A 139,242-nucleotide genomic window follows, 5' to 3' on the forward strand; every position below is an offset into this window, starting at 1 on the left:
TTTCATTCAGGTCCTAACAGAAGATTTTCTTTGCTACGAAGAGTTACTCGCTCTGGGCACTCTTGTGAACAGAACACGGGGAACAGATATCAACAACTTTCAAGATAAATGTCATGAAGTTGGACTGAATTTGATAATTTAGTGAGCGTATATACAGATGGTGCACCTTCCATGACAGGAAAACATGAAGGGTTTATTGCACAGATGAAAAAAAGTATTAACAGACCCAGATGCTCTCATTTCTTTTCACTATTGTGCATTTGAAAAATCTCTGTGCTAAAACTACTATTTTAAATGACACTTTGCAACAAGTTATAAGTATTGTTAACTATGTTAGGACAAATGCAATTTGGCATGGTCAGTTTTGTAACATGCTGAAGTTGAAAGATGAGGTATTCAGTGTGGATTTGCCATATCATTCCAAAGTGTGTTGGTTGGCTATAGCAGGGATAGGTGTTAGCCAAAATTTTATCTCTGTAAGAACAGAGATGGGCTCCACCTCCATTATGACCCACAGCAGATGCTCATGGCCCCTGCCCTGGGTGGGTGGTTTAAGGAGGAAGAATGCCTTGTAGCTGAATTAGTTGAAACCAACCAACCAACCAACCAACATCTCTTCCCCTGAGTAGACTGATAGGGTTAGAGTTGCCAGATAGAGCAAATAAAATTGTAGGATGCTCAGTTATAAGGCATGTCCCTTATGGTAAAAATTACTCATTGTTTATGTGAAATTCAAATTTAACTGGGTATCTGGTATCCTATCTGGCAACTCCAGGTAAGGCAGCGTGGGAAACGGAAGGGATTCTAACGTTTACAGCCTCCAACGGTGCTGCACCTGGAGGGCGCACCGGAAGAAGGCTTCTGGGCCTTTTGGCTCCGTGAGTGAAGCATGGAAACCCTTCCCGGGTGGGCGCTGTGCTCCAAGTAGCCGGGCCCTGACTCGTGCGGGAACAAAGGAGGCCACGGGCCCCTGCCGGAACACCGCTCTGGACTTCAGTTAGGGTCAGCAGAGTTCGAAACGACTTGCAACGCTTGGTGCTTGCCTCCTAGAGGGGTCTCAAGGCCGGCGACGCAGGCCACAGGCCAGAGACCGTCCGCCCGACTCCAAAATGGCGCCCGCGGCGGCTGCCAGGTGCCAAGATGGCGGCGCGGGCCCGCGCCCGCGCGCCCGGGCTCTCCACCCCCAGCCCTCCTCCGGTCGGAAGCGCGACTCTCCTCGCCGTGCGCCCGTTGCCCGTCCGCCTGGGGGTGGTCCCGGCCGCCGGCCGCCGCCCGCCCCGCGCCATGCGGCTTCTCGGTTGGTGGCAGTTACTGCTGTGGGCGCTGGGGCTTCCCGCCCGCGGCGTGGAGGGTGAGTGCGGGCTGGGCCGGGGCCGGGGGCGGCAGGCGGGCTGTGAGAGGACCGGGCCGGGGGGGTCCGACCGGGCCACGCTCTTGACCGGCGCGAAGGCCGGCGACGCGCGCCTCTTCCCGGCGCGCCCCCGGCGCCTGTCCCCGGCCTGTTCCCTCGGGTGCGCCCCGGCGCCGGGCGGCGGAGGGGCTCGGCGGGCGGCGGCCGCGCCCAGGCCCCCTTCGGCCGGCATGTGTCAGCAGCAGGGACCCTCTCGGGATGAGCACGTCGTTGTTAACAGGAATCATAACAAATAGCCGGCGTTTACGGTGGCCCCACTGGGAGCCAGGAGCTGTGCCCAGTGCTCTACATCGTCGTCTCCTTTGACGCCCGCCAAGCCCGTCAGGTCGGTTCCCACTGGTGTCTCCGTTTCTCAAATGAAGATGCCGAGGCTCAGAGGGGCCCCGCGGCCTTTCTCAGTTTGCGCTTCCGGTCGGCGGCCGAGCCGGAGTCCGCCCTGCTGGACCACTGTCTCCAGGAGGCCACCCTTGCTCGGATGCCTGCGTGAAGGACGTACGGGAGAACACAGGAGACTACCGGGGTGCCCCCCAGCGTGCCAGGGCATGCTCTCGGGGACCCCTGCACGTGGGGAAGCTGTTGCCCTGGAGGCACGGCCGGGTGGGGCGCGGCCTTATTCTCACGGCTCCTCCACCCCATTTCGCGGTCCTGCCACGGTCCACCGTCTTTGGCCTTGCTTGTCGTTGGGACCTTGGCGGGAATAGGCAGGTCTTTCCTTTCCCCGGGGTGTCTTGGAAGCAGGCAGGGCGATAGACTTGCCCAGCAAGGAGAGGAAAGTAGCACAACAAAAGCGCTCACTGCCAGGCACTGTGCTTAGTGCTTTGGGAGCATCGTTTTATTTAATCTGTAAATGCTTCTTCAGATGTTACTGTTCCCCCTCTCCCCCAGGGTCTTACTCTGTCACCCAGGCGGGAGTGCAGTGGCAGAGCAGGATCATAGCGCACTAGGGCCTGGAACTCCTGGGCTCAAGCCATCCTCTGCCTTAGCCTCCTGAGTAGCTGGGACTACAGGTGCCTGGCACCACACCTGGCTAAGTTTTATTGTAGAGATGAGGTCTTGCTATGTTGCCAAGCTGGTATCGAACTCCTGGCCTCCAGCAATCCCCCAACTTGGCCTCCCAAAGCTGTTCCTGTTTTATAGATGAGTAAACTGAGACTCAGAGCTGGTAAGACCTTTGCCAAGGTCATACAGCCAGAAGCCGAGGAGCCATGATTCAAACATTCTGCTTGACTTCCCAGCCAAACCTCTGTATTGTCACTGCACCTCACTGCCAGCCTCACAGGGATGATGGCATGTGCTGGATGTCATTCTCCAGGTTCTCCACCCTGTTCTGTGCCCTGTGTGGAATAAATACCGGCTGTCCTGTCTTCTGGCTTCCTTTTGGTTGGAATGAGGGGAGAGTAAGGTCAGGATATAATACAGGCTGGCTGTGTCCCCCTAGTGAAAGGCGATGACTTCTAGAAAGCTGCCTCTGTGTTGCCCTTGTGTTTCAAGGTTCTGTGGCTGCTTCTGCCTCTGGACCCTCAAGGTCTGTGAGTGGTAACTGGCTCCCCTCTGCCATCCCTGGCCGTGGACTGCCTCATCATTGCTCTTAGTTTCTCTACGCCCAGCCCCCACATTGGCGGTCCCTGGTCCCTTTATTAAACTCTCCTGAAATTGCCCAAGTGAAATGTGCTGTTTCTTGGCAGGACCCTGGCTGATTCAGAGGGCTTAATTGTCAGCGTGAGCCCACCTTGCAGTCAGGGTCACATGCATGCAGATCCTGGAGACAACGTCAGCCATGGGGTGGATCACTGGTCATCATGGGATGTGGACAGAGGAAGTTCACTGGCCAAAGGTCATAGAAAGACCACAAATTCGATCCCGCCCCCACCAAATTGGCAAAGCTCCTCGCCCAGGCACCCAGCCCTTTCTCTGTGTTGTAGTCACAGAAGTGTTTGACCTTCTGCCAAAGACTCACCTTGCTGCCCAAGCCCTATAAACTCTGCCCTGTCTAGCCTTACCTTGTCACTTCTCCCGCCTTACCTGTTTTACCATCACCTTTAGTATGTTCACATTGCTCCTGTGTCCTACAACCAAATAGAAACCTCCATTAGCCCCTTGTCTGCTTGTGACAAAACTAACCTATCTTCCTTGTCTGCTTTACAGCTAGATTTTTGGAAAGAATCACATATATTTATACGTGTAGTTACCATTTATTCCTTTATGTAGATCCATATTTTGATCTGGTGTCATAATTTTTTCTGAGTGAAGGAGTTCCTGAAGGTTTTTGTTGTGTGGGTCTGCTGGTAATGAATTCTTTCAGTTTTTGTATGTATGAAGTATTTATTTCACTTTTGTTCTTAAAAGATATTTTTACTGGGTATAGAATTCTAGATTTACAGGTTTTTTTATTTAGGTGCTTTAAAGATGCTGCTCTTGCTTGCATTGTTTCCAACGAGAAATCCGCTGTCATCCTTATCTTTTTTCCTCTGTACATAACAAGTCTTTTTTTCTTCGGCTGCTTTGACGATTTTTCTCTTTGTGACTGGTTTTGAGCAGTTTGATTATGATTTGCCTTGGTGTAGTTTGTTCAGCTTGGGGTTTGTTGAGGTTCTTGGAGCTATGGATTTACAGTTTTCATCAAGTTTGGAAAGTTTTTGGTTATGATTTCTTCAAATATTTTTCTGTCCCCCTCACTGTCTTCTCTCATTCCAATACTGCGGTTACCTGTACATTAGACCACTTGAAATTTCACAGCTCACCGATGCTCTTTTTTTGGATTCTTTTTTTCTCTTTCTTTCTTTTTTTTTTTTTTAGAGATGGGGTCTCACTATATTGTTCGCCAGGCTGGTCTCGAACTTGGCCTCAAGCCATCCTCCTGCCTCAGCCTCTCAAAGTGCTGGGATGCAGGCGTGAGCCAGTACACCTAGCACTGTGTATTTCATTTTGGACAGGTTGTATTGCTATGACTTCAAGTTCACTACTCTTTTCTTCTGCAATGTCTAATCTACCATTAATCCCATCTAGTGCAGTGTTCTTAGTGTAGTTTTTGAAGTTTTCATCTTTAGGGATTTGAACTTTTTTTAACATCTTATATCTCTACATCTACTTAACTTTTTGAACATATGTACTATGGTTATGACTACTGTTTTAGTGTCCTTGTCTGCTGACTCTGACATCTGTGCAAGCGCTGGGTCAGTGCTGAGTGATGGATCGTATTTTCCTGCTTCTTTGCATGTCTGGGCATTTTTGACTGGATGCTGGGCATGAGTTTCACCTTGTTGAGTGCCGGATATTTTAGTATTCCTATACATATCCTTAAACTTTGTTTTTGGGTACAGTTAAGTCACTTGAAAGTGGTTTGATCCTTTCAGATTTTGTGTTTGAGGTTTGTTAGGTGCACGCAGAGCTGTATTTATTCCGGGGTTAATTGTGCCCACTACCGAGGCAGATCCTTTTGCGTGCTCTGCTCTGTGCCCTGTGAGTTATGAAGTTTCCCAGTCTAGTAGCAACAGGTACTTTTCCCTGCTCCGGGCAAGTGTTGGGGATTGTTCCCTCTAATCCTTTCTGGCAGTTCTTTCCCTGGCTTTGGGTGGGTTCCTCACATGCGTGTGCTGATCAGTGCGCTGCTGCGTACTTGCCGGGTGGGGGGAGTCCTCTCCCCCTGCAGCTCCCTCATCGCCAGTGTTCCGTCCCACGGTCTCTGGCTGTCGTGGTCCCATCTCCTCAGCTCAGAGTCTGCTGCGCTGCACCTGGGTTTCCCTCCCTGAGGCTGTGAACTCCTCCGGGCGAGGAGCCGGAGCAGCTGTAGGGCTCTCTTCATTGGTTTCCTGTTTCACAGGGACCGCTGTCCTTCATTGCCTAATACCTAGTTTCCTGAAGCTGCTGTTTCGTGTATTTTGTCTGATCTTTGTTGCTGTTGTTTCAGTTGGGGAGGTAAATCTGGTCCCTGTTACTTCACCTTGGCCGGAAGCAGAATGCCCGGAGAATGTTTTCGAATTGCCGAAGGAATCTGCAAAGCTCTGTGGGGACGTTCTTTGAGACTTTGTACAAATGTGCATACCTTAGGGAGCTCCCAAAGCTCTTCCCAACTCTGAAGCCAGTTGGTCATTCACGCCCCAGGGACAGGCTGCTGGCACGCAGGGCTCATCACTCGGTTGGCTCCTTCTACACGAGCGTCCCTGAGGGCAGCTGGCCTCCTTCGTTTGCCCCGGTCAGCACCCGGCACAGAGTCTGGCGGCTGGTGTTGAGCTGGTAAGAGTTGGAGGGCAGGAGTCATTGCCACAGAGGTGGAAGGAGATTTAGCAATAAGTGGGCATATGAGACTGCCCAGGACTCTTCCCTTCTGTGAGCATTTTGCCCAAGACCCACCTTCTGTCTCCACAGTGGGAGGAAGGTCCTCCTCTTCTTCCTCCTGCTGCTCCTACACTGCTGAGCCCAGCTGCTGACACTCCCGCGGGCCGCAGCCCAAGGGCGGCAGGAGGACAGAGTCCAGCTGTCAGAGGCAGCGTGCTCAGGCCTGCAGCTCAGCATGCCCCGGGGTGGCGTGGCCGGGAGGGGAGGGCCCGCTGTGGAGCAGCAGCTGGAAGACTTTGCTCCTAGGCCTGGCTCTGCTGCTTACTAGCTGTGTGCCCCTGGGCACCTCGGTGAGCCTCTCTGTGCCTCAGAGCGGTCATCTGTTAAGTGGGCTTGATCACCCTTGTCTTGCCCATCTCAACGGAGCTCTTACAGTGTGTGCAAAGATCTGCCTTAGGAGAATCTTGCATAAAACCATTATTATTTTCTTGGGCATTCTTACCAAACAAATGACAATGTTAAAGTGATTATATTCTATTTTCTTTATTGGATGTCCACGCTGGAATGTTTCTGGTTATAATCCACGTGAAGCTGTGTGAATATTTGTCCATTTATTTATCTGGTATTCATTCGTCTAGTACCCCCTGTAACCCTCCTTCTAACCTGGAGACTGGTGGGCGGCTCTCTGATAGCTTTATGGGAAGGAGAACTGTTTTCTCCAGAGAGGATATTCCGTATTTTAGGAGAACTGGAATTCTTTGGGGGTTCGTTTATGTTGAAGTCGAATGTGACTGAACGTGCCGGCGTGTTTCAGTTGCAGAGGAAGGCGATCGCTTATGGTCAGAGGAGCAGCCTGGTCCCCGTCTCCAGGTGGGGGCCGTGTACCTGAGTGAGGAGGGGTCCCCGCACGACCCGATGGGCCCGGACGGGGCAGCAGCGGAGGCCGGCGCGGTGCTGGGGCTGGACAGCCGTGGGGACCGCATGGTGATGCTGTCCGTGATTCCTGGGGAGGCTGAGGACAGACTGGGCTCAGAGCCCAGCGGCGACACTTGCGGCGCTGGAGCAGAGGAGGACTCGCGGTGCCACCTCCGAGAGAACCTCTTCTCCCTGACCAGCGCCGGAGCGAGCTTCCCCGACAGGGAGGACGAGTACTACCCCGAGCCCGAGGTGGCAGAATCCGACCCGGCCCCGACGGAGGACGCCAACAACACGGAGAGCCTCAAATCCCCAAAGGTGAACTGTGAGGAGAGAAATGTGACGGGATTAGAAAATTTTACTCTGAAAATTCTAAATATGTCTCAGGTAAGAAAAAATTATTTAGTACTTTTCCTTACTTTTAGCACATTAATTTTATGATTTGAAACCCCATCAACTTCGAAGGCAGGCGTGGTGGCACACAGCTGCAGTCCCAGCGACTCAGGGTTTTGGGGCTGCGGTGACCTGTGACGACACCACGGCACTGTAGCCAGGGCAACAGAAGTTGCCGTCTCATGTGGACAATTGTAATAGCAATTACAATAGTAACATCAAAGATCACTGATCCCAGATACCATAACAGATAGAATAATAATGGACAAGTTGGAACTCTTGTGAGAATTACCCAGACGTGACACAGAGACATGAAGTGAGCACAGGCTGTTGGGAAAATGGTACCAGTGGACTCGACTTACCTTAAATTGGTAAAAAAGGCAACATCTACAAGGCACAGTAGACCAAGTGCAATACAACGAGCTATGCCTGTATTTAAATTGATCGATTATAAGAAATATTAACATATTTCCGGAAAGTGTATAACTTGTCATTTGATAATACTTTTCTGCCAATTCATGGATGAAAATATAGAAGCTTCTTAAAGATGTAACGCAGCCTCCTTCCCCTCCCCGCCCCACCCACCATTGCCGCATCGTTTCCCGTTTCTTGGGTGTCCTTTCAGAAAATGTGCACGTACATTCACTGCTAACTTTAACACTTGTTTCTTCCACCACAGGACCTCATGGACTTTCTGAACCCAAACGGCAGCGACTGTACCCTAGTCCTGTTTTACACCCCGTGGTGCCGATTCTCTGCCAGCTTGGCCCCGCATTTTAATTCTCTGCCCCGGGCGTTTCCAACTCTTCATTTTTTGGCTCTGGATGCGTCTCAGCACAGCAGGTATCTTTGCTCGGTGGGGTTTGTGCTCAGCCTTTTGGCTGATGGTTGCAGTTATTTGGAGGTTGTAATTAGTGAAGTTAGAAGCAGAGGAGGACGACCATGAACTTTGCAACCAGATTGAAGGACGGGAACGTCGAGAGTGAGGAGTGAGGACTGTCAAACTCCTGAGGGAGCTGGTGGTGTCACTTTCTGGAGGCCTGTTCTCCGTGTGGCAGGTGGTGGTACCTGATGGCAGGGGAGGGCCCAGGCTGAATCAGCACAATCGGTATCACAGTAGGATAGTCCTTGGTGACTGTAACCTGCATTTTAGGTCCCCACCCCTGACAACATCACCGCCACACCTCTGCCCTGTGTCTACTCAGGATTTCTTTGTTTCCTTCTTTTATTTTCTTTCTCTTTCCTTCCTCTCCTTTCACTCCTTTCCTTCTTTCTTTCCTCATACTTACATTTATTCTCCCGTGCATGTTCCATGGTAGACACTCAATAAAATAATAGATTAATTTAGCTCTTTACAAAGACATTTACCCATATTTTTGTTTTACATTTCTTTTATATTATTCATCGGGCTTTTGCCTTTCTTAGATGTTCAGTAAACTCTCCACACTAATTGCATACCAGAAGTTGATCTTTTTTGAGGGATGGGGATGGGTATTCTGAAGAGTTGGAAGTTTTTTCTGTCAAGTGACATTATGTGCTTTGTCCATGAATTAGAATTTTCTGGTATGACGTGTTGTGACAGTTAGGAACTGAAATGGTGGAATAATTGTTCTGGGTACATCCATACTGTCATAGAAAGCCACTCAGATGGCAGAACAGGAGTGTCCCCACCCACTCCCCGTGAGGAAAGAGGGCAGAAACAGCTAAAAAGCCTAAAGTTTGAGTATCAAAAACGTCCCTGCTTAGGTCACATGAAACTGACCTTTTCTCATTTGTATATTTCCATCCATTCTGATATGGTCGTTGTGTGAGAAAGCCCACTGTTATTACATTCAGGTTTACTGACTGACTTCTTTCTGTTTGTAGCCTCTCCACCAGGTTTGGCACCGTAGCTGTTCCTAACATTTTGTTATTTCAAGGAGCTAAACCGATGGCTAGATTTAACCATACAGATCGAACACTGGAAACACTGAAAATCTTCATTTTTAATCAGACAGGTATGTAGAAATAATATGCTGAGAGTATATGTCTTCTGTGGGTTCTCATCTGCTATAAACCTTATCCTAAGTGAAGGACTTTGAGATATAAAACTTCTTTTGTTATGAACTGTTATGATCCTGTTAAATAAATCCCAATGTCAAGCTTAACATTAATAGGTAATTTTAATGTTGTAGATACCTTTTTTAAAAAATAGTTTACTTGAAATATAATTCACATATTATATATTTCACTTGTAGATATTTTTATTAATATATGTATTTTTCACTTAAGTCCGATATTTACACAAAAATATGCATAACTCATTAGAGTGATGAATTTTCACAAAGGGGACCCCTGGGCAGCCAGGACTCAGATGAAGAAACAGAACACACCAGCTCCCCTCGGCTCTACCGCGCCTGCCTTCCCCACGGGTAGCCACGACCTTGACTCCTGATGGTTACCTGTTTTGAACTTTATATTAATGGAGACATATAGTATTAATAGGTATTCTTTTGTTATGGCATTTTCCATCTAATATTATCCTTGTGAGATGCATCTGCATTGTTGTGTATGGTGGTTTTGTTCAGTTTTGTTGCTAATGTTCCATTTATTAATCCATTTGCAGGTGCTATTTTAATTTCTTAATATTTGCCAAAACATATGGCCTTATTTTTTACTCTGTAAAAGTTTGAGCTTTGTAAATTGAAGACATTTTCTCCATTGGAAAAGTTCATTCCTCAAAAACTTATGTATGTATGTATGTATGTATGTATGTATTTAGACAGAGTCTTGCTCTGTCACCCAGGCTGGAGTGCAGTGGCCTGAACATAGCTCATAGCAACCTCAAACTTCTGGGCTCAAGCGATCCTCCTGCCTCAGCCTCCTGAGTAGCTGGGCCTACAGGCATGCACCACCACGCCTGGCTATTTTTTTTTTTTACGCTTTTTACTAGAGATGGGGGTCTCGCTCTTGCTCAGGCTGGTCTCAAACTCCTGAGCTCAAACAATCCACCCACCTCGGCCTCCCAGAGTACTAGGATTATAGGCGTGAGCCACACAGGGGCCCTATTCCAAGTCTTATACTGGATCCCAGATTGTCATTTAGATTGATGTGGGGAGGGGAAGCCATTTTGTTGAGTGCTTTCAGAAAACCTAGAACACAAGTGCAATCTACGTCAAGGCATCTTTGGTAACCACTGAGCCAAGTGGTGGCCAGTTGTTCTTAACAATTCTTTGAGTAAATTATTTAAAAAGCATTTTGAATTTAGTATTAATTAACCTCTGAAAACATTCTGTAGACTCTGGAGAGAAGCTTTACTAGTTACTTATTGAACATTAGTCTCAAAAGAGACCAAAAGACATCTCTTACAATGCATTGACTAAGAAACCTCTGATGAGTTCACAGAATTCTAGTGCTTTGGCTTTGAGCAGCTGAATGGATTCCTGATCCTTTGATGTGGTGTGGGGAAAGGCAAGTTACAAATTACACTGACAGGCAAGTGCAATCCATCCCAGATAGCCCAGCAGTGGTGTTTATTTTAGTGCATACCATGTATAATATTTCAGAAAAATCTATGGCGGGTGCTTTTTCTATCTGATTTGAAACAATTGATTTCTCTTTCAGGTATAGAAGCCAAGAAAAATGTGATGGTAACTCAAGCTGACCAAATAGGCCCTCTTCCCAGCACGTTGATAAAAAGTGTGGACTGGCTGCTTGTCTTTTCCTTATTCTTTTTAATTAGTTTCATTATGTATGCTACCATTCGAACTGAGAGTATTCGGTGGCTAATTCCAGGACAAGAGCAGGAACATGTGGAATAATGATGGACTGAAAGGAAAAGTTGGAAAGAAGAATTTCTATCCTTCATTTCAGAAATTAGTGCTACAGTTTCATTTTCTCTAGTGAAGTATTGATTTGCAACTTCACTTAAAAAAATCATGCATTTGTTGACCTACTATTGAATGTGTCAAAAAATTCTAAACTGGTATTTTAACTAGAATTACAATAAGCAAATGCAAAAAAAATATTCCCTAGAATGCCCTGTTCTTATTTTTACTACTTGAACATCATCCAATATGTGAAGAGTAAACCAGTTTGAAATGTGAAGACATTCTGGTGGAGTAGTGAGTTAATGACAATGTGCTTACTGAGGCACCAAAAATAGGACTTTTGGGTTATAGTTCTAGAAAACTCTTGATTCCTTATATATGTTTAAGAAGGTTGATTTTTTTGTTTGCAATTTCTCTTCTGGAGTCCATAGCAGAAAGTGTTGTTATAGAAAGAGTAACTAGAATTGATTAGTGTGACCCTCCAAGTAGCAACTGATGGAAAATAAAAGAGTCAAATACCTTGACATTTGTGGTCTCTACTTTCACTGAAAGAATTTGAAGTAGTTTAAGTTGGTTGCATATAGTCTCATTTCCTTGGAGGTAAATCCCCAGAGTGGGAATTATTCCATCAAAGATACAAGCATTTTCTTGCCTCTTGATGTATAATGGGGCCCTACGCTCATCTGGGGGGCGAGGGAAAGCTCCCAGACTGACCAACAGATCCATGGCTTTGCTTCTGACACTTCACTGAGATCAGCTACGTGGCGTTCCCCTGGAGGGAAATGTGGAGCAGTTTTTCCTTGGAAAGGAGGTTCAAGTATAGAGAGGATCAGCCAGGAAACACTAGTTTTAAGGGAAAGGGAGGTGGAAGAGGGGAGGAAGTGGTCCAAGACCAGCTAAACCATCCCAGGTCAAGCATGGCATCCACTACAGAGGATGTAGCCAGTGCATCTTTGCTGAGGGACTTAAATCCTATTTGGGGAGCTACGTGTGAGGGCAGAGCATTCACAGCTGCTGTTGGTGGATGTCACTTCCCTGGGCCCCAGCATCCTTCTTTCGTTGCTTTCACGACTAGACCTGAGATGCCACAGTCTCATCCAGTGGTGTTAAGGAAGGAAAATGATGAAAGTAAACGTACTGAAAGCGAATGGTCACTAACGCGACCAGTTCATTTTTCAGTTCTCACTTGGATGAGCAAATGAGTACTTTTTTGTGATCACAAACACCCACTGTAAATATTGGAAATACAACCTTTAATTCCACACCTAGTATCTGTCTGCCTTCTGCACCAGACAAAAGAAACCAGAGTGTCTGAGATAAACACCTTGAGACCGGTGACATTTGATCAGGGGCTCCATAGTGACTCTTCCCTGAGTTTTGCTTTTGAAACAGTTACATCTTGTCAAGTGGGCAAACAGGAAGAAGGAAGGTCAGGCCAAAAGTCCATAAATGTTAGCTCATTTTGAGGCAAAAGCTTTATTTTTTCTAAGTCCAATTGGATGAACTGCTAACAACTGCTAGGTTGAACTTAAATGAATTCTCACTCTTTGAAAACCTTTTGCTATATCCTCTGCAAAACTGCTTATATTAATTTGCTTGAACTATTTAGTAAAAAAAAAGATACAAATGAATACATTAATAAAAAACACTGTATGCTTTAAAGAGTTAATTTATGGTATGTCAGTTACATCACAAAAAAGCAAAAAAAAAAAAAAAATTCAATGCACATACGTATAAAACAAAGAATACCTTCCCCCAAATGACACCAGAAAACATTTATCTAAATATGTTCACACCTATCTCCAGAGTTCCTGTGTGCTGAGCCTGTGTGGATGCTCACGAAACAGCCACTTTTTAGAAAGTACAAGCCAGGTTTTCCAGATTCCAATCTCCGCAAATACGGAGGAGCCAGCTGGCTTGGACTGGGCAGCTGAGCAAAGACTGACCGGGGCGCCCATTCGAACCCCGGCTGCCCGACTTAACGGGCCCCCGAGGCTGACCGCTGTGGCTCACCGTCCCCCGCGAGTGCTGGATTAACGACCGTGGGGGCGGTCCCCAGAACCCGCGGCTTCGGCCCCGAGCCCCTGCCCGCGACACCCTCCGGCCCGCGCGGCCGTGCGCCCACCGCGCAGCAGGGACCCCGGCGGGTCTGACGGCGCGCGGGTCTGAGGCGGGGCGACGCCCGAGGCGAGGGCAGGCTCCGGGCCCGAAGAGCAGGACGGGAGGGCCGGCCCAGGGCCCCGGCAGCCGGCCTGCCGCGCGGGCACGGACCGAGGAGGCGGCACCCGGGCGCGGACGGCGCGGGGAGAAGCCAGAGGCAGATCCGAGGGCGGCGCCGCTGCGGGGCCCGCGGGGCTGCCGTGTCGCGCCCGCCGGGCGACCAACAGAGCTGGCGGCCGCCCAGCTCCTGGGGCCTTCGGGGCCTGGGCCCGCGGGGCGGGGCGGGGCCGGCTGTGCGGGACGGCGGGGCCGAGCGGGGGCGGCGGGGCAGGCGGCGCGCAGGCAGTGCGGCGGGCAGCCCTCGGCGGGCGGCGATGGCGGCGGCGCTCTGGGCGCGGGGGGCGACGCGGGGCCTGTTGGCGGCGCTGCGGGGCTGGAGCCCGAGGCTCGCGGCCATGGTGAGTGCCGAGCGGGTGCGGGAGGAGCGCGAGGCGGGAGGGACCAGGGCAGCCCGAAGGGGGCCGGGCCTGCGGTCGGCGTGAGTCACCCGGCACCTGCCAGACGCGCGGGTCGGAGACCGGGGTACCCACGGCCCGGGCCCCCTTTCCCTTGGCTTAAACACTCCGCCGTGGCCCACGCACTTGCTGTTCGGAAACAGACGAGCACGAGTGCCGTTGAACAGCGAAAAGCAGATACGAAAAGTGGCTGGAAAACTACCCGGGGCTTCACGACCGGAGGCGCCGTTGGGTCCCGGAGATCGCCGCCGCGGGAGAGCGGGCTGCCTCGGCTCGCGGCGCCCTGCCAGCGGCGTCGCCCCCTGGTGAATTCAGATTTTTTGGAGGAATTATTAATAAATTATCTTTTTTGGTGACACGGGTTTTCCTTTCCTCTTCCAAGGGGCGTTCGGTCAGTTTTCCTGCTCCAGAAATTAATATTTTGGAGTAAATGGAGGGAAAGTTTTAACGTGCAGCACCACCCAGTGGAAAAGTGTTGCATTAAACTCACCGTTTCTTTTTAAGTTGCTCGTTGGAGCCCTCGGGGCTGCTTGAAATCCTTTGACGGAAGAAATTTAAAGTAGCTCGAAGACGGAGGAGAAGCACTTTGCTTCTCAGGAAGGTAGGAACACAGGTGAAGTGCTCGCAGTCACCCGGGCGTGTCGCAAGGCGCACCCCTGTCCTTGGTGCTGGTGATCAGGTGCAATTGTGTTGTTCTGGGAAGAAATGAATTGACGTGATTTGAGCGGCTGCTACGTGCCCTTCTCAATGCTGGGTGCCTTCGCGTTCGAGATCGCTGTAATCCTTTCAGAAAATCTTGGCAGGTGGATGTTGTAATATCCCCACTACAGACAGGGGGGAGGACACCGGAGTTCAGAGACGCCAAGTTCAGCACCCCACAGCTGAAAGGAACAAAGCTAGGCCTTGAGTCAGTTTACTCTCTCCAAATCCTAGGTTTTTTACCACTCCCCTGTCCCTTATGAAAAGAATTTAAGCCCACCACAAAGTGTTCTTTTGAGGGTGTGTCCTCCCTGGGGCCATTGGTGTTGGGTAGATGAAATGGCTCCATTTCCCAGCCTTGGACATGATCCCTGTTGATGGGTAGACAGCTGCCCTGAGCCGGGGCGCACACCCCTGGTCCCAGTGGGCATGCAGGTGGCTGAGACTCAGAAAAACAGCTCAGAGTGTGCCACAGGCTCCACGTGCCTGCCTGCCGCGGTACCCATGTCACGTTTAGTGTCTTTGCAGCTACTCAGTGTGGACACACATAATTCTGTTTCTTTTCCAAAATGCTCTGAGTTGAAAAATTAGGTGTTTAATAAAAATTTTAGATTATTTTTTAAATAGACCTCTGTGTACAATTGTCAGAACTGTCACCGTAAAACTAATGCATAGATCTTTTTGTTTTTAAGAGTAAATGGTTTTTAATAATGTTTTAAATATTTTTGTTTAATGAAAAGATATTTTCATTTTTCCCTTTGGTTAGTTGGGGGGGAGGGTAGCTGATCTAGCAAGGAAGAAAAATTAGAAAATGGGTTCATTAGTGGTGTTCTTTGCATCTTCATGGAATAAGTTGTCTCAAGGTAAAGCACCTTTGCCCTCTTAATTATATTAATGTCAGTAATAAAAGGCATCAGAATTTCTGCAGTGAGAGTGAGTTACGGCTTAATGGTGGAGAATCAGGAGAATGGGCTCAGCCCCTGTTGCCTTTTGTTGAGGAGCCCTCGTTGTAGTTCCGTCTTTCTGTGTGCGTGTCCCTCTCTCACTGAGTGTTCAGTAGCCTTGCAAGTGGGTAGGGAAGGCAGGAGGTGTTGCCTGAAATGAGAGCCCAGCTTTCCTGACGTCTAGTAGAGTATTCATCTCTTCTCTTTGGCCCTGATGTTGAGAGTTCTTTCAGTTGAAAAACAAATAGCACCGGAAGTATGGGCTTTTTAACCAACAGAACCTGGGTTTGTGACTGTCATCACCGGGGCGAGTGGGAGCAAGGTGGACAGTGCACACAAGTGCTGTGGACTGGGCAGTTCTCTGGCCAAACCGTGGAGGGAGTTTGTCTTACTGATGCTCTGAGAAAAGTGTCTCATGAAGTCACTCCACTAAGGTAAGGGCTTTTGACCCGTAGTCTGGAAGATCTGCGGGCTCCTAGGGGTTACTATACAAAATGCTATGTAAATGTGCGCTGGTTTTTTCCCTTTGGGGATTGGTTTTCATCAGACGTGCAAGGGGTTGGTGATCCCCAACAGTTAAAACCCGTGTGAGTAAGCGGCGGAGGCTGCCGAGCTGAGGTGGGGACGTCCAAGAGCAACACACCGGGAGCGTGGAGCCCTGAGTTCCCATGCGGGACCTGCCAGTGGACTAGGAGGGTTTCCTTGGCTGAGTGTTTTTACCTCAGTTTCCTGAGTGGCCAGGATGGCCAGTGGTAATGGTCAGTCTCAGCTGTGTCTGGAATGAACTAGAGAAGCTAAATTGTGAAGTTTGTAGTAGCAGTAAGGAGACCAGAGATAACGTCTACCATGGAGGCAGCTTATTTTACGCAGAGCTGGCCTTGCTTTGGTCTATTTTTTGAGAACAAAGGAATGAAATATGGTTAGAATTTGTTGCCCCTGAGGCCTGGCATGGTGGCTCACGCCTGTAATCTTAAGCACTCCGGGAGGCTGAAGCCGGAGGATCCCTTGAGGTCAGGAGTTCGAGACCAGCCTGCGCACAAGCAAGACCTTCTCTCTATTAAAAATAGAAAAATTAGCCAGGCGTGGTGGTGTGCACCTGTAGTCCCAGCTACTCGGGAGGCTGAGGCAGGAGGATCCCTTGAGCCCAGGAGTTTGAGGTTGCTGTGAGCTAGGCTGACACCACAGCACTCTAGCCCAGGTGACAGAGTGAGACTCTCTCTCAAAAAAAAAAAAAAAAAAAAAAAGAATCTGTTGCCCTTGAGACTTTTTTCTATGTCTCTACTTAAGGTTAAGAGCTATAAGTTTGAGTTTAAGTAAACCTCTGCGTTTTAAGATATGAAATGTGTTCTCTTCCCAGTCAGCAGACGCTCACCGGCTGGGAGCAGAGGAGCGGGAACAGGTGATGCTCGACCTTAAAGCAGCAGGATGGTCGGAATCCAGTGAGAGAGATGCCATCTACAAAGAGTTCTCCTTCAAAAATTTTAATCAGGTAATTATTATAAATGCTTGCTAGGGCCATGGTCTATTGTTGTCACTTTCTGATGCTGCTGGCTGTCTGGCCCCGTGTGGACTGAGGATCCAAGGCCTCCCTTAGGAGTTCAGAGGTAGAGTTGCATTCTTGTTGACAGTTGCTACCACCCAGCTGGGCGACTCTTAGCTCTGAGGGAAGAGGGTGGTTTGTGTCATTTGAAAAATCAAATTCTGAAACCACTATTGCTTGGATTTGGTGTTGGTTAGGGTATTTGGTTTCTTTTGAAATTTTAAAAACATTGAAAGAGGGTGCGAACGTAGGGGACATGAGTTAAACCAGTTGGGAAGGGTGTACCTCCTTGGCTGGTTACCCCTGCTTTTCCCGGGCAGTTGGTAAGTTTTCTTGCCTCTGTACTTGTATTTCTGTCTCTAAATCATCTCCCTGACTGGCTTGCCCTCCCCCGGCTCACGAGCCAGCTCTGGAAGCTTTTCTTAAAACCTGCCCTCCCCCTCGGAGACTCAGTTTTAACAAGGTAACTGTTCCAGTAGGGCCCCACCCTGTTTAGAGAGTCATCTCCCATGACTTTCCCTGCAGTTACTGCTCCGTGGCATTTATATAAGGTAAACGCTCTTGACTACTCATGTTTGTTCAGTTAGTTTGGTAATCCCTTGGACAGATTTATTGTTTTTATTTATATTAGGTGTCAGCATCTAGAAGTCAGAGACCATGTTTGCTTAAATAACTCTCTATTGTACCTAATACAGTTCTGGGTACAAGCAGGCATTTGATAGATGCAGACATTGATTACAGTGTTTGCTAGTTTCTAGAAGGGTGTGTGAGGACCAGATTTCCACCAAAGAACCTCCGGCATGTTTTCCTAGTAAATGCCGTTGGCTCCGCTGAGCTGCACGCCCTATTCTGTTCTCCGTCCATCTGGCTGCCAGCCCTCTGCCGCGAGTCCCCGGCTCCTGAGGAAACCTGGCCCAAGCAGGCTCCCTGTCCCTGCTGCCCCACGTGCTCGACAGCTCTTGTCAGGGGCTTAGCACGCGGTGGCTGGTGGCAGGGAATCCCCTTGGTACAGTAAGCTTGTGTATGAGCTCTAGGTAGCATTTTCCAAGCTTATTAAAATTCTTACATGTGTACGGCTTGACTTCTTTAAGCCTGGCCTAATTTATTGGGCTTGAACATGTGGCTTAAAGTACTTGAGTGATGTTGCCTCAGGCCCTGCCCATGAGTCAGTCCCCCAGCACCACTCTGACCTTGCGCTCGGAGTGACTTTCAGAAATGTGAGGGCAGGGAAGCTTGCAGGGCATAATGGATTAATTGTAACGTTGTTCACTGGGACATTTAATTAACTGGACTTTTTCCTCCTTTTATCCAGCGTTTAGGAGAAAGAGGCAGATGAGAAGAAATCAGCCAATGTCAGGGAACGTATTCAGACAGCCAGAATCGAGATTGTATCTCGGGGTCAGTTTCTCAGCCAGGCTCCTATGACTTCTTCATGTACAGTGGCCTGTAACGGCAGCTGATGTCATGACAGCTGTCAGTGCCTTCCAGCCACAGACAACTAGGAACACACCTGTAGCTGACAGGTTGGGCTCATTGCTCACTGCAGTGAGGGGGATGCACACCAGGTACCAAGGGCATCTCAGGAGGACGGTAGCAGAAGGACTTAGCACAGCATTTGGGCCTGTGGTGGGGATATTGGAAAGCTTTTTTTTTTTTTTTTAAAGACGGGGTCTCTCTGTCACCCAGCCTGGAGTACAGTGATGTGATCAGAGCTCACTGCAGCTTCCAACTCCCAGGCTCACATCATCCTCCTGCCTCAGCCTTCAGAGTAGCTGGGACTACAGGCACATGCCACCACACCCGGCTAATGTTTTTACTTTTTGTAGAGTTGAGCTCTTGCTGTGTTGTGTAGGCTGGTCTCGAACTCTGGGCTCAAGTGATCCTCCTGCCTCAGCCTCCCGAGTAGCTAGGACTATAGGTGTGCCCCACTGCACCTGGCTAATTTTTCTATTTTTTGTAGAGACGGGATCTTGCTCTTGCTCAGACTGGCAATATCAGAAAGTTTTTAAGGAATCGGGACTTTGCTCTGGATTGGATGCTGTCAGGAAATGGGTAATTCTATGATTCAGTATTTTAATAAATCTTACCTGTTGGGAGAGCAGATTAAAGCAGGGCCAGGGTGGTGGCCCATGCCTATAATACCAGCCCTTTGGGAGGCTGAGGCAGAAGGATTGCTTGAGCCTAGGAGTTCGAGACAAGCCTGTGTAACACAGCAAGAGCTCATGTCTACAAAAAATTAAAAAATTAGCCAGGCTTGGTGGTGTGCTCCTCTAGTCCCAGCTACTGGGGAGAGTGAGGCAGGAGGATTGCTTGAGCCTAGGAATGCACCACTGCACTCTAGCCTGGGTTAAAAAACAAGACCTTGTCTCAAATAAATAAATAAATACCTGTGTATATTAACAAATGAATAAGATAAAATACAATAAAATAAAAGAAGATAAAGCAGGGCCAAAGCCTAAATTGAAAGGAAGCAGTAGTCACTCATCAGCTGGGAGAGGGGGCTATTTGGTGTTTCATGGCTTGGACAGTGTTCATGTTTTGTCTGTGTTCAGGTGTCGTTGCAGGGTGGTCTTGTTTTTGCCTTAATCCATGCTGGTCACAGAGCAGCCTTGTCTGATGTTGATGTTCAGGAGAGCACCCAGGCCTGGGTGTCAGTACCAGGCCAGCTCCCAAATACCAGGAGCTGCTTTTCTCTTGCTCACAACTTACGTGCGAGGTAGTGACCTTCTGGCACTGACAGATACTCATTCATCTTTCATCTAGGAAAGAAAAGCCATGTTTTTTTTTTATTGTAACAGGAATATTGCAACATAAGAATAGGATGGTGTAAAAAAAAAATTTCCTATTGCAACTACTTTCATTTTTTTGTTTTTTTTGTTTTTTTTTTTTTTCGGTCTTTCTCCATAGGTATAGTTTATTTACAATGTAGTGATTGTACATGCAGTTAAATTAAAAAAAAATATTTTTACCATAAAAGTAATATCCCTTAATTCAACAAATATTTATTAAGTGTATTCTCTGTGCCAGCTCGTGTAGCTCTCATTGTAGTGGGGAAAATAGACAATAAACAAATGAATAGGTAATATAATTTCAGCTAGGGGCGAGGCTGGTGAAGAGTGAAGTATCAGAACAGAGAGTGACGGGGCGGGGGGTGGTGAGACACTGTGTAAGGGGGAGTGGTCTGGAAAGGCCTCTCTGGGGAGGGGACATCTGAGGCCTGAGTAACCAAGGAACTAGTGTGTGAAGATCCAAGGGAAGAGCTTCCCAGATGGCAGAACAGCAAGCGCACAGCTCCTGAAGCCGAGTGATCTTGGTGTGACCAAGACAGAGCCAGAAGGCCGGTGTTCTGGAATGGACAGAGAGGAGAGAGGGGAGGGGCCAGAGCACTGGGGCCTTGTTTGCATGGTGAGGAGTTTGGGTTTTATTCTCTGGAGGATTTCAAGCAGGGAAGTATCATTATTTGTCTTGTGTTCTATAAACGTCTCCCTGGCCATTCTGCTGAGAGCAGGCGGTAGGAGGGCAGGAGTGGAGGCATGCAGACCACACACAGCACTCGTGCGGTTGTCTGGGCCTCATATATTATATTTTGAAGGTAGAATAATCAGGACTTGCTATAAGATTGGGTGTGGGAAAAGGGGAGGTTAAGGATGGCCCTGAGGTTTTGGTTCAAGCTATAGGGCGAAGGGTGGTGCCACTGGTGCCATTTGCTAAGGAACACGGGGTGTGGGGCAGGGGCGGGTAGGGAAGTCAGGATCCTGTTCTGGACATGTCAGGTTTGAGATGCATATTAGTCATCAAGTGGAGCAGTCAGGTTAGCAGGTGGGTATAAGGGGTGAGAGCCAGGCTGGAGATGGCAGTTCGTGAGTTTTTAGAGGGGGAAATTGTGCGAGCAAAGTCCTAGCTAGGCAAGAGAGGACAGGATCAGATGGGTAGTAGGGCACAGGGATGGCGTATCCATTGTGGCAGGAAAGAAGGAAGAGTATATGAGAATAGAGGCAAGCAGGTTGGTACATTTGTCCTGGGAAAAAGAGGTAATTCTCTTTTGATTGCTTCTATTATTTTAGTGAGGTCATCAACTGAGAGTAAGCGGGGGTGGGAGGGAGGAGTACTGGAGATCTGGGGAGATAGGAAAAGGCGTGGAATAGTCACTGTGGAGACTTCAGTGAACTAACTTGGGACATGTGGCTGGTTGCCGGCCGGTTCTCAGTGTCACTACAGATTTATGGTCAAACATTTTTTTTTTTATTCTCTTTAGAGACAGTCTTGCTAGAGTCTTGCTGGGCTCGAGTGCAATGGCATGATTGTAGCTCACTGCAGCCTCCAGTTCCCGGGCTCAGGTGATCCTCCCACCTCAGCCTCCCGAGTAGCTAGGACTACAGGTGTGCGCTATCACACCTGGCTAATTTTTTTATATTTTGTAGAGATGGGAGTCTTGCTATGTTGCCAGGATGGTCTTTAACTCCTGGCCTCAAGTGATCTTCCCGCCTCAGCCTCCCAAAGTGCTGGGATTACAGGTGTGAGCCACCGTGCCTGGCCTCTGGTCAGACATTTAGAGTAAAGATTTTGTATGTTCTGTCCAGCCATGCGCAGCTGCTTTGGCACGAGCTTGGAGTAGGTACAGACTTGGACTTAACAAGGGCTGAACTTTTGCCAAATGAGTGCAGTGGAGGAACAGAGGGGCAGGGGACATAAGGGCGTGTGCAAGGAGGGATTAAAACACTGGTCCTTGGAGTCTAGGCTGGTGGGGGACGTGCAGCTGTGACGGGAGCTGGATAGTAAGAGCTGGGAGTGTCTTTGATGTGATCTTTTTGGAGGGCAATTGAGCAACGCTTGTCAATTTTACAGTCCGCATACCCATTGTCCTAGGAATTTATCTTCCAGATGTAATCCCGCCTGTATGCAGATTGGATACGTAGGGATGCCCACTGGAGCCTTTACCGTGAGCAGGCGTTTCCATGTCGCCCTTGCTGCAGCCCCACCCTCAGCAGGGCTTCAGGGAGGCCCGCTGTGCTCCCTATGCTTGTGCCAGCGGAGGCACCTCTCCTGGCCTCAGCTCTGCAACCTGGAAGAAGCCACAGTCAGAAATGATGACACCTCGCCCCTAAGAGTGTGACCCACACTGGCTGGTAGCATATTGTTTTTTAATCTTTGCTGAACATTGCAATAAAAAATATATTCTGTTTGTTTTTCTCAATAGGTTATGAACATTTTTCAGTTCTTTATGTAGTCTTTTCGTTTTACTTATGATAAAATCTTCAGGACAGTGATTGCACTTTGGTTGGGTGTTGCAGTTTTGAAGTGGTTTGCTACGCTTGATCTTAGCCAAAGGGCCAAGAAGTGATTAAATGGTTCACTTATGTAGTGTGTATACAACGGTATCACAAGTTCGCTTTGTCTTCATTTCTTTTACTGCTGTGGAAACCATACTGTGGAACCATAGATTTTAGGAACATTTTCAGTGACCCTGGATGAAAACTCTATTTCTCAAAGCTTTGGGCTATTCCAGGTTTTACTATAACAGTAAATAGCCAGCAAAATACATCTGAGCTTCTTTTCTCTCAGAGGTTTTATTCCAAGATATGGTTAGTTCCAAATTCGTTTGATAGCTCAGATGGATACAAATACTTAGAGCTTATACATGCAGAAATTCCCAAGGGATGCTGTGCGTGTAGGTGGGTGAAGCAGCCGTGGTGCCAGTGGCTGTGGCCGGCGGTCTCTGCCTGGGGGGCAGGGCACGGGCTCCGCAGCCTGCCGTGGGTTGGTGGGCAGTATGATGGTGGCAGATGGTGACACTCCCTGAACAGACAGAGCACAGCAATACCAGGACTCGAGGCAGGGACTTTCCACACTGGGGATGCTTAGACTCAGACAGGGTGGGGTTGGCATTTGTAAAGGAGTTTTGCTTTTTCTCTGTTCATGTAGACAGAAGGAGACAGAGGTCTATAAATGACATATAAACTTAGGTGATTGGCAACTGCAGGGTATCCACATTGAAAGAACAAACTGTCAGTTAGAAATGCAGTTGTGAGTGTCCCATAAAGATAGATTTTGTTATACATTGTCATGTGTGGAGACAAACAGGAAACTTACAAAGTCAGAGGCAGTTTTAAGCTTTAGAAGTCTGTGCAGGTTTGGCTTCGGGACCCAGGAAGCAGCTCCCCAGATGCCAGCGGGTGGAGCCCTTCAGGGCGGGAGCCCAGACTGGCCAGGCGGCAACACAACCCCCCAGGAAGGCTGTCCCCTCTTCTCTCCTTCCTGGGCACCTGGGGCCGCCATTGTTCGAGTGTCGGGAATAGGTAGGCAGCGGTGCTGGGCACCTGGCTTGGTTTGGTCCCTTTTGGACGAATGATGAATTTTGGGTGGAAGATACAGAGTTTGCGACTGGCAATGGAGGGCACGTTTGGTTCAGGAGACAGGGACCAGGCTTTGTGGGAAGGAGCTGTGGCTGTCTGCACTCCTGGAGGAGGTCCTGCACATCGTGCTTCCTAGGTGGGTCTGCCCCGCAGGGCGTTCGGTTGTATAGACTGAAACATATGAACGGGCTGATAGTCAGCTCCTTTTGACCTATAAAAATGGCACTTTTATGTGGCTCAGTCTAATAGTTTGCTGAAGTGTAGTATCCTTGGCAGGGCAGGGCCCAAGCTTCGTGTGTTCTATATGTTGTTCATCCCGTTCACTTACCTGTTATTGTGATGCTGCCGTCGGAAGCTCCCTGGAGCTGGAGTGGGGAGGGAGGCGGAGCCTCTGCGTGGCCTGGGCTGTGGCGGTGGGGGGCTGCATCTGGCAGCAGCATCACCATGTGCGACTTGGGGGTTTGTAGAATATTTCTCCTGTGCTCAGAGAAACTCCTGCTGTAGAGAAGTTGAAAGTTACTGTTGCTGACTACTTTATAAAAATGTTTTATTGAGGAATTTGACAATAGGCTTATGGTGGACATTTTGAAACACTTAGTGAAGTCAAAGGCTTGATGATCCCAGAAGAAAGACAACTGTTGATGAAAGTCTTAACAATCCTCCGCAGGGTATCGGTGGAGGTCTCAGCAGCTCTCAGTGTGAATGAATTAGTTCAGGTTTTATAGTTCTTTTTTGTGCACATCAAAGTTATGAGTTAGTAATGCATCTGAGCACGCTTGAGAGAGGATATTCTACCTGTTGAGGGTAGGAGGAACTCCCAGAGAGGATGTTCCCATGGCTTGGGCATCATGTGGGTTAGAAGGTGTCATCTTGCTTTCAAAACAGAGGCTAACGTTTGTGTGTCTGGGACCAGGTAAAGTGAAAAGTTACATGGTTATCACACACGGTAGCTTGTATTTAACATGTGCCCACTGGTGACTTGACCACAGAGACTAGAAATCTGAGAAAGTGTCGATAGTTTTTCTTGGAAGGATGAGTAAAGACATGTTTTAGTAAACCTTACCTAAAATTTAAGAAGCTAATAAAAATATCTGTGTGGTGTTCATGTGGATGTTAATTTTGGAGTTCTTCCTGCAGTTCGGGGAGCCCTGGGCAGGACCATGTTGGTGTTGTCAGGCGGTGGCTGGAACATCAGTGCTGGTGTCCACCGGGGTGGGGAATTAAGAGCCTAAAACGTTATCATCTGGAGTCTTGCTTCTGTTGTTTGTGTTGTGCAGTAGGTTTAGACCTGCCGTGTGTTTGCAAAAGCAGTGTGCCTTAGATAGATGAGGAGAAATATAAACCAGGTGTCAACAGTGCAGCTAGGATACCGCACTGCAGTGTGAAAACACAGTGGTCGTTACACCGTCCTTTAATAAAAATGGACTTTTAACTACATCAGTTTTTCTTAGTTGTGTAGTAAATCTTCTGTTTACAGAACTTAGCCTGAGTATTTTGTGAAAGTCAAACAGCCGAGCAGTATAATTTCCTCAACAGTCTTTGTCTTGCCCTCTTACAGATGGCGTAAAATCAGGTGTGTAAAAAATAAAAAAGCAGTTTGAGCTGACGTGAAAGGTATTTCAGATTTATGCTTTGCAGATGATATTGGTATGATTAATGCATTCATTGCTTTTTTTTATTGCTTTTCACAGATAATGTACATGATGCATGGAAAATGTTGTGGGTTTAAATCTTTGCCAGGTTTAGACTGTGAATATCAACAGATGTTATCATATAAGTACCATAATTATTATAAAATAAAAAATTTGTCATGAAATGCATTGACATAAATTTCATTTATGTAAATTGCTTTCATTAGTATAAAACCTTAGTGTAGCTGTTAGGGTTTGGGAAGCACTTTATATGAGATTAGCTTGGTATAAAGTGGTCACAAATGGGTTGCTTTAAATTTAACTGACAAGAAAATAACGCTCGAGTTAGGAAATTACTGAGGCATTTGTTTCCAGCCTGCATTGCTGGTACCGCTTAAATAGGCTGACTGTGAATTAATAACAATGGACTGCTGGCTCAATAATTGCAGAAAGTAATTGAAAGGGGACTTTAAATAATAACTTAAAAGTATTTTAGTCTTGCTCTTTTCTGTTCTGTTTCTGCTTTTCTTTGCTATGCCTGCCCACTGCTTCAGTACGGTCATTATCAGTAGTGTTCAGGTTGGCACAGGGCTTTTGTCAACAGAGGTGCATCAGGGCCGTGTCGTACAAACTTGCATTCAGGGGTGTCGGAATACAGATCTTGGGTGCCTGATGGAGCAGCCAGTCAGCTCTTAGGCAGTGCTGTACTCACGTTCCTGTGGCTGGGTGGTGGCCGGGTGCTGTCTGCCTTTCGGAGGGCTTGGGTCCAACATGTGGACAGGTGGGTGAGGTTCTTCTTCCCTGGCTCTGAGCTCTACGTGTTCTGCTCTTTTTTCTACATCGTTTTAGACAAAACAAAGCAGTGACATCCTTTCCCCTGCGTTGCGGATAATTTACCACCACATCGTCCTTCTGATTGAGGCTGGAACGGGCCACTGTAACTCAGTCCCTGAATCTCACGGGACACTGAACCAGACCAAGACCGTGGGATTGCTTGTGGTCACACTGGGTCATGTCACAGTTAGTAGGGGCCAGACTTACATCCCTGGTTCCTACAGCAACTTTTTAGATCCTGCGGTGATACAGAAAGCTGGTTGTTTTGTGTTTGTTTTTTTAGGAGATACCTTGTTTTCCAAGGACTACTTGTTGGATTAGTTTTCTCCCTTAAACGGGTTTTCCCGTACTTCCCTGAGAAAGGGAATGTTCACCGGTTGAAACACACAAAGCTGTACTTGTTTGGGAGTAACCCAGGTATCACTGTTGAGCAATCGGAGGTCATTTAATTGTATCGTTAAAGTCAATCCTATCAAAACAGCAAACGCTGCTAATGACTCTGTTTGCTCGTGTGCTCTCATCCAGCAGGGCAGGACTGAGCCTTTCACCGTGTCGTACATCAACCTGACTTCACACGCCCTGTCCTCGCCCTTGCCGCCCTGGCTGTGGACATGTCCCAGGTGCCTGGGGCTGCCACATGGTCTGGCTTTGTCAGGATCCGTGCGCCCAGCAAGGCATCAGGGCTGGCAACCCCTGAGGGGCTGGCATGGCTCTGGGCCCAAGACACAGAGGAGGAAGAGGCAGCAGAAGTACATAATTCCACTTCTGCCCGGAAAGCTCCCAGTTTTGTTGGGGAGCTGGCACGTGCAAATTGCACAAGGTGGTTGATTTTTTCAAATTGCCACGTTAGCCAGGCCTTAAAGAGTGAGTGCTGTGCTGGTGAGCGAAGGGGGCGCGTTGCAGGACGGCTGCCTGCAGGAGAGGAATTTTGAGGTGGGCCTTGACGGTGTGAAGGAAGGTGGTGTAGGCCAAGGACAGGGAGAGGGGGCACATTTTGTTTGCATCGTGTGGGGAGATGAAGGCCCTAAGGTGGGTTCGGGGAGCTGGGCTTGCCGGGCAGGGAGGGTTCTTGTGCTGCACTCCTCATCCTAGGCTATCTGAAAGCAAACTCCTGTCTTCCCGCCTTTCTTTTGACTTGCTTGTTTCTCTCAGCAGCAGGACCACTGTCCTCTCGAGCACCCAGGCCTGAAACTAAAGAATTATCTTGGCGATCGGTCGCCAAGAACAAGTCAGTTGTGCTTTAGTATCTTTCACCCCACACTGCCGCTGGCCTGGGTGCACTGCCTTCCCCCTGGAGCTCTAGCAGGGGCTCGCTGGCCACCTGTCCCTTTTAGGCTCTCCCTGCTCCCACTGCCCTGCGTGCCACTTTGCCGTGATCAGGTTGGTCCATGCTCAGAAAATCCCAGTGCTTTCCTATTACACTTTACAGGACACACCTCATCTTCTCAGAGGGTTCAAAGCTGCCACAGCCCAGCCTTAACCCTACCTCGCTTTACTCCTCTGCGGGAAGCCTCTTTACTCAGAGATTAGAACTATAAGGACCTTGAGAGGTCACCCAGTCATTCCCCTCTCTGAAGAAGTGGGGAACCCAAGGCTCAGGCAGGGGAGTACCTTGACCAAGGCCACAGAAGATTAGTGGCCACGCTGAACCTGGAGCTAAGGCCCCTCGCATCTCAGTTCAGTTCTTTTCTGCCTTTATTCGAGCTGTTCTTCTCCTTCCCATGCCCAGTCCCACCCTATCCTGTCCCCATCTGTCCACGTTCCGCCCACCGCCAGAAAGTTTTTCTTGATTTTTATGTACTTCGCAATAACTAACACTTACTGAGCACTTACTGCAGGCCAGGCACTGGGGTGAAGCCAGCAGTGAGCAAAGCAGATGCTGTCCCTGTCTTCATGGGGACACAGTGGGGGAGGGAGAGCATAAGCAAAGAAGAAAATGAATGTATCGTTACCAGGTATGGTAAGTGCCAGGAAGGAACATCCTAACAGCTGATGCTTAGTGAACACTTACGCTGTGGGCCAGGCACTATGGTGAGGACGTCGCCTGTCTTCGTTCAGTTAATCCTGACCAAGCCCTGTGAAGTGAGTATTTCCTGCATTTTACAGATGAGGAAACTGAGGCTTAGACTAAGTGACTTGCTCAGGGTCCCATAGCTGGTAGGTATGGTGTCAGAAGTTGACTCCAGGCCATCCCATCAGCCTCTGCAACAGAAAAGGGGGCCATGGGGGAGAATAATGGGAAGACCTAATTCTATTTGGGGAGCGTGATTGGGGAAGGCCTCAGTAAGGAAGCGGTAAGCTGATACAGTTTTTGAAAAAAGACCACTCAGAGGATATAGAGGATGGAGTGGAGGAGGCAAATGTCAAATTGGGAGAATAGCGAGGAGGCTGTTACATTCACCCAGGTGAGGCATCATCGCTGGAGGGGACGCAGAAAGAGGGACAGAGGAGAAGCGAAGTGCAGAGGTTGGAGCTGTGTTGAGTTTACAGGAGCAGAAACCAGTGGTAGCCACATAACTCTTACAGAAAGTGCAGGTAGAGACTACCCAAGTTTCTCTGACTAGCGAGGCATGGGCATAGGTGGTAAGGAACAAGAGCAGAAGGTATTAGGCATGACTCCCAGATTCTGGGCCTGGAGGAACTGGGTGTTTGGCGTGACATTTAGCTGAGCTGGGGAAGTGTGGGAGCAGAGCAGGTTGGGGTGCAGGGATCGCGATTCCTGGTTTGGGCACTGTCAACGGGGAGTGCTGCGAGGCATGCGAATGGCAACTTCAAGACGGTAGTTTTATGTCTGAGTTAGGAACTCAGGGGTGAGGTCTGGGTTGTAGATAATTGGGGAATCATAGGTATGTATGGAAAAAAGCCAAGGTAGTAGATGAGATCACTCAGGAGGAAATTAGTGTGAGAAGAGAAGGCAGCTCAGGGTTCAGTCCATTTTGGGGTTGGACAGAAGAGGAGGAGCTGGCAAAAGACGAAAAAGACTTGCTAGAGAAACAGGAAGAAAATCAGGTCAATGTCAGTATCACAGAATTCAGAAGGTGAGAGGGATCCATTCTGAGATGCCACGGAAGGTGACTGTCAAAGGGTGGCCGTGAGGTTAAGCATCATGGAGGTCACCAGTGACCATAGCAAGGACGGCTTTTGTGGGGTGGGGGTACGGGCCAGCCAGGAGAAGAAGTGAGGCTCAAATGCTTTATGTAGACCCTTGCAGCCTCAGACATTAGTCCGTTGTGTGTTCTTTGCGTTTAGAATTCAGTCCTTACGTTATCTTACGCTTGCTTGTGGTGTTCTTTCAGCCTTATTTTGGTATTGAACCTGTGCATCTTAGAGCTTTGACACTGAGCTATGAATGTTAGAACTAGAAAGGATGAGGCAACTGAGGCTCAGGAGTAAAGTGGTTTGCCCAGGGTGACAATGAACTGGTGCCAAAATTGGGACAAGACTAAGTTCAGCTTAGATCATGCGAGAGGGTAATGTAACTAACTACTCACCTTTGTCTCCCTGTGTAAGCACCTTGAGGACAGACTTGGGTTGTGCTTTTGTCCGTCTTCCACGGCACCCAGCCCAGAGTTACCGAGATATATTTTGAATACATAAGGTCTCTCGGTTTGGTTCACTGTGGGTGAGCCAGCCAGCACCCTCAGCCCCAGGGGAACAATGTTTTTCATCTCTTTGTCTCCTATAGGTTATACATACAATGCTTTCTCTCTAGGGACTCTTCTTCTCCCTCAGTTCCTTACTCCTGGACACGGATGGTTCCTAACGGTGGCCAGCTCATCTGGCCACCAAGCTGCTGTGTCTGATGGGATGAGAGAGTGATCCGTAGTGCCATGGGGCATGTCCCAGGAGAACAGCAGCATTGATTGTGCCTTTGTTTTACATGCCGTTTCGAAGCATCTGAGAAGACAGTGGGCATCTCGAGTCAGTTGTCTCCAGTAGTGAGTGACTAGGCTGGCACTCAGCATCCTGGCACCAACGCTTCAGCCACCCACAGCCACAGCCACAGTCTGTTATGAATGTTGGTGTCCTGAGGGCCCATGGCAGATTCCTCCAAGACTCCGCAGAGTACCTCCCTGGGCGGCTGCCGAGGGCCTGCTTGCCGGCTGTCCATTAGCTACCACTTCTGTTTCAAGGCAATTCTTTTAATCTCAGATTCTTTCTCTTCCTTTCCTTTCTATGACCTCTGGTCCAGCACTCTTTGCTGATATTTCCTTTTTTCTTTTTAATTGTACTTGGTTGTGTTCTATATAGAAAAGTTAAAAATTATTGGCTATTAATTTTAGGAATTATTTTTAGAAATTTTGATGTAAAAATGTGGCTTTAAGGTCATTCTGAATACAGGTAACTCTTAATATTGTATTATTTATCTGAAACGCAGCCGAATCCGTTTTCTTTGAGACAGTTTAAAGAATCACAAAGTATTTTATGAACTAATGAATGTTTGAGTGTCTACTAGATGTTAGTAGCTCAGCGTTATGTGACCTATGAAATAACTTAGGTTGTTACAGGTTTGTTTCATGAACCTCTCAGCAGCCTTGTAAGGTAGGTTAGGTGTCAGTATCCCCATTTTGCTAATGGCTGAAAAGTCAAGGAAGCTAAGGAGCTTGCTTACAGAGAAAGCGGCCGGCGGGACCATCGTTGTAAGCCGAGGAGTCCTACACTAAGGTGACTGCTCTTCTCGGAACACAAATCTACGTTTTGAAGAGATGTAGAGTAACTCAGGGTGTGGGTTGCAGTTTTGTTTAGGAATATCTTAGACCTTAGAATGAAAAACTCTGCTGTTCAAAGTTGGGTCTATTTCTTTGTTCTACTTAGGAAAAAATGTTTATTTTGGAGTGCTTAAAAGAGGCTATGTGTTCTTTGCATGTTTTGATGAAAAAGGTAGCCAGCTACTGATGAGAATTTGACCCATAAACTGCTGCGTGCTTCCCTATGCCCTACCCTGAAAGCCTTAGTTTATGATACTCGATTGATCAGTTGTCAGTCCTAAATCTATCACAGATTGGAGATCAACTTCTATCTAGAGGGGAAAGTCACTTCAGATAGAATGTCTGCAAAGAGCAGCTCAAACCTTATTTGGAGAACTGAAACTCTGCCTAGAGAAGATAAAGATGCCCCGCACCGAGAGACCCGGCTCTCTTGGCCACTGACCGTGTAGCCGTGGACACGGGTGCGTGGAAAAGAGGGCCATTGTAATGCTGAGTTTCCTAAAGGATTATTCTGTTATGTAACCTTAAGGGTGAGTCTCTTCTATCTTTCTATTTATTTAAAACTGCAAGCTTTAAATAGAAAGGTTTAACATTTGTGGGTCATTCATAGCCCACAGAGGGCAGCCAGGCCGCTCATTCTAACAAGAATGATACCATGTTACATTTGTGTGGTATGTTCAGCTGGTTAACAAATATAATGGGGTTTTTCTGTTTATTTTTTCTGATTGCATAGTATGTTTTATAATTTGGATAACACAGAAGAGTATAAAGAAGAAAAATATACGTGTAATCCTTCTGCCCACTTAAAAAATAGTATGTACGAGTGTGTATTTATGTGTGTATGTGTGTATATACATTTGGGGTCACGTTGTAGATACTTTTCGGTCAGTTGCTTTTTCACTTTCTGTGTAGTGAACATTTTTCCACGTCAGTAAAATGTTTCACCGCATGATTTTTAACAGTGGGAGATATATATCGTATTCCATTGCGTGGCAAAGCCGTATTTACCTAGGCAATGCCTGTACACAGTGACCATCTTCACAGGTAGGCTTTGTGAGCCTGCCTTTGTAAATGCTCCCTATCGATGCTGTCAGCTGAACACAGGTGTCAGGGAGCCCCATCAGGTGGTTCTTGCTAAAGATACTCGGGCTCGTGATGCCCATTGAGATCAGGCGCAGATCCAGTCACTTGTTAACAGAGCAAGTTGAAATCATCACCTGGATAGAATTGATCTATGGAAGCTAAAAAACCAAGCCCTTCGCGTTACTTGAGACAGCCAGAAGGAAGCGGTCCGTTGTAGGGCTCTGTAGCCACCTCTCTCGCAGCCTAGCGCGGTGGCGTAGGGAACATTTTCACAGAAATGTTTCTCTTTTAGAGAGTTTTTTCAGATAAAGAAGGCTTGTTTAGTTCAGGAAGAGTTATTTCAGAGGAGATTAAATCTTTGTAAATCCTCTATCCCATTTCCACACTTGCCAGTTCTCTGGCGAATGATGGCTTCAGAATGGCTCAGGAAAGGTTTCTTGAAAGCAAACAGTGTTATGTTTTATACGTATTTATATTTTTATTTTGAATTGGATAAGTAGGAGACTCATGTTTTTCCCTTTGTATTTGCCTACGGGTGATACTGCCAGTTCTCAAACGCTGAATGGTAATTAATTACTTGTAGTGATTTTTTTTAAAAAATTTCACTTGGTTCAAGTGACAGAATAATATTGCATTAAAAAAGTTTTTCACTTGGTGAGAATGTTTTCTTGGGCATGAAGAGTGACGCCAGAGAACTTCAAGCACACGAGCAGTGGTCCTGGCCGGCACTGGAAAGCTGCTGCTGCTCAGAGGGCAGTGGTTGCTGCGTCTTGGTTTGGTGGCTTGGTGGTGTCTGATCATGTCACATGCTTGGGAACAGTGAAAGAATTTTCTTTTCAAGTCTTAGTGCATCATTTTTTCCAACATTGATCAAAGGTTGGAAAAATAGTATTATATATGTAGCTGGGGTATTCATAACTGTCTTATATTCTTAATCTTTTGGCTATTTGCTTGAAATATATCTACGCCTCTTAAATATTGAAAGCATAATATCCTTTAACCTGTAACTGCAGAGTTAAAATGAATTTTATGTGAAATATTTAGTTGTGGACCACATCTTCAGCTTTTTATATGCCACAGTGGTCTTGTTTTTTTCCCTTCCATTGTCTGATAGTGAGGTCATTTTCAGTCCTCTGAGAAATTCTATTCCCAGCCAGATGCGGCTCATATATTAAAAGTAGCACCTGTGGCTAATATCACAGCAGCTTACCATAAATTTACATGGTAACTAGGATTATATCTGTCAAGACTGCTAAAAAACATCTAGATTTAATTTGATTTCCAGTATTGTAGAAGCTATCCAACATTTTGCTTCATAACTATATTTTAAAAGTTAAAAATCACTCCATTGTTAAGTTTTATAGCACTCCTAGTGCCCATTAAGTTGATTTGTTCAATGGAGGTCAGAGTAAAGCAACTTGGCTACATTAAGATCGGAAACCAACCCATTTGTGACAAATTTAGTCCTTTCGTGTGAATCTTCTCAACGTCTCCGCACTGATTGGATTCAGGTGTAGCTTATGTCAGTAGCATTTAACCTCAAAAGAATGAGCACTGTGATTGGGTTGTTGTAAATTATGAAGCATTTTGCCTTTGCTTGTTTCAATGTAGCTGTTGACTCTGCTGCCCATGCCTGGCTGCTCCGCGCCTGCCTGTCCATCTGCGTGCTTTGGTTTTAAAGACATCTCAGAAAATTGGGGCAAATGTCCTCATGCCATTCCCTGCTTTATGTGACCTTTCCTAAACTGCCTTATTCCCCATTATCCTTTGAGTCATCTCCCACATGTTCTGATTTGCACACCTGCAGTTATAAAATTATTTTGGGGTGTCATTATATCATGTTGTTCACCAACTCTCCGGCATTTATGAATACAATAATGATTCACCATAAATCAAAATAATTTACAAGTTACAGAGAGTCTGCTCCTACAAATAAGAATCAAATGATGAATTTCTCTGGTGTCCTTCCATGGGACATGAGTCCTTCAAAAATGAACAGGTAACACGTTTCTTTGTATTTGTAAAAATTGACTCACAGTCCAGCACTGAATTAAAGTACAAGTTCAACCTTCTAGACATTTTGTGTTTTAAAACATGTAAACAAATGTAAACCAATTAAGAAATAAGCGAAGTCTGTTTCTTAATTAGCAGTTGTAATTGCCTTGGCGATAATCTTGCTCCTGAATGAGACAGTCGTCGTGTGAAGCGTTGGCACCGAGGGCAGGGCGACCCGAGCTCCCCAGCGAGTCCGTAGCCCTGAGTGCACACGCGCACTGTAAGGTGCCGCTCGGTGTGGAGGCTCTTTCTGCTCTGCTGACCTTCGTTCTGCGGGAGGTTTGTGTGCTGCGTTGGCCTGAGTCTCTCCAAGGAAGTGGAACGGCAGCCAAGAGTTACTGCGCCGAGAAGCTTGTGTTGATGGAAAAAAAATGAGCAGGAGTGAGGCTAAACTTATAATTTAGTGTGTTACCAGGTATAATTAGTCACTTAACAGTGTAAAGAAATACCATTAATGACCAATCTGGAACCTTGTAAAATATTTTTTTGGCAAATTATGACATCTCTCCTTTGTGTACCTAGGATAAATTGAGCTCCTTGGGTAATCTAGGTGCCCTGCTTGTGAATGTGGATCGCTGTTGCGCTGTCTACTGGGAGAAAACGCAAGATGGATGTGCCCAGCACCCGCCTCTCCCGCAGCCTCTCCTGACTGCTTTCCCTCTGCCGCCTCCACGCCGGGACAGCCCTTCCCGGTGGACCGTTCCGCCCTCACCCACCACACTGTGAGCTCCCTGAGCGGCGCGAACCGCGACCCAGGCCCTGGAGCCCAGGAGGGTGCTGGGTACAGAGCAGCACACTGGTAACTTTGTCTGTCACACACTGTCAGGAGCAGACCGTGGGGAAGATTCTGGAATTTCCAAATACACTAAAGGTTTCAGATCCTGTACAGAAAGCAGAAACATAAGACATTGATAACTTGTTCTGTTGACCATGATTCTTTTTCTCCTCAGTCATCCATTGCAGTTGGAAGCAACTGTATCGTTTTGTTTCTAAAGATACCAGTTGATGTTCTGAAGAGGAGAGGAGTCATGAAGGTGCTGGGGATGAGGCACCTGGCCATGTAGCCACCTTGAGGATTCCTGGGTTCAGCCTACAAAGGGCCCAGGGGCTACATCAGTCGGACAGCCAAAGACAGACCCTGGGCTGATTTTGAGAATAGAAATAAAATTTATTGTAGAAAACCTGCTTATAAAGAGAGAAGCATTGTTTCCCCTCAATTCAGAAATGAGTTAAGTCCTAAAATAATCACTGAAGCACACTGTGCCAGCTTTTATCACTCATTAATGCCACATTACCGTGTTTTAGGTACAGGAGAAATGGCTATAATTTAAAGCCAAATGGACCAATTTTATAGCACTAAATAGGTATATAGTATTTTTGCATGCATTAACATACAAGGCAATATTTGACTTGGTTCTTTCATAATTAACATTGCATGATGAAAAATGAAAACTGTGGTATTAACCTACATTTTTATTTAAAACTTTATTTTAAGCCATGCAAAGCAGTAGTGTGTAATTTGTGTTTAAGATTATAGTATATGAATATCGTCTAATGAAATCCTCATTTAGCAAATTTGGCTGTTATAATGATATTGTTGCTATTGGATAAACAGATATATCCATTTTACATGAAAATATGTTTTTCATTCATTCTATCCACAAACATTTATTTCTTAAATACATGCAAGTTTTCCTTCACTAAATTATCAGAAATGAGTTTTATCTGAGAAATGTTACTTTGATATACTGAGACCGTGTTACAAATCTAATATTGCAGTGTTCTAGGACTGTAATTAAGAATGGGCTCTGCTGGTAACTGTTGGGAAGAGGCAGAGTAGAAAGTTGCAAACGTTGCCTATTTACCAATTAACCATTACCTGCCAAAAGCCCATCAGACTCACGCAGCGGACGTCCGCTAAGCCAGTGGTTAGCTGTTCCGGGCTCTAATGCACACTGTTTTACACGTTAACGGTTTTGAAGTTCCAGGCCAACGCTGACCTTTCACATGTGCTCCGTTCTCAGTAGGAATCTCCACTCACTGCTTCCTGTCAGAGTGGATTATGGTGACACAGCCCAGGGCTCACTCGGGCTGCAATTAAGTTTTTGATCAGAATTATTTCGTTCACAAACAATCACATTTGTTAAAATGTTACATCTGCCCTGAGAACCACTGGCAGCCTCTCAGTTTATCAGTGCGATGTGAGTGTAATTCTTCATTTGTTTTTCATAAAATGAAACCATCTTACATATGTTATTTAATATTTTTTTTCTTTCGTTGGTTTTTGCCTTTCATTTCATTGGGTTTGGAAGGAAACTGTGTCTTGAAATTAGTACGAAGCTGCTTGAAGAGACGTTGGGAATTTGAGTGGAATTGTTTTTGGTGCAGAACAAAATTATCCAGTTAGGAGCCAAGACTGAAATATTATTTCCAAAAATTGTGAGCGGTGGTCGTGTTTCTCACACGAGGAAACGTTTTAGCTTTGTGAGCGTGGGGTTTGAGGGCTGGATTCCTGGCCCGCAGCTGCTGTCGTGGCCCTGCCTGCAGAGTGGCTGCCTTCCAGTAATTGTCGCACGTGTCTCCAGAACCCGCCGTTGCCGGGCCGGTGGTGCCAGAAGGGAAGCCAGCGCCGCCTTCGCTAGGCCTGCCTCTGCCGGCGCCTTGCCTTCCACTTTCTCAGTGAGAAACGACAGGGAGACACGCTGAAGGAGCCTTTTTGTCGACTGACCATTTCCTGTCTGTGAGGGGATGTGGGCGGCAGTGGGACGCTGGGGTTTTATGGCCGATGTTCCCGGTTTGACGAGAGTGTCCCCTCACCCTCTCGGGACCCCTCCCATTGTGGAGAAGAGCCTGTGTGCCTGGTGGTTTTATGTGTTGGGTGGGAGCTTTGGGAGCCCGGGATTAGAGTTTGACTTAGAATGGAAATTAACCTTTGACTCAATTTGTGTGAGAGCAAAGGCCGGGGGCTGGCACTGAGGTGCTGCTGGGGAGGGGAGGAATGGAGGCAGGGGGCTGCGACGTTAGGAGTGCTTGGACGCTGTCTGAGAGGTTTAGAAATTTTAATTACTTTTAAAAAATATACACTTAGAACGCCATTAAAGGAATTTATTACCAGGTTTTAAAATATTGCATTAAAACCCAAACCATTTCCCATTTATTTTGACGTAACCAAACTCATTTATTACTAACTCATAAAATTACAAGTGGCAAAAGAAAGGTGTTGTACCAAAAAACCCTCTTTATTTAGCTATAATTTTTTAAGCTTTTTAATAAAGTAGGGCCTAGCTGCACATTTAAAATCCAAAGGCTTTACTTAAATGGAATAATAGAAGTCCTGGCTATAGTAATGTAATATAAACCTTCATTTTCCCTATTGTCAGATTTGTGAGCAGACATTTCTTAAAACCATTATTATAATTGTGTTTTTACTCTTTTAAAAAATAACATATTTGGAATATACCCAACCATGTTTATTGTATAAAGGAAATATATTTAAAGAAAATACCGAATAGTATTACATTTTGAAAGAAAACCCCAACTGACAACCTTCTAAAAATAGGCATTCCTAAGTTTCTTTTACCTGTCATCATTTAGTACAGTCTGCGTAGAAAGTGGTATACAAACAGAAGGCGGCCAGGCAGAATTTATACTTTATTAACAAGTTTATGTTAATGTAGTCATTTTCTTATTTTCAGGTTTTGTTGATTTTTTTTTTTGAGATTCTGAAATTTTTAGAAGTTTGTATTCATAACCTGTTAAGCCCAGGTTATGAATTGTAATTGTATGTAATTGGGGTTATCTGCTGGATCATAGGAGGAACCCTCGTCATTATTTTTGGAGGGTGTTTTTAGGGACATCTGAGGCAGGAGAAAGAATGCTGTAGAGTGGCCCAGTCTGTGCAAAAAAGAGACCACTAGAGTCCTGAGCAGCATCCATGATGTGTAGACAGTCTCCAGGCCCGAAACCTTCAATGCGTCTAAGGAAGGCACGACCCTCGGCCTACAATGAGCAGCAGCTTCACATGAAACAAGAAGGTTCAAAAGTGCTCTCTCTGGACAGACAGCTGTGACTTGGAGTCTCCTCACAGTGTATGATGCTGAAAGATAAATTGGATACTTAACTACCTTAAAGTTTTATTGGAGCTTGTAAAAACACTTCTGAGGTCCCAAATAGATCCTTTATGCCAGACAGAGAACTCTAGATTCTCTCCCAGCTACCATGAAAAACAGACTCTCTTCCTAAACAATATAATTGCTGGTTTAGAGAGACCTCACTTTGTGCTATGAGAAGAATCTTTTTTTTTTTTTTTTTGTCACCTGGGACCACAGATCTTTTCTCCTTCTGTTGGTCATCAAGTCAAACAGTGGGAGGAACCCCACCTATCAGGGGCCCACCCACTTCTTCCCATGCTGGGAAAGCTGAGACTGAGGGGGGGACATAACTCTCCAAGGTGAGAGAGCCAGGTCTGCACCCCAAGCACACTTTCCCTTCTCCATCTGTGGACTTCCTGCGTGACAGGACTATTCAGTGCCTTTCCATTATATTCTGCATGGACCCAGAGAGATTTAAAGAAAGCAGAATAGCACATTTGTAAACTCAAACTCTAAAAATTGTAGGCATGATTTCCTGAGCCTCAGGGATTAGGGCAGGTAAGTGCTGCAATCCCTGTCGGGTCCATCCCTGTTGGTCTCAAGGCATGTCCCTTTGGGTTGTGCATTTCTTTCAGAACCACCCCAATTTATTTTTGACCTCATGTTCACTCCCTACAGTCATGGCGTAGCATATTTTTTGTTGTATTATAACCCTGGATTTGCAACTGTTCATAATTCCCAAGGTTTCAATGAAGAATGCATCTCAGAACACCAAGGTAGGAATGTTTTCCAAGTTTGCACTGGGTGCTTGAGGTAAGATTAGGCAGACCAAGAGAGTAATAGAGACTCTGACCTTGTTATGAAACTCTTCAAATATCCTAATTTTGAAAAGTTAAGGTGTGGGTCATTTCAGAGCAGTACTGTTCTCTAAGCACTGAAAAACATATAAAGCTCTTTTGCATCCTGACTCCTGGCCTTCTCACAGCCCTTGGTGAGTGGCCCTCTTCTGGACAAATGCAGGAGCTGAGTGTGGGGTTGAGTGGCATGTCCACAGGCGCGCGTGTGGCTAGAAGTATGTTGCGCGTGAGAACTTGGTTCCTCGAGATGTCCACTTTGAGGATCTTTGCACAGCATATTCTGCCTGCACCTTGGAGGATTCGATGACAGTGTCCCTTCCGTTTCAAGCTGGGTGGGTAGATTATTTCTTCTAACAGGTTTAATTTTCATTGTTCTGCCACAGCAGACTGTTAGTACCTGAACTAATTGGTTGTTTTAATAGGTGCTCAGCTAAGGAGGACTTTATTATATTATCTAGTGTTTTTACTGGGCATTGAAAAAAATGATTAAAAAAAAAACTTCTCATTTATTCCATAAACCCCCAATTATGCAATTGTTCTTCTAATTTTGTCCCTGAAACTCTGCAGCATATATTGGTAAACAGTTCAAAGAATCTTTATTTTTAGAAGGCTTGGCTTTAAAAGATGTATTAGGTATACATGTCTGTCTTCTACATGATTGAACCATTTACATGAAATCATTTCTAAAAAAAGATAGTTACTCTATATAAGATCGTGCAGCTTCTAAAAACAAGTAAAAGAAAACCGTGGTGCCACGGGGAAAATGAGTAGGATGTTTTAATGTTATAAAGTGGTTCAGGATGCAAAATTCAATGAATATTGTAACAATTGTGGAAAATATGGCACAGAAAAAAACCCAAAGTATATAACAGTTTTTTTTTTCTTCTTTTTCTAAAACCTTCTATAATGTTCTATTTTTCTCTTATAATTCAAATTTTAAAATAAAATTAAAGTAAACAATTTTGCTATCATTTATTTTTAGGTAAAAGAAAAAAATGGAGAAATTATAGTTTGTACTTAACGTGCACACATGGAGGCTTTTGAAGTTGGACATACTGTGCTTGAATTTGAATCCAGCCTCCCTTTTAATGAGGAGTGTGACTCCGGGCAAGTGGTTTAACCTCTTGGTGCCTCAGTTCTTTCCTCTGTAACGTGGAAATGATAAACCTGTCATTGTTCACGGGGTTGCAGTGAGTGCCTGGTTTGGAGTGGTTATTTTATAAATGCTCATTGTATTTTCCCCTTCTCTTCTTTGTCACCAGGACGGAGCAGTGAGAATCAGTGGTCAGAGTAATAGCCCTGAGGTACACTAATATCCATAGTCTGCAAGAATCAGTTACGTACAGAAGGTGCTATTTGATCAGAAAAGAGCCTACCCAGGTGTTTCCATATAAATGATGAAAATTAAAAAGTAATTTATGGTCAATACTGAGATAATCAGGAAGTAATCAGAGACATCCTATTCCTTGGGCATACTAGATGATGTATTTAGTTTTTCTAATTAAACATTTTTGTGTGTAAGGGCACTGTGCCATGTGAGTGCTGCCTACCATCTTCTCTCACCTAGATGCGAGGCTCAACCCAGCCACCTCGTAGCTTGCTCAAGGTCTGCATCTAGAGCTGAGGTTTTGGATTCCTGGTCTGTTACTTTTTTCCATCATATTGCACTGCTTCTGATACAGTAGATGTGTTTCTAAAATGTTCTGTTCCCCTGCAAGTCAAATATGTATATAAATTGACTGTAATTCATCTGTTCCCCTATTGAGAGACATTTAGATTCCTTCTGATGTTTTCTGTTACTGTCAGTTCTGTAACAAGCATCCTTGTCTCTCCTGGTGTATAGTTGTAAGACTTTCCGTAGTATGTGAATCTAGAAATGGAATTGCAGGGATAACCTTTGGTATACAGACTAATAAAAATGAAGATTCAGGATTTTGAGAAGATCAGGGCTTGGTGACAGTCACATTGTAGCCCAGGACAGGCTCTTTGTCATCAGAAAACCCCCACCTATGCCTGAGGCCAGAGTAACCTAAGCCCTGGTGACTTCAGAGCAGTGCGAGCTGATTTTTAAGTGGTTCTGAAAACTGGGGAAGGTGTACAGAAAGTGCAAAGGTCATGGAAACATGAATTAGCAGGTGGGGCCTCAGTCCAGGTTATGAGCACTTTCGGACAGAAAAAGACCTCCCCTAAATGAAAAGTCACTGTTGATAGCACTATCTTGGAATGTCATCAATACTCTGTATTTATAATCTTTTACCCTAAATTTTTACAAGTGTGCATGGTGTCAAGTTCAAACCCAAATTGCTGAATGTCTATTGCCAAAAAGGATACTCCAAAATTATATTTTCCCTTCAATTTCCTGAATCTAAAGGCTCCAGTTTGTGACAGAAATGTCCCTACTTGCTGTCTCCATTCCTGTACAGACAACCGTGAGAGACCGAAAAGTGGTGCTGGTCAAGCTGGCTGAGGTCCTGCGCACGCTGGGACTGGGGGAAGTGGGTCAGGACGTTGCAGTGTGGACTGCAGCGGAGCTGGGTCTGCGGAGCAAATGTCTGGTAGCTGCCAGGGCCGCCCCCTTGTGCTTTAGTGATCTCAGCGCTTTCAGTGGAGGGATCCTATTTTACACTGCCTTTATGGGCAAAGATAATTATATACATTTGCCTGGGTAAGCAAATTGATAAACTTGTAACAAAGTGTATCAGACCATTTCTTTGGCAGGACCCACCAGAACAGCTTGTGAAGCAGAGCCGTTGCCAATGGAGCATGCAAAGCTTTGAAAATTCTCAGAAACAGCAGAAAGCAATATTTGAAACCACCCTTAAACAATTGTTTTCCTCTTCCCCAACCAAGTTTATAAAAATTTAGTCAGACAGGCGTTTTGTTTTGATTTAAAATATTTTCGGTGAATTGTTATCTGCTGAATGCACATGTGTTCCTGCACTTTTTATTTCACGATTGAAACTTTAAACCCTTCCCTTAAGTTCCCCCCAAAACCTCCCTGTGCCCAGTAAGGTTTTGCATGTGTGAGGAGGGGGAAGGGATTTGGACCTTGGGGAAACCTTGCAGTTTGAAATCTGCCTCTGTAGTTGTATATCAGAAATGGACGTGGTCAGTGCCACATTGTGATTTTTGTCTTTTTCTTCTACCAAGATTCCTCACTCCCAAAAGACGTTCGTCATTATGGGCATTTCAGTTCGGTTACTCAGATCATGAGTGCCTGTGAGCATGGCAAGAGGCATGATTGAAGCATTTGTAAAAATTTGTCTCATTGTAAAGCCCCATAATTTGTTTTAAAGAATTACCTCTTCAGTGACATTAAAACAAAACAAAAAACAACAACCAAAAGACTGTGGTTTGTAACACCACACCTGGTCCAGATTATGCTGGATGAATCCTTATTTGCTTCGCTGTAAATGATTTTGAGGGTGGAATTCTTGGATTGTTTTCTGTCTTGTAAGCCCTTGACATTGTACTGGTACCTGTGTGCTCACAAACCTCCTGACATGGGAAAGGCCAGCTCAGCCTCCCACTGAAATATGCAGGTTGGCTGCATTTATTCTGCATGTTCCTAGGATGAGGAAACGATATGACAATAAACAGAAATGCTCTTGCTGAAGAGAGAAGGGAAGCTGGTGTTTATCTGGTCAGGTGGTTTAGATTAGCTGTGATGCGGCTCTGTATTATGTTACTTTAAATCATTGTGTCCCAACAGGACATAAATTATGAAGATTGTTACAGTATGTTTCATCCTATGTAAGATCAACAAATTGGAATAATTTTTTTATAGGAAAATCACAGTGCTTTTGGCAGGGCTATTGAAGCCTTTAATTTGACTTGAGTATTTCTCAAATATTATTGCCTAATATATAAAGTATGATTTGCATAAGGTATGAAATAATGAACTTTTAAAAACAACAGGGACGAATTTCTCTGTAGCAGTTGCATGGAATGGCAGCGCACTCCCGCTGCATCTGTGTGCTTTCCCTGCCCCGATGCTTTCGAGCTGGTTGCATGACTCTCCTCCGATGGGGCTGCAGGCCAGCCGTGCAGTCTTGGTGCAGAGACAGAGTTTTGCTGCCTGCTCTTGCTGCACAGAGGAGAGGACTGCTTCGTGGTGGGGTGGAGTGGGAGCCTGTTCTGAGGAGGAAACAGATGGACCATTTGTTTCTTTGAGGATACTGTGAATTATTAAAAAACAAACAAACAAACAAACCCACCCCCCAAAAACCTACTAGATCATAGCTGAAGTTAAGATAATATAGGAATACTGAAAAAATTTGACTTAAGCATTTATTTTTTTAAGTGTTTCCTCTATTCATTGGTGTTTTCTGAGTTATTAGCATTATTTGGGAATTTTTGACAGAGAGACTCAAAATTTTTCCTTTGTATTCAGGATGCAGCAAAGTTTATTTGAGCACACAGAACAAATCTCCTAGACTTAAAAAAAAGGGCACAGAATTGCTATGTGTATGATGCAGGCAGGGTGGCACCTTTCGGCATCCCGTGCAGCACGTTTTCTGTGCAAAGCACTCAGCGTGCTTTTCTGAAACCTCTTCACTCCCAGCCATGACGTTGAGATGTCGTAGAGCCGCAGATTTGCAGGCTCGTAGAGGTGAGAGAGGTCTGGGCTCCGCTCAAGGCCATAGCGCGAGACATGGCGAGGATGCGAGGTTTTCAGGACATGATGACACCACCCGCCAGACCTTGTGAGTCTCTGATACCAGAAACAAGGTAAGTGCTGAGCTTGCTTTACTCTGTGTATGGCCACAAGCCCTGAGATTTTCCTTTAATTATATAGTAATATTGTTTAAAACATAAGAAAAGCCCCTACTTTCAATCTATAAGGATAGGCATTTTTCTCTCCTTAAGCCCTATCATAACAGGTTGAGGATAAATTCTGAATATATTTGTGGTTTGCTTCAGCTCAGTGTCTGAAGACTCTGACAGGTTCAGGGACCTTTCCAAGTTCACAACCCGTGTGTGTACTTTGAAACAAATAAATACAGGCAGCTTAGGAGATGGTCTCCTTCCTGGGCTGCTTCTTGCTTGGCACAGTTTTCTGAAACGTGAGTCTGGCAGGTTTTTTTCTTCCAGTGACGCATTGCTGCCGTCTGTCACCCGAGGTTCTCTGTGGAATTATCAGGATGTCTAATCAGGCTCCATTATTTGGGTGATGTATTTTTCTTACAGAAAATATTGACATGTGTTGCAGAAACTGTGCTTAAAAAGAAAATTGGTTCCTGGCTTAATAAGCAAAAAAAAAAAAAGGATAAATATGGATTCGTTGATGTTGTGCAGAACGCTTTATACCATCAGATCTTTTGTGATGTGAAGTGGGATGATACTCAGTTTTACAAAATGTGCGCTGCTCGTAGAAAGTGTATTTACTGTACCATTAAGCTAAGTTAGGTGTTGCTTTGTTTCTATAAAGTATTGAGTCCCCCCAACAGATAGGGGAGTGGGCGGTCCTCCTGCCCTGAGCCTTTGTTCTCTGCCACCACCCTTTTCCTTGTTATTATAGGATGTTCACTTTCAATTCAATTTAATATGTCCCAATTTGAGCAGAAACCCTTTTGCCTTCTTTCTCTTTCTTTAAAAGTAGATGCATAGAGACTCTTTTTATTATGATAATAGGGCAAGACAGTTTCAGATCAGATAGAAACTGGAATTACGTCGTGTTAGTACCAGGTGTGTCTCTTGAAAGGAGCCAGTTGATTATAAAGAAGAAAAGCTGGGGAAGAGATGTCCATTTTGCATATTATTCAATTTTAAAAATGTATTTAGCCAGATACTCTGTTTCTTAGTGGTTTGGAAGGATGAAGTGGAAGCCTAGGAATATTTTTCTATATAAATTTGAATTTTTATGAACTGTATAATGATGACAATACAAAGGAGCTTAAATTCAATTTGTAAAAGTATTGCTAAAACAAACAAAAAACTTTGGTAGTCTGTGTAATACCTCCCACCTACTAAGACCCTGAAAGCTAACAAATACGCATTATCAGCAGATTAGAAGAGAAAACCTCCAATAGAACTTTTCCAAGGCCGCTGATTGGCGGTAACAAACAGCCCCAGTGAACAGCATGCGGCATCAGAAGTTATTTTGACATTAGGGAACTCTGGTAAGTGGCTTCTCTGGTGGATTCCTCTTGGGGTGGTTTTGAAATCAGTGTTTTGGTCTGCTTTATAGGGAAAGAGTGGCTAGAAAACTGGTGAAATGTGCCGATTCCAAGAGGGCAAAATTGAAGGATTGTGAGAAATTCAGGAGGGAGCTAATCAAACGGGATAGTTGGTCTGCCCAATAGTAGCTGATTAAGATATGAGGAAATGTGACTTAAACTTAGGTGCAGAGGAATGTGGAAATGAATAGTGTCTTTTCAGGGAAAAGATACTCTCAGCTTGTGATCATCTTGATTACAAGATGTGTTTTTGGCACATGTCAGTTGTGTGAAATATATCTAGTAAGAGAACTTTCACTAAAAATGGAACAGAAACAAAGGGCCCTTAGATAAAATTGTGTGTAGAGGTGTTTGTGTTGGTATAAACTCTGTTTCTTGGAGAAGAGTGGATTTGTATCTGTAGACCCCTATCAAAGAGGAGCTTACCTGACCTGGGAATTCAGGAGGAACTTACTAATGTAATAAGTCCTAATTCTGCAAAGGAAAATGGTTTTGCACCTTCCTTTTTCATTTAATAGTATATATTGAAGATGGTACCATGTCATTAGCTAAAGAACTACCTTGTTTTTACAGTTGGCTCTTTAGGATATTATGGTAATTGCAAAAAAAAAAGTGGTGACTTAAAACTATTTTTTAAAGACTCTAAAATGTGATGGTCTGTGAGCACAGCTTTTGAAGGCAATGATTGAAAGTGAGCGTGCTGTCTCCCAGGTGGTGTACTTACCACCGCTAGTTAGCTAGTGGCAGGGATCGATTTAGCCTGGGGCATGGTCGCGCAGGCTGCTCTTTCAGTAGCTTGTGGACATGGTCTCCATGCGCTTGGGGAAGCCAGTTTTAATTTCAGAGTTGGATATTTTTGGCCTGAGTTACTAGAAATGTCGAGCTCTGTAGTGGATCAAGTAGAGGGCAGGAAGACTTGTGCCCAGACTAGCGGGGTTCTGTCTGCCCCCATACACACACACCAGACTGCCCGAGTGGTCCTCAGGCAAGGCCTTTTAGTCCCACTTGCTCAGGGGGACATGAGTCACCTGCTTGGCTAAGTTGCTTGCGGACAGATTGCCAGCTCCACAAGGAAATCTTCCTATGCCGACACCCACTTAGAGAAACAGTTCTAAAGATGTTTCTGGTTTTCCCAGCCTTGTAAAGGTGAATTTCTTTGGCCTTCACGTCGATCTTCTGCTAGGTTTGGAAAGGAATTCTTTCTTTCCAGGCCACAGACACTGTAATGTTAAAGTGTTGTTGATGATGATGATAATCACTAGCATTTACTGAGTGCTTAATAGAGTGCCAGGCATACTGTAAAGTATGTTACATGAATTAGCCCCTTTTTACATACGAGGAAACTGAAGCTTGTTTCAAAGGTTAAGTAATTTTTCTGAAGCTATATAGCTAGTGAATAGCAGAGCTAGGAATTGAGCCCAAATGACCACTGTGCTTAAAATACGGCTGACAGTCCAGAGGAAAAAAGCATAGATCAAGTACATCCTTGGTTGGGTCTGTTCCTTATAATTCTAATTGAGAATATTCTTGTGTTGCCTACAAATTAAGATCTGATGTTTCCTTTGCAGTGGCTAGTTCACGGCATTTTCCATGTGAAAGTCATGGTGAGACACGTAATCATGTTCTGGGGCAAAGAATGCCTTTCCTTGGTGCACCAAGCAATGTTTAAGGGACTGATAAGTCACCAAGACCAAGGGAAGGTCCTGTCCTATGACATATGCGTGCTTGGCAATGATCTTGCCTTGCATTTTGCTTAATAATTTTCATTATTTTTAATTAAAGTTGAAGAAGTGCAGACTCTAGCTGAAATTAAGGTAGGTTGTGTTGCCGGAATCTGGTAATTACTTTAATTGATCACAAGATAGTTTCCTTGATCACCAAATTAGAGTAAATTGCCGATCATGTTTCAAGACGTGAAGAAATGCCCAAACTGATTTGTGTAATAGTGTTTTCATTTCTAATCAGACATAAATATCATTTCCTTCCATAGCAATTGTGTTCTATAAAAGAAGGGTTATAGGCCTACAAACATAAAGGTGATTCATAAACAATAGAGTTGTAATTCATTGAATTAGTAAAGGAAGTATTTAGAGGCTTAATGGAGATTGTACTGGGGAAATTACTTTGGAGTAGCTGGTGCTCATTTTCTTAGTGGGAGATATGTTCTTTTTTAGTGCATAATTAAAATAGTCTATAATCAAAATATAAAAGGCAGCTGATTTAAAGAACATATATCAAAGAGAAATTGCTCTGAGTAATGAAAGATTTGTATTGTAAATATGTGCTAGAAGTCTTAGAATTTTAATAAATCATACATGTTATTTGGACTGGAGCTGCATTTTAAATTCAGGGTGCTGGTAAACATTTCACAGATTGATACAGGATTTTTGTTTTGGTTTTGTGCATCTGATAGTCTTTGATAGTTTCATGGAAGAAAATGAAACAAAAGGGCCTTTAAGAAAAATTAAAGTTCCCAAAGAATACTTGATTTGGGGTTCATGGAAAAAATCTTTAATTGCTGATGCTTTGGACATTTCCAAATGACAAACTTCATTGGCCCAATTTACTATGATTGTAATGCTTACATTCCTTAAAATGGCAGAGTAACTTAAAAAGTCATACTTCATCATGCATTCATTGACTTGTGCATAAAATGTTTGTAATTTGCAATAGAGGAAAGACTGAAACTATTATCAGCCATTATATGTTATTTGTTGGCCATATGTTTGTTTGAAATGGCCGTGGCTCAACAGAACATGGCTCATAGACAAACTATGCTGTAAATTGGCACTAAAAACCCACCTAAACAGGTAGGCATATGTTAAGAAGTTAACATGAGCCAAAATATTTTAATATGAACCAGGTTACATACATTGAAGGATCCTGGCTCCCTTTACAGTGGGAACTTCATTTGCATGGCCTGTTCATTTTTTCCCAAACTAATTTTTAAAAATAGATCAGGTATACACATGGTACAAATTGAAAAGGTACCAAAGAATATAGTCTCTTCCTGTTCCTGATTCTCAACTACCTAGTTCCTACTCTCTATTCCTATCCCCCAATATTCACCATTACCCCCATCATTCTTTTATATAATTCCAAAGATATTAATGCATATAGAAGCATATTTTTTATTTCCTTTTCATACAATTTATAGACTACTGTTATACAACTTTTTTTTCATTTAATAATGTATCGTGGAGGTACTTCTGTGTCAGAGGATAGTTTCCTCATTCTTCTTAATGGCTGCATAGTATTCCATTATATAAGCGTACTGTAATCTAGTGAATCAGTTCCCTGTTGATAGACATTAGGCTGTTTCAAGTCTATAGCTATTATAGGCAGTATTGCGATGACCATTCTAATAATTTATGAGTGTGTCTGTAGGACAGATCCCTTGAAGTGGAATTGTTTGGTCTAAAGGTATGGACATTTTTCCCTTAGGGCATGGACATTATTAATTTTGACAGATATTGTCAAATTGCCTTCCATCAGGATTATACCAATTTGTCTTCACCACCAGTGTATGAGAGTGCCTTTTCTTCTGTATCTTCACCCATAGAATATTATCAAACGTTTTGATCTTTGCGGAACTAGTAGGCTTAGTTTTAATTTGTGCTTCTCTTTTCATGAATGAGATTGGGCAGTTTTTGTTTCAGAACCATTTAAATTTTCTTTTCTGTTATCTGTCTATTATGTCTTTTGCCCATTTAAAAAAATTGGGTGGTTGGTCTCTTATTAATATCTAGGAGCTCTTTATATGCTAAGGAAGTATATACAACAAATACAGTTTGTTTGTCTTTTGATTTTTTGTTGGTTTTTATTGCCATACAGAAAAAATTTAATGTAGTAAGATTTATCTATTTTTTAGTAGTAAAGTTTTTTTTTGAAAATAAATGTATACATTTCTTGTTAAGTTTACCCTTAGGTCATTTTTGGTGCCATTTTAAATGGGATCTTTTCTTCCAGTGTATTTTCTATTTAGTTGTTGTTTGTATAAGAAGACTATTGACATTTTGTGTGTGTTTGTTTTATTTTTTTACTTTAATGGGACTTCTTCTAGGTTTCTCTATTAAGAATGCTGCCACCTTTTGGACTGAGAATATATTCTATTATTAATATTAAGGAAGGATCCATCTATTCCTATCTTTTAAAATTTTTTTTTGAGACAGGGTCTAGCTCTGTCACCTAGGCTGGAGTACAGTGGTGCAATGATAGCTCATTGCAACCTTGATCTCCTGGGCTCAGGCAGTCCTCCTGCCTTAGCCTCCCCAAGTTACGGGGACTACATGCACATGCCACCATGCCCTGTTAATTTTTAAATTTTTTGTACTGATGGGGTTTCGCTGTGTTGCCCAGGCTGGTCTTGAACTCCTGGCCTCAAGTGATCCTCCCACCTTGGCCTCCCAAAGTGCTGGGATTACAGGCATGAGCCACCACTGCACCTGGCCTATTCTTATCTTATTAAGAGTTTTAATAAATAGTAGATATTGAATTTATCAAATGTCTTTTCAGAATATATGGAAATCATTATATGATTTTCCTCTTTTGATTGATTAATATGGTAAATTATATTAACATATTCCTTAATATTGAACCATCCTTTCATTCTTAGAATAAATCCTACTTTGTGGGGTATTGTGTTCTTTTGGTGTGTCGCTAGGTTTTGTTTAGGATTTCAGTTAATATGAGATTGGTCTTTGGTTTCATTATATGTGCAATTTTTGTAGGATCTTGGACACAATATTTGATGGATTATGAAAAGAATTTGGAAATATTCCTTCTTTTTCTATGCTCTGGAACAGCGTAATTAGTGTTAGCATTAACTTTTCCTTGAATGTTTGGTAGAATTCCTCTGAATTCACAGAATCCAGACCTGTGAAATCATGTGGATCTGTTCCTTTTTGGTGTCTCTCTTAGGCACATTTCTCTTTTATGGTTCTTTAATTGTTTAGATTTTTTTCTCTTCTGAGGTGAGTTTGATAATTTTTATTTCTCAGAAAACGATTTTACCTATGCTTTAAAATTTATTTGTTATAAGCTTTATATTTGTTTACTTTTTTATATGTTTTAAAATGTCCCTTGTGACCAGAGTTCCCCATTCACATTTCTTATTTTGTTCAATTGTGCTTTTTCTATCTTCTTGTTTGCTTCTTTTTAGGTGAAGTAACCAATTTCCCATTATATATATTTTTTCAGATAACCAGCTTTTGCATTTATTAGTTCTACTATTTTTTTCTCTTTCTTAATTTATTTATATCTGCTTTTCCCTTTGTATTCATTTTTTCTCTTCTAAGTTAATTTTATTGTTATTTATTTACCTTCTTGAGTTGTATACTTTATTTTTATTCTTGTAATTTTATTAGTTTAAGGTAATTTAAGTATTTGATGATTGTGTTTATTCTGATTATTGCTTTAGATATATCCCAGATGTAACGCTTGCATTATAAATTTCTCCCATCCAAGTACTAACCAGGCCTGATCCTACTTAGCTTTCAAGATTAGAGGAGATCGGGTGTGTTCAGGGTGGTATGGCCATAGACAAAATTTTTATTCAATTTTATTTCTTCTTTGACCCAACAATTTTAAAAGAAGGACTTAAAATTTTTTTTCAGGTAGTACTTATTGTTGCTTTTATGTCTGAGTTTTCTTTTTAATTTTATCATGTGATGTTGTCAATACTGTTCTTGTTTTTGAGACAGGGTCTCGCTCTGTTGCTGGGCTAGAGTGCAGTGGCATCATCCTAGCTCACAGCAACCTCAAACTCCTGGGCTCAGGGGCTCTTCCTGCCTCAGCCTCCCAAGTAGCTGGGACTATAGGTGTGAGCCACCACACCCGGCTAATTTTTCTATGTTTGGTAGAGACTGGGTCTCCCTCTTGCTCAGGCTGGTCTTGAACTCCTGGCCTCAAGCGATCCTTTCACCTCTGCCTCCCACAGTGCTAGGATTATAGGTGTGAGCCATTGCACCCGGCCAATGTTGTCAGTATGATTTTTATTTTTTGAAATTGATATTTTCTTCATGGGCTAGTATGTGTTTAATTTCTGTGTTCAGTGGATACTTTAAAACAGGGGTCCCCAACCTATGGTGAATTATTTCATTATATATTACAATGTAATGATAATAGAAATAAAGTGCACAATAAATGTAATGTGCTTGAATCATCCCAAAACCATTCCCCCCTTCCCTGGTCCATGGAAAAATTGTCTTCTGTGAAAACAGTCCCTGGTGCCAAAAAGGTTGGGGACCACTGCTTTAAAAGGCATATTCTCAGTTTTTAGAGTTCAAAATATAGCAATTAGGTCTACCTTTTAAATTATGTATTTAAGTAGTCCATATCTTTTGTTTGCTTAGTCTGTCATGGGTTAAGAGGTGTGAATTAAAGTCTCCAACTATAAATGTCTCTATTTGTTCTATATTTCCTATAGTTTCTGCCTGATTAATTTTGATGCTATGTTATTTGTAGTGTAGATATTCATAATTAATCTTCATTGTGGATGTACTTTATAAATGCAAATTACCCTTCTTCATAACTTTTAATGTTTTGCCCTAAATCAGTGTGATATTTCTTTTTGAAACTTTGCATTTGCCTATGTGCTTTTATTTTCAGTGGTTGAGTTTTGCTTTGTGATCTAGCGTGCAAGTTTTTTCTTTTTTGGTTGGTTGGATTTAGCCTCTTTACATTTATTAATTGGACATATATCTCTGGTCTTATAAAACGTGACAGAACCAATATACATTTTTCTCCCTTATTTGAAATCATGATATGGATTGTGTTTTCTTTGCTTCCTTTTAATTATGTTTTTCTTTACTTAATTGAGAGTGTTTATATTTTTATTTTGGTTCTTGTGAATACTTTTATACCTATAATTTTAAATAGCAGATTTAGTCCTCTGTTTCTTTAGATAGCATTTGTAGTCTACCCACTAAGCAGTACCAACATAATAGTTCTACTTTCTCCTACTTTTCTTTCACTATTTAATTTTAGTTTATATTATTTTTTAGATCTAGTGCTTATATTTTATACCTTTAAATATACTCATATCTCTAATACTTGATCGTGCAGCTTTCACAAATTTTGTTTACTTTCTTCTACCTTCCCCATTTCTTGCCCTTTCTCTTTCAACTGCTTTAGTAGTTTATAACATTTGCATTCCATTCTGTGGCTGTAATTTCCACAGTTGTTTTAAATATATTCCTGGAGCTGAATAAATTTATTGCTCACCACCAATATGTTTGATATAGATTCTCCATTCATCTCTTCGTTACTTATAGTTCATCCTTTAATAGTTTCCTCAGTAAGGATGAGTGGGAATTATTTCCTGAGTTATTACATTTCTAGAATGTCTGTCTATTGCATTTATTTTTTGAACAACAGTTTAGCCGGGTATAAAATTCTTTGTTTTCACTTTCGTTTCCTCAAGTCTTTGTAGGCACTGCTCCTCTGACTTCTAATGTTGGATGTTGGTATGTGGAAATTTGAAGTCAGCAAATTCTTTCCATCCTTATAGGTGAATTGATCTTTTTGATTAGATGCCGAAAGGATTTGTTAATCTTCCAAGTTCATTAACTTTACTAGGACATATAGACATGGTTGAATTCTTACAATTTAGTGATTTAAATCTTTTATTTCTAGAAATTTTTCTTAAATTTTATCTCCAATTTTTTTCTGTTTCATTTTTTGTTCTATTAAGTGACAAAAAGTATCTTTATGTTAGGTCTCCTTTGTTTGCCATGTACGTTTATTATTTTCTAATTCTTCTAAACTCTTGTTGATTTTTACTTCATTTTGCCCAGTTTCTTGGTTCTGTTCTCTAAGTCTTTTACTGGGTTCTTGAGCTGTTTCCCGCTTTCTTTGATTGGAATGGTTTTAGAAAGCCTGTACTTCTAACTAGCTCAAGGCCTTTAGATCCAAGAGGAATCCTGGTAAGCAAATAGCTAGGGCTGTAGAAAGAAATCCTTGAGAGAAGGGACGCATGCTTTGCACTGTCTGCTAAGTCAGGTGTTCAGTCATATTTCTTTTTCATTGTATTCCAGATAATCAAAATTTCCCTTTGAAGTTTTGCTTTTTTCCTCTCTTATTCACTCACTCATCTAAATTCCTTGCAGTAGGTCTTTCGTTTGAACTTGAATGTGTATTGTTATGGATGTTTTTAATTTGTGGATTTATAAATAAATATTTTGGGGATTATTTGGTTGTGTTTATGGAAGAAGGATTATGGAATGAATTATCTTTTTGCTCCCAGAGCAGATCATGCTTTCTTTTCCTTAAGGAAGAATTAGGACTAAATCTTGTGTAAATGGCTTTGTGGTATTTTATTAAATGAAAATATTATGTGACAGTTGAAGGGAAATAATGCAAAGCTGAGGAAAATGCAAACTGGACAGTCTGGGGGTATGTCCCTTTTTACTTTTTAATTTTATGTAGATATGGTAGATGCGTTTCCCTTGATCGGGATGCCTCTTAGGCTGCGGGTGTGTTCCCTTGCCAGTCTCCTATCTGTGACGGAATGGATTTTTCTACTGTGTGGATAGCGCTCTGGTGGTCAGAGATTTGAGGAGCACTTCTGACTGTGTTCAAGTCATCCACTTGATCCATTTGGCTCTTGGGAAACGGTAAGGGTTCTAGGCATCACTCTGGACCTTTTAGAATGTCATGATTCAAAGAAATTGTGGCCACACACCTTGAGAACTTGGGCAGTGACTGGCCCACATACTTTCTTTTTCTTTAAGCTGTTTCCCCAAGTCAGTGTGCAGCAGGACATTACCCCACAAGATATTATCTGTTTGTTTGGTGTTAACGTATGTGTGTGAGTCTCTGTTCATACAAATAGGAAGAGGAAAGGGCCATTCTTTTGGGAGACAACAACCAGATTTTCAAGCCTATGGGAGAACTTTTCGCCTCTCATTGTGTTTTATAAGGTTTATCTTGTATAGTTCTGCCAGAAGCAGAAGTGATAGTGGTATATTCTGTGCCAAATGCTGTGCTAAGGATCTTTGTATACTTTATTTCATTTTTAAATTAGAATTATCACATGTTTTTTGAATTATCCCCATTTTACTGATTAGAAAACTGAGGCACAGAGTTAATTCACAAGACAATTGAGTGGTGGAGTCAGGGTTTGAATCCAGGACTCCTCGGCTCAAAAGGCCATTCCTTAAATGACTGTATTACTGTCTGTCTGTGATGATAATTAGTCTTGGTACATCTTCTAGTGCTAAACAAGAATAAGGCATTATAGGCAGAGTAGAAATGCTCATTATATATCATTTAATACAGGTTAACTCTGTGTTTGATTAATTAAAACAGACTTTCACCTCTGATTTGTCCTCTCCCTTCGCATAATGGGAAGGGCTGGGAGAGTGAATATTGTTTTTCCGCAGATAATTCCATACATGGTTAAATGGATTTTGCTTGGACTTTCTCTCTTTTCATAACAGGGAACACCTTCAGGCCTTGAAGGTCAAAGTGGAAATCTTCATCCCAAGTAAAACTGGCTCTGAGATGGGAACCATAGTGGTAGCAAATTGTTTAAAATGGCGTCTTCCATGTTTCTTACTGTTAGCTAGGAAATGTGCCCTTATGTCATTGGATGACCCAAAACCCATGGCCCAACTGACATCATATTGGTCTTTCTGCATAGAGGTAATGCAGTTAGACATTTATTAATGTCTCTGTGGGTGTAGCGGGGCCTGCCCTGTGAATTCCAGTGCAACTGTGTGATTAACGTGCCGGTCCCTTCCAGCCTTACCAAGCACTTCTGCCTTCCGCACACAGTAGAGACAGACTCTCCTATTGTGTGCAATTACCCTCAAAACTTGAAAGCAAACAAAAAAACTTTTTTCCCTTCTCGGGTCAAGTTTGCCTCTGGTTAACGAAATTATTTTCCACTTTCCCTGTGGTATGAAAACAGAGCCCTGAGGTCCACACGGAGGTCTGTGGCAAGGTTTGCAGCCCTCTTTTCCTTTCCTGGCTTGTCTTCTGTCCCGGGCTAGGTGCACTGTCACCTCAGGGGCAGTAGCAAGAAGACCCCGACAGGCAAGCCAGTCCTCTGTTTCACTGTAGACGCCAGCCGTCTTTCCCTCGCCCCAGTCTGGCCCCGGCAGTGGGATGTGCTTTTGCTTAAGATGCACTCAGGGGACCTTTTTCCATAGACTTGTGGTTGATGCCTTAGTTACAACCCAGTCACTGGAGACAAAAGGAACAGGGCTGCAAGAAAAGTGGCCCCTAAGATTTAGGGCCAGGTAGTGAGACCCAGGGCACTGGGTTGAAGGAAAATTATTCCCATGCTATTTTGGAGAGTCTCGTCCTGAGGACAATTAAACAGTCCAGACAGGTCACTGGGTGAGACCAATTTCCTGGTTTGTTTATTTGAGCCTGATTGTTTTCTGCCATCCAGCAGCAGGTCACAGTCCTGCTCCGCTGCTACCCCAGGCCTGCAGAGAGCAATCCTCTCATATTTGATTTCTCCAGGCTTTATCTGGTTGGCTTGCTCTGGTATCTCTCAGGCACAGGGCGGAGGACAGTATCAGTAACATACTCTTGACTTCATCTCATACAGGCATTTGGCTTTATGTCCCGAGTTGCCCTGCAAGCAGAGAAGATGAATCATCACCCAGAATGGTTCAATGTGTACAACAAGGTAATGAAATTGCCTTATTTTGGGATCACCTTAATTATGGAGTTTAAGAACCTTCTTTCTTCCTTGTCATCTTGTGCAGCTAAATGTCACTGTGCTTAAGAAAGTGTTCCCTTATCCTTTCTTTCAGAATCTCTGTATATTATAACAAATTAGTAACAAATATTCAGGTCTGCTCATAAGAACAGTGAATAAGCTTTTTATTTTCATGCTTGGCTTCTACTGAAATTAACATGAGAATATTGGGCCAAATTAGGCTCCTGAATTAAGCTTGAATATCAGCCATGCAGATACATTTTTTAATTTAAGGTAAATTATTGAAAGAAATGGTAGCAAATAACATAGTGTGGCTTTATTTATCTCATTGAACTAAATTTGCTCAAGAACTGTGTTTTAAATAATAACTGTTTATTAAATTCTGGATCCTCAGTGGGAACTGACCTTATTTATTTAAGACAAAGGGCAGACTAAAAAGTTTTCAGGGTGCACGGTGAGAAGAAGTGTCCCTCCAGAAGTGTCCTTGTCTTTATGGTCATGCCATTTGGAATATCTTATGATCCAGATTTCTGTGAGGTTTTATTTTCTCATTGGAAGTCCTCTTTGAAAAAAGAGAGAATTTCATGATATTCTTGTGATTTATTGCAGTAATTCAAAACACACTGGTACGAGGATAAACTTTTCTCTCCTAGTTGCCTCTCTTTGCCCATAATTTTGCTTTTGCTTTTAAATCAATTTGTCAAGAAGCAACAGTCCATTCCTTACTCCCTCCCCAACTCCCCCAATTTGGAAGTGTGCTTTTTTTTAACATTACATAACTCAGATATTACATTTGTTAGCTTGGTTTTTCTCAGTGGCCTGAAAATAGTTGGTGTAATTAAAGTAATGGGAGTTCAAGTAGAACCTCAGTCAGTCTCTCTCTCTCTCTCTTTTTTTTTTTTTTTCAAGAAACAAGATTTGAGGCCGGGCGCGGTGGCTCACGCCTGTAATCCTAGCACTCTGGGAGGCCGAGGTGGGTGGATTGCTCAAGGTCAGGAGTTCGAGACCAGCCTGAGCGAGACCCCGTCTCTACTAAAAATAGAAAGACATTATATGGACAACTAAAAAAAAAAAAATCTATATAGAAAAAATTAGCCGGGCATAGTGGCGCATGCCTGTAGTCCCAGCTACTCGGGAGGCTGAGACAGCAGGATCCCTTGAGCCCAGGAGTTTGAGGTTGCTGTGAGCTAGGCTGACGCCACGGCACTCACTCTAGCCTGGGCAACAAAGTGAGACTCTGTCTCAACAAAAAAAAAAAAAAAAAAAAAAAGATTTGAGATTCTGGCAGCTGAATTGCCTCTTTCGTACAAGGGAATTGTTACCCTGAGTAGCTGCTGAGCCTGCCCGATATAGACTGTGCCCCTGGAGTTTGCTGGGTTTTGGAAATGCTTTGCTTACCATAATGTAGTATTTTCTAAATCATTTAATCCCCCCAAATTCTCAAATGTGAATGGCGAATAATAGACTGATTTCTGAACCACCAAAGGAGAGTACTATGCATTGCAGCTCAGGGTTTTAAAAACTGCTTTCTCTTTTCTTAGGTCCAGATAACTCTGACCTCGCATGACTACGGTGGAGTGACCCAAAAAGATGTGAAGTTGGCCAAGTTTATTGAAAAAGCAGCTGCTTCTGTGTGATTTCTCCCCAAATGCATGTAAAATCTCACATACATCTTAGCTACAATGTATTGTGAAGGCAATTTACTTAAACAAATTAAGTTGTAAATTGAGTTCACCTTTATATGCTACATTCTGTAAAATTAGTGCTTAAATAGAAAATGATTTAAACTTGAGCTTGAGGTACTTTTCAGTATATCTAATGACATGTATAAGATAAACCAACCCAGGTAATATTCAGAAAGAGAAATGTCGTTCTTAAAGACTACAAGTTGGGATGGGGGAGCATTCACACATCTCATAATTCAGAAATTCAAACAATTACGGTGACTTTACAAGTGCATTGTTGTAAGGTATTGGAGAATAGTTGTAGGCGGAAAAAGAATTAGGAACTCTGCAGATAATGGGTTTTAACCTCATATAACGATTCTTATGACACCAAAGTTGATTTGGATAGTAGCTGCTCTTACTACATAAGTCATCAGATTATAAAAGTCACAAAAATTAGATGAGCTATCTTGGTATGTTTTGTTTTTACTTTTTGGACAGGGAGTCAAAGGAAGAGGACGTCTCGTCCGGGGTGTCCAGAAGGTGTGGCAATACAAGGATTCACTGTCACAGTAACCAACTTGCTAGGTCATTATTTGACTTACTGAGTTGAGGAGGACCAAAGGGTCACTTTTTTTCATCATTTGCATATTGTGACCCCTGTACTGAAGGTCTACAGTCACTGAAGCTAGAAGCCACTTCGGTGCTATTCAATAATGAGCTCTACTCATAGGACACTGTCAGGCATAAAGTGTACCCTGTTATTTAAAAATTGCGATAACAGTGTTCTTTTAAGGAACTCAGGAATGTACTTACTAATGAGACTATGATACAGATTAAAAGAGCATATATATTTATCCAAGGAGCATGTGTTAGTCCCCTGAAACATCATGGCAGTGAGATTTAACAGGGATCATCTTTGTAACCACCTCACTTTAGAGGCCAGAAAAATCAGTCTATATTACAACAAGCCAACCTTCCCCTCCGCAGCTCACCCCCATCCCAAACCTGAGAAACCGTTTGGGGACATGCCAAGGAGGCTGAGCTCTCTGAAGCCAGTTCCTGGCTGGTACTGCTGGCCTTGGAGAGGCAGATACGGTCATTTGCCCTGAGCCCTGAGGGATGGAGTGTGCAGGGAGGGGAAGAGAAGGGAGAGCCGCTCAGGCTCTGTGGCTGCTGGGGGAACCAGAGCTTGGCACTAGAACTTCTGTGTCTTAGAACTTTTTCAAAGGAAAAGATAAAGCTATGTGTTTTTAGAAACTCTTTGCTTTATTGTAGATTGGAACTTTTATACATTTTATCACCAAAGGTTTTTAGTTTCATGCTTCAGTTTTTTTACATGAATTTTTTTAAACATGAAAAATTTTAAACGTATTCAAAAATAGAGCGAATAGTACATTGAACCCTTATATACTGATCACTCAGATACAGCAATTGCACGTATTTTGCCCCAGTTGCTTCATGTAATGCCGTTTCCTTTTTCTTTTCTAAAGTTTTTGAAAGCAAATCCCAGATAGCATATCACTGCACCCTTACTAACTTCTGTAAGTATCTCTAGAAAATATGGTCATTTTCTTGTATAAACCACAGTGTCATTATCATACCTGACAAAATAAACCACGATCCCTTGGTGCGACCTATGCTCAGGCAAAATGAAATTAACCTGGAGCAAGCTCCCCTCCCTTTCCCCTCTTTCCCGTGTAATTGAGTTATCGTCAAAACTGGGTCAGTTGTATTGAAGACTGTTCTGCCTTCTGGATTTGTGTGTTTGCTCCATGGTGGTGGGATTTAGCTTGTTTCCCTGCACCCTGAATGGATCCCTTTCCCTCTTCTGAATGTGAGTCTGAGAGGCTAAACCCGACGGCTGTGTGAACACACGCCACATATAGCACAGCGGAGAAGGCAGGATATAGCTCATAATTACAGTGGTGAAGACCTGAGAATACAGTTAATTATCATCTACATGGGGATTTCACATAAGGCTCATGTTAAGGGGTGTTGCATCTGCTGGAACTTAGAAACCTTACTGTAGAGAATCAAAGATCCCGTATCAGAAGCCTATGGAAATACTCATTGTGGTAAATTCTGACAGAACGAATCCCCAGACTTGCTCTAAGTAACTCGCATTTCAACTTAAAAGAGACATTGTCAAAGTTGGAGGCCCGGAAGTTCCCGTCTGTTCCACATCTTTGCGTGATGGCCGTGTTGCTCTCACGTGGCGAGCTTTGGTTTCCCTCCGTGTTCGTTTGAAAGGATCACTGGAGTAGAGAGGAGTTAAATAGACATGACCTGTGACCCCCTGCATGACCCCCACAGAGAGAAAGCCAGGGCCAGTATGTTCGACAGTGTCCTTTCCTAAAATGAAATTAATGGAAATTCTGAAAATAATGGTTATTTTCTGACATTGGTGAGATTCAGGAAATCTTTGGATCAACAGAATAAGCATGGTTGTCTCTGTCTTCGCCACAGACAGACAGCAGCAGCATGTGCGTTGGATCTGGGCGCAGCACACGCGTGACCTCCGTCAGTGCGCTGACTAGCCCAGTGCTAGTGGTAGCATGGCGCAGTCTGCGTACTCTCTAATCTGGCATCAAAAATAGGCTCGTGGAACTTGTAACTTTCAGTTTTGTAAAAGTTTCTGTGAAACATCAAGAGCTGTAATAGGGTTTGGCTACAATAAGTGAGCTTTGTGTTTCAGTGTTGGTTACTCGGGACGAGTAAAGGAACGGCCCTGTCCAGAGGGCGCAAGAGTCGCCAAGCTGCCGCGCTTGCCGGCCGCCGACTGTCCCGCTGCTGCGGCCTGCGGCCGGCCGGCGCTGCCCACGTGAGGCAGTGGGAGCGCTGCTCGCAGGGAAGCCTTTGGCTTCTCATCCCGGGCGGCTGTCCTGCCCACCTGTCAGTGAGACGACATAAATGACTTCAGTAGCCCTGGACAAGCTTGTCACCTCTGATTTCCTATTGCTTTCTACTCACTCAGCTGGAATGTCATTCCCAGACTGAATGTCTTCCTCAGTGACTTCAGAAGCGGCTTTCGGCTGTGCTTGGCTGTGCTGATGTCGCATGCTAAGAACAGCTGGGCTCTTCTGTGCTGCTTTCAGCTGGCTGTCTTTCCTCACCCCTCCAAGCGTTGTGAAAGAATTCTTTACATTTTTAATCTCCTCTGTTTTTCCCTGAAAGTATGCTTTGGTGCTTAAAGAGGGAACACACATTGCTGGCATTGAAGAGCTTAAAAAAATAGATAAATAAAGAGAGGAGGCACAGAAGCACGCCGTTGATGGTTCCTGGAGATGAAATCCCACTCTGCCCAGCTGAGTGAGCACGAGGATCCCCGACGCCATTAGTCTGTGTATTTGCAGAGTGCACGATTACTGAGGGCCTTCTGTGCCCCGGGGGATTAGGCACATGGACGTATTGGGACAGGTGGCCACGGTCAGAGGACTGATTCAGGCTCTCTTGGAGCAGCGACCCCAGGAGGCCACTGTGGGTGGACGTTGGGCAGGAGCCCCAGAGGCATGAGGGGACCTATGACCAAAGGGGCAGTCACAGTGACAGGAGGAGCTGATCCACGGGGGAGAGCACGTAGAGGGAGAAGATGGAGACAAAGTTTGAATCTTGGGGATGTTAATCATAGTGATCTTAAAGTTTTGCTGTTGAGGATTTTAAATGGAGAAAATGAGTAAATAAGATATTTCTCAGCTCTGTATATTGGTTCCCTACAAGAGTTCTTTTCCTACCAGGAAGGGTCATATCCACCTGTTTTAGAATACCGGGGACAGCAGAGGTGGGGGGGTGGTTACCTCCTTTTCTTACAGCTCAAGAACTTAGGTTTTCAGGAAATTTTCCAATTTAGCCCCTAAACATGTAACACAGGACTACCCAGATCCCTCTGTCTTGATTTGCCTGGAAAGCCAAAGCAGTTAGGAGAAGAAGGAGAGTGAGGAGAATATATTAATTCCAAGAGTTAAACAGAGCAGAAATCCCTGTGCTCTTTACTTAAAACGTGTCTCTCCCACAGGCTCGCCCCATCCATTCTATTCAGGGGGTTTACCTGTGCCTGCTCCATGCCTGCAGGCAGCCGCTGCAGGGCGGAGGTTACCTTCTCTGCTCCTCCTATTGTGCTCTAGCCCAAATCCGTTCAAACCCATTACAATCTTGCCTTGTCCTTCAAAGTGTTACCAGTGCTGTGCTGGAACCCCAGAGAACTTTGCTTTTCCCCCTCCTATGACCCTTAACTTTTCCTAACACATTATTAAGGGCCTTTGTCTATCAGATGAGGGCACTTCTTGAAGAAGGGAGTGTCTTTGGTTTACCTCTAATGACTCCCAGAGCCTCATGATTGCTGGGTGCCCATAACCTTTTTGCTGAACGGAGGCACTCCCAGTCTCCTTGGGAAGAGAGGATCCGCAGGTAGGCACGCTGGGGAGCTCACCTTTCGGGGCCTGTAGGCTAGGAATGCACTGGATGCCCCACGGTGACCTCATAAAGCAAGGATTCCCTTCATGGATACTTCCCTGCTGCCTCGTGGAATTCAGACGCCGAGGAAATCCCTAAGCAGAGGTTTTCTGTTGGATGATAAAAGCGAGGAATAAAAATTGAAAATTTGGAAAATGTCTCGATTCTTAGGCCAGAACCGCTCGAAAGCCGTTTTTAGTTCACTGCTTGATGCTAAGCTGGCGGATTTCTGTGCAAGATTCAGAAACTTTAAGTAAATATTCTCTATCTCCATTGCTGTTAAGAAATGAACAATTGGAAGTGTGGGGACAGGGTGTGAGTGTTTTCTTAGCCTCTTCCCTCAGATACTCTCATCTGCTTCCCAAATTGAGGTGCATGTCCTTGATAAATCTGGTTTCTTCTATTGGTGAGGTTGGCATATTGTTACTTGACCTGTAGACTAGTTTGACTCAGTTTTGTCCTTTCCTTTCCTTCCCTCCCCTCCCCTCCCCTCCCCTCCCCTCCCCTCCTCTTCCCTTTCCAGCAGGGTCTTACTCTGTCACCCAGGCTGGAGTGCATGGTCTCATCATAGTTCACTGTAACCTCAAACTCCTGGGCTCAAGTGATCCTCCCACCCTGCAGGGACTATAATTGTGCACCACCATGCCTGGCTAATTTTTTAATTTTTATAGATATGGAGGGTTCTCACTGTGTCCCACAGACTGGTCTCAAACTCCTGATCATCCTGCTTTAGCTGTCCAAAGTACTGGGGTTGCAGGTGTGAGCCACTGTGCCCAGCCCGTTTTGTCCTTTTCTATCAGCTACTGTGTTAGACAATTTGAAGGCTTTATTTGGGTAATAATCACCATCTCAAATCAGATGATAAAAATTACACATCTAGTTTTTATAGATTAGGGAAGTTTATACATTCTATATATTTTTTCACTGTTATGAGAATGTGTTCATTTGTTACATATAACAAATGGGGGGAAAAGTAATACATACTCTTTGAGAAAAAGTACAAAGCACAGGTAAATATAAATAGGAAAAAGAATCACCTATAAGCTCATCATCCATAGGCAGACACTATCAACATTTTAGCATATTTCCTGCTGAATTTTTCAACCTATTTTTTGCACAGGTGAGATAATTTTGAGCAGAGACTTTTGTATCTTGTTTTTATGTTTGCTATCCAGTGGCTCATAAACATTTTTCTAGATCATGAAAAATTCATAGAAATAGCTTAATGTCTGTATTTCATGAGATGGATATGCCATAATTTATTTAACCAGTCCTTTTTGTTAGACTTTTAAGTTGTTTTCAAGTTCTCAATACTATAAATACTACTGGGGTAAACATCTTTAGCCAAAGTCACTGTCTGTATTCCAGTTATATTCTCTCGGAATATAAATAGATTGGTGGGGGCAGAGGATATGAACCGTTCTAAGGCTTTTCAGAAAAGTTGGTCAATTTACATTCTCTGGGAATTTATGAGAATGCCTCATCATTCTACACTGTTGCCAGCATTAAATATTATGTTTCTATCTTTGCTAATTTTATAAACAAAAATAATGGCTTTACTTTGCATCTCCCTGATTCGTATCACTACTGAATATTTTGGGGGAAGTTAACTGGCCTTTTTTATTTCTTTCATGAGTTGATTATGTGCCCATTTTCTCTTAAGCTGTTCAGTTTTTAATCATTGGTTTGTAAGTATGTGTATGGGTGATTATTTGATTATTATCAGTCCTTCCTGGCAGACTGGCAATACTTACTTAGTTTTGCTCATGTTGTATCCCCTGTGCCTGGCGTGTGGTTGTCACTGAATAAAGATTTGTTGGATGAGTAAATGAAGATGACACTTTGTTTTGTTTGAGAAGGAGTGGTGACCATTCTTTTTCAGAGGTCCAGGAAGAGGAAACTGAGTAACCGAGTGGGGACAGACTATTGGTGATCATCATGCCTATTTCAGTGGTCATTACTCAACATTTTTTTCTTTTTTCTTTTCTTTTTTTTTTTTTTATGAGAAGGCATCAACCAAATTATTCAACGTTTCATTGCTACTTAAAAGTATATGTAAATTTATACTCACTGAGGGGGGAAAGCAGATTCTTGTCCCTACAAAAAGGTGTGCACTGTGTGGGGATCTAGCCCTGTTGTGACATAACCATACTTCTTATTCAACTTTTTGACAGGAGGAAAGATGATCAGTGTCGGGCATTTGTGAAGAGAGTCATAACGAGTCGTCTCTTTCAGATCATTATGATTAGCACCGTCTCATTGAATGCCTTTTTCATGGTCTTGTGGACCAGTTATAAAATAAGATACCAGTTGTTCAGACTTCTTGAGGTAAGCAGACAAAATGGGTCCATTTTCTTCTGTTTTACTTGTTTTATTTCTGGAAACATTGTAAGATTTTTAAGACATTTTGTCTCAAGAAATTTTCTGTAGAAATTCTAAGGACCTTTAACATATACTCTAAAATCTGTGAGAATGGTGGTAGGAGCAGCTGTGAAGGGAAACTCTTACACACTGTTGGTGGGAAGGTAAGTTAGAACAGCCAGAGGGACGACAGTATGGAGGTGCCTCAAAAACTTAAAAATGAAAATACCGTATGAGCCAACAATCCCACTACTGGGTCTATTTGCAAAGGAAATGAAATCAGTCTGTTGAGGTGATATCTCACTCCCATGTTTATTGCAGCACTATTCACAGTAGCCAAGATATGGAATCAACCTAAGTATTCATCAATGGATGAGTGGATTTTTAAAATGTGGCATGTATACACACAATAGCATACTACTCAGACATAAAAAAGAATGAAATCCTGTCATTTGCAGCATGGATGAACCTAGAGGATGTTATATTAAGTGAAATAAGCCAAGTACAGAAGAACAAACACTGTATAATCTCGCTATATGTGGAATCTAAAAGAGTTGACTGGTAGACGTAGAGAGTAAAATGGTGGTTACCAGAGGCTGGGGAGAGTGGGGAGGGGGAATGGAGAGAGGTTGGTCCACAGGTACCAAGTTATAGTTAGATAAGAGGAAAAAGTTCTGTTGCACAGTAAGGTGACTATATACAACAATATGTAGTGTATACTTCAAAATAGCTAGAAGAGAGGATTTTGAATGTCGTCACCTCAAAGAAATGACATGCGTTTGAGGTTATGGATATGCTAATTACCCTGATTTGATCATTACACATGCATATATGTATTGAAACATCACACTGTACCCCATAAATATGTACAATTATTATATGTCAATTAAAAACAAAAGTTAAGAAACAAACCAAAACAAAATCTATAAAAAATCTACAGCAAACCTCCTACTTAATAGTGAAAAACTTGATGCTTTTCTGCTAAGATCAGGAAAGAGGCAAGTGTGTACACTTTCACCACTCCTATTTAACATCACACTAGAAGTCTTGGCTAATGCAATAAAACAAGAAAAAGAAATAAATTTGCACAGGCTGAAAAGGAAGAAATAAGACTGTCATTGTATGTGAGTATGTGGACACCATGGACGAGACGCAAAAATTTTCTATATATATAGATGTGTGTGTGTGTATATATAGAAAATTCTGTTATATTTTTACTTGCCCTTGTCCCATTTTCCTCCAAGAATGGTGATGATCTTGAAGACAGTAGCCAACATTACCAGTGTGGGACCCTGGTCCCTGTTTCCTGAGGCAGCAGAGCAGATCTTGTTCTCAAAGAAAGAAGTGTGTTGGTCTGTTTTCACCTGAGGGCTGTTTGAAGGACTGATGGAAGGTGATTGCATTTGTTTTACCTGACTTGGAATCTTCTCAAGGCAGAAGGAATTTCTTACAAACATTGAAAGGCATATGAACAACCTATTGCTGCCTGGGGCAAAAAAGAAAGAAAGAGAGAGAGAGAGGAGAGAGAGATAGAAAGAAAGGAAGGGAGGGAGGAAGGAAGGAAGGAAAGAAAGAGAAAGAAAGGAGAGGAGAGAGAGAGAAAGGAAGGAGGGAAAGGAAGGGAAGGGAAGGAAGGAAGAGAGAAAGAAAAGAAAGAAGAAAAGAAAAGAAAAAAAAAAAAGAAAAAGCAGTAGAGGCGATCAGTGGACATGCTGAAAGCCAGGAAAGGGAAGTTTTTGGTAAATTAGGGCATTGAGAAGCTCTTATGCATATGGAGGAATTTAGAAAGCCACCCTTGCCCAGGTAGGACAAATACTTAGAACTAAGACCTGAGAAGATCCCAAGCTCGCTTTCACCTTTAGCTGATCTTCAGGCTGAGTGCAAGCAGGAAGTGAAGACTAAAGTAGAGTTGTAAATATTAATATTGAAGGAGCACCCCAACACTGAGCCATCTGAAGGGACTAGAAGAGTCTTCCTTTCTTTCTTTTCTTCCACACTAAGACACATTACAAACTGTCAACTAGAAATTCTATATCCAGCAAAACTATCCTTCAAAAGTGAAGAGGAAATCAAGATTATTTCAGATAAACAAAAATGAGGGAGTTCGTTGTTAGTAGACCTGCCCTAAAAGAAATGATAAAGATAGTCAAAGATAGAAATGAAGCAAGACAGTAACTTGAAGCCATACAAAAAAATAAAGAACACTGGTAAAGCAACTACATAGCTCCATCTGTCTCCTTTTAAGTTTTTGTTGTTGTAAATTACTCTTTTATACATTTTGTACCCATTAACTATAACATTAAATTTTAAATCATATTAAAAAAAGAATTACATACCAAAAATACAATAATAGTGGCTTTTGTATTTATCTATATAGTTGCTTTACCAGTGTTCTTTATTTTTTTGTATGGCTTCAAGTTACTGTCTTACTTCATTTCTATCTTTGACTATCTTTATCATTATCCCTATGGAGGGAAAATACAGTTGATTTTCTATCTCATAGCATCCACAGCCGAATTAAACACCTAACTTGAAAAGCAAAACTTTAACATTTTTAGAACCAAATATAGGAGAATATTTATATGGTCTCAAGGAGGGAAAGATTTCTTAAGATACAAAATAAATAAACTGTGACAAAAAGTTTTGATAAATTTGATTCCATTAAAATTTTAAATTCAAAGAGCATTAAAAAGGTGAAAGGTCAGGGTGAGAGAAGGTATTTGTTATACATGTAGCGGGTGAAGGATTAGGATTCAAAATCTGTAAAAGATGTCTTCCAAATCAATAAGAAAAGGACAAAACAATCCAGCAGAAAATTTGGCAAAGATTAGAAACAGGTAATTCACAATTTAAACATATAAAAAGATGGCAATCTCATTAATAGAGAAGTGAAAATTAAAATAAAAAACAAGATACTATTTCATATTCATCAGACTGACAGTTGGAAGTATTAGAAATTAAGTCTTAAAAATTAAGAAGTCTGACAGTGGAAGTATTGGCAAGGATGTAGAACAACAGGAACATTGATGATATTAAAGTAAATTGGTTCAATAACTTCAGAAAACAGTTCATCAAAATCTAGTGAAGCTGAAGATGCTCGTGTCCTACAACCCAGTAATTTGCACTCCTAGGTATATAACAGAGAGACTTTGCACATGTGTACAATAAAACGTATAAGAATTGTTTGAAGTTGTTGAGATGTCTTAAAAATGTAAATCAGTTCAGATCACTCCTTGGCTCAGAATCCTCCAAGGCTGAGATTAAAATTTAAAGTCCTCCCCAGGCCTGCATGGTCGGCCTCTCCACCCGCACCTCCTGCCCCGCTCTCCCTCTTTCTGCTCCAGCCCTGCTAACTTTGCTGTTCCTCCGCAGACTCCTTTTCACCCTCCTCAGGGCTCTTGCCTTCACCGTTCCCCAGCTTCCTGGCAGCATTCTCCTGGGTTGAATTTTGGCTTCATTTCTGGCTTCAGCGAGACCTCCGTTGACCACCTTTTCTTAAAAATAGCTTCCAGGACCGCTTGTCCCCAGCCTGACCAGTCCCTCTATCTCCTTTGGCCAGTTTATTTTCCTTCCTACCTGATGTTACATTCCATATGTATTTGTTTAAGCGCTTATTACTGTCTACTCCCTTGTAAGCGTCCCGGGGGCTGGGCATTTTCCGTCTTATCCATTGGTGCATTTTCCGGTGCCTGAGACGGAGCTTGCTTGGCACGTGGCCAGTGCTCAGTCACAGCTGTTCCGGTGAACGAATGAATGGATTTGTGTGATAGTCAACTTGGTAAGGGAACTCAGATGACTCAGAAAGTACCTCTTGATAAAAGCAAAGTCACTGGAGTTGTAGATGCTTGAGGAGAGTTTGATTGGTTCCTAAGGTGTAAAAGTGAAAAGGAAAGCAGAATATTCTTCAGAAACAGATGACTTTAGTTAACTGATTTTAAGTATGTATAATTAATAGATTCAATAGAAGTAGATATTTGAGTATTTCATCTGTGTTCCTTATATAGTTTATATATTCGGGTTGGCAAGAAAACTCTTGGGATCTTCCCTTGGGAAACCTTATGTGTAGGCTGCGGGACACACTGAGTTGCTCTACACTGGGGCCTGTGCCGTAATTCTGGCTGTCATTCAGTCATTGCCAAGCACCCGGGGTCCAACCTAGCCCCCGGCTCAGGGCTGCCGGGTAGGGAGGACACTGAAGGGGAAGGGACTCAGGCGCACGGAGCATCTGCCATGTGCCACGACTCCGCCTGGCTTTCTCTCTCGTGCAGGAGACAGGAGCACCCTCTGCACACCTGACTGGGTGGCCCAGGCAGGGAGGGCCGGGACTACAGGGCTCTGCAGCTTGGTCTGACCCCTCCAACCCTTGCTACCCCTGCAGATCTCGGAGATCATCTTTATGTCCATCTACAGCTCTGAGATTCCCATGAAAGTCTACGTGGACCCCATTGACTACTGGAAGGATGGCTACAACCTGCTGGATGTGACCATCATGCTCATTATCTTCATCCCCTACACCCTCCGCAGGATCAAGGGGAAGCACTACCCCTACCTGCACATTGCCGATGGCCTGCAGTCCCTGCGCATCCTCAAGCTCATCCCCTACAGCCGGGGCATCCGGGTGAGTGCCCTGGGGGTGCCACGGCATTGGGAGGCCAGGCAGTAGGGCCCATCTGCCCCCCAACCCCTGGGAAATAATGATTCTACTGCTATCTCCCAGTTCCTGAGTCCTACTATGTGGCAGGTTGGTTTACCAATATTATCTCATTGAATCTTAAAACAATGGTAAGAAAAGTATTATTAGCTCCATTTTACAGAGGAAGAAATTGAGGCCCAAGGTCACCCAGCATTTAAATGTGAGAGCTGAGATTTGAAAGGTGTGTCTGACTCCAGAGGCCGCCTGAACTTCTCCTCTCTCCCACGCTGCAAAGTGACGGATTTTCTTCAGCTGCAAATCCTTTGACCTACACCCAGGAGTCTCCAGCTTTTTGGTGGCCTTGGCCACTGGCCGCTTTCCCCAAACAGCTGAAAATCTGCTGCTTCTCTTGATGGCAATAGTCTCATTACTTTGTTAGGCAGCTCTGAAAGTGCTGCTTGTGCTGAGAAGTCTCTCTGGGTTGCTGAAAGTCATGGAGTGACCAGCCTCTCCTAGACTCAGGTTTCAGAAAAAACCTCAAGGCTGACCCCTTGCACTCAACCGTGCCCTCAGGCATCGGACATACACGCAGCGTGTTTGCCCTGGCTCTGCACCCAGTCTCCATGCTTCCCCAGGAAAGGGCTGGTCTGGGCTATGTGTGTCAGGACGTGTCAGCCCATCCTGCTGAGAGATTGCCCCTGGCCCAGGGCTGTGCGGCCGGCTGCCGCGGGCCTGCCCCACACTCAGGGATCCCCAGCGCTGGCTGGAGAAGAGAAAGAGACTGTTAGCGAGCTCCCCCTGCCACGCACCCACACGCATTCACGTCTTGCTCTCATGCAGTCACGTGCCTGTGTGTGTCCCCTCCCAAACAACACAGTCCCGCCCTCCCCCTCCTTTCCTTTACGGCCAGGCGTCGGGGAAAAAGGTGTCTGTACTTCCATTCGCCGCTTCCTTCTCCGTCACTTATGCCCTGGCTTCTTTCCCTCCACTCCAGATTCCTTAGCCTCTCAGAGGTTGCCAACAACCTCTTTGTCACCAAATCCAGTGGCCATTTCCCTTGGCATCCTCGTCACTGGCTTCTCTTGGTGTTCGTCCAGCCTGACTTCTTGGGTGCATTTTTTTCTTTGCCTGGCCCGTAAGTGTTGTTTTCTCAGGACTGTTCCTGAGTTCTCCACCTCTTCTCCCTCTGCGTGTTCTGTCTATTGATCTCTTCCACCGGCCAGGTCCTGCACTTGCCTGCGCCTCTCTCTCTGACCTTCAGACCCAGCTGCCTGCTGGTGTCTCACAGGCCCCTCAAGCTCAGTGTGTGTACACTGGAAGCCATCACTTGCCCCCTCCCCATCCCCAACCTCAAATCCAAAATCCTGGCGCCTCTTCCAGTATTTTGTCTCTTGGCCCATTCAATTGCCAAGTCATAAATCTGAGTGTCAGCTTGGACTCCTCTCTCTCAAAGTCTTGCTGCACAGCCTCCTGAACAGTTATTGACCCGTCCACATCTTTGCATCACTGTCACCTTCAGTCTTTACCTGGATGCCTGCGACGGCTTCCCACAGACCTGAAAGCCCCGAGCAGAAGAAGCGCAGAAGCAAGGGGCGATCTCTAAAGTGTACGTCAAATCCTGACACTCTCTGTTTCAGACCTGGGAGCGGCTGCCCTTGTTCGTAGGCCAGAGACAGATCCTGTAACGCAGCGGTCCCCAACCTTTTTGTCACCAGGAACCAGTTTCATGGAAGTCAGTTTTTCCAGGTTAAGCGGGGAAGGGTTTTGAGATGATTCAAGCACATCATATTTACTGTGCAGTCAGACCTCTCTGCTAATGAGAATCTGTATTTGCAGCCGCTCCCCAGCGCTCGCATCACCGCCTCAGCTCCACCTCGATCGTCAGGCATTGGATTCTCATAAGGAGCCGCAACCCTGATCCCTCAGGTGCGCAGTTCACAGCAGGGGTCCTGCTCCTGTGAGGATCTAATGCCGCGCTGATCTGACAGCAGGCGGAGCTCAGGCGGTGATGCGAGCGATGGGGAGCGGCTGTGAACACAGAGGAAGCTTCGCTCACTCGCCCTCTGCTCACCCCCTGCTGCGCAGCCCAGTTCCTAACAGGCCACAGCCCAGGGGCTGGGGACCACGGCTGTAATGTGTCCTAGAAGGAGGAGAGGGGAGTGCTGACGTGCCGGGCGTTGGTGTCAGTGGGGACGAAAGTAAGGCAGGTGGACAGGAAAGAAGACTGCAGGTCCCTGGGTGTTCAGTGTCAGGTGGTGGGCACCTCAGAGCAAGGCAGTCATCGGACGGTGGGGAGTGTTGGGCACCAAGGGAACAGGGGCCAGGAGTGCCACCAGGGTCACCAGATGGAAAGGCCTGGAAGACGGCGGGTCATTCACAAAGATGCCAGAGGTCCCCAGGATGATAGCAGGGTGGGGTGGTGATCCTGGAGGCAGAGCCTTCGAGATGTGAGGAGGAGTGGGAGGCTGGAAGGTTGGCCCTGCCGGGAAGCAGAGGCTCTGCCCGTGGAGGCGGGGGCTCTGAGGACAACGCAGGGGTGGCCCCTAGAGCTGAGGTCGGTGGGGAATAGGCAGCCTCCGTGGAGAGGGTGCTGGGAGTGATGTCCCCAGGTAAGAGAGGACTTTCAGGTGAGGCCAGGAGAGAGGTCACTGTGGGATGACGGTGCCAGGGCCTGTGGGAGTCACGTGAGGAGGGGGCAGTGGGCAGTGGGCAGTGGGCTGAGGGAGAGGAAGCCCAGGGCCGTGCAGGGAGGAGAGAAGCAGAAAAGACTGGGGGCAGGAGGAGCTTCTGTCGGGGAAGGAAGGGGCATTGGCCCAGATTACACCTGGTGGGGCTGAGGGCCCCCGCTGCCTGGCGTGTGCCCCTGTCTTGTGTGTCGTGCATTACGACAGCCTGGCAAAGGCCTGGGGGTGCTGGGGCTGAGGGCCTGGCAGGGGCAGCCCAGGCAGCCTCCCTGCTGGCCTGCCGTATCCCAGAGCAAGCCAGGCCTGCTTGGTGGCTGCAGGCCTCTGCTCATCCTTTGGTCCTCATAGACATGCCCAGACCCGTGGACATGCAGACACAGCATGTACCCAAACATGTACCCCTGTTTGGCCTCAGGGTTTTCCTGTCATTAAGCGGAGCCTTGTATCCACAGTGGTTCCCTGAGGATCGCCAGCCACCCTGGCTGTGCCTCTCCTGTAGCCTTTGGGATGTCTTGGGACCCTGGATTACATGCCCTCTGTGTGCTGTCCGGGGGGAGCTGGAGCTGCTGACGGTGGAGACTTGCACCTCTGTGCTACTTTGTATTAATTGAAGTCTACAGAGACTTCACCTTTGTGCACCTTTCTGGACTACACTCTAACAAGGCCTGCTTGGATTGTGCTTTAAGAACTTGGCCAAGACTAGCTGTTGGGGTTCTGCATGGGGCTTCCCAGAGAGCATGACCTTTGCTCCGCTGCCGCTCTCAGGGTCGCTGGGCTGTCTTGGAGGCGGAAGACCCAGCCAGGCCCATGGCTCCAACCCTTCTGCGCGTGTCTCACGTTCTGCTGTGCGGCCTCCCCGCTTCCTGCTGTGCGAACCTGGTCGCAGATGGGATGCTATTGTAGCGTTTCTCGTGAGGACTCGCTGCTTTAGTCTCACTAGTTTTGGGGGAAGAGGTTTACCTCTCTGTGGCAGGGAGGAAGGCAATTTTTTTTTTTCACATCTCAGCTGTTTTGCAATTAATACAATAAAACTGATTTTCTTCCCCCAGGGACAGGAGGGAGGCATCAGGCGGGCATTCACCCTCGTAGGCAGCTGCCAGGCGAGTGCACGTACAGGGAGCCCAGCCTTTGGGGCTGTCTCTGCTTCTTCAGTTACCCCAGACTGTCCAGACTGCACGTCCCGTGTCTTAGCTCCAAGTTGCTCCTTTCCTAGTGCTAAGCCAGTAGACAGTCTCTGTGCTCAGAGCTGCTAGTGCTTGACAATGGTGTCACGGGGCAAAGGGCTTGGGAGTGGTCCCAGCTCTGCCATTGCACAGAAGTATGATCCTGGCCAAGACATTTTGCTTCTCTGAGCCTCTGACTCCTCATTTTGAAATGGGAAGAGCGAAAATGCCTACCACCTTGAAATTATGTCGTGAAACTTCTAGGTAGGTGAACATGCATTGAGTAGCCACTACATGCCGGAGTCCGGGGCACAGAGAATGAACGAAGAGGAGCCATATCCTGTGCTCCCCAGGAATGGGCAGTGTCAACAAATGGGCAAAAGTAAACAAATGCCTGGTTCATGGCGGAAAGGCTGCAGTCACAGGACAGAGACCAGCCTTCCTCCAGAGGAATGCAGAGCCACATTCCCCGCACACTCTCCATTCTCCCTCCCAGGGGGGCTCCCTTAGTCCTCCTGGACGTGGGGCAAAGAGCGTTTAAGGCTGGCCCTCAGCTGAGAAGCAGGAGCACGACACCCCAGGGTGAGAATGGAGTGCTTGGTGGTGCTGGTGGGGAGGCCACCCTGGACCTGAGGCAGCACACACGCTCTGCCCATAGGTGGCTGGAGGTAGATGCCAGACCCTGGCAAACCACTGTTAGATTGATCCAGCACTCGCTCTTGGCACAGCTGATTCACTCCATCCATCCATCCATCCATCTGACCGGCTGACACTTCCTGAGCATCTCCCATGTGCCAGGCACAGCACCAGTGCTGGGGCTAGCTATGAACCGGGCAGATCGACCTCTGTCCTCCGGGACCACCCAGCCCGGCGCCCTTGCCTACTGCGGTTTTCCTTCCTTGCAGAGGCTCATCACTGCCGTGGGACAGACCATCTACACCGTGGCCTCCGTGCTCCTGCTGCTCTTCATCCTGATGTACATCTTTGCTGTCTTGGGCTTCTGCCTGTTTGGAGTTCCAGATGGGGGTGACCAGAATAACTGGGGGAATCTGGCTGTAGCTTTCTTCACCCTCTTCAGTTTGGCCACGGTACTGTGTTTGGGAACAGTGGAGAGAGGGACTGCCCAGGTGGTATGAGCGTGAGGACGTGCTGGGGCTCCCATGGGGCCTTGCCCGTGTTCGGGTGCTTAGCTGGCCTGGGAGGCTGGGGCTGGCCCCACTCAGAGGCTGGGCCCTGGCCGGGCTCCATCTGTGTCTCTAATCTCGAGGCTCCTTAGAGCGTTCCCCTATGTCTCACAGGGTCAAAAAACTTCTCAAAGAGGCCTCAGATGATAATGCATTTAGATTAAGTTTAATTTATAAATGAAACCCATGTCTCATGGCCTTTTGGGGAACAAACTACCACAAATCCACCCAGGATAAACACACAAAGCGCAAGTCTGGAAGTCTAGATTCTGCTGGGCTCTGGAAAGAGTGGGGTCTTTTCCAGGGTTGGCCTGGCAGAGAGGCAGTATCTTTTGGGGGAGGTTGGGAGGCCTTGAGAGCAGAGAGCCCAGGACATGGGGGCCAGCAGTGTGTCCACCCATGGTGCCCGGCCTTCCCGGGCCACCTTGCGTAGGCTGGCGCTGGTGGCTTGGGGAGGCTTTGGAGGACTGATGTGGAGGCAGAGCCAGCATCTCCCCCAGCGGGGCTGGGGCGGGAAGAGGCCTTTGGCCTGGGACTCCCGTAGCATGGGTGAGAAGGGGGCCCACCCCTCGGGGCCTTGGCCCTCAGCATGCCCTCCCCGGCCTGGCAGGTCGATGGCTGGACAGACCTGCAGGAGCAGCTGGACAGTCGGAATTTTGCTGTGAGCCGGGCGTTCACCATCATCTTCATCTTGCTTGCCTCTTTCATCTTCCTGAGCATGTTTGTGGGCGTGATGATCATACACACCGAGGTGAGGCCGTGCCTGTGAGGGTCGGGGGTCGGGGTAGGTGTGGCAGGTGCAGTTCTGGGCCAGGTCTGCAGGGAGCACTCTGAGCTGTGTCGCCCTCCTGCCCTGGGGTGGCCTGGCTGGGTGGGCCCTTTCCTCACCGGGCCGACTCTTCTCCCTGCGCCGACGCACGTGCCTTGCCATGCAGTGGTGGCCGCCGAGACCGGGCTTGGGAAGCCTCCGCAGCCGCATTGGCACTTGGCGGGGCCGGTCCTGTGCGTGGGGAGGGGTCTTGTGCCGAGGCCTGTGCACAGCGCAGGGCTAGGAGAGAAGAAGGACGGGGGCGGGGGCGTATCGCGACCTGCCCCAGCCTCCGGCATCCCCCTCTCTAGGACTCCATCAGGAAGTTTGAGCGGGAGCTGATGTCGGAGAGGCACGCGACGCTCATGGAGGAGAAGCAGGTGATTCTGAGGCGGCAGCAGGAGGAGGTCAACAGGCTGATGCAGACACAGGTGGGCAGTCACCGCGGCAGGTAGACAGACGGGGCGGCCTCGGGGCCTGCGTGGAGGGCAGGTGGCCCCAGGGATCTGTGGCCGTAGGTAAGGCAGGTCCCTCTGCCTGTACTTCCAGAGTCAGGTTTCACTCCTGCATTTTTGTTTCTCTGAACCGCTTGGAGTGTTGGGTGCTGTGACTGTGACGTCTCCCTCTGTGGGCAGAGCACCCCTTCGGGGCCAGTGGGTGCCGCAGCTTCTGGCTGAGGGCTCTCTGTGCCCAGCAGCCGTGGCCCCAGGCCACTGAGTGGGTGAAGATGCGCAGGCTCTGACAGGGTGTCACACGGCCTCAGTTTGCTCGTGTTTGTAAAACCAGCACGAGAATGAGCAGAACAGAATGGAGATTTCCGGTCAGGCAGGATGCAGCGTTGGGGCCCGGGGGTGATTCTTCTCTCCCGGCCCAAGTGCCCGAGCACCCCACGCGGAGCCCTCCCTCGCTGGGTGGGTGCGCCTTCCTCGGCCTCTCGTCTGAGGTGGGACGTCTGACTGTCTTGGCTGTGCCCAGGGTTTGGCCATGGGGGAGGCCGTGCTGGGCCGCACTCAGACTCTAGCTGATTCCTTCGTGGGCCACCTGTCCTCATGTTGGTGGCGGCCACATCCTCCAGGGGGTCAGGATGAACTTGCAACTGGGCTCAAGACTCCTCCTGGGCCAGGGTCAGGCCTTTGCCTGGGGCTCACTGTGGAGGGTCTCCAGGTCTCTGTGCAGACTGGCTGTCACCTTCTCCTCCTCATTGCTCTTTCCTTATGCTTTCCTCTCTAGAAACGTGCTGAATACAAAAGCTTCGATGAGCTGGTGGAGAAGTTTAAGAAAACCCTGCGGCACAGGGACCCCATGGTCTTGGATGACTTCAGCACTAGCATACCCTTCATCAACGTCTACTTCTCCACTCTGGATAACCAGGATGCTACTATGTACAAGTCAGTCCCAGCCCCAGCCTCTCCTGGTCCCCGGGGCTTCCTCGAGGTTGGCCTGGGTTGGGTGCCCAGGACAGCGAGGGGGACAGTGGGCTGATTGATGTTCAGGGGGGTGGAACAAGGCCCCGCTTGGGGATGCAAGATTCCATGTGTACACAGGGTGGACTGCCGTGTGGACAGGCCTTGGCTGGGGGAATCCGCTCCCCTGCCCCTCGCAGCCTGCCGTGGCGTGTGGTTAAACGCCAGCTCCTTCGACTCTCCAGCCCTGCTCACTAACCCCTTTCAGAGGGCAGAGGAAAGAGCACTGGGTGGCAAATCAGGAGCTGAGGCTTCTGGCCTGGTTCTGCCACTACCTTCCTGTGTGACCCTGGGCAAGTCTCTGCCCTTTTCCCATCTGTCTGTCACCTGAGGGGCTGCTGGGCTGACTCAATGAAACCAGCATATGTGGAGCTCTGAGCTTGACCTGGCCTGGGGCTTGTGCCCAGTGTAAGTTCGCTGGGATTATTTATGATGGGCCATTATGGAGCAGGAAAGATGTAAAAACCGGGCAGAGGGGCCATGGGCACTAGGGAGCCACAGTGGGCTCTTGAGCAGGGACAGACATGATTATCCTGGCTTCTCAATAAAAGGACACTGGAGGGCTTCAGAGACAGGAGAGACTAAAAAGGAAAGGGTTGAGGAACGCCCACTTTTGGGCCAAGAGTGGCCAGGCACTGCCTGGGCACCCCACACATTACTTCTCCCAGAGCCCAGGGGTTTCTCTCCAGCCCCCCTTACTCCAGGGGGCCTCAGGCAGAGTACAAGACCTGGGGTTCCAACCCAGCCCCATCTGGCTCTGAACTCCGTGCTCTTCCCTGCTCCCACGGCTGCCAGGTGTGGCGAGCGCACAGGTGCAAGTATGCGGTGGGTGGGGCCGGGTGGCCTGACGCCTGCCCCTGACCGCAGGTCTCTCTTCAGGCTTCAGGAGCTGTACTACGAGATCGCGCACGTGCTGGGCCTGATGCTCGAAGACTTGCCCCAGAGGAAGCAGAACCAGTCCTCGGAAGAGGTCTATGAGACGTAGCCGGGCGCGTGGGCGCTCAGGCACCGAGGGCGGCGCAGACTGTGACGGGTCCCCATTAAACACAGGCTTTCTGAGCTGGCCTCTCCAGAATTGCTGTGATTACGGCGTCTCCCCACTTTCAGGGGTTGGGGCTGGGTAGGTAGGTGCTCATGAAGTCTGATTCCCCAGAACGCCCCCACCCCCAGGCCCCTGCAGACCCAGGGCATAGGGAGAAGGAGGCTCGAGACTTGCTCTGGCCGGAGGCCACATCCAGGGGCCACACTGGCTCCAGTCTCCCAGCCGCAGGGCCCGGGGAAGCTGCCTGAGGACTTCAGACCGAGAAGGGCCTCCAGCAGCCCGTCCAGTGCGCAGCCCTTTGCGCTGGTGCTGCCCTGCCGACCTGGGAGCCGGAGGGCTGACCTGTGCGGTGGTCCCCCTCACAGAGGCACATCTTTCTGTGGGCCCGCTGCTGCAGAGACCTCTTTTCGGAAGTCTGCCCTGATTTCCGCTAGGCTCGCCCGAGGGGCGCAGCTGTGACTGGCAGGATTCCACTGTGGGTGTGGAGCCGGGCTGTGGGCGGCCACTGGTAGTATCAGGGCACCTGGCACCAGGGCCCGGAGCAGCGGCAGCGGCAGGCACTTTGGGCTGCTTGCCTCGTGTGGTTAGTTAGGGCTCTTCGCTTAAAAGGGGACATTTGTGTGTCATTCTGTGCCAGATGGCCACTGGAGCTGCCAAAGTCCTGGTGGCATGCTGGCCCAGCCACGATGGAGGGCCCTGGTGGGCCAGGTGGCTGCCCTGCTCCAGACGGACCAGCCCAGAGGCCTGGCAGTGCCCACCGTGGGCCCACTGCTGGAGAGCATGCCTGAGGCTGTCACCTTGGCAGTGCCACCTCAGACAGAGGGTCAGGTGGCTTCTGGGACTGGGCACCTACAGATGAGTGCAGAAAGTCCTGAGACCCACACTGGGGAGTCAGGTTAGCAGAAAGTGCAGGGGGGTGGCTGGTCGGGAGAGTTCTGTGGGTGGGCCCGTGGGGTACAGGCCTAGGGGATGGTGCCCCTGAGGCCACAGGACGAGGGCAGGTGGAAGCCGTTCCTTGTGGCTTCATCCATTCGTCCATCCACTGTTTACTGAGCTATGCTGGGTCCTGGGGCTTCTGTGGTGAGAAACCCTCAGTCTGGCCCTGGCCCTCCTGGTGCTCGCGGCTGTGCAGGGAAGGCAGGAATCCAGCCAGTTCCACTGAGGAAGTGACAGCAATTGTTTGAATGCAGAGAGCACCTTTTTTCTAAGATGCTTACACCATTTCCATTTACAAATTCAGGGCCACACTGAGAATCATGAAAACAATAGGGTGAGACCCATTGTCCTGCTGTGGGGACCCTCCGAGGGCAGGGAGTGCAGCCTGGCCACCTCCTGTGCGGAAAGTTTTGTGCCAACGTCCCAGAGGTGGCTGAGCTTGGTAGGGTGTCTGTGCCCCTCATGGTAGGGGGAGAAGCTCAGGGTCATACGTGTCAGGGGGTGACTCCGGGCTGGGGCTTTTGGGGTGCTGTGGTGAGTGCAGCCCAGTAGCAGGGCGGGCAGGCCCCAGGCGACGGCTCCGGCTTGGGGCGGGGGCAAAGCAGGTGTTGCTGACTGCTCACACCGAGTGTGCCAGGACAGTGTGGGGAACCGCCCGCACCGAGTACCCAGGACAGTGTGGGGAACCGCCCGCACCGAGTACCCAGGACAGTGTGGGGAACCGCCCGCACCGAGTACCCAGGACAGTGTGGGGAACCGCCCGCACCGAGTACCCAGGACAGTGTGGGGAACCGCCCGCACCGAGTGTGCCAGGACAGCGCGGGAAACCGCCCGCACCGAGTGTGCCAGGACAGCGCGGGGAACCGCCCGCACCGAGTGTGCCTGCGTGGTGCCGGGGATCGTTAAAGGGAATGAACAAACAATTAAAAAATTTGCCTCGGCGGGGCAAGGTAGGCTGTGCCGTGGTTTTGGAGTCAGGAGACCCGAGTTCCTTAATCGGGGTACCCTGGGCAAGGTGTTGGTCTTTCAGTCTCAGCTGTGTCCTTTGAGAAATGGATGACAAAACTGACCAGCTACAAGGTTCAAATAGACTCTGTGTAAGAGTGTGGGAAGAGAGGTCGTCAGCTCTCGGCTTGCGTTTCCTGGCTGTCAGCCCTCCCCCTCTGCCGGGGCCACCTGCAGCGGGCCGTGCTGACCAGGGGCTCAGAGGGACTGGGCTGACGCCGGGGTGGAGGGGAGGACAGGGTGAGCTGACAGCAGCACGCAGAGGCCAGGAGCCCGCAGAGGAGGGTGTGGCCGGGTCTTCAGACGGAGCTGGGTCAGAACCGGCAGGTGGGGTGTCAGACCCGGACGGCCAGGCAGCCCTGGGCACAGGCCACAGGCTGTGGCGTGGGAGGGCAAGCCGCCTTTCAGAGCAGAGAGCTGGGAGGAGGTGACGTGCACAGGGCTGGCCCAGCCCTGCTGGCGGGACGCGCCGGTGGGTGCTTGGCGCGGCGTCCGGGAGCAGCAGTCCTGCTTGGCTCTGTCCGCCTGCAGAGCAAACAGCGGCGGGTTGAGGCTCCCACTTGGGCTCTCCCCAACTCAAACAGGCTCGGCCAAGACCTTCGATTGATTTGTCCCAGGCAGGGGTGGCTCTGCTTGCCCGTGCCCGGCTGTGGGAAGCAGGGCTCTCCTCACCCCCCAGCCCCGGGACCCTGCGGGGCTGTCCCTGAATGGCTCATTCATCCCCAGCCTGTCAGCCTCGTGTTTGGGGGCCACGGGGGGATGCAGGGGACTGTGCACAAGTCTTCTGCTCGTGCCCTGGCCCTTCCCCAGCTCTTCTAGAATCCAAGGCTGGAGGTGTGTGGAAGGTGACTGGATTTTTTTAACCGCTTGTCGATGCCACCAGGAGGAAGTAGTCCCTGTGTTGTGGAGATCCAGGTGGTGACTGAGGATATCAGCTCTCCCGTTCATGCCAGCAGCCCCTAGACTCTGACAGTGAGCTGCTGAAACCGCCCACCTTGACGGCGCCTGCAGATGTGGGTGAGACCGGCCACCTCGCACAGCACACGGGCCGACAGGCTTTGCTCTGGGGTGGCGCCGCCTGATCCGGGCTTGGGCCCTGCGTGGGCCTGCCCCGTGGCTCTCAGGAGAGAAGCCGGTCCTGAACTGCTAACTAGGCCACTCCCAAAGGAGGGCGCTCGTTCTGACCCGAGGCCCCGGGGTTGGGAGGTGCGGGCAGCAGAGAATGGTGTGAGGTGTATCCACACACGAGCACCCCCTCCGCCCCACTCTCTGCCGCAGAGAATTGCATCTGTGCTCGGTCAGCCGCGCGCTGCGCCGCCCCAGATTCTGCCTTCGGTGTGATCTCAGGCTTTGCGGCACTAGGAGCATGTGGGGAGCGGGCTGGGCGCTGGAAGGAAAGAGGAGTTCCCTGCTTTCGTGGCTGGTTCCCGGGTTCTCCTCTGTGGCGGGGAATCAGTGTCGCTGGCAAAGCAGAGAGACAGTTGTGAATGAAAGACCAGGCTCCTTGTCGTGTTGAGTCTACAGAACACGGAGCCTGGGACGAGGGAGGGAAGAAGGAAGTAAAAGCGGAGAGAGCCTGGGACTTCGGGCCAGTGGCCCTGACCGGGGGCGCGTCAGCCCTGGGGGGGCGAGAAAGGGGGCGTTCAAGTGTCCTTGTGGGTTAACAATGGGATCCCACTGGTGTTCTCTGAGAGAGGCAAATAGGGACTGGAATTATCTTCAAATGACTCTCGCTTGCTGTCCTGTGCCTTTTAAACATGGAACCCCACGGATAGATCAGACCCTGTGGAGGGTGGGCTGTGCTCGGGTTATCCGAAAGGTCACCCTGTATTACAGAGACCTCTCAGGCTCAAGCTGGGAAATGTCAAGGGGACTTTTCGTGCACTGAGCCCTTAGCTGGGACCAGACGCCTCTATGTGGAGTATACTAGGGGGTGGTGGCACCAGGTGTGACTGGCTTCTTGCAGAATGAAACTGAAGTCCCCAAAGGGAAGTGCAGAAGGAACCAGAGGGGGACAAAGAGTCTGTTCCAGAGCTCTCGGGAACCTGGGGACTGGCCACCACCGGTGTGAACTGGCTATGAGGCGGTGGTGTCCTCACGGCAGAGGTGTCCCCCTGCCCCACAGTCCAGCACTCTGAGAGGACCACTGTCTCCTGACTCCCTCCCTTGACACTGACGCTTGAGGTCAGGGCCTGGGATAAAGAGTTCGGCGAAACTTGGTGCTGGGCCAGAGAAGGGGGTTCCAGACAGAGGTCAGGGCAGGGTTTCCAAAGTTCAGCTCGTTCTCTTTACTGGCCGTGGCTGTACTGCCTTTTGTTTCACTAGCATTTCTGTTTCTAACATACTTGCACATGTATAATTTCAATCACAAAACAACACTTGAGTATTTTCATTATTCCCATTAAACAGGTGGCAAAACTGAGGTTCAAAGGGGTGATGTAACCTACCCAAGGTTGCACAACTAAGGGGGAAGAACCAGAATTCACAGCCAATTGTGCCTGGCCTTCTGACCGCTCTGTGTGCTGCCGTGCAGCGCCCTTCCGAGGCACTGTGGTCACCGTCTCACAGGTGGGCAAGCCGGTGCTCGGAGACCCCTTGGCCGAGATCATCACTGAAGGGCAGGGTCAGTGTTTGAATGCCGGCCGCACACGGGCTCCTCTGCACCACGGCCTCGTAGCAGCCTTGCTCTCTCTTATTAAAGCTATTTCTTGAATTTTAAAAACCAAGCCGTGGTTCTCTCCTGAGCGGGGCCTGACTCTGGGAGGAGCGGAGGGTGGTTGCCGAGATGAGCTGCCACTGGCCGGGTCTCTGGCATCTCCCCACCGCTTGGTTGAGGCTCTGAAGTCTGCTGGCCCTGGGAGCCCCGGGAGCCCCGGGTTGAGAGGGTGGCAGGAAGCAATCAGTGTGTGCAGAAAGGGTGGGGACTGCGGCGCCTAATCAGGAAATTACAGCCTGGGCAGAGAGAAGGGTTTGGCTTAGGTGTCGCCTTTTTCTGGGCTTCAGCACAGCAGGCCCCGCGGAGGCTTGGCTGCAGACAGCCGTGCTGAGCAGGCGTGAGCGTGAGCGGCTCAGCGGGCAGGATGCGCCAGTCCTGTCGGTGCACGCAGGGCAGTCCCCGAGGCCGGAGGCTGGCCCTTGGGTGGTGACGCGTGGGCAGTTCTTTCTGGCCCTCTGCCTGCTCCTGCGTCCACTGATGCATCGTCAGGAGGGGCAGGAGCTTGGCAGCTGGAGGGGGCACCATGGGAGACTCTTGGTTGGAATAGGTGTTTTTTTGTTTTTTCATCTGACCCTTGAAAGAGCAAGCAGAAAAGGAGAGAGAACATTGTCAGGTGGGAAAAGCCAGGTGCAGAATTGTAAATATGTGACACCATCTGTATTTAAAATTAAAAAAAAAAAAAAAGAAAAAAGAAGACACACACAAAGCAGCAGTGAGTGGCAAAGCTGATAGAACCTGGTACTGGTCGGGTACGGAGCGTGGTGCCCTGGTCACTGCGGGCAGTGCACATGGGCACGGCCTTCTCACAAGGCAGAGCGGGTTAGATCTGATAGATCAGTTTCGAGGACCCCATAGTTCTACTTCTTGAAATTATCCTAAGGAGCCAAATGACAGATGCACAGAGATGCCCAGAGATGGCTGTTTACTGCGGCTTGTTGTAACAGAAACAAAACAAAGCAAGGAACTACTGAAATGCTCCTTGGTGAGAAACGGGTTAAATTACTATGAATCTATATATGTGGCCATTAAAAACGCTTTATAGATAAGAATAGGTGTTCTTGATATTTTATTGAGTGAAAAGAGTAACTTCCAGAGCAACATGTGATATACTATCCTTTATGTAATAGTGAGCGAGCATATAGAATGTGTGTGCACGTAGACATCTATGTATGCTGGGGACATTGGGAAGGATAATCATACAAATGTTCGTAGTGGTTTGAGTGATCTTGACTTTTGTCCGCAAACCTTCTGAACGTTTTGAATTTTAAGAATGAGCATGTGCTGTGTGATCAGGAGAAACAATTTTCACCTTGAAAAAATGTTAAGCGGTGTGTGTGTGTGTGTGTGTGTGTGCGTGTGTGTGTGCGTGTGTGTGTATCTGTATACCTATGGTGGGTGGAAGGGCTTTCCAGGCAGAAGGAACCGAATGCACAAAGGAAAGAGGGCAGGAGCTTGCCGAGGGTTTGGGGAGAGCTGAGGAGTCAGTGTGGCTGCCGCCCGCGGTGTGGGCTGAGCTGTGGCGGGACTGGAGATTGGGGAAGTGGATGGAGCCAGATCCGAGGGCCCTGAGTGCCCAGCTGGGCTGCCGGGACTTTAAGGGTGGGAATGATGGCAGGCAGGGCAGTGAGCTGGCCACACTTGACTCCCACCGCCACCCTGAGGGTGGCTGTATCCCCTTCACCTGGCATTTAAGGCTCCTCTACTCTGTCTCCCCCTTTTCTCCCCATATTTCCCAGGGCTCCCTTCACCTGGCTCAGTCTCACCTCTGCTCCTGCGCACCCACTGCAATCCTGCCTGTCCTTCGGTGCTCAGTACCCGGCCTCCCCTAACAGGAAGCCTTCCAAGATTGTTCCCAGTAGCCTTGATTTCCCCTTTCTCACACTCTTACCCTTGACCTTTTATACCTTACCTTAAATCAGACCTTAATTCCCCTACCTGTGGATATTTCCTCTCCCAGCACCAGTTGTGGAGGACCGTGGGTCGAGAAGTCGTGCCCTACACCTGGCTGCCAGTGACCAGACTGCCTGAGACACGCCAGCTCTAGAATCCTGGTGGAGGGAGGGAGACAGTGGACAGCAAGGAGATCTAGTAATTATACTGAGCGTCCTGTGCCACCGGTACAGTGCAAACACTATGTGTTCTTTTTCACATGTATCCCGTTTTACAGATGAGGAAACTGAGGCTCAGGGGGGTTCTGTGGCAGCGAATAAGTCGTGGTGCTGGGAGTTGAACCCAGGCTCTGCCTAACTCCAGAGTTTGTGCTTTGACCCTCTGCGGTCGTTTTGTCTCTGGCCCGCACTCCCCTGGAGGGGGCTGGGCTGGTGGGGGCAGGGCTGTCCTGGGCCTTGCTGCCCAGAGCCCGGTGGAAACGCAGGGGCTGGAGGGAGCCCAGGACCCCAGTGACTTCAGAGAGTGATGGTGACTCCGTCTCACCCAGTGGAGGACCTGGGGGCAGTGCAGCGTCCCTGCTGAGGGCCCGGAAGTGCCGATACACCCCAGGAAATAAAGCAAGACGCTTCCCTGGGCAAGTCTGTAGGGAAGAGAGGCGGGACATGCTGACCAAGAAAGAGAATCCTCACTCAGAAATTCTCCAGCGCTCGTAGGTGAGTGAGAGAATACAGAATAATTCTGCGCCTCGGAAGCAGCATCCCACTTGAAAGCCACGTATACTGGTCCAGCCGGGATGTCTCCAAGCCCTGACCGGGGGCGCTGGGAGACGGCAGGCGGCCGGTGCCTGCCTGGCCCGAGGGAGACTCGGGCTCTGTGAAGGGAAAGTCGCGCCCTGGGAAGGGCCCGGCCCAAGGGCTCGAATCTGCGCCTCTTGACTCCCAGAGGGGGCCCTGTCCCCCGCTAGGTCCCTCCACCAGCCTGGGCTCAGTGGGTATTCCTGCGTTGAGGAGGCGGGTGACTCTGAGCCTGGGCGGCTGGGTGGGCTTCGGCGGCCACACCGTGGGCTCTGGACTGTGGGAGACTCGAGAAGCTCCGGCGGAGTTAACAGCAAGCTCCGGAGAAGCCAGGGCTTCACCGTCAACTGTGTGGCCTGTCCTCACACCAGCCTCGGTGACTCGATAGGAATGCCAGCTTGGGGCACGGAGGAGGGATCCTTGGTCACGCCGTGTCTGGGGGTGGAGGTCTTTTGTGTAAATATATCCTTTATTGAATTGGGTTTGCCCATGGGGGAGAGGGTGTGTGCCTGTGTGAGCACCTGTGTGCACGGCAAGGCTGGAGTCCGGGTGGGGATGAGCGTCCGTCCCAGTGTGTCCTGGAAAGTTCCCTGAGAGGCCACAGGCAGGAACGGTTTGGGGAAACCCTGGCAGGTGGCAAAGTGGCCAGCCACTTTGTGGCTGCAATGTCTTGCAGAATTTGCCAAGCACATTCTGTGAAGTCACTGGGACATTAAACCCTTGGTTCAATTAAGTGGGTCAATAAGCTTTGTCTGATTTTGATGAGTAATAATAACATAATGTGATAATGGCAATAGCTGTGCTATTAGCTGTGATTATCACGCGCTGCACTGTCCGAGGCGCGGAGTGGGGCGCAGCACACATTCTCCATGCTCGGGCTGCATTTTCCACTCCTAAACCCGTTCTTCAAAGCCCTTCCAGCCCAACTCCCTATATGCATTTTCAGGACAAATTACCAACACTTAAAAAAATTGGTCCATTTTGCATGAAAGCCAAGTTCAAATTACTGGTACTTTCTCCTTTATGTTTGAAACTTAAAAAAGGGTAGGGGTGGAGAGTTGAGGGGGACACAGGGGACAGATGGAGGAGGAGAGGAGGAAGAGGGGGAAGGAGGGAGAACAGTGTGCGAAGGAAGAAGAAAAAAGCGAGCCTTCTCGTTTCAGTAAAAATGTATTTCTGGAACGATGTTTCAGTTTACTCAGGCAGAAAAATTAGAAATGGTGCGCTTATTAAACAGGCTAAGTAAGCATGACTATTTTTAGTAGTGTAGTAAAACCTTGGTAATTTAGGCCTCTTTAATAAAGATTCCATGATCACGCTGGCTGGCAGGCACACTGTGTGTGTGCGTGCGTGGTCAGGGCAGGGCGGGAGGCAGACAGGTTGCTGAGCTGGAGGTGGGGGGCGGGAGGAGGCGACCAGGGACACACGGGAGAGAGACAGACTCCCCCCTCAAGAGAACCTTCTTCAAACCCGGAGCTCTCAGCTCAGCAATCAAAGAGCATTTCGAATTATTCTTCTGATTGGACATTCTTATTGGCATCTACTAGTTTGACATCTGTTTAAGGAAGAATGTATTTGGAAACAAAAATTTCATTTCTGTAAAAACCTGTCAAGGTTTACCTGCCACCCGTTGCGCTGGCCTTCCTCAAACGAGGCTGAATCCAGAGGGTCGGCATCTCAGGTAGGTGCTGGCTGACACCTCAGAGTGAGAACACGCCCCATCCTGCACATCACAGGTCTTTGTATTTTTAAAATAATATTTTTTGTTTTATTTTATGATTATAAAAGTAATGTATACTCAGAGCAAAAAAAAAAAAAAACTTGGAAAGGACAAATGAAAAAAGAATCCTCATTTCCTTCCTCCCAAAAGTAGCTGGTGTTAACACTTTGAACACATCCAGAAATTTCTCTGTGCATATGTAAGAACAAAAATGGCACTATGCTTACGACTGTTTTGTAGCTTTCATTGTTTAGTTTTTTGACAGAAGCTCAGTAAAAAAAAGCACTAGCAAATCTATTATTTAATTTTATGCTAAATGCTCAACTTACAGAGGAAAGTCATCCATCCTGGGCCGCTCTGTCCCGGCCACATGGTAGACATTCAGTAAAGGGAGTGTCTGTCCTTACTGGGCCCCCAGGCCGTGCCGCGCGGAAGGACGGAGGATGAGCATTGGGTTGAAGGCCATGTGGGGGTCGGCTGTCGCCGGGGCCTCAAGGGGGCCGCTGGCCGGAGAGGACGCAGGGAAAGGTTTGCCAGTAGCAGTGGACACAGCCCTGGAGCCCTGGGCACCAGCCTCTGAATGCCCTTCTGGACAAGGCAGGGGCATAAACACAGGTACGCTTTTTGCAAAAAATTGTGGTAAAATATACATAACATAAAATTTACCACTTTAATCTTTTTAAAGTGTACAGTCAGTGGCATTACGTACATTCACATTGCTATGCCACCGTCACCACCATCCATCTCCAGAACCTTTTCATCTTTCCCGCCCGAAACTCCGCCCCCGTCACACACTAATGCCCCCCACCCCCCCGCCCCTGCCCCCGCAGCCCTGGCAGCCGCCGCTCCATTTTCTGTCTGTGAATTTGCCTATTCTGGGCACTCACGTGAGTGTGATCACAGTATCTGTCCTTTCGTGCCTGGCTTATTTCACTTAACGCAATGTCCTCAACGTGCATCCGCGTTGTGGCGTGTGTCTTAGCTTCCTCCCTTTTGAAGGCTGAGTAATGCTCCACTGCACACGTCCGCCTCGCTCTGTCTGTCGTTGCTCTGCTGACGGACGCTGGCTGCTGCCACTGTTCAGCTACTGCGACGAGCGTGTTCCGGCCGCTGCTGCGAGCCCGGGGCACTGTCACCTCTCTGAGTCCCGCTTCCATTTCTTCCGAGTCCGTTCCCCGCAGTGGGACTGCTGGATCATACGGTAATTCTATTTTTTTTTTTTTTACTTTATTTTTTTATTTTTATTTTTTTTTAAAAACAATAGTTTCATATTTTTTTCCCCACCCCCGGTAATTCTATTTTTAATTTTTTGCGGAAGCCCCGCACTGTCTTACACGGCGGCTGCACCATTTTACATCCCCGCCAGCAAGGACGGGGCTCAGATTTCTCCACATCCCGTCGACATTTGTTATTTTCTGTTTTTTAAGTAACAGCCATCCTGATGGTGTGAGGTGGCGTCTCAGTGTGGGTTTGGTTTGCATTTTCCTAATGGCCAGTGGTGTTGCTTCTCTTTTCATATGCTCTTGGCCATTGTATATCTTCTTTGGGGAAATGTCTTTTCAAGTTCTTTGCCTATTTTTTTTTTTTTTTGCTTTTTAACCCTGCACCTCTGGTTAGAATTTGCCTATTTTTGAATTAGGTTGTTTTTTCAGATATACTTTTAACAGCAGTGCCCAGAGCTGCCTGTGCTGAGCGAGTGCGTACAGGAAGGAGGAGGCAGCAGGAGAGAGGGGAGAAAGGAGTGGGGAGAGGAGAGAGGGGGTGTGAGGTGAGGGAAAGCAGCCCCTCAATCCTTTTATTCAACAAATATTTATGGAGCACCTACTATGTGCAGACACTGGTGCAAGACTTTCTGTCTACACCTGTTTGACTCAGTCCAGCACGCTGGCTCTGTGACCACAGTGACCCTGTCCAGCTGCCAGGGCCAGCCTCCAGGAGGCAGTGCTCATGGTAGTTGAGCCCAGGCTGCGTGGACGGACGGGCTAGGTTTGAGTCCCTAAAGTGGTGTGGCATGCCTTTGGACAGGCTACACGACCTCCCTGAGCTTCACCTTCCCCGTCTACAAGATGAGATAAGAGAAATAAAGCATTTCAAGTGCACTGCAGGGGACAGCACGGAGTGAGACGTGCCTGAGTTGGCCAGAGCAGCCTTCTGTCCTCCAAGAAAGCCATCGGCCCTCTGCCTCCTCCCTGCTCCACGTGCAGCTTCCTGCACTTGGCCCTGCTCCTCTGTGGTGGTCTGATTCACGGAGTGACAGCCCCGTCACCCTGACTGGGTGCCACGGCAGTGTCCCCTGCGTGCCCTGAAGCCACTTGATAGGTGGACACCCGCTCTGGGCAACACCAGCCGTTCGGGAGGCAAGATCCAGGGACCTGTGGAGGCAGCACAGGGGTGTGAAGAGTGGGGTGCCCATGATGGGGCAAGGAGGCAGGGCCTGGCAGGGGCCCCCATCTAGGGAATGGGGAGCTTGTAGTACAACAGGGGTGAGAGCTTGGATTTCCCTTTCTTCACCAGAAAGCGGCTGTGTGCCCTGCCTGTCCCCACCCCATGCCCTCTGCTGCTCTCACTCAGCCCTGAGCTCCGGGGGGCAAATCCTGCAGCCTGGGACCTTTTGTCTCTCTCTCCTGGAGCACAGCTGAGCTTGGCCTTTTGAAGTGAATTCTAACTTTTTGTTTCCTTTCCCCCCTGAATACAAATGTGATTCATGCAAGGGTGGTGTGTAGTGTGTGGGTAGGAGCACAGGCCTGGGCAGAAGGCCTGAGTTCAAGTGCTGCCCCTACTCATTAGCAGTGCCGTCTTGGGCAAGTTATAGATCGCTTTGTGCCTCAGTTTCTTCCTGTGAAAGATGATAACAAGCCCCTCATCATGAAGTTGCTGTAAGGAGCAAAGGCAATAATTCTGATGAGGTGTTTGCGTGGGGCCTGGCGCTCAGTAAGGGCCCACATTAGCTGTTGATAACATGATGTACAAACAAAAGAAGTGTTTGGGCATCTTCATCCCATGTGGCAGGGACCCCTTAGGGGAGACTTCTGGGGTGACTGCCCGGCCTCTGCTCCCAGGGCCCCGCACTCAGGGCGCTGCCATGCTGATCCTCCTCTCCACGGAGTGGACGCAGGAACTGGGTCTGGTTACTCTGGATCTCCCAGGGCCCGGCCCACAGAGGATGGTGGGAAGATGGTACCACAGGACGATAGGCTAGGTCGTGAGGACCCAAGCCCAGGCGGGTTCCCGGGGTGGGGTGGGGTGGAGAAGGTGGGTGGGGTGTGGTCAGCAGGACTGTCAGTCTTGACAATCCTGACACCCAGTGCAGGTGGAGGAGGGAAAACCAAGTTGGGCCCAGATGACATTTCAGAAATGACCTGTGGAGAAACTTTGACTGCCAGAGAAGCCCTATTAATACAGAAAGGGGGGAACAGGGCCGCAAGGCAAGAGCCAGGACATTTCACTTTAATAATATGAGTAACAACAGTAATAAACAGTGCCATCCCCACAGGGTTGTCGTGTAGGTAAAAGCTCCTCAATGAGGAGTGTACACGTAGCACAGGGCCCTGACCCCGTGTGGGTTCAGTCGACGTCAGTGTCACTCCTGAAGACAGACATGGAGCCACCTCCCCAGGACAGCCTTGCCCGAGCACCCTGTTTAAAGCAGGACTCCCATGCACTCTTACGCAGAGCACCCTGTTGTTTCTCTTCAGCCCATGTTGTAATCACACGTTTGTTTACATGTCCAGGAGAGCAGGGACTGTGTCTGTTTTCGCTGCTCCATCTCCAGCACCAAGAGCAGGGGCACCGTCAATGCTGAATGAGTGAATGGCTGCCCCTCCCCCATCTTCAGGAGGAGCAGGCTGGGACTCTGCCTTTTCCTGTTAGACTTGGCTTTCAGAGCCCCTGTGTTCCCCAGCCAGAGATGACCCTGGAGCCAGTGCAAGAAGAGCCGATGCTACCGTCTTTGCAAGCCACAGGAGAGCTGGACGAACAGCTGGATGGGGCCTGAGGCTGGGTCTCACACTCACCTGCTTGGCCATGGTCCTTGGATGATGGGGTCATTCTGGGACTGCTTCTGCCCCTCCACCTGCCTGCAGCTGTTTGGCCTGTGGCCCCACGGCTACACTGCGCCTCTCCCAGACCCCTGTGCAGCCCCTGTCTCACCTGGGGCAAGGCCTGACTTTCGGAAGGGGCTTCCTTCTGCTTCCCACTTTCCTCCAGCCCACCTCCTTCCAGGTCTCCCTGCCTCCTGCCCTCAGCTGGGACCAGGGCCCCCTTGCCTCGGCAGATGTGTGAGGCTGGGGGAGGCACTCTGAGGAGTCCAGATGTGGTTGTGTTTATGTTTCCAGAAAGTGAGGGGTCAGAGCTCTGGACTGGAACCGTTGGGGGAGGGGCTGTCTGGCTCCAGCCCCCTGCTCCAACCCCCACCCCCGTTAGCCTGTGTATCTGACCCTGTCCATCTCAGAACCCCACAGTCTAAGTCCCACAGCCTCAGGCTGGGCCATCCTCTAGGGAGGACCCCCCCCCCTTCACTCCTCATCTGAAGGTGAGAAGATGGGTAGAAAGATGGCTGGCTTTGGAATCTAAAAACCTGTTGGCTCAGTGTGACCCTGGCCCAGTTACGGTCTCATGGCGCCTTGGTCCATCTGTACAATAGGGCTAGCACGCCTGACCTCGGAGGCGGTGCTGACCTGGTTTGAGAATGTGTGCACAGGGCTATCCAGCTATTAGCGCATGACTAAGCTGGTGGCTGTGCCCGGCTCCCAGCTAGGGCTTGCCCGGGTCCAGCTCCGGGGCAGTGCCAATCCCCACCACAAGGTGATTCCAAAGCAGAATATCAACCCCTCCTTCGTCCCCCGCTGCAGCTGCAAACATTTTGTTTTGCCATTAGAAATGACTTACTTAAGGGAAGCAGAATTTTACAGGCAGTTTACAGGCTGGTCTTGTTCAGTAGTTTCCAAAAGCCAGGGGAGGGCGGAGGCGGCCAGCAGCCCCCATAAGTTGGGATAGAAGGAAGTGAGAAGTGAGTCCTATGTGACGGACACTTTCTCCCACACAGCTAGCACAGCCGCAGGCCCCGGTGGGATCTCGCACGTTGGGGCATTAGGGAGAAAGGCAGAGGAAGGCCCCGGCTGGACTCTGGCAGATCCAGTCCTCCTGGGATAGCCAGGGCCCGGCTCCAGGGCGGGTTGCGGGGGGGATGTGCCTGGCCCACAGGAGAAAAGGCAACCTCAGGCCTAACGAGGTTCTCAGCAGCCCCCACCCTAACGCCGCGGGCAGCAAGGGCCCCATGGCACCCTGGAGACCTCGAGGGTCGCCGCAGACCCAGCCTGGGAAGAGCCTGCGGAGTCCTGCGGCCGGGAAGGGATGGGGGTCCTGGCTAGGACGGCCCCGCGCCCGGCGCGCAGGGGCCGCGTAGCTCAGCCGGTGCACGCGGGGCGGGAGCTCGGGACGCCGGCGGCGCCGCCCGGCAGCTGCGCTGAGCAGGCCGGGAATGGCGGTGGCAAACGAAGGTAGGGAGCCCGCGGGAGCTGCCTCTTCCCTCCCTTCTGCCCCCGGGGCCCGAGGTGGCCCGAGCTGGCGCAGTTCCCTTTCTACCTGCCTCCCTCCTCGGCCCAATGAAGCAGTCGGGGCTCGGCAGTGCTTAGCACGCTCGGACTATGGTTTTAATAGACGTACATGGACAAGTCGATATAGACAAATTTATAACTCTATACAGTCAGTCCGACATACACAGGGACGCTGTAAACAGGGGCGCGGGCCGCAGAGCGGGTGTGCAAAGTGGGCTCAGGGCCCGGGGGCCGCGCCCCGCGCTCTCCCGGCTCCACTCTTGCACGGCGGGCGGTGAGGAAGGGGCTGTTCGCTGGGACAGGGGCCACCTCCTGCCCAGAAGCAGAGCAGAGGGCCTGAGCCTGCGGCTAAGCTTGGGGGCTGGGGTACTCTGAGACAAGCCCTCCCCGTCCTCCCGCCGTGTTCACACCGCCCGCTGCAGCTCCGTGGCCTTAACATACGGCTCCGGGGCGCAGGGCCGGCGAGGGCTCTACGGGGCGCGCCGGGGCCGTGTGCGGCTCCGCGGCGAGCGCCAGATCCCGTGCGAGGCACCGTCACCCCCGGCCCAACGCCTGCTCCAACTCGGATCCAAATCGAGCTAAGGTGCGCTCGGCCGGGCCCAGCTCGGAGAGGCGTCTTGGGTCGTACGGGACCGAGGAATCCCCGGCTCGCCTGGGTTCCGCACATCCAGTTCGCACAGGCGCGGCCACTCAGTCCGGGTCCAGCGCGGCGGGGACGCGGGCTACGAGGGCGTCCTCTCCGGGCCGCCGGGCCTCGGCGCTCGCTTCCTGCCGAGTCCCCTCCGCGGAGTGGGCCACCGGGGCCCGTGGGAACACACATGCCACCCGCGCCATCCCGAGGGAAATTGCAACTCATCCGTTATTTCGCGGCACTTTTCTCCGACGTCTTTTTACTTTTTTTTGTTTTGTTTTGGAGGGCTACGTGGGGTCCGGAAAAGCAAACACAAAACCAACCCGGAGGCGGGAGTGGGAGGCGGCGGCCGCGCGTGGCGCTTGAGCTGTGGCCCCGCGCGCGTCCTCCGCGGCCGCCGGCCCCCGCGGCGCGGCGGGGCGGTCAGCTGTTGTACTGGCACGCGTTGAGCCCCGAAGCCGGGCCCTGCAGGCCGCCGTAGCCGAACGACGAGTGCTGCTTGGACTTGAGCCGCAGGCTGGCGAGGCTCGAGTTGCACGTGTCCCGGTAGACGCTGTAGGGCGAGGCGGGGGTGCCGTACGGGCAGGCGCCCGGGGACATGGCCGAGTTAAGCGAGGAGCCGGTGAGGTTGTTGATGTTGTTGAGGCCCGAGTTGGGCATGCCGGGCACGGCGCCCGGGCCCATGCTGGACGGCATGGTCATGGAGGAGATGGAGCTGGGCGCCGAGAACATGGACTGCGAAGACAGCGGGCTCATGGAGTTGAAGAAGGTGAAGCTCTTGGTGGAGAGCGGCGCCGGAGCCAGGCTCTTGGCCGCCCAGTTGTTGTAGGAGTAGCCGGCGGCGTACACGTCCTCGTAGGGCTGCACCAGGCCGCTGAACTGCGGCACGTAGCCGCCCTTGCACAGGTCCAGCTGCTGGTTGCGCTCGCGCTTCCGCCACTTGGCTCGCCGGTTCTTGAACCAGACCTGGGGGAGGGGGCGCGAGAAGGGGTCAGGGCTGCGAGGGCGGGAAGGTCCCCACCCCCACTCCCCGCCACCCTGAGCCCTCCGCCTGCTCTCCGAATGTCGTTTCTGTTCTTCGAAGACCGATATTTCCGCTCCTGCCTTCTCTCCATAATGGTTGCTTTCCTGGCCCCCGGAAATGTTAGTTTTCCCCCCTTTCCCCATCTTTATCCTATCCCGCAAATGAAGTCCGTTTTCCTCGCCTAATACGGATCCTCTTTTGTTTTAACAAATATTCGTTTTCTTTCTTCCCCTCTCAACCAGTCCACATTTCTGCCTTCCTCGCCCAACGGGTTCCTACCTATCCGCTAAATATTCCATCCCTTTTCTTCTCCCCCAAATACAAAAGATATTTTCCTTCCCCTTCGGACTCCCCTGATTCTTCGACCTATTTCATCGCACAGTCTGTTTTCATCTTTATTGGCAATATTTGATATTTTCATTTGTGCTCCAAATATTTATTTTCGTTTGGTCCACCCCGATATCTGAACCTCTTTCTTCTCACTCAGTCTGTTTTCTTCTCTGTTCCCCAGTTTTGATTCCTCCTCGAAAATTATTCCTTCTTTCCAAACAAGAAGGACCTTCTGTTTCCTGTAAGTAGTTGATTCTTTCTTTTTCCCAAATACTTGATCCTTTTGCTTCTCTCTTAAATAATTTCTTTCCTGCCATCTAAATATATGCCAAACATGTTTCTCCACAAAATACTCAGTTTTCTTTTGATTCTTACTAGTTTCTAATCTCCCCCCCAAATTTGGTAAAATCCTCTTTTTTCCCCCCAGCCCCCAGGTCTTCCCGGGTCCTCACCTAACTGACCACCACATGCCTCCTGCCCTCCCGGACCCTTCTCCAGCCCTGAGCTCAGTTTCCTGAGCTGGTTTGCGGGACCCCTGCATCTCAGCGTCCCCAGTCCCTAGCACTGACACTGCCTGACCCACCCCACCCACCCTACCACCGTAAACCTGCGCAGGATTAGTGAGCTCAGGATTACTGAGTGCTGTGTCTCCACTCCAAGTCCCACTGGGCTGGCCAGCCTGACTGGGGAGGGGAGAGGGCTGGCGTTATGGTAGGGAGTCTGTGGGCCAGGTGGGACGTTGTTCTGGCTTGGGAGGTGCTCCCAATATCTGATTAAGTATTCATGCACCCAGGGAAGAAATGATTCTCCTGCTGCTCTGGCAGGAAAGCCTTGCATTTACTGGGAACCAAACGGGTGAGAAGAGGGAGAATGCAGTCTAGTCTTCAGTTTGAAAGCTTACATCTCAAAAGGGACTGGGAAGGCCACTTGGCCACCAGAGCCACCCCCCACCTCACCTGACCCAAGACCTAGAGGAGAGGGCATTAGGCAAGGGGTCTAGCTACTGACTGGCTGGAAGGTTAGGGAAGTGGAGAGTATCTTGAGATTCTGGCGAAGCTGGTTTCGGGATAGGACCACAACTCCAGGAAGTTTTGAGAGCCCCAAACCCAAGCACCTTTCAGGCCTCTCCGAGGCAGCCGGGCAGGACCTGCCTTTCCCTTTCGTTTTCGCGACAAGTCCTGCAGCTCCCGAGGTCCCCAGCGGCAGGGAATCCTCTGCCTAGCCCCGGGTATCCCGCTAACATCTGAGTGGGTCCTGAGCCCTACAGGGAATGGGAGAGTCCCCTGGAGCCACAGGTCTTTGGGCTGGGTCTACCGCAGAGCCGGTGGTCAGGTAGGAGGCAGGTCAGAGCGGTTGGAGGCGGCAGTAGCCGAGGGGCGCAAGCGGCCTAGGGGCCTAGCGGACTCTAGGTGGGCCGAGGCCTCAGGTGGGGGTCTCCGGGGAGGGAGGGAGCAGGCCTGAGTGGCGGGAGAGCGAAAGTGAGTAAGGGCTAAGCTTTCACGGGCAGCTGCAGAAGCGGCCGGGCAGCCCTCTGCGAGGGTCCCCTTGGGCGCGCGCCTTGTGCTCACCCGCACGCGCGGCTCGGTGAGGTTGGTCCACACGGCGATCTCCTCCCTCATGCTCATGTCGGGGTAGCGGTTCCTCTGGAACGTGGCCTCCAGCTCTTGCAACTGCTGGCTTGTGAAGTGCGTACGTTGCCGCCGCTGCTTCTTCTTCTTGGCTGGGTCCTCCGCGCCGCCGCAGCCCGCGCCGCCCGTGCCACTGTCCTCCGGCCCCTTGGGTTCCCCGCCGCGCTCCTTCTCTGCAGCAGGCAGTACGGGGGCGGGTCACCTCGGGCTTACGCCCTGTTGCACCCCGTCCCGGCTCCACCGAAGCGCTCGCCACAGCGCAGGCGGCCCTCCCTCCCTCCAGGGGCCCTGGGAATTGTCCCCATTGGAAAGGGCCCGCCGGGCGCTGGTCATCTCTAGTCTGGCGTGCCGCGGAGAAGAACCCCGGAGCCGAGCGGTGGGCCTGGGTTCCTGGCTGGGCCGGGCCTGCTCCCGCAGCTCGGCTCAGGCTCCGGCCCTGCTGCCTCTGTTACCCGCAAATGTACGCTTGTTTTTGTAGGCTCTTGGGGTGGGGGGCCGGTCTAAATCTGAAAGGGTCTCTGCTTTTATGAACTAGAATGAGATTTTTCCAGCCTGAAGTCCCTCTACTTTCTTCTCCCCAGCGCTGTGTGGGAGCCCCACTGGGCAGGCACAACGCAGCCGGTTCTCGGCCTTCCTTCCAGGCCTGGTGTCCCAAGGCCTAGAAAGCCCCTCCAACTGCAGCCCAGACAGACAGACTCTGTCTAGGTGACCTCAGGCTTTAGCCTCCCTCTCTTTGAAGCTACACAAAACACATGCAGTCATAGAAACATTGGAACATAAAGGAAAAGAATTTTAAAACAAAACACAGGAGCCCAGAAAAGCTCACAGCTCTCTGCCTAAGAACACTGGGGGGCTGGGGGGGGGGGGGGGGGGAAGTGTCACAAATTCTCAAAAATAGGCAGGTAGGAACACAGAGCAAATGTAAATTAAGAAGCCAGAAACCTTCGTGCAAACACACCCTTAACTAAATACAGAGCTGTACGTGCATAAACTCCAGGCAGACGGAGGCATTTATTTCTCTGGGATTAAAAGAAAAAAATCAATGTACAGTTGTAGATAGATTTTTTTAACCTCTTCCCAGTAACACCCTTGTAGGGATCATTTTTAAATCCCAGAGCAACACAACATTACAGTTAGATAATTTAAATTCCCCAAATAACACCACCGTAAATAGATTTTGAGAAAATCCCGGAGAAATACGCCATTTTGGATTGACTTTTAAAATCTCCCGAAGAATGATGTTTCGTGTAGATATTTTAAATTCCAGAGAAATACACTTAGTATATTCTTTCAAATTCGAAAAATACAGTTAAAATAGTTAATTCATCTTCATAGGTTTGGTTTAAAAAAATCAATCTACAGTTATATGTTTCTCTAGGTTTTAAAAATAACCGACCAAAGACCACACTTAAAACTTTTGAAAACAAAAGTGTAGTTCAATGTTGATTGTTTTGGAACCAAGCACACAGAACCTCTCAGACAAAGTCACGTAGGGATGCAAAACCGAAAAAATAGAGATTAAAAAACGCAGAAGCACTCAGCGGTAGATTAAGAAATGAACGCAGAAGAGGCGCCCACGCCGCGGGAGCCGGGAGCCCCGAGCCGGCTGCGTTGCCGAGTCTGGACCGCGAGCGCGGGAGCCGCTCGGAGACCCGGGCGGCCGGGCTGGGCCGGGCGGGATTCGTCGCGCCACTGCCCGCGCCCCCACCCGCCGGCCCAGCTCGCAGCTGGCAGAAAGCTTGAGCTCGGACAAAAAGGAAGCTCAGAGGGAGACGTGCCCGAGCCGAGTCGGGGCCCTGGCTGGGCGGCCTGGCGACTGCAGGCTCCGGCCACGCATGTGGGCCGGGATCCCTGGATCGGGGTTCGGGTTCGGGCCGGCCTTGCCCGGAGTCCGCCCGCGCCCCTTGTCCCGCTCGCCCTCTCTGTCCTGTGCCTCCCTTTTACTCGATGTTTTCTCCCCCCATGCCAATTTGCTCTTCCCTCCCGCCTCTTCTCTTCAGTTTCTCCCTTTCATTCTGTCGCCCACTGTCAGGGTGTCTGCCCCTCTCTCCGTCTCTCTGGGCGCTTTCTTTCGCCCGTCACCCCCATTCCCTTCTGGATCAGCTCGTCTTCCTTCGTCCGAGCTGCTTCTCTGCGCCCAGTTGTGCAAACCCAACTTTTCCCGCGTTCTCTGTGTTCCTGACCGAGAGGGGCTGTCAGTCCCACCCTCCAGTTGCAGGCTTGCACATCTGCCAGTCTCTGGGAGGGAGGGGACCGCGTGGAAGTGCCTTCGTGTGTGTGCATAAATTTCCGCGTTCACCGCCAGGTCAAGAACGGGAAAGAGAAAGCTCCCGACGCTCTTGGGGCGGAGAGGGAGACTGGCTGCGCCGCGCGGGCGGCAGGCCCTGCTCCAGCCCCCCGTGCTCTGCGCCTGGGCAGGCTCCCTGCGCCCCGCGCGGGTCGCCGCGCTTACCTGGCAGCTCCGTGTCAGACGACTCACTGGCCGAGTTCTCGAGCGGCTCGCGGGGGTCTGCCGCGCCGGCCAGGTGGAAGGCGGGCCCCATGTCATGGGGCGGCGGCGGCGGTGGCCGGAGCCCCTCCGGCAGCCGCTCCAGGCTCATGCCCCCCTTAAAGGCATCCATGGAGGTGGGGACCGCGGCGGGCGCTCCAGGGGCCGGGGCTGGGCGCGCCCGGCCGCCCTGGCTGCGACCTGCGGGGACAAGAGCGCAGCGCCTAAGCGGCTGCCCCCGAGGGCTGCCCGCGCCCGCAGCGACGCCGCGACCGCCCCATGGACCGCCCGGGGCTGCGGGGCCGGGCGGGCTGCGGCGGAGGCAGTTTCTCGCGACCGGGCGCCTGGCTCCGCGTTCCGCGCTGCGCTCCCGCCGCTCGGGCCTCAGCCGCCCGCCCGGCCCCGGCTCCGGCTCCGGCTCCCGATCCGGGGCCGGTTTCTAAGGCTCCGGACGGCGCCGGCAGAGTCTGTCTTAAAGCGACAGCGCGCACCGCCAGGTTCCAGCAGTCCCTGCGCCAGGGGTGCTGGGTGGGGTGGGCCCGGGTGGGAGGGGGCTGGGAGGGAGGGAGCAGGCGAGCGAGGGAGCGCGGGCGGAATCCAGCCCCGAGCCGCCCGCGCCGCCGCGCCCTCTCTGCCGCCTCCCTCCCTGCCTCGCCCGCGCCCTCCCCCTCCGCAGCCACCTTCCCGCCGCCTCCCCGCCCCCCGCGGCCGCGCCGAGCCTCTCCCTCCTTTCCCGGTGACACACCGAGTTCTCCCTCGACCTCACAAAAGAAACGCATCTGGCCTGCGAGTCCCGCGCGGCTCGTGCCCACCTCAGGCTCCAAATGACTTGTTTCGCTCAGAATCAACTCTGGTCTCGGCCTCGAAGTCCCCAGCCCCGGCGCGAGCAGCCCAGGATGAGAGAATGTTTGCAGAGCAGGATCGCACGGAGCGGGCGCCTTCGAGCCAGCGCCAGGGCGGGGGCAGAGCCCGGGGCCCGTTCCGGCAGCTCCCAACGGTGCCCTCGTCGAGGGGCCACCCGCCCCTCCTTCCCGGCCTCTTCTCCCGGGAACTCAGCCCAGCTGAGTGACAGCAGCTTGCGCTCTAATGGGCCCCCGAATGCTGCCTCCTAATTAGCTTGGACCCTCTCCCCTAAGGCTGCTTCTCAGGCCTCCCTCTCTGCACCGCAGTCAATTTTCCGGGATTGGGATAGAAATGATGGCTTCTAATCAGACGAAACGTTTCTGTTGGCTCTAGGCGGCTGGTGAGTGCAGCAGGAGACCCCAAAAGCCCAGCCAGGCCCCACAGCCTCTTCTACCTCTCACCCTGTTTTGCACCTTCAGTGGCTCGGTGAACTCTGCCGGGCCCTGGCCTTGGCAGGCATGGGGTCGGCCTTGGCAACCTCTGCCCTCCTTCAAGGTAGCTTTGCCCCAGCCTGGGGCCTGTGCTCTGGCTTCCCAGGGCTTCAGGCTAGGGCTGGTAGGCCAGGTGACTGCTGTCTCCCAGGCCTGGGCCGGCAGCCCAGAAAGCCTTCGGTCTTCTAGCTGCTCTCGCACTCGGTGGTGGCTAAGCAGCAGCTCCGATGGGCCTTTGCTGGGCACAGGCAGACATTAGCCTCCCTGTTCCAGGAGTGAGCCTCCTTCAGTGAAGTTTGTCGAAGGATTTTGCTCAACAATTGTTAACTGGCCCTGAGACCTCAGTGTCTTGAGCAAACAGGCCCCAGCTGAGGCGGTAAGGTGCGGCCCTGACCTGCTCCTCTGGCCACAGGCGGTCCCCAGGCTGCCCTCTGCCCCTCACCTGCCAACCAGCTCCACCAAATACAGCAACCGAAAGAGCAGTGCTGGGCAGGACAGCGGCCTTGGGGAGAAGCACTTCCCTACTCTCCAGCCCCAGCGCCCTCACCCCAGGGCCCAGTGCGCCCTCAACCCCTCCTGGGGGGTGTCAGCATCCGGGGCATTCCACAGGCTCTGCCTTTGCGTTCTCACCTTGCTCCCCTCCCATCAGAGGGAGACACCCAGGCCCCAGGCTGAGCTCCTTGGTGAGGACTGCAGGGCTGGGGCAGGCATGCGAGTCATTCCCTCTTCTTGGGCCCAGGGTGCCCAGCTCTGGGCCATGGAGAGAGGGCACAGTTCCATAGGGCCTGGCCTACTGTCACCCTGTGTCTGTGACCACAGGAGGCAGGGTCTGAGGCCCAGAAGGAATACACTTCCCAGAGTTTGGGTTGAGGAGGCTCAGTGACTCCTGCCTTCTCCTTCCAAGTTGACATCCCTGCTCCATGAAATTAGTCTTGGCCAGGGGGAGGGGGACATGGGGAAGTATAGTGGCCTAGCATTTGCCCCAGCCACACCTCTTACTACATTTCTTGGCTGAGTCTCCTGCAGCAGCAGACACCTCCTTTCAAGGAGATACTCAGGTGCTGCCGCACGCCAGGGAGTGCCCCTCACACACCATCCTCCCTGGAGAGCTGTCTTGCCCCGCGAGGCAGCTTGGATGCAGACAGGGCACGGGAGCACGCACTCACACACATCCTGCACACCACACAGGCATGCTGTGTACACACAGACACACAGGGACTCGCTGTACCCACACATGGGAGTGTTGGGTACAGGCACATTTGTGCCATTTGGCATGAAGACTGGCAGGTAGGATATAGGAGATACGTCCTAAGCCCGCCAAATGTCAGGCCAAGGAGGGAAGCACCGTGCACCTCTGGGCAGGGACATGGAAATGAATGGTCTGTGTATGGGCGTCCAGAGGGTGGGACCATCTCCCACCCCACTTCTCAGAAGGCCCTAAGAGTCAGGTACTGTATGGATGGGGACTGTTTTGTGACTCAGCAGCTCCAGCTGCTCAGTCTGAGGGGCTTGTATCCCTCACTGTTGATGGATTTAATGCAGCTATTGAGCACCTTCTGTGTGCCCCTCTGGGACCAAGCCTCTGGCAGAGCTCCAGGCAGGTACAATAGTCCCATTATTTGGAAATCTTGATGCTTGCTGTGTGGATAGAAAGGCCTTCAGACTGTTTTGGGTGAAGCCCTGTATCCTCAGGGCCCTGAGCTCCAAAGAGGGGCTGAGGCTAGTGGGGACTGCCCAGGGGAGTCTGTTCTGCCGCCTGGCAGCACTGAATGATCAAGAGGTGGGGAGGTGATTGGTTGTGAGGAGGCTGTGGCCGGATCCTGGGTGTCAGCTGCAGAAGGGACCTGGACGGACTCTGTTCTTCCCCAGCTACACCATCCCAGGCAGGGTAGGGGCCCCTTGCACACTCACAGACACGTCACAAACACACAAAGGACAGGAGGCAGCACTCTTTCAGGAGTAAGAGCAGAAGTTCAACATTCTCCCAGCTTTGCTGCGTGACCTGCATTTGCCTCAAGGTCACGGCTTGACCTGCACTGTGCCTCAGTTCCCATGTCCAGCCTGGGACTCAGCTATCTCTGCCTGCTGCTTCAGCCTCCGGCTCACTTGATGGGGGTGAGGAGAGGAGAGAAGGGGGCTTGCTGGAGCTGGAACCATGGGCCCTAGTCCCCATTTCTCCCTGGCCATACAGAGCCAGCAGTGGTTGTGTGACTTCCAAGAATTTTGGAGTTTGGGGTTCTGGCTGGGCCAAGCAGAGGAGGCTGGCCTATGGTGGGGTTGAAGTAGTCATCACAGGGACCCTTTCTGAAGCTGGGCTCACTCAAAACAGACTCTCTACACCCAAGAATGGCTTAGTAATTTAATTTGGGAAGGGTGGTTGGAAGGCCCTCATAGGGGGCATCCTTCCACCCACCCACGGGGGTAGCCTGCCCTAATCCTGGCTCCCAGAATCGAGGTATTTTAGGAAAAAGGAAGGAATGTGCCAGAGCCTGCCCCCAGGGCTATCCATGACTCTCCGGGACATTCCAGCCCTAAGCCTCTTAGGCCGTGGAGAAGTTCAAACTAGAAAACCCAGTTTTGGGAGTGCAGCCTGGACCACCTACTTCCCTCTGCCTGATCTAACACCCCCTCCCCAATAAAAACTCTTGTTTCTTTGAATGCAAGTAATTACTGGGGAAGGGAGGAGGAAGGTGCTCAGGTAGGGGCTGGAGAGACCTCACTGGATCCTTTTGGCTTCTCAGGACCCCAGTCTGAGGCTTCCTGCCAAGCGGGGATCCCCGCCTGTCCTGGGAGAGCCGGCATGTATTAGGGCAGGATGGCTGCCAGGGGAGCACAGATGGGAGTCCGGGGACTCTCTGTGCGGGCTGCTCGATCAGTGGCTGGCCCGGCCCATGGCTCTCCCCCCCGTGGCTCACCCAGGGTCCGGGAGGCTGCCTGGTTCCTGAGAACGGCTTAGCTGTGGAGAAGAGAAGACTAGGAAAGTGGCAGCAGCTGGTCACACAGCTGGGGAGCAGAGTGTCAACTTTTGCTGTACCACAGCCTCCTCTTCCCAGCAGCTGCGTTCACGAGAGAAGTGTACTTCCGAGCCTCTGTGGTCTCCACGCCCCAGCCTCCCTCCTTTCCTTTCCCTGGCAGAAATGGGGGAAGCTCAAAGCAGCCTGGTGAAAGGGCAGGGGGACAGCAAGTCCCCTCCTGTGCTGCCCCTGCTGCGTGTAGCTTTTGCCCTCACCCTAGACCTGGCCATTACCCTAGACCTGCATCCTCCGCCACCTGGACAGCAACCTGGGGTTTCCTCCCTGCGGCCCTGGTGGCTTTCAGAGGTCACTGGGATGCCAGGAGAATACCCAAGCCTTAGTTCTCAGAAAAGTAGACTCATATTTTCAGATTCAGGGAATTCCTAAATCAGAAAATCTTGGGACCAGGATTCCAGCCTGCGGTTCCCATTATTGCGATCCCGGCCTTGGGGCCCTGGCTTTGCGGTGGCAGAATCCGCTCCAGCATACAAGGCTGGTCAATTTCAGAATTCGGAAACCTGGTGCTAGAGAAGCGGCTGTGTTCTGGGACCCTGTGCCAACAACCAAACCCGGGAGAAGCCGCGGGAATACCTTTATTGGACTTTGCCAAGAGTATTTGGAGCTTCTCTCGGGGGAAGAAAAAGCCCGACCCGTGCCCGCAAGGGAAGGCCACCATGGGCTGGGGGCACCTCTGAGTGCGGCGGCGGGACGTCGGGGTCTGCGGCGAAGAGAGCCGGGGCTCTGGCCGATGTCTGCTGCCTGTCTGCGGCATTGCTGCCCGAACGAACGAACGAATGAAGCGGTTTCGTTTAGGTAAAATACCCTCTTGACGCGAAGCTACGGCCAAAGTCCCAGGCCGTGCAGAGGGGCCAGCGCTTCCATTCGTGGTGAAGCCCCCATCCCTAGGCACAGCACGGAGCGGCGGCCGCCCTCTCGCCTGCCCCTGTCTCCCGAAGGCCCCCTGCGTCCCCCGCCGCCCCAAGAGGCTGCGAAGAACTTCTCGGGTTCTGCTCTTCGCCGGGCCGGTGCCCGCACCCCCGAGGATGCTGCCTGCTTAGGGTGCTGGGGCCGAAGCGCAGGGTGGGCCCATCGGTTAGGTGAGGTAGCAGCTGGGGACGGAGCTGTGACCGTGCCCTGGGCGCAGGAACGAGCTCTTGGCGCTGCCTCGATGGCGCCTGACCTTCAGCGCGTTTCCCTCTGTCCCGCGCCGCCAGCCAGACCCAACATACGCCGGGAGCAAACAGCGCAGGACCCGGCCGCCACCTCCCTGCGCCCCTCCACCGCGGAGACCCTGTGCCCCTGGCCCAGCGTCTCTTACCCCACCTGGGCAGCGTTGCGTCTGCGGCTCGTCGGCTCCGGGCTCGCCCGCCGCGGACTCTGGCTCAGGTTCCGGCTCCGGCTGGGGCCCGGCTCCAGCTCTGCCCTGGCTCTGCGCGCTGCCCCGGCCCCCGCTGGGTCCCTACATCCCAGCGCGCAAGGTCGGGGCTGCCTCGACTCGGCCCCGCTCCTCCCGCCGCCGCCGCCCGTCGCCCGCGGGGAAGGCGGGGACACGGGACGGGGAGGCGGGAAGGGGGGGAGGGGAAGCTAGGCGTTCGCCAGGACCGGCGGGGAGGGGGCGGCGCGGTCCTACCGGCTAGGGGTCCTGGCCTCCCTCGGGGCGCAGGCTGGGGTCCGCGCGGCTCGCGGCCCGCTCTTCGGGCCGAGGAGCGCACCCTGGGACAGCGCGCGCGCCGGGGACCGGGCCGGGAACCGGCTCGGACGCATGCGGACGAAGTCGCTGAGGGTCCCAGCCCGGTCCCCGCGGTGCGCAGTCTCGCCCTGGGCTGAGTTTCCCACCTGACTTGTGAGGGGCCGGCCCTACTTCCGTTTGATCGGGGTCTGGTCGGAGTTTCGCGGGGTCCTGCCAGGTGACCGTCGAGCCTGAGCCCGGGGTTTTGAAATTGTACCTTTCCTCTTTTTGCTCAGCCTGCAGGGGGGAGCTGGTGTTGCGTGTTGGCGGGGAGAGTCCCCTCCGCAGAGCTTGGCAGCCCCGGAGGTTGAAGGACAGACCCCAGGGTTTCTCAGTGTATGGGGGTGGGAGGTTTTAGGGAGGGGCAGCGCACGACCTTCCTGCTTGGGGGTTCCCTCCTTCCCTCTCCTCAAGGGCTGGGCTGGTGAGGGAAGAGGAGACCGACCCCGCGAGGTCAGACACTTACAAGGGTCCAGCTCCTGCGCCCGCACATCCTCCAGGGGTCATCCTGCTGCGGGCCTGGGAACGGGGAGGCCTGGACCCCTGTGGCCCCTAAGCCTGTTCCTGGCTGGCTGCCACTGGGAGCTGGGCAGGACTGGGGGGAACTGGAGGCCGGCGCTTGGCCCACCGCAGGCCACCGGGTTCCCCAGCGTGGCCCTGTGGCCAGATACCCTGCGCATGAAGCCTCAGGAAACCAACCAGCCAAACCTACTCCTGCTTCCTGTAAGCGCCGAGTCTGAGCTTGCGGCTGTTGGGACTGTGGGATGAGACGTCGGGTCGAGCTGTGGCCTGGCACTCCGGGGGCAGGAGCGACCAAGCTTGCCCGCCGATGGCCAGAGGCTCCAGAGCGGGTGCTTCGGACCCAAGGTGCCAGGAGGTGGCAGCGCGGCGGCGGGGCATTAATGTTTCATGAGGTGCCGTCACCGGCGGCGCCTCCCTGCCTGGTTCTCGCTGACAGCTGCTGCGGGAGAGGCTGCGGCCTTGCACCCGCCCTGGCGCCCTGCTCCTCAGTGCCTCCAGGGCCGCCTGGCCCAGCAACGCGGAGGACCAGTGACTCCCGCCCAACCTCCAAAGCCAGAAGCCGGCCAGACCCAAGTTCGCTGAGGCCTTGGGTTCAGGCCCTGTGGGGTGGCCCCTGCACCCTGACATGCTGTTCTGGGGACTCCACAACCTCCTCTCAACCCTTAGCAGCGGGAACCCCTCTTGGGTGGGTGCGTGGGGCTCCGTGCACACAGAGTCCCGAGTAACGATACAAGTCCCTGACATTGGGGCTTGCTGGCAGACTGGGGCCTGGGGACTGCCTGGCTGAAATCTCCAGACTGCAGCTGCCGGGATTCCAGACCCGCTTCTCCTATCCCTCTCCCCATTGGCTGTTTTATGTGTGAAAATGGCCTGTTGGTGGGTCCAGCCCTAGAAGCTGCTTAGCTGAGACACTTCTGACCTTGTCTCCAGCAACCTTCCCCCACCCCAAGTGAGGGGGGAATCTCTGGGCATAAATGCAACACTTCACTCTTGCTATGGAGGGCCAGTGGGCCCCCTAACTGACACTGAGGGTAGCTTTTACTCTGGCATCTGTGTGTGGTGGGAAATCACACCTCCCTACTCCTGCACACTAGCAATTTTCTGAGTTTTGTACCCACTGGGTGACTGGTGTGTGTGAGATTCTCTGCATGCCCTTTTCCCCAGGCAGGGCCTCTGGTGCCGAAAAATGCTGCCTCTGGCACCTGATGGCCACAGTTGGAATCTTGCTGTGGCTTTTACTAGCCATGTGGCTTTAGGCAAGTAATATCACCTCTCCCAGCCTCCACTTCCCCATCTGTGAAATGGGAGAGTAAGAGTTCCCACTTCCTTGAGAAATGGGTGAGATGATGAAGGTGAGGGACTTGGCCTTGAGTCCTGTGGGCAGAAAGGCTGAGTGCTAATGGTGACACCTGCCCGTTGCTTTGCTTTTTAAAATCGTTTGCTCTTGTTTTTGTTTCCTTCTTTTCCCAGGGTGGTCGTGTTGATTGAGTGAGGCAGGAACAGACCCCAGACCTCTCTTCTGATTTAATAGACCTGCCCCCACGCCCTGCTTAGCTACTAGGAAGTTTTGGCCCAGGAAAGCTGGGCAGGCTGGTGGAGTGGGAAGTCTGGAAGTTCTTGGTGAACTGGGGTAGGCCAGAACACAGTTTTTATAATCTTATTTTTGCCTCACAAAAAAGAATTTTTCACAATTCGCCTTTAGGTTTTGACATCTTAGGTCACAGATGTTTTCACTGTGAAGGCAGAGGAATCAGGAGTCAGAGAGCAGAAGGCCGGGGCTGGATCCACCAGGAACCAAAGTAATAGTTCCTGTTCCTGAGTATCTCTTTAGCTTTGAGCTTCCCGGTGCCTGATCAAAAAAAGGGTTAGCAGAATTGGCTGACACATTTGCCTTGTCTCTCCATCCAAACTGCCGTGCTTCCTCGAATAGAAAATGTCTTCCCCAGTACAAAACTCTACGCTGCATTTGTCCCAGGAGTTCACACTAAACATAATGGGCAAATGTCTTCAGCCACAGTTATGTAGAAAGCCGTGACAATTCTTCAAGGAGTGTTTCTTATCTCAATACCAAGTAAATGCAGGGAGAGTGTCCTTTTCCCTCATAGCTCTTATTGCAATAGTATAGAAATTAATATTTGTATGATTATTAATTAAAACCTGTTGCCCTGGCCAGATGCGGTGGCTCATGCCTATAATCCTAGCACTCTGGGAGGCCGAGGCGGTTGAATTGTTTGAGCTCAGGAATTCGAGACCAGCCTGAGCAAGAGTGAGACCCCGTCTCTACTAAAAATAGAAAGAAATTATATGGACAGCTAAAAATATATGTAGAAAAAATTAGCCGGGCATGGTGGCACATGCTTGTAGTCCCAGCTACTCGGGAGGCTGAGGCAGGAGGATCGCTTGAGCCCAGGAGTTTGAGGCTGCTGTGAGCTAGGCTGACTCTGCAGCACTCTAGCCTTGGCAACAGAGTGAGACTCTGTCTCAAAATTTTTTTTTTTAAAAAATAAAATAAAATAAAATAACCTGTTGCCCCTACCAGTTGAAAGCTTCCGGAGAAGAGGGCTGAGCGTTTCATGCCACCCATAGGACCCTCCTTAGTGCGGGCAAGGGGATTGGTTATGCTGATTGGCTGCGTGAGGCTTACACGCCCACTCTTGTACCAATCACTTTGCGGGGAAGAATGGTTCAAGGTTGTGGTTGGCCAGGACCACAGGCTCCACTCCAGAAGGGTGGGAAGGAGTACCCGCCACACTGCCCCAAGAATCCTGGACTACCTGGAACAGGTTCTCTGAGCTGGTGGCAGGGAAGGGGTTGTTTCCCAAGAAGCCCCTGCTCTGTGAAGGTTCTCAGGGGGCTGCTGGCGGTATGGGTGGGGAGTCCACCCTAGTGTGATGGGGTGGCCGGGCCCTGTGGGAGAGGCTGAAGGCCATCACAGTTAGTCCCGCATTCGTCTGTGGGGAGGGGTGGAGGGCGACCAGAAGGGAGATTCAGAGTCTGACGCCTACCTACATGGATGGGCCCACACAGCAAGAAGGGAATCTATTTGTACCCCCTTTTTCACCTGTGAGAAGGACGGAGTTGGAGGCTCTAAAAGTAGACAGGATTCCCCAGGATCAGGTAAGATATTAATATGTTTGAGCATTATTCTATTGCACTCTGAGATTCCCAGCAGGCAAAGCAAAAAAGAAGCTATTTGGGCATCTCAAGTATTTTTTTTCGAGTAGTCCCGTCAGCATCCGCTAGAGTGGTGGAGAGAGACCTTGCCCGGGACTCTCCCGGCCCGGCATCTTTCAGGTCAGCCAAGGTGAGAAAGCACATATTTTGTGCCCGTGGTTGCGGAGACACGGAGACGGATGGCTCCTGCTCATGCAGGTGGAGCAAAGAGACGGACACAGGGCCACCGAGCCGCGTGTGGAGCGCAGTGCCAGAGAGGAAATCTGGTGCTGAAGGGCCTTGAGTGACTTACTGAGGAGGTGCCTGTGACCGTGTCTCTACGCCCTGGGGACCCCTCCCTAGGAAAGCAGCACGTGCAAAGGCTCTGGGGTACACTGGACGGTCTACAACAAAGCCGGAGTGGCTCCATCATGGCCTGGGGCCAGGGGAGGAGGCAGAGCATGGGGAGAGGAGGTTGGGAAGCAGATACCACTGGGGCTTCATAACCCTTGTCAGGAGGACGGGACGTTATCCCGACGGCAGAGAGGAGCAGAGGAGGATGGGGGCAGGCAGGTGTCTGAGGAAGCTGCCCCGCCGGGAGCGTGGAGGATGGATTCGAGGAGTGGGAGGGCCGCAGCCTGTTGCAAGGACCCCTCCGCGGCGCCGTCAGCCCTGGGTCTCCTTCGGCCCGTCCGCCTGTGCATTCACTGTCCGAGCGCGAGAGGCCACAGTTTGCCACGGGAAACGCGAAGGTGAGAAGTCGTGGCCCATCACTTTTGGGAGCTGCCCGCTTGGAGGGCCTCAGTTTACCCATCTGTAGGTCCAGTCGGTCTGTCTCATGCTCACGGGCCCTGTGCCAGTGCCTCGGCAGCGGCCCTGCAGAGGTCCGCCTGCCGCACGGGGACACAGGGACTCAGGGCCTCGTGGTGCACAGCCGCCAGTGCAGGCAGACGATCTGGGGAGCCGGTGCAGTGAGCAGCCCCGTGAGAAGCTTTTAAAATAATTAGCTCTGCCTGCGCGGGCGGACCGGCTGCCGGCCGCCCATTAGGCCTGAGTGGGAAACTCTGAATTGTTTCATGACAATTGAAAACATGATTGGAGGCTGGGAGGGACCTGCCCATGAAATATTTAGTTTCTTCAGTGTCGTGGGGCTGCTCCCCTTCAGCTTGGGAACCCTGGGTGCACAGGGCTGGTGGCTTCAAAGTGACGGCCATTGTTTCTGGGGGTCCTTGGGCTGCCCCGCCATGGGGAGTTGGGAGTGTGCTTTTGTGCAGAGTTGGAGAGTGGTTTGGGGACCTGCTCTGTACCCCGGAGCTCCAGCCTCAGAACTCGGGGACTGGAGATGCTCTGTGTGTTCGTGTCTGGCCCCAGGTCTCCCACGTTGTCAGCTAAGAGCTCCTGCCTTGCGGCGGTGAGGTGGAGGGGTGCCCGTGTGTAGGGGGTCTGGCTCGCAGGCTGTGGCAGACCCTGGGGTCAGCCCAGAGCCAGCTCTGGGAGCCTCCACTGGATCTCTAGGGCTTTGTGGTCTCTTTTCCTCTGCAGACTGCTTTGAAGTACTCTGTGTTTTTCCTTTCTCTGCAAATCCTAAACAAATATTCATGCTGGGCGGTGTGTGCTGGCCTGGCAGGCACCTCTAATGGGTGAGGTGCCCTGGGGTCTTGGTAAGGGACCGCACCTGCCCAGCCCAGGCCTCTGCTCATTGCGAGGAGGCTCTGCCACGGCAGAGGAAACTGGTGGGCGGTGCCTCCCGGCTGCCTGACCTCAAACCTGCTCAGGGCAGCAGGAGAAGGAGCCCTGCTGTTTGAGCCCTTGGCTTGCCAGCCACAGTGAGTGGCCCACTTTTTCACTGTGGGAGGTGATATCTACCCATTTTACAGATGAGGACAATGGAGGCAATACTTCATTCCTTCATTCAACAGGCAGTTATTAAGCACCCATTCTACATGCTGGCATTCAATAGGGTGGGACCCAGGTGTGATTGGCAATCCCAGTGCAATCCCTTACAGGAGACTAGATCTAAAGATGAACGCATCTTTGGAAATGGGGCAGATTAGGAGCCATGGGAGCAAGGAACAAGGGCAGCATACCTAACCCAGTGGTCAGGCAGGCTTCCTGGAGGAAGTGACCTTCCTGCTGAACCCTAAGGGTAGCAGGGGTTTACCCCGGAGCTGAGGTGGGGCAGGGCCGTGATAAAGCTGGTGAAGGGCAGGCTAGTCCAGATGTTCTTGTCCACCTGGGGCTGGGGGCACGACACCCTGTGTCCCCTCTGCCCCAGCTGCCAGGAGGAACAGCCTAGAGAGACACCAACAAGGGTCTCCCTGGCTCCAAGGTGCCAGGTTCCTTGCCCATGGGCCTCTCTGGGCTTTGTTTTTTTCCCCTAAAAACCAAGCAGTTGGGTTAGTTCTAGCAGCAGGGCACATGTTTCAGCCGAAACTTCATGAGGACCCCAGAGAGGAATGTGGCGCTGCCCCCGCTGCTCATCCGCTCTCCTCCGCAGCCCCTTCTGGCCCTCCCGACTCCCCCGAGGAGCTCCGGGGCCCCTGGGCTGCAGGAGCCTCTTCACGAGGCTGTCCGGCCCCAGCCGCCGAGGGTCTTGGGCCCTGGGGGTGGCCAAGGCGGCCTCCCCGCTCCGTTCCTCAAGGGCCTGCTGCTGTCCTTGCTCCGTTCAGATTTCCTGTTTGCCATTTGTGGTGCAAGGCAGCATCACTCCTGAAGGCAGCTGTTGAATGCCTACTAGATGTGTGCAGAGGGGCACTTTTTTTTTGAGCACCTACTGTGTGCTCTGTCTGAGCTGGGCTCTTTGTATCAGGCCATTTCCTCATCACAGCCAGCTGTCATGCATTTCACAGAGGAGGAACTTGAGCTGGGAGAGGCTCCCTGACATGCCTGAGGTCCCTCATAATAGTAATAGTGACACCAGCTCGGATGGATTAGGCGCCCAGGTGTGTGCCAGGCTTTGCTGACATCATCCTGTGCGTCGGCTGCATCAGTTTTCCAGGCAAATCTGCAGAGCAGGGACTGCTGCTGCCTCCAGGAATCACAGGCGTCAAGGCACAGGGAGGTGGACTCCGCCTGGCTCTTGGGCCCTGTGTCCAGGCTGTTCCCTCCTGCCCCCGTGCTGTGGAGTTTGAGGCAGCTGCAGCCATGGCCTCCCAGAGAATGGCTTCCCCTGTGTTCCCACTATGCACACAGGGAAACTGAGGACCAGAGACTCACTCCCCTTGCACTGTCTTTGCCCTTTGGGGCTCCATCTGGCATCAGCCTCCACCATCTTCTCCTTGGCGCTGACTGTGAAATCAGCGTCTGGCACCTCCCCAGAGAACCTGCCTTTCTGGGGGCTGTCTGTCTGTCCCAAAGTGTTGATCAGGGCACATTGACCTCAACTGGCTGGGCGGGCCCATCTCGGTGAGTCCCAGCCAGGGGACAGCCCCTCCCATGGAGGCTGGGGCTGGGGCGAGGCAGTATTGGGAGCTCCCGGCTCCCCTCCCCTCTCCCTGCTGGATTCCAGCTCATGCTCAGCCCCCACCACAAACCGTGGGCCCTCACAGCCCCCCTAAAACTCCTCAAACTCTTGCCATTTAGCGTGACTGAGTGACAGGGCCTGGATGTGTTCTTGCCGCAGGGGGATTGCGTGGCACTGAGGGACAATGGTGGCATTTCAGGCAGGGCGGAGGGAGGCTGGCCTTGCGGTGGGTAGGGAGACGCCCACCTCGGTGTTCCTGGGGCAGAGTTCGGGGATCCCTGCTGAGCCGCGGAGGAGAAACCTGTCTGTGCACACAGCCGCCATTGCTGCCGAGGAGACAAACACAAAGTGAGGGGACGAGTCTTGACAAATGTTTGCCAAGTCCCTGGCTGACTTGGGAGTCAGGAGTGAGCTTGTTTGGCAGAACAAAGGGGAGAGCAGCCTCCAAGGGGCCATAAATAGTGAGGAAAAGGGAGTGGCCTGGGCCTGAGGCCTCCATGGGCTCTGCCAGAACATACCACCATCCTCTCCGTGCGCTTTGGACCGGCTGGCCGGGGCCTGGACCACAGGTTGGGACACCACGTTGGTGGCAACCTTCCTCCCCGCTGAGCCGTGCCTCCCTGGGAGCCCCTGGGTGCAGGGTCATCTGAGGGTGCCTGGGTAGGCTGGGAGGTCAATGTGACCTGTACATCCCAAGGTCCCTCTTCCTCTAGGAACCAGGAAATTTGACTAAAGTCAACAGTGGCGAAGCTTCCGAGGAGGCAGAGCTGGTCTGGCACTGGGGCCTGGGAGCTGGTGACACCTGGGTATACCCAGGCTGAGCGGGGCCAGCGTCCCCCCTGAACTGGAGGGCTCAGGGTGATCTCTCTCTTTCCACAGTCCTCACTCATACGCCACCTCTTTCACAGCAGGAGGCCAGAACAGGAGGGGTGGAGGGTCAGCTGTAATATGGGGTCCTTTCCCTTGGCCCACCAGCTCCGCCCATCCCCCGCCCCCAGGACCGTGGGCATCAGTTGAGGGACAGCGCTGAGAAGGCTTCCTGGGGGAGGTGCCTTTTGCTCTGGGCCGTAAGATGCTGGTGCGATTCCTTCAGAGCAGCTGGGGTGGCGTCGGGAGGGCGCCCAGCGCAGCAACACACCGAGCTGGGGGTGGGGGTGTCTGGGCATCGGTGAGGTCACTGTGGCTCAGTGTGGCAGAGCCCACAGTGCCCATGGGGGTGTGGGGGAACCCAGGGTGGGAAGGCCAGCGGAGCTCTGAATGTCAGGACAAGGGGTCCCCCAGGCAATGGGGAGCCGCTGAGGGTGACTGAGCTGGAAAGTGGCCTGAGCAGGGCTCTGCTCTAGGAAGCTGGGGAGGGGGCCAGAGGCAGCCGAGCAGGTCCTGGGGAGAGGCCACGGGGGACTACAGAGGGCCCCTGGCTTTGTCCTTTGAGCTGGGGAAGGAGGTCTCCTGGCAGGGAGTGGGGAAGGCCGATCCCTGCCTTCCCCCCCATGATCTGGCCTGGTTAGCAGCACTGGGCCCCTTTCTTTCCTTCTGAGTGGAGGCAGCCAGAGCCCAGGCTCTGGTCCCCTGGGCCCTCAGCAGGCTGCCAGCCTAGCCTCACTCCATCCCCCCTGCTTGTCCACCCTCTGTGCCCAGTATTCTCCAAGGAGCCCCCTCTGTGAGCCCCAAAGAGGGCTGGCACGAGGCACCTGGGTCGCCCAGCAGCAGGCGCTTGTGTCCGGGCCCACGGGTGACCCGGAGGCCTGTGGAGCCACTAGGGCCCCACTCCATCCTGTTCCCTGGGGTCCACAGGGCTGATACCTCAGGTCACCAGGAGGAGGGGACGTTCCCTGCCCCGCCCCCAGCGTCCTCACCGGTCTCCTTGGACCCTCCCCTCTGCTGTGATCCAAGAGGAGTTGCCCCAGAGCCCCAGCCCGAGACTCATCCTTGGGCGTGAGGCTGGGGGCGGCCAGCGGCATCTAGGCTCTTGCTGATGACGCCAGCCCGGTTGGCCACAGTTTCTGCTCACCCTCCCCCGCCCTTTCCCTGCCCCCTCCCTGGGGCTCACCAAGGACCTACTGTCAGCCTAAGTGATCTGCAGAGAGTGGCTTCTTCCTCCTCCTCTTCCTCCTCTTTCTTTTGGCCAACTGCTCTTCACTCTGCAGGCCTAGCCCGGAGGTCCCTCTTCTGAGCCGCCTCCTGCAGCCTCCCTTCCCTGACCGTGACCGCATCTGCTCTCCCGTGCCCTTGGTACGGTCGCGGAGTTTTACACTGAGTGTGTCCTGTGTTTGTAGGTTTATTTTTAGTCACAGATCATGGGCTTTTGGGGCTCAGGGCTTTCTCCATCTCTGAAGCACCCCCCTTCCCCCCAAGCACAGTGACCCATGTGAGGAGCCTACTGTGGTTTGCCACACAGGTATGGCAGGGGTTAGGGCCACCATCATTCAGGTGAGGCTGATGTGAAGGTGTCAGGCTTCCAAAATGAATTCTGGCAGGTTGGCTACTTTCACCCGATATAAAGCCTGCTTCTGTCTGTTGAGCTCTTTCTGTGTGTCCTGTCTTGGAAGGGTAGGGACTGTTTGCATAGGCCATTTTACAGACGAGAAAACCAAGGCCCAGAGGGAGTTACTGCCTCAGGCAGCACGGAGGGAGCTGGGAAGTTCACAGCATGGGGCTGGCAGAGCCCATCCCCAACCTGGGTGTGAGCCAGCCCCAGGGAAGAGCACGGGGTTCTGCTGGGGCGGGAGCCCTGAGACACTCTACCAACTTCAGCGAGTTTTGGGACAAGGGCTCCAGAGCATCCTGACATCTCAGGAGAACCTCAGTTCCAGCCCCAGCCCTGGTTTTGTTTTCATTTGGCTTCAGCCCCGTTGGGGCTTCCAGGAGGGCTTGGATCTGCAGATTTACTGCCGTCCTCAGGAATTCCTTGTCCACCCCAGATACGGGTGTCTGGGGGCCGCTGCCTGAGCTGGGAGGGAAGCCGGGTTATCTCCATCTGCAGATGAGCTGGCGTCTGCTCGTGGAGCTGCGGGAAGGCTCTCTGCCTTGGATCTTGCGCACTCTCCCCTTCCGGCCCCTGATAAAGAGTCGCAAACACAGGGCCGTAAAGGTGGCCATAAAAACAGAGGAGAAAGGCTGGTGAGTGGGCTTATCAAAGCGCATCTCGGACGCCCGCCAGGTCTCCCTCCTTCAAGTTTATTTCTCCTCCTCTGCTTTCTCTCAGAAGGTGTCTCGTAAACAGCTAAGAGGGTCATTTATGAACGTCTCCTGCCTCTCCTTCTGAGCACAGGCGCTGCCGCCGTGCTATCCCCTCCTGCAGGTACGGACGGCAAAGAGATGGTCCAGGCACTGGGCAGGTGGCCCTTTTCTCCCTTCTCCCAGGTGCCAGCAGAGGCGAGAAGTAGAAGCTGGAGGGTCCCACATCCCCAGGTAGGGGCGAGGCTCCCAAAGGTGAGTGACAGTGACGTCTTTGGTCCCGGTCCTGCCAATGTCTTCCCACCACGTTGGTGGGGCATGGGGTTGGGCTGACCTCTGGGGAGGGGCGCCTTGCCAGGGGCTGGCCTGTAGTTAACCCGCGTCACAGAATCAGTCCCACGGCGTTGGAGCTGAACGGACTTTAGAGGTCGTCTTGTGCAAGTCTCTCCTTATTCCAGTGACGCCCAGGGGCTTTGGGGGCACTCCTGAGGTCTCACAGCAAATTAGAAGTAGATCAGTAGGAGAACTTGGATCTCTTGCCTCCTCATTGCGGGGAAGACGCACAGCCTTAACCCCTTCTGCTGGCGGAACGTGTGTCAGAAGGCAAAAGGCTGTGAGGGTCCCCATTGTGCCTGATCTTGGCAGTGACTCTTCCGACAAAGCATATTTTTCTTGTTTTACAGATACGGGGAATAGATGCTCAGAGGTGCTGGGTGCCTGGGGTCGGACAGCTTGCCTGGCACCTCTGGTGGCAGCTGTGTTCCCTCTTTGCCCCTTCCATTCTTGATAGCGTTTTCCTTGTTGAATTCTTCACTCCCATTTTCAAGAGAGGCTCGTGGGCCATAATCTAAGTGCAGAATTCCACGCCTCATCCTCCCCACCCGGCCTCCCGAACTGCCAGGCCCACAGCTGCTCGGTCACGAGACGAAGCCCGGTGAGCTGCTTCCCTTGGTCTCCGTCCCGCTTCCTGGGGGGCTGTTTGGGGTCCTGCCAGGTGGGAGGCTCGTGGCTGGGTTGGGCAAAGCCCCTCAAATAGTGAGAGGCTCTGAGGACTCAGGGTTGTGTCTGAGAGGGCCCCAGATCGAATGTGGGTGGGTGGGGGTTTAGACTGGCTGTGGGGCGAGAACTTGCCTGAGTTCCGCGTCTCGCTGGTGGCAGCCAGCGCTTGGCACGCACCAGGTACTCCGGTGATGTGGATTGCACGAATCAGCCCAGCCTCGGTGGCCACAGTAACTGCACCTGTTTTCACCAGAGTGGCGTTCTCCCTGTTATATCACTTTTTGTTAAAAAGTATCTATGTATCATGTTATATTGAGGCCTCCCCAGCTCCCCCACCCTGACCAGGTAAGAGCGTCTCCCCGCCGGGTGCTCTGCAGCCCACCGGGTCTCCCACCAGGTCTCGGGGGCTTTGCTTGTGGCTCATCCAGCTCTTGCACGAGGTGGGAACTCATTCTGCAATTCTGCACCTCCTGGTTATCACTTTCCAGAGCCGATTCCTTCACGGAGCCTGATTGAATACATAGGCCTCCAAAAATAGGCTCTCCATGTTTCAGAAGAATAGGTACTCCCTTAGTTCAGGAGACAACAGAAACCTGCCACCTCCTGTGGCAGGTGACTTTCCTGAGGTCCTGCAGAGGGCTGGCAGCAGATTGGAGGTTCTCATCCCGGCCTCAGTGTCCCTTTTTGCCCCTGGTTTCCTGCTCCTTTCCAGCGTAGCTTGCCGAGTGCTCAGGGGATGTGCAGGCTGCTGAGCTGGAGACCCGGCGGCCGTGCGGGGGAGGCCGTGCGGGGGAGGCCCTCGGGTCTGCCTGGTGCCTGTAATATATTTGAGTTATCTCCGCAGATGAGCCCTGATTTAGCAAACAGTCCAGAGTAAACCTCAGCTTGAAGACAAATACAATTGACACTGGGCTTGAGTGGTTCAAAGGTTATTGGCACAAAGCTGTCAGCTTTGTTTAGCCGAGGGGCTGTATTTATGGCGGGCGGTACTCGGTGCCATCCATAACGTGCCACAAGCGAGGCCGGTGTCGCGCCAGAGACAGCCTATTTACACAGAGCCCGGAGTTTAGTTTCTCTGCCGGGAAATGCAAAGGCAATTCGATTCTTGGCCAAGTTGCTTTATGGGTTGCTAGCTTAGGTCTGGTGTCATAATTTGGGTCATTGGTTAACCTTGCTGGGGGCGGATGACATTCCATCAGGAGGCTGCTTCCTGGGGGTGTGAGCGGCAGGACGAACTGGGGAAGAGGGTAGGCGAGGTCCTCGGGGCTGTCTGAAGGACCTGATCAATGGGGTTCGCTTTGACCCCAAATTTAAGGCCCACAGGACACTGGAGCAGCAGCACCTTTGAGTCCCTGGGTCCTGAGACTTGATTGCTCCCTGTGTCTCCTGGATGTCGTGGCTAGTTTAGGGAAGGAGCCATGGGTCAGCCTGGTGCTGAAGAGATGCCTGTGGCTGCAGTGCCGGACAGGCGGGTTTATAGACACTGAATTCCCTGGGGCAGACGTCATCCCGGGAACGAGCGAACGGCGGCCGTAAGGAGCCGTGGCCAGGCTGGCAGAGGTGTGCGAGGTGGTACCAAAGGCTGGCCAGTGGTTTGGCCTTTTGGAGAGGAGGAGGGAGTCTGTGTCAGGCCCTTGTAATGTGCTTCTCCTGTGGCCCTTTGATTCCACTACCTGGAGTCCATCCGAAAAATCATCTTAGGTGGGGACAGAGATTCATGCACCTAGATGTTCACTGCAGTGTTGCTTATAATAGCACAAAAGAGGAAACAACTTCTATGTTCCACAATGGGAGATTTTTGTGACATTCATTGTGGCATATTAATAAAATAGAATACCATACAGGGATTCAATTGATGTGTATGAAGAACGTTTAATGATTTGTAGAAATGATTCTAAGTGGTGGGGAGGAATATGTTACAAAGTATCTGCAGAATGTGTTTTCTGTTGTGTAAAACAATCTACAAAGGAGGGAAGCAGCGGAGCGTAAGTGGAGGTTAGCTCAGGTGATGGTATTGTGATTTTCAACTCTCTTACCTATTTATGGAATATATTTTAAATTTCTACTGGAAGTATGTAATACTTGTCATCCTCAGGAACGATTATGAAATGAATAAACAAAAATCCAAGTTCACACTCTTTTGGGGGTCCGTGCTCTTCCCCAGGCTTCAGTTTCCCTGGGCCTAAGAGGGGGTGCTGGGCTGCTCTCGTTCATTCCTGGCTTGAGTCCTGGGCTGGAAGGAATGACCCTCTGAGGCAGCGCTGGCAATCTGCCCGTGATTGCCACGTCCTGGGTCTAATGGGTCACCTAATTTTAGTGCCTGCTGGGGCAGCTGCCTAAGCGTGGCCCCAGCTGCTGGGCAGATGGTCAGGGTGGTGCTGGCCGTGTCAACAGCATCTCTGCCAGGCTGGTAAGGTCAGAGCACAGCTTGAGACCTGGCTGGGCAAGCCGCGGAGCCACAGGGGAATTCTCAAGTGTCCACGACACAGAACATCGCAGCCTGCATTTGGAAACAAATCCACTAGCCCTGGATGCAGCCCAGGGCAGGAGGGCACCTTTGGGGAGTGAGGGAGGAGAAAGGGCCGCGCCGAAACGTCAGCTCGCTGGAACGCCAGAAGCCGGCCGGCCATCAGGGGTTTCCAGGTTATGGCTTGAACTTGTCTCTCAGCCCAATTCTGTCTGTCAACTGGGGACTTGCATGGAGACAGGAACATTTCCCCAAAAGGTCTTGGCCGAGAGCCTCTTCTGATAGCAGGCGGCTGTGGGCACCGTGTCCTTAACCAGAATAGCTGGGAGCCAGGGGTCTCCAGGGGCGTGAACTTGAGAACATCTCTACCAGGAAGAGGATTCAAGGGCAAATGAAGGGCAGCGCCCGGTTGGTAAGGGAGGACAGGGCTACTGTGGCCTCCTCCTGCTCTCCTGTCTTCATCCTTGTGTCACCTGCTTTGCAAGTCAAGCCATCTTTCTAAACCCGGCTCTTGTCATTCCTCCTCTGACTTGGGTCTGTGCAGCCTGAGGACAAAGCCGAGACCCCTGAGTATGGTGTTCAAGACCTTTGCCCAATTTGCCTCAACCTGCTTTCCTGCTTTTATGCTCACTTACTCCCTACTCTAGCTAAACCCTATCCTGGCCCTTCTCCATCCTTGAACGCACCGTACATTCTCATTTCCCTCGGGCTGGAATGTTCTTCTACTCTGCCTCATTTAGTTCTAGCTCTTTATGGAACACCTGCTATAAACTGGGCAAGACGCATCTGGTAAACTCCTATTCAGCCCTCAAAACCCAAATGCCTTTTGGTCTGACATGCCTTCACCAGCATGACCTCTCATGGCACTCCATCTTTCCAGATAATGATGCCTTATGTCTCATATTCTTGGAGTGTTGTATCTGCTTTTCCCCTCGGGCCTTGGTAACTTTCCCCTGTGTCCCTGGCACAAGGCATAATTCTCTGTAAATAGCTGTCGGGTGTCGTCATACAGAGAAGAGCATCAGTGAATGCCGACAAAGCAAGTGGAAGGATCTGCTCCCTGGAGCTGTGAGGACACAGGATAATGATAGCAAATAGCGTCAGTTTACACTTACCAAGCACATATCATGTGCCAGGCACCGCACCAATGCTTTGCATGTGTTAACCCATCTAATACTCCTGGACCCAAAGTCTCGTTTTGCAGAGAAGGAGACTGAGGCACAGGAAAGTGAAGTCACTTGTTCAGGCTCACGCAGACAGTGAGCAGACGAGCTGGGATTTGAACCTGTGCAGCTGGGCTCTTGAGCTTGCTCACTGTTGCTTCTTTCCTACCAGACACAGCGGTGATGTTTGCCCCTTGGGAAGCGAAGGGCGGCCCCACCCCTGGTGCGTCCTGGCGCTGATGGCTGTTGGCAACCTGGCACAGATGTGTGGCTGGTGGGGGAAGCCCTCGGAGGGTGAGGGCTTTCCTGGAACTATCCTGGTGGTATATCTGGGCGTGTTTCTGTATCTCCTTCCTCTCCCCTGCTTTCTGCAACGAAAGGAGTGGGAGGACGGTCTCCTTTGCTTCCCCTTCAGCAAGATACGCCCATTTTACATACAGTTATGAGCACCGATTGCCTGCCGGTCCCGTGCCAGGCACCGGGTGGGTAGTGGTCCCCACCCCCGCGGAGCATGCTCGAGCCGGCTGGCGCGGTTTTCGTGTCCAGTCCAGCACTGCGGGTCTGGCACAGATCCCAGCCGTGCCCACCCCTGCTTACACCAATCTCAAGCCCTGGGGGGCCTGGGGCATTTCGGAGGACCCTGTGCCTTCCCCACCTTCCGTCTGTCCATGGCTCTGTCGCACAGTGTCTGGACAGACTGACCAGGACAGACCTTTGGCTTAGTGACACGTCCAGCGTTATGTCTTGGGAGGACATATTTTACTGCTATGGTGGGGGTCGAGTGGGGGCCGTGTTCTTTAATGAGCTGGCACAAGTGGGAGCACTTGGTGAGGGAGGGACCTGTGTGGTGCTTGGGGCCGTCGTGGAGCCTGTGTGTGCTCAGCGTTCAGCTTTCATTCCCGACTCGGGCCAGAGCGGAGATGCCTTGAAGGAAGGAGCCGGGTAGCCGTGGGCTCAGGGTTCCCTCGCTAGGGCTGCTATAATAAATGCTACGAGCCGGTGCTTCAAACAACAGAAATGTGTCCTCCCACGGTTCTGGAGGCGAGGAGTCCCAGGTCAGGGCTGGCTCGCTTTGGGAAGCTGTGCAGAGAGTCTGTTCCTGGTTTCCTGCTTTCCGGTGACGATTTGCCACCCTTGGCTCTCCTTGGTTCATGGACACGTCACACCAGTCTGTGCCCCTCTTTCCGGGCCAGTCTCCTGTGTCTGTGTCCACACCGCCCTCTTCTCGTAAGGACTGTCGGATTAGGGGCCCACCTTGCCCCTAATGACCTCAACTTAACTATTATATCTGCAGTGGCCCTATGTTCACGTGAGGTCACATACTGAGGTGCTGCGGGGTGAGGACTTCAACATGGCTTTTTGGGGGACAAAACTCAACCCATAACAGACTCCCCAGACGAGATACTTGAGAGCTGCCTTGTGGAATTGCTGGGCTTGGGGCACTGCCTCCCCTTTGTCTTGAGGGGAGCCCAGGGAGGCAGACATGGGTCCCGCGCCAACCCAGGCTTCAGCTGGGAGGGCTTCCCGGCCTGGCCGCGCAGCTCTGGGATGGCCGTGGGAGGGACACGGATGATCAAAGGTGGCCGAGGGGGCTGGGGGCGCAGCTGAGCTTCCGAGTGGGCTCTTCTGCCTTCCCTCTTGGAGATGCAAATGGCATCTGCGGAGGAATCCTTTTAAGGGATGAAAGCAGTTTTTAAAAAGACATTAATCTCCTCACTCACTTCCCTCTGATGGCTGGAGATGAGTGACAAGCCTGGTAATTGAAGATGGTGGGGCTGATAACTGCGCAGAGCCTGGGCAGGGATGTCTCGGGCCGTGAATCACCGCGCCGCGGGCGGGGTGTCATCCCGATCGTATCTCTGGGGCCCTGGGAGCCTCTTGCTGTTGGACGGAGATCAGACTTGCGCGAAGGCTTGGGGTGAGCCAGTTGCCAGGATGCTGGATTCAGTGAAGTTTTCTGAGGAGTAGCTGCTGCAGTAGGCAGCAGAATTGAGTGCCTACTGTGTACGGACACCCTGCTAGGGGCTGGGGTGAGAGTGCCCAGTGCATAGTAGGTGTTTGGTAAATGTCTGTGGAATGGGAGCACCATGGCTCAGGGTAGGAGCCTCACATGCTTGGATCAGGCTGTGCATCCCCCCCACTCCCAGGGGGGACTCTCCTCATCCTCCTTCCTCGCAGCAGCCCCCCTGGCCAGCTCAAAGGGGATGGCAGCTCTCAGCTTGTGGGGGTCCTCTGCCCCGGATGCTGCTGGCGAGTGTGGGTTCTCCGGGGATACTTGACCATTCTGTTGCAAACGCCCGTGCCCCACGCTTGCATGAGGACGTCTGGATCCCCTACCCTCGGCTGAGCCCGGGGGCTGTGTGAGGATGCAGGCAGCAGCGAGCAGGGGGGAAGCCAAGGAGGGGATTACAGGCCCCGGGAGCCCCTGATGGACCCTCATCGGCCCTGAGGGCTGCTTGGTGTTGCCAGCACCTCGGACAGGTCCCACCCTGAGCTGGGCTGGACCAGAGGAGAGCGGAGATGAGCGAGTCCTTTCCACTCCACCCGTCCCCAGAGCACTGCCAGTGTGGGTGTGGAGGGGCCCCCGCAAGTGCAGCTCTTAGGTGGGCTGTGTCTGTGTCCTGCAGGCAGTGTGCCGGGCGGCTGGGCGGTGATGCGGGCTGCACTCTGTGTGTGCAGGTAGACAGGTGGGTAAAGGGTGTTCACTAATCCATTTACTAAGTCATCCATGTACTCATTCAAAGGTGCAGTCGCCATGTTTGATTCTGGGTTTCCAGGTGGGAACAAAACTGACACGATCCCCGTCCTCACGGAGCTCACAGCCCAGAGAGGGGACAGATATGAATCCAGCAATCACACCGGTAGCCATTGCTGTGGGCGGGGAGGATGCTCTGCTGAGTTTTGCCTTCGGTCTGTGACTTCTTCCTTCGTGCACACTTCTCACTTATCTGGAGGCCCCTTTGTTGAAGTGCACGCTTGCCTGGATGACAGCAGGGCGCCGGAGTGTTCCAGACCCCCTGTTGTTGCCCTTCAAACCATCTCCCCAGGTACCCGGCGGCCCCAGGTTCTGGGCAACACAGTTTGGACATCGCTGCTTCAAGCCGGGGGAGCTAGAGGAAGCCTTGCCGCAGGGCAGCGAGACGTCGAAATTGCTGTTGCGGGAGGAGGCGTGTGGCAGGGCGGTCTGCGATGGGCCGAGGCAGCGAAGAGCGCTGTGTCGTCCAGACCCTGCAGGTGGGCGAGCAGGTCTGGGACCAGCCTCGGGCCAGCTGGGAGGAGACCGAGCGGCTGTTGGGAAGGGGCTCTGCTATGGAGAGCGCGACAGCCCAGGGGGCTCCCTGGGGGCTTGGACTGGTCTCAGGCAGACTCTGGCCCGTACTCGGAGAGCAGGTCAGGTCAGTCACACAGCTGAGCTCTCGAAGCAATCTCCAAGGCCAGGCCCTTCCGTCCAGAAGTCTGGGGAGGTGGAGGGCAGGGTGGCCGAGGTCTCTGGGGCAGTATTAGTTTCCTATTGCTGCTGTAACAAATGACCACAAACTTTGGGCTTTAAAACAAACATTGATTATCTTACACTTCTGTAAGTCAGAAGCTGAATGTGGTCTCCCAGGGTTAAGAGCAAGGCCTTGGCAGGGCTGTGCTCCATCTCGGCTCTGGGGAGGATCTGTTTCCTTGCCCTGTCCAGTTTCCAGAGGCTTCCTGCATTCCCTGGCTTGTGGCCCCCTCGTCTGTCTTCAAAGCCAGCAGCTTTGCATTTCTCTGAGCCTCCTTCCATCATCACATCTGACCCCAGCTGGGAAATGTTCTCCACTTTTAAGGACTCCCATGATTCCACTAGGTCCACCCAAGTAATCCTGGATAATCTCATCTCAAGACCCTTAAACTTAATTGTCTGCAAAGGCCCCCTTTGCCTTGAGGGGTATGTAACCGTAGGTCCAGCGGAATTAGGACACGAGCATCTTTGCCAGGGGTTGAGCGATCATTCTGCCCAGGAGTCTTGGCAGCCAGGGACAAGGAAGCAGGTGACTTTTCTTGGACTTTCAAGGTTGTGTGTGGGGGGGTCCCCATAAGACTTTAACCCATGGAAATCTCCCTAACTAGACCCGAGTGTGGGGGATCCTGCTCAGATGGGCACCTACCCACACCTCACCCGTCTCTCCTCCGGCCCCGACTCCGTCACCTGCCGGTTTCTGAATGTGCCAGGCTGCCTCCTGCTTCTGGACGGTGCACAGGTTTCCTCTGCCTGGAAACGCCCCATCCCCTACCCCACCCTCCCCCAACCTGGGGAGAGCCTGCTGTCCTGGTGAACACCCCTGGGAAACTTCCTTGCCTGCCCCTCCCCTGCTTCTGGCAGGGCTGGGGGCTTGCGAGCCCCCTACCCATCCTTCCCCGTGCTGTCGGGGCCAGTGGCTGTTTGTGCTGAAGGTGGGCAGCCCCGCTGGCCCCGAGTCTGTGGCCGATGAGCTTGGTGAAATGAATGAAGGGAAGAATGATTTGGCTGGGGGGCAGGGAGGCCTGGATGAGGCTGGGGCCTCAGGAATGGTGATGGGGGGAGGTGGACGGGCCCCCCAGCTGTCCAGGGCAGGACCACTGCTCATTCACAAGGGCGCGCAGGGCAGGGTGGCAGGAGGAATGGGGCCAGGAGGCCACCGGGGAGACCTGAGTCCTGCTCCCAGGACGGAGCGGGGACTCCCCGTGCCTGGGAGCTTACTCTGGCCCCTTGTGCTCTCTCCTGGGGAAGAAGGCGAGAGTGAGCGGGGTGCCTGGGAGAGGAGGGGCTGGTAACATGGCCGTCTTGGTTTTTCTTAGCATCTGCCAAGGCCACCAGCAGGCGCGGGGCTTCTCCGGCGTGTGCTGCAGCCCGGCTCTGAGTGGATCCTTAGCTGTCCTGGGGGCGGAGGTCCTGCCCAGGAGCATCTGCCCGCTGGGGTCGGGGGAGGCCGGGGGGGCGGGGGCGCGGCTGCTGGAGCTGAGGACGGGGTGGGAGCCCTCAGCCTGGGGTCCCCAGCGGCAGCCCTGCAGCTGCGTGTGCATCTGGGTGGCGGGGCCGTGTCGTGCCGGCTGGCTGACTGCGAACCGTGTTGGCAGGGCCTGGGCTCCCGGGCCTGATGCTCAGCGCGCTGTCAGCACTCAGCAAATGATAAATAATAATAATATCTCCAGCATGTTTGGGAGCACAGGAAACATGTGTTCTGCCTCATGGTGGGTGCCGGGAAGCTGAAGTCTGCTTAGCGCCTCTCTTTGGCCAGGATTGAGGGGAGCTGTTCCCCCTCCCCCAGCTGCGGCGTGGGACAGGAGGGGGGCAGGCAAGCAGGGGGCTCAGGGAGGGCTGTCTGGGGAGGAATTGCCTTTTGTAAAGAGCCCGGACTGTCCTCAGACGTCCTCTGGGATTTGGAGATGTCACACTTGGGTTTAAATCCTGGATCTGCTACTCGAGACAAGTCACTCAGCCTCCTCGAGCCCCTCAGTGTTCTAGCTCATGAAGACGTGAGATACAGCAACGGTTGGGGTGGGCGCAAGGGGCGACGCGGCTGGCGTGAGGCTCAGCCCATCTATGGCGGTCCTCAGTGTGTGGTCTGAGTCGGATCCTGCGGAGAAAGCCCTGGGGAGCAGGATGGCGCAGGCGGCCGGGGTTCGAGGGAGGCCTCTGCGCACCTTGGTCTGCTACAAGCTGCCCCAGTGCGGCTGGCGTCCATTCTGTTTGTTGATTGACTGCAGGACCCAGGAGCTTTCGTGGGGTAGAGGATGGGACTCAGTGGCACGGGGGAGACCCCTGGGCAACCTGCACCTGGGGGCCTGGCACCCACATGCCGGGTTGCAGGACCAGATGGGACAGCTGAGCTGGGCTTGGGAAGGGCCCAGACACAGTCCACGACCCACGTCTCTCGGGCCTGCTCCTCCGGCGGGGGGCGGGGGGGGGGGGCCCGGAGCGGGGACGCGCTGCCGGGGTGGGGACACAGTGCTGCTTGTCCAGCCAGGCTATTCGCCCCACCGCTCGGCCCACAAGGAGCCCAGGCCTCTCCGAGAGGGCACCTCACTGCGCCTCTCAATCTGCCTTTGTGGCTACAGCCTCTGGGACAGCAAGTCTCGGGGAGCAGAAGCTTTCGAGAGGAACGTCTCCAGCGCCCCCTTCCTGGGCCTCACAGTTCCCCTTCTCCTCGCTCCGGCTAATGCACGGGCCGCTGCACCCACTTACCCGGAGCCCCCTGCCCCCCAGGTGCCGGCTCCCCCCGGGTGGGCCAGCAGGCCTCGCACCGTCCCCTGGGGCCAGGCTCAGGGCGGTGCCACAGGGGATGGGCCGCTTGTCAAACGCGGTTGTTTAATTTTCTTCACTCAGACTCTGCTTGTTCCAACACCCTGCAATGACACGGGTGTTAACCGAGCACCGGGGACTATAATTATCCGGGGTTGAGGGACAAGAATCTCCTCGTGGTGGAGCAGATGCAGGCAGGAGCTGCCGCCTGATCTGTCCCCGGAGAGGCGCTGCTCCCGTCTGACTCGTGCGTGCAGAGCTGCCGGGTCCACGCCCTTCGCCCTGGCGCTTGTCTGACTGCAGCCCCGCAGGGATGGCGCCGGCGACCTCTTCCATGGGGCAGATGTGATGTTATTCCTAGGGAGCGTGGCCGGCGTGGCTCAGAGCGGCTGAGAGGAAGGACGGCCCCTCGCGCGGCCTTGCAGACGTGTCGGGCTGCTGCGGCACAGGGGAAGGGCCAGCTCTGATCTCGTGGGTGCGAGGAGGGGGCTTTGCCCAGGACAGAGGCAAAGTCTTGCGTCTGGATTCAGGAGATCGTGTCCCTCGAGTCTGAAGTGGGACAGACCAGACCCAACAGAAGGGATTTGGACCAGTTGACAAAGTTGGGGTCAACTGGTCACACGCTGTGGTTGCTTAAAAAGCCCCTATGAAGGCCACCCCTAGATGCACAGACAGGTGTTCAGTGTCTGGTTGGGTGAGGGATGGGGTGCGACCCTGGGGGGTCCTCGCTGTAGGAGGCTCGGGCAGCCTGGAGCTGTGAGGAGTTGGGCACCTCGTCGTGGGGGAGGGGGTGCTCTCGCATCTGCAGGTGGTCTGGGAGGGGACGCCTGCCTGTGCTCTGGTGGGGAGGGTGCGTGTGAGAAGGAGGCCGCAGACGGCCAGGCTTGGCTCTGGGGAGGAAGGCTTGGCTCAGCTGCGGACTGTCACAGGGCCCAGGTGGAGAGCGCTGGGTTGTCAGGGGCTGAGTCCCCAGTCACTGAGGTCCCCGGCAGGCAGAGGTAGGGTGGCTGCTGTTGACATGTGCAGAGATTTGGGCCAGATCTCTTTCCCTGGACATAGACTCTGGCCCTGAGGCTAGTCCTGGCTCTGCCACTAACTGGCACCTGCCCTCTGGGTGGGTCCCTCCCCTCTCTGTGCCTCTGTATTCCTGCCTGGGGCAGGATCTAAGGTCCTGCTTCCTCTTGGATTTTCTTGCCTTGTGAATGGTATGAGGGGGACGTGGGGAGTCCTGGTGCAGAAGGGGGTCCTGGGAGCCTCCTGTGGGTGCAGGATGCAGACACGCTGAGCCGGGCGCTGCAGGGGGGCTCAGTACTGATGGATGGAGCATTGTCTCCTAAGACTTCTGTTCCTCCATGGGGACCCTGTGGCCTTGGGAATGTGATGCTCCAGTGCATGTCTGTGCTGCTGGGCTGGTGGTGGCACCTCAGAATACAGCGCCATCTGCGGTGCAGGGCTGGGGGAGGTGGAGGCCTCCGTCAGGGTCTTCTCCTGGTCCAGCTCTGGTGAGCGCTGGCATCAGCTGCGCACACAGTAGGTGCTTTCTCGGTCAGCACGTTCAGCAGGCTCTGCCGGCAGCACGGCCCTGGCTGCCGACGCGGGAAGCCTAATCTCTGGGAGCCCAGGATGAGCTTCCTGAGGGTCCCTCGGTCTTCTGGGCTTGCTCCGGGGCACAGGGATGGGGTCTGGGGAGGAAGGAGAGGTTGCAGCGCACGGGGAGCATCAAAGGGCTGGTGCGAGGTTTATTGGGGCCTTTACTGCCCTAGTTTTCATTATTTACACCCTGTTGGTTCTAGGAGCTCCCGTTAAACGTGTAATAAATATAAAAATATTTTACAGGCCAGTGAAAATTCCACAGCAAAAATAACTCTATAAAGAGGGATTTCGCCCTGCTCTGCCCGCTGCCGAATTCTGTGTGGCATTGCTCCGAGCCGCTGGCTGGCAGCGGGGCGGTGGGGCGGCTGGGTTCCCCAGGCGTGGTGGGGGGCACGGGCTGGGGGTTTAATTAGCCCCTTTACCAGCCTGTGAGCGAGCCGCTCCTCCCAGGGCTGGGCCTGCCAGGTCTCCCCGGTGGCAGTGCGAGAGTGGGCCGGAGGTGGCCTGGGTCCCAGGGTGGGCTGCAGAGTCTGGGACAAGCGTCAGGGAGCAAGGGTGCAGGCTAGAGCTCTTCCCCGGCACCTCCCCGCCCTCGCCAGGCAGTCGAGATGGGGCCAAGGGGGCGGGAAGGATGTGTGGGGTTGAAAAGCGGGGTTGAAGAGGGAGGCCGTGGTTTGGAGCAAGGGCTGCTGGGTCAGACTGCCTGGGTTCCGGTCCTCTGCCACTTAGTGGCTGTGTGACCTCGGGTGGATGAGTTGCCCTTTCTGTGCCTCAGATTTGTAAAATCCCATCTCGCATGATTGTTATGAGGCTGCTCCGACTTGGGGAGATTCCCCCTCCCTTGGGACACGGGACCCTTCCCCCACAGGCTGTGGCCCATTCTGTTGGGGTCCCCCAGACGCCTCAACTGCTGCCATTTGGAGGTGGACACTTCTAGGACTCTCAGATGCGACTGGGTTCATTGCCGCTGCCTCTGCCCATCCCTGCTCCCCGGGAACCCGCAGTGGAGATGGGAGAGGACTGGGGACGGGGTGGAAAGCGTGGAGGCGGCATCTGCAAGCGCACCTGGCAGTGGCCGGGGTGGGGTGACAGGCCTGCAGATGCCGCTGTCCACGGCCGGGCCCCACGGTGATGGGGGGAGGCTGAGGTAGAAGCCAGCGGTCACCAGCCTGGGCACAAGCCAGGCTCTGTGCTGTGGGCTTCACACACTCGACCCCAGGAGGCAGGTGCCATTGTGATTCCCATTTCAGAGATGAGAACACTGAGGCCAGGGAGGTCTAGCAACTTTGCCAGCGTGCTATAGCAGGGAAGTGGTGGGACTGGGGGAAGCCAGGGTGGTCTGAGCACAGACCAGGCCCTTTCCTCGGGGCGCCCTGCCCGCCTGTGGGAGAGGAGGCGGCTCTCTGTGCTGGCTGCTGGCTCTCTGCGCCGCTGCGGGGCCGCTTCCCGGGTGCCCTCTGTCTCCAGGTGCGGCCAGGCCTCCCGCCACCCCTGCCCCCTTGATGCTCTGCCTCTTCCTCACTCTGTGTCCGTCGGGAAAGCAATCAGAAAGCCAGCCAAGAAAAAGATGTAGTTACAGGAATCTCCTTAATCTGCTCTAAATCTACAGAAATGGTAAATGATTCCCAAATTTGGTACTTAGTTTTAGCCACAGACTGGAGACACACACCGGAACCGGAGCCCACTAGTGAAAGGGAGTCCTAGGGTGAAAGCTGAGGCGTGTGTTTGGGCAGCGTGTTCTACACAATTGCCTTCTCCCTTCCTTAGGGGCGGGGCTACCATTTCACAGGTGAGGAAACAGACCCCGAGGAAGTCATTGCTGATGTCACAGTGGGAGCAATAACGCTTTGCCACGATCCCCAGTGGATGGAGTTCCTTTGGTGGCCCTGGTGCTGCCTTGGCTCTCGGAGTGGCCTGGAGCAGAGGCCAGAGGTCGCTGGCCCAGGGAGTTCCTGCAGCACAGCCTGGTGTGGGGCCATGACAGGTGCTGGCTGTGTGGCCTTGATGAGTCTCTGCCCCTTGGGCTTAGTGTGCCCACCACGGCCGGGGGGATCACATGGGGGTGTCCACCAGCCCCGACCGCCGTGACAGACAGCACAGGTGCAGTGCGGGGACCTCAGCGGGCCTGGGAATGGTGCCGGGCTGGCGGCCACATCAAAGGCTCCTTGGGTGAGGCCCTCCCGTAGGGCTTAGGGGCTGAGAGGTCTAAGCCCCCTCAGCGTGGGGGTCCTCCCTTCTCCTGGGACCCTGCCACTGGTCTAGAGGCCGCTTGCTCAAATCCGCAGTCTGGGCCCTGTCGCTGTCCATCCTTGGGGCTGGTGGGGGTGCAGGCCCGCCATGATTGTGGGCCACAGGGTGGGGAGGGGCAGGACATCTGTCTGACGCTACCTCTCCCTGTCCTCCGGGCCTGATCTGCTTCTTCATGGCAGGGCAGGGCCGGGCTGGGAGACCCTCCCACGGGCAGACCCTTCTTTGACTCTTCTACCCTGCTTGGCTCTCCCTCCTGCCGACACGTGCCTTTGGAACTGCCCGTTGGCATGAAAACTCGAGCTTCTACTGCTGTGAGCAAACCAGGCCAGATCCTTGCAGGTTGCGACCTCTGTCCTTCCCTCCAGGTGTGTGAGTGGTGACTGGGGGGCATTTCAGAGCACTGGGGTGAAACTGCCCACATGAAGCACCAGTCCACAGTAACAGTAGCCTTTGAGAGGTAGCCTTGGTCTCTCCGACATCTTAAGGAGTTGAGCACAGGGTTTTCCAGGTGTGGTTTGGGAGGGCCATGGCCCACCGGAGACAGGGGATTGGGGGGTATGCAGGTAATCAGCTTAGGGTGAGAGTCACCCTCAGCAGGTGTGGCTTCTGCCCCGCTCTGCTCAGGCCGTGACGGAGGAAGGTATCATCTCGTAGCCCTACGGGGCTTTGGCAGAAGGGGCCTCAGCTCTTCGGAGAGGAAGCTTCCTGGGCTCTACTCCCCTTCCAGCGGAGAGAGTGCCTGGTTTCGTTTCCCAACTGCCCAATTCTCCATTGCTTTTCCCAGGACAAGATTTTGCACCCTTGTCCTAGAGCAGCGGTCCCCAACCTTTTTGGCACCAGGGACCATTTCATAGAAGACAATTTTTCCACTGATGGGGGTGGGGTGGGGCTGGGGGTGGGGCTGGAGGACAGCAGCAGAGCTCTGTGGCCTGGTCCCTAACAGGCTACGGACCAGTACTGATCTGTGGCCAGGGGGATTGGGGACCACAGTCCTAGAGGATACTGGGGTGAGGGTGTGGCTCTGCAGAGTGGAGATTCCCAGTCCAAAGCTGGTGGCTGATTCTGCCCAGGTGACCCAGGTGACCTGGCCTTGGCTGTGGAGAGGACAGCAATGTGAGCTCTGGTAGCCACCTTCTGGGGCCGTGACCGCCCTGCAGAGAAGGCCTGCTCTGGGCAGGAGCGTCATGGGAGCTGGCCGGCTGCTTCCCTGTATGGGACGGTGGATGGCCGACACTGTTGCAGGGTGTTGGGGAAGTAGCATCAGAATTCCAGGCGGGTGGTGGCAGCTGAATGCCCGCCCACCTCCTGTGTCTCCCGGGGGGCTGCAGGAGGGCCACTCCTCCTGCTCTGGGAGTGGCAGCGGCCTCTCTGCTGTGCACATGCAGATGTGGCCTCCCCGACCCGGGCAGGCATTCTGTGATCCCTCGCTTGTGTCGTCACTGGCCGGGGTGAGAGTTCACGGAGGAAGAGAATACCTGCGCTATGTAATTAAGTCGCTCACTTGGCACGGAGCCCTGGTTTTAATGTACATGTCTCATTTGCTGGCCTTTCCAGGCCATTGTCCCCAGCCCGGGCCCATGGACTAATTACAAGGTGTGGGGCTCTGCGGCAGTTCAGTGGGTCCTGGCTGGTGGCACTGAGTCATGCCCGCTCTTGGGCTCTGTGCTAGCTGTGCTGGAAGGGGACATGGCCCACCTGCTGGAGGTGGCCTCAGTGATGGCTCTGCTGTGACCAGGCAGGTCCCAGGGCCCCCTTGGGGGTTGCCCAGGGAGGGGGCATGGGAGCACAGGATGGGGGGCCACGACTGGAGGAGATGTCTGGGTCCCCCAAGCACTGTCAAGCTGGGCTGCAGCCGCCCACAGAGAGGGAAGAAAGGCAGAGTGGGGAGCAGAGTTCCCACCAGGGCTGTCTGGGGGGGCGGTAAGGAAGTGCATTCTGGGATGGAGACCTGCTGCGTGGGTCATGCGTGGTTCCAGCCGTGCGGTGGAGCTCTTGCCGTCCCTCACACCTGCCGAGCCGCTCCGAGCAGGGCTCTGTGGTCCTGGTCCTGGTCCAGGAGGGGGCAGATGCGGAGGTTGAACATTGGACTCACCATCAGCAGCGCCTCATGGAGGGAGAGCCCAGCAAGCCCAAGCCCCGTCCTGGCGGTAACAGTGGAGCGACACGAACTCCCAGCTTTGCGGACGGGCGTGGTGCACGGTCTGCGCCCGTCCTACACGGGCCCCTGGTGCCGTGAGCACACGGCGCACCAAGAGCAGCGCCGCTGGGGCCCAGACTTGGTTGCAAGTGAACGTGTCGGCGTCGCTTGCCTACACTGTGCATCTCCTGCCGTTCTGCTTGCCTTAGAGTTTGGAGCAGATTTGAGAAGATGGTTCGCCTGACTCCAGGTTCCTAAGAAAACTCTCCACAAAAGTTTGAACGAATTTTTTGTCTTTTTCTCAGAGTTGTTCCCAGTAAACAGAAGGTACTTGCGGTTATTTCTGTCGGCCCAGGAGCGTGCCTGGCGTGGAGGGAGCTGGCAAGTGCTGCCTGCAGATGCCGACGGCAGCTCCTCCACCGGCCTTTCCCAGAATAACAGCCGACGTTCCGAGAGCCGGGCTGCGCCGGGCTCTGGGGCCCTTGCTGCGCTCTGTGTTAATCCTCAACCTCTGGAGCTGTAGGGGCTACTAGGAAACCCACTTACAGATGAAACCGAGGCACAGAGAGGGTGAGTGACATGCCTCAGATCACACAGTGAGGAGGTGACGGTCCAGGACAGGAAGTGGGCTGTCGGCTGCCAGACCCTCTCCCGTCTCCACGAGGCAGGGCTGCCCAGCCTCCTGGCCTGGTTGATCCTGGTCACCCCGGCCACACAGCGGGTGCTCGGGTCAGACTCTGGCCACGTCTGCAGGGATGGGTGTCGTGGCTCCAGCGGAGAAGGACCCTGTGATGCACCTGCTGCCAGGCTCGGCTTGCCTTCCCTGTCCCCTGGCTGCCTGTCCCCTGCACAGCCAGGCGCGGCAGGGCTCCGGGAAGCCTTTAGCACAGAGACTGACTCTGCCTTGGAAAATGAGCCCCGAACCTCCACCCCACCAAGGAGCAGCTGGGCCCCTCCACCGTGCAGCAGTCTGTCCCCATGCCAGATGACAGGCATTGGCAGTGTGGCGGGGGGCCCTGTGAACTGTCAGCCGCACAGTGGGCTGCTGCGTGTCTCTCTGAGAAGAGCCACCAGATACAGGCCAGGCCCCTCCAGGGAGCCCCGTGAGTGCGGGTCCCGCATGGGTGAGAGCCCAGCGAGCCCCTGCTGGAACGGGCGGCTCTGCCTGAGCGCGTGGTCTGGGTCAGGACCCTCACAGCCCTGAGCCAGGCTCAGGGTCTCTTTCAGGCCATCTGCCCTGTGAGACCCAGCCCAGGGCCACCTTGGGGCCTCAGTAAACGCTCGTTCTGGATGCTCATTTTGGCGTTTGATGGAAAACAAGCTGTGGACAATTTCTGCACTTGGCCAAGTTCTCGGTGTCTGTTGGCAGGCAGAGCCCCTCATCCTCACGATGGCTCAGGGTGTGTGCTGCACCCCCCACGCCCCTCGCCAGCCGCCCTGCGCCCTCTGGCCTCTGCACATGCTGTGCCTGCACCCCACCCCCACCCCTTTGACCTGGCTGCCTAACGCCCGCTCGGCCTTCAGCTCTCAACCGGCTTCCGTCCTCTGGGGCCTCCCTTGGTCCCCACAGGCCCAGGAGGCCTCCCCCAGGGTCTCGAGGAGCCGAGGATCACACTGCACAAAATGAGCAAGGAGGCAGCTCCACCTCCCTTGGGGACAAGGACTGTCCTGTCTTCACTGCTGCCCAGCATGTCGTGCAATGATAGCATCAAGTGACAATGATGATGACAGTGAAACAAGCTCTCCGTGGGCATCGGCCTTGTGCGCTGTGTGCTCTGCATTCGGCTGCGGTTTACTCATTTACTTCTCACGTCAGCCTCTTCCTCCTGCCGTCGGCACACAGGACACAGGCGTGAGTGTCCGGCTGGCCGCGGTTACGTAGCTGGCAAGGGTGGAGCTGGGGTCCAGGCCGGGCAGTCTGTGGGGCTGCTCGGAACTCTAGGCCAGGATGCCTCTCCCACGTGCTCGGGGGCCATTCGATCAGTGTCCGCTCTTCAGCTGAGGGCTGAGGCCAAAGGGTGGGGGCTTGGCTACGGTCGTGTGGCTTGCAGGGGCAGCGAGGCCTCCAGCCCACACTAGACCCCAAGCTCCTTGAGGGCAGGGACTCGGACCACTTTGTCCTTCTGTGCGTCACCAGCTGTTGGCCCGGAGCCTGGGGAGTGGAAGGTGCTCATCCCTGTCAGTGACATCTGGGAGTTTTCTGTTACCTGGCAGTGACACCAAAACCTCACACCAGGAGCCCCCGGAAAGCCGTGTTGAAGTCGATGGCCATCGGAGGGGGCGTTGGCAGGCAGGCGGGGGCAGAGGGAGGACCACGGCCGGAATACGCAGTGCTCCCGTCTCTCTGGCCTCATGGGGGTAACTTTAGGCCCCAACGGCCTCACGGGGGTAACTCTAGGCCCCGACGGGAGCCTGCGTCCACCCTGGTGTGACAGCAGCGCTGTCTGGGGGCACCGCGGGCATCTGGGGCTGGAGACTTCCGTGCAGCCCCCGGCGGGAGAGGAGGCGCCGTCTCTGAAGCTGAGGCTTTGTCCTCCCTGCAGCCTGGAGGGAGCTCCTCGTCGGCCCGGAGGCCCCTCCCGTCCAGGGTGGTGAGCAAACACGGGCTTTGAGGGTGGTAGCGCGGTGGTATGGCCTTTTGTTGGGCGCACCTGGCTCAAACATCTCGAGGGCTGGGAGTGACTGTCAGTCCCTCCTCTCTGCATAGCAGCACGGAGCCGTTCCGAACATTCTCGTTTGGGCTCTGACAGCTGTGTCAGCTGCTGGCCTCGCTCAAAGACAAAGGCACGTTGAAAATGTGGTTTGAACCTGTTGCCTGCCGCTGCCTTCCTGCCTGGCCAGGTCCCGCCGTCCCGGTCCTGGCTGCACGTCCGTCCCCTGCCTGCCTCGGTGCCCACATCCAGGGCCCAGCTCGTACATGCTTCCCGATAGCTCCTAGACACAGAGTGACAGCCCCTCCCACACGCTCTCTTCTCCGGAGAACCCCAGAGCCCTCTTTGAATAGGAGTTAGAGAACCAGAGTCAGCAGGCTGAGTCCGTGGCACCAGACGTCCCGTGGGGGACACTGGCCACGGCGGGCGCGGATCGGTGGCACCTGTGCTGAGGTGCGCAGTGCGCCGCAGAAGGCAGATCAAAGGCTGCTCGCCTTGGCCCTTGAGCCCAGAATTGAGAAATCCGTAATTAAGCTGTTCAATAAAATGATTTTCAATAATTCTCTTTTGTGCTAATAAGTCACGTCACCTTCTGAAAACTCAAGCCTCGCTCACCTTAGGCTTGTTATTAAAGTGATAATTGGCGGTATCTCCTCCTCTTTGTAAACTAGAAGCACAATAGCTGTTAAATAGAAAAGGGAACTGTAATTTCTTTTAAGATTCAGGGATTTTGCATTTGCAAATAGGCAGCAATTACGGAACCGAGCACTGTAATTATGACCACTCTCGATAGATGCATGAGGTGGTGACTCGCTGAGATGTATTTTCTGGTTAGAAAACACATTATCTCAATTCTGAGCAAACTCTGCCGGGCCTCCCTCCCTGGGTTTTTGGGAACTGAATCAGAGAATGATTAAAAGCCTGGAAATGCTCCCACCCACCTGATTTGCTGAGGGAAGGAGGCCGACCTTTCTCACATGAGCTGGGATGTTCCCTCGGGAGCTGGGCGGATGAGGGGCTCGAGCTCGGGACCAAAAGCCGGCAAGGGGCAGGTGCCCGCTCTGCCTCCTCCTTCTCTCCCTCTACCTGCGCCGCACAGGATGGGGAGGTGTGTGGCCTGCCCCGGCCCCTTGCACTGGCTGCGCTCTGTCCTTGAGCTGTGCGGAGCTGCCCCTCATTTGGGGTCTCCACTGGGCTCCGCCAGACCAGGTCCCCTGCTGGTGACGCACGCCCAGGGGAGCGTGGTTCTTCTTCCTTGTTTCCCTTTTTGGAACACACTCTGGAACCCACAGTGAGATCCCACAAAATGAATTATCTTTATTTGGTGATGTGTTTTTCCGAGAAACAGTTCTAAGTCTTGACGTTCTTGAGGGCATCTTTAGAAACATCTTAAGGCTCGCTGGATGTTTTAAGGTCTCCCTGGATTCTCGGCAGGTGGTTGGATGCTCAAAGTCTTCCCCTGCTGTATGGCCAGGAATCCAGATGCGCTGAACACAGACTGACCTCTGAACATGGGTCTATCTACTCCGTGTCACCCAACCTCAGGATCATGTGGCTCTTTTAATAGACTGGGGCCAAGGTTTAAATATTCGGGAAAAGTGAGACTCTTGACAAAAGCGGGAAGGGAAAAGAACTTAACCACCCTGATTAAGAAGCAAATCAGCAAGAGTGAAATTCCGTACTTGAATGTGAGCTCTGTGAGGTGAGAACATGTCTGCTCTGTTTTGTTTGTTGCTGCTTCCCCGGCCCCTGGAAGAGTATCTGGCTCAGAGACATGTTCAACAAATAGGAACGAATCTCCTCAAAAATAGCTGGGTTTGCTTTAAGTCTTCTCTTTTGGAACGAGAAGTGCATCCTGGATGTATATTTGTGGCCAGCGTCCAAGGTCTCCTGGAAAACCCTTCCTCTCTAGCGAAAGCAAAAGGACCGGTGCTCACCAAGCAGACCTCCCCAGTCCTATTGCTTGGGAGCTCGAAGAAGCGATACTGCTGATTTTTCAGGGCGATTTAGTGAGAAGCATGTTGCAGATTTTTGTTTAGCACTCTTCAGGTAGTGTTAGCACCAGCTGGCTAATGTTAGTGTTAGCTGAAGTTTGTACCTTACTCATACATGCCTACATGTGTCTGTATTTGTTTATGTACACAAATAGCCAAGATCAATATATCCTGGTGATTTAAAGCGTAACATTTAAGATACCATAACGGGGTATGCCGCACTGTTTGCTCATCTGAGATCACGTCAAATATGAAACTAAGCACAGGTAGCTCACTCTCAGGGCTGCAAACGGGGCTTGTCTGCTTTCCGCTGATGTGGAACCCGAGGCATTGGATGTGCAGAGTGGGGCTGGCTGTGTTGTGTGCGTGCACTTGAACCCTTCTTGGTCCATGGGGCTTGTGCTCTGAGGCTGCAGATGAATATGTCTGTATTTGCTGTTTACAATGGACTTCTAGCGAAGAATTCCTATCCAGGGTTTAAATAACCTGCTTGGCATTGACTGGGCAGGCTTGGTCTTCTGTAGCTGTGGCTGACACTACATGTGGACGTGGGGGTCTCTGAGGGGCTGTGAGCCAGCCTTCCCCACCCCCACACTCACCCTGGCTCCTTAGGGTCCCCTGCCCCGTGAGCTCTGGGAGCAGAAGTCAAGGTCCCCAAGCTTTCTCCCCCTTTGCAGTTCTCGCTCTGGGCTGGCGTGAGTGCTTCCTCCAAGGAATCCCCAGACCCGTGGCTCTCTTTCCTCCAGGGCAGACGTGCCGCCAGGGGGGTGGATTCTGAACCCCCAAGCTTTGGCTGGGCGGAATGGTGAAAACAAACACACACATCCTCTCAGTCACCTGGCTGTCTTCCTGTCCACCTGAGTGCTCAGGGTTTCATCATCACTCATGTGCCCACTGTGGGCCCGGAGAGTGGGGAGGCGGCATCAGCAGGCTGCGAGGCCTCGCGGTGAGGGAGCCGCCTGCAGAGTGCGCAGCGTGGGTCCGGGCCCAGGTGAGTCATCGCCAGCCTGGGAAACGCACCGGTGATGATGGATGGCCGGGGTGTGCGGATGCACCCCTGACAGTATTTGCACAAGCAGGGAACTCAAACGAATGGGGTTTTTCAAGAGCTTATATAAGTCGGTTGGCAATGCACGGCGACCCAGCTGTGTGGCATGACAGGACAGAGCTTCGCGTTCCTGTTCAGAAACAGGTGACTTTCAGAACCAGTTTGCCTGTGTCAGGACTTGAAATGGTTTGCTCTGCCCTTCTGTTGTCATTACCCCCCTTCCTCTCTGCCGTCCTCTTTGTAAAGACTTTCTTTGCAAAGGGATTCTCGTAACTGGGACAGTAGGGCTACTGTTGCTTCCAGCGGCCGCCCAAGGGGTTTGCTTTTCCCTGGGACTCTGACTTCCTTGAAAGATGTGTCAGGGAGGGAGCGGCAGGTGTGTGTGGCTGGGTGCTCCGAGAGGTGGTGGGGGGACGGTGCAGGCGGTGGCTGGAGACACACCTCAGCACATTCCTGGGGTCATCTCTGGGTATCTGGCCTGGCTCTGTGTGTGGGGCGTGGAATGGACAAGGAACAACCTCACATCCACGTGGCACTTTGCCAGTGCCCGGCACATAGTAGGAGGTTCCTCTGCTCCTTCCATCAGCTCTGCAGTAAGATAGGCAGAGTAGGGCTATCGTCATACATGAACATAACAGAGACGGGACGTTGCCCTTCACGGTCCCCCAGCAGACCAGAGTGGGGCTGGCCTGGAACCCGGATACAATGCACTTCTGTCCCGGTCCCCTGCTGTCATGTTCCCAGCCTGGTCCTTAGCTCCCTGTCCCACTGGCCTCCTGGAGGCTCAAGGGGCAGGTACACAGGGACTTCTGTGCAGCCTGTATGTTGAGACCACATCCAAGTGTGGGCCATGCCCCATCGTCAAAGCTAGGACACTGGTCACTCACCCCCTCAGTGTGCTGGCGCTGATCCAAATCTGGTCACATTCCACGACTGATTCTTTTGATCACTATTGAGATGATGAAAACTGTTAGTTTTATACAGAAGCAAGCATCTCATCCGAGATTTTGTTCTAGATTTATCATTTATTTATAAGGTTTTCCCCACTTATTATAAAGCAGTACATGGTTATGGGGAAAGTCGGAAAATACAAAGGAAGGAAAAATTCTAACGATCTCACCATCTTTATATATAACACAAAATGGGATTGTGCTAATTATGTAACATTTTTGTAACTCCAATTTTTCCTCTTATTTTATTATGTCCACTTTACCTGTGGACAAAGTGTTGGCTGGAGCCATGCTTCATGGATGGATATATAGGCTGCTTCTAGCTTCCAGTTTTTCTCAACAGTGTGGCAGCAAACATTGTCATAGCCAAATCTCTGCGCACATTTATTATTTAACAAATATTTGTTGAGTGTGAGGCATGTTTTCCTTGGGATAAATTCCTACAAGTGGATTTGCTGGGCTAAATCATGTTTTTGAAGTTACCACATTCATGATAAAAAGTTCCTGAGGTACAGCAGGGAGTATAGTGAGACCTCGAAGACCCCACCCAGACTCTGCTCTCTAACATAACCATTGTTAATTTCTTAGTTATCCTTCTAGAAGTGCTGTGTGTGTGCATATATGTGCATACTTTTTAAATATAAATTGATTCATAACTTCGTAATTGTTCAGTGATTTTTCTACGTAATAATGTATCCTGGGCAACTTCCCAAATTAGCATGACAGCTTTATCATGTAGCCATACCAGTCTCTTATCAATGGACTCTTTTTTTTTTTTTATTTTTAAAGTACAGAGCATTTTTTAAATGCTTCAGTGAACATCCTTATGTCTTGGTTTAGTTGTGCAAGTGTAACTGGAGAAACGCCAGCAGCGTCGCTGAGTTGGAGAGTTATGTCCATTTGCAATTGTTAAATTGTCTTGTGTGTCAGCTGACTGTTTTGAGAAAGGCTGTGTCTGTTCCCAACCTTTCCTGCAGAGTTTGAGAATGTCTGTTTCCCGACATCTTTCACTAATACTGTGGATTATAAATTTTAAAATATCTATTTATTAGGTAAAAAAAAGAAGGAATTTGGTTTTTGTACAATAACGAGCGTGTCTTCTGTTATTCACATGAGGTCCTCCCCACAGCTAGGATGGTGCTTCTGGGCAAACACCCTGCCGAGTGCTCCGTCCTGGGCTTTCCGGCCAGCCTCATCCCCCTGGGGAGATCACCTTGTGGACTCGGGGGAGGTGTCCCCACTTCTGAATTTGTGCCTGCGGTTTGCCTCTGCTTCTGGAACGCCATTCCCGTAAGAGCCCTCTGACTTTCTGGGAAGGGACCTTCTGGTGTATTTTTACTCAACGTTGTCATCCTTTTAATTTGTCGGCTCCTTTACTCACCCCCACACCCTTCTGACTTCTCCATCCTCGGGTGCCTGAGGTCACAAGATAACTTTAGCTCTGGCTGGTTTTGAAGGAGGGTGGAAATGTGAGCTGCCTGCCAGCACACGCGCCTCGGACCCCTTTCTGAGAAGTGCGTAAGGACTCGTTGAGTGCCCACCGTGCGCCAGGCACCCTGCGCCGGGCACCGTGCTGTCCACTAGACACGATCACTCCGGTTAATCCCCTCAGCGGGCCTGGAATGAGGGCTGCGTTATCCCAGCTCGCAGAGGTTCAGAACGGCTGAGGGACATCCCCAGAATCACAAAGCCAGTCGGTGGCAGAGCTCGGAGCCGATGGACTTCAAGGCTTGTCCTCCTCCTGCCAATTCATGTTGCTGAAGACAGGTGGATCCTCAGCTCACACCTGTTAGGGCCACCAGGGAAGCTCTATCTGTCAAGGCTGGAAGGGTGCTGGAGGCCTCTTGCAGGCTGCAAGGCACAGCTTGAGGGTGCCAAAGAACATCCTCTCTTAGCAGCAATGGTGACCGTCACCCCGGCCTTACTGGGTCCAGGCTCCAGGCCTCGCTGCAGCTCCCGTCTGTGGTGCGATCATGTCATGCCAGGGAGACTCCTGCTTCCCGTGGGCAGACCCCGCAGAGCCAGGGCTGCCCACCGGCACGTGTGGCC

At 51.1% G+C, this 139,242-nt stretch overlaps 4 protein-coding genes across 10 annotated transcripts; 3 read left to right on the top strand and 1 right to left on the bottom strand.

Annotated features, from left to right (window-relative positions):
* The first annotated feature begins 1,154 nt into the window (after positions 1-1,154).
* Positions 1,155-11,080, top strand: TXNDC15 (thioredoxin domain containing 15). 5 transcript variants are annotated; one of them, XM_069483638.1, is made up of 6 exons: positions 1,322-1,351; positions 1,632-1,736; positions 6,501-6,988; positions 7,674-7,837; positions 8,861-8,991; positions 10,598-11,080. In XM_069483638.1, the coding sequence occupies exons 3-6, from the start codon at positions 6,602-6,604 to the stop codon at positions 10,792-10,794; spliced, it is 879 nt and encodes a 292-aa protein (XP_069339739.1). In that variant the 5' UTR covers positions 1,322-1,351; positions 1,632-1,736; positions 6,501-6,601; the 3' UTR covers positions 10,795-11,080. The 5 variants fall into 5 exon arrangements, with proteins under 5 accessions (XP_069339742.1, XP_069339739.1, XP_069339738.1 ...); XM_069483637.1 differs by lacking the exon at positions 1,322-1,351 and adding an exon at positions 5,319-5,644 and having other exon boundaries at positions 1,421-1,736; XM_069483641.1 differs by lacking the exon at positions 1,632-1,736 and having other exon boundaries at positions 1,155-1,351.
* Positions 11,081-13,293: 2,213 nt separating this feature from the next.
* Positions 13,294-63,473, top strand: PCBD2 (pterin-4 alpha-carbinolamine dehydratase 2). 3 transcript variants are annotated; one of them, XM_069483644.1, is made up of 5 exons: positions 13,294-13,421; positions 16,479-16,610; positions 55,015-55,095; positions 56,670-56,782; positions 63,419-63,473. In XM_069483644.1, the coding sequence occupies exons 1-4, from the start codon at positions 13,338-13,340 to the stop codon at positions 56,763-56,765; spliced, it is 393 nt and encodes a 130-aa protein (XP_069339745.1). In that variant the 5' UTR covers positions 13,294-13,337; the 3' UTR covers positions 56,766-56,782; positions 63,419-63,473. The 3 variants fall into 3 exon arrangements, with proteins under 3 accessions (XP_069339745.1, XP_069339744.1, XP_069339743.1); XM_069483643.1 differs by lacking the exon at positions 63,419-63,473 and having other exon boundaries at positions 56,670-56,918; XM_069483642.1 differs by lacking the exons at positions 55,015-55,095; positions 56,670-56,782; positions 63,419-63,473 and adding an exon at positions 33,849-34,567.
* On the top strand, positions 56,979-76,933 carry CATSPER3 (cation channel sperm associated 3). The gene is made up of 8 exons (XM_069484455.1): positions 56,979-61,497; positions 63,419-63,572; positions 67,984-68,223; positions 72,991-73,173; positions 73,880-74,020; positions 74,389-74,508; positions 75,308-75,465; positions 76,420-76,933. The coding sequence occupies exons 1-8, from the start codon at positions 61,400-61,402 to the stop codon at positions 76,523-76,525; spliced, it is 1,200 nt and encodes a 399-aa protein (XP_069340556.1). The 5' UTR covers positions 56,979-61,399; the 3' UTR covers positions 76,526-76,933.
* A 15,319-nt stretch (positions 76,934-92,252) lies between these two features.
* On the bottom strand, positions 92,253-97,432 carry PITX1 (paired like homeodomain 1). Its single transcript, XM_069484064.1, has 3 exons — positions 97,264-97,432; positions 94,752-94,984; positions 92,253-92,795 (listed from the first exon to the last, which is right to left on the bottom strand). The coding sequence occupies exons 1-3, from the start codon at positions 97,430-97,432 to the stop codon at positions 92,253-92,255; spliced, it is 945 nt and encodes a 314-aa protein (XP_069340165.1).
* Between the last annotated feature and the right edge of the window lie 41,810 nt (positions 97,433-139,242).

The sequence above is a fragment of the Eulemur rufifrons genome, chromosome 10 (assembly GCF_041146395.1).
Source record: "Eulemur rufifrons isolate Redbay chromosome 10, OSU_ERuf_1, whole genome shotgun sequence".
Classification (NCBI taxonomy): Eukaryota; Metazoa; Chordata; class Mammalia; order Primates; family Lemuridae; genus Eulemur; species Eulemur rufifrons.

What these genes read in the sequence shown, in the direction of transcription:
- TXNDC15 (XM_069483641.1), top strand. Translation starts at nt 1,285, where the DNA reads ATGCGGCTTCTCGGTTGGTGGCAGTTACTGCTGTGGGCGCTGGGGCTT. An exon ending in TCCCGCCCGCGGCGTGGAGG is followed by an intron (nt 1,352 to 6,500) that starts GTGAGTGCGGGC and finishes GGCGTGTTTCAG; the next exon opens with TTGCAGAGGAAGGCGATCGC. An exon ending in GATGCGTCTCAGCACAGCAG is followed by an intron (nt 7,838 to 8,860) that starts GTATCTTTGCTC and finishes TTCTGTTTGTAG; the next exon opens with CCTCTCCACCAGGTTTGGCA.
- PCBD2 (XM_069483642.1), top strand. Translation starts at nt 13,338, where the DNA reads ATGGCGGCGGCGCTCTGGGCGCGGGGGGCGACGCGGGGCCTGTTGGCG. An exon ending in GCCCGAGGCTCGCGGCCATG is followed by an intron (nt 13,422 to 16,478) that starts GTGAGTGCCGAG and finishes TTCTCTTCCCAG; the next exon opens with TCAGCAGACGCTCACCGGCT. An exon ending in CCTTCAAAAATTTTAATCAG is followed by an intron (nt 16,611 to 33,848) that starts GTAATTATTATA and finishes TTGTGTACCTAG; the next exon opens with GATAAATTGAGCTCCTTGGG.
- CATSPER3 (XM_069484455.1), top strand. Translation starts at nt 61,400, where the DNA reads ATGTCTCGATTCTTAGGCCAGAACCGCTCGAAAGCCGTTTTTAGTTCA. An exon ending in CCCTCTTCAGTTTGGCCACG is followed by an intron (nt 73,174 to 73,879) that starts GTACTGTGTTTG and finishes CCGGCCTGGCAG; the next exon opens with GTCGATGGCTGGACAGACCT. An exon ending in ACAGGCTGATGCAGACACAG is followed by an intron (nt 74,509 to 75,307) that starts GTGGGCAGTCAC and finishes TTTCCTCTCTAG; the next exon opens with AAACGTGCTGAATACAAAAG.
- PITX1 (XM_069484064.1), bottom strand. Translation starts at nt 97,432, where the DNA reads ATGGATGCCTTTAAGGGGGGCATGAGCCTGGAGCGGCTGCCGGAGGGG. An exon ending in GTCTGACACGGAGCTGCCAG is followed by an intron (nt 94,985 to 97,263) that starts GTAAGCGCGGCG and finishes TGCCTGCTGCAG; the next exon opens with AGAAGGAGCGCGGCGGGGAA. An exon ending in TCACCGAGCCGCGCGTGCGG is followed by an intron (nt 92,796 to 94,751) that starts GTGAGCACAAGG and finishes CCCCTCCCCCAG; the next exon opens with GTCTGGTTCAAGAACCGGCG.